Consider the following 144,179-nt stretch of genomic DNA (forward strand, 5'->3'; position numbering starts at 1 on the left):
TCTTCACAGCATAATAAAGTGTCAGATTACATCTGTGTTGAATATAATATAGGAGTTACAGCCTATCTTACATTTACTTTCAGTTTGTTTTTTATAATAATGTGCATGTTTAATTATTGATGTTAAAATATCATACTACATTATTGCTCATGTTTAATTGTTGTAATTTATCACTGTTATTATTATGTATTCATGTTTATTTTACTGTTTATTTTATAGAAAACCACACAAACACAACCATACAAGCCAGTCTGTTGAGTGGTGACAATAAATGGGTTATTCCCAGAAAAGTGCATCTTCGTTTGGTCTCTAATCGGACAGTCTTTGGTGGGTCAGCACCCTGAGCTGGCAACTTGTTGTATAAGTGCTACTAATCAGAAGCATTTTTTCAGACTGTAACGCACAAAAAGCAATGTAAAGTAAAACTGTCAGAGCCCGAGCACATGGCTCTGTCTTTGTTTGTGTTGGCCATGTGCTCCTCTTGTCCCGCCTTCTTGTTTCCCGTTACCACACCCCCTTGTTTGTCTAGGGGTGCCCAATCCTGCTCCTGCCGATCGACTGTCCTGCACAGTTCATCTCCAACCCTAATCAAACACACCTGCCTTTAATTTTCAAGTGATCCTGAAGACGTTAATTAGTTGCTTCAGGTGTGTTTGATTAGGGTTGGAGATGAACTGTGCAGGACAGTCGATCAGCAGGAGCAGGGTTGGCCTCTTCTACTCCTCACTTAAAGCTCACTAAAAACCTATGCAATGTTAAGTGTACAAAAGAGTAACTATACATGTTTGGTATCATTTAAAGGCGTTCCCTCCCCCAGATCCTCCACTACCTCCTGTATGTAAATAGCCTAAGTATAATCTACAGGTATCAAGAATCCATTCAATTACAAATTCTGATCCCACAGAAGTGAACCCCTCAATAGGCGGATCTTTTGTGACGTCATTGTTTATGTTTACCGCGTTGCATCACGGGAATCGTGTGGCAGGAAACACCGCTAGATACCTGTAATTTGATTGTTTTGCACGTTTGGAGGAGGATTTAGAGAAGAGGATGGTTCACTCTTGTAGGCCACTGTCAGTAGCCTAAAAGAGGCCTAGAAATAGGGTTTCGTTCCACCAAGTGGGGCACTAAATTTTCTTTTGCTCAATATGTTCAACGTTAATAAAAGGTATCCAAGCAAAAAGTTCTCCACGCATTTTCCTGCAGTTAATGAGAAAAGTGTATTTATTGGCGCACTATATTGATTGCATGTTGAGACGTCTAAAACGGTTGAGCTCGATTTTCAACCAATCAGCATCGAGAATGTAAGTAGGTCACAGCCGAAATCAAGCCAATATCACTACGCACATGTAAACAGAGGAGGACGTAAGCAGCGCATCTTCATCTGATAGCGGCGATCAAGCTCGATTAACATCCGTAAAGTGTATTCTTCATGTCGGAAAAGATGGTGGGAAAGGTCCGCAGCCCTTTACTGAAGTCCGATGGGAAAAAATCAAGCAATGTGCGTAGGAATGGCTCAAAACGTCTGACACTACGGAGCTAACGTTAGCTATTGCTAATAAACATGTTGCCCTCCTGGACAAACTGGTCTCTGATGTCCCAACAACTACGGGTTTCACCCGGCCTGATATCGGCGTTTTATAGACAAAAAAAAAAAACGCTTGACTTGTGTGTATGTGCGTGATGGGTAGGTTAAGGGGTCGGGTTAGTGTGTGTGTGTGTGTGTGTGTGTGTGTGTGAGAGAGAGAGAGAGAGAGAGAGAGAGAGAGAGAGAGAGAGAGAGAGAGAGAGAGAGAGAGAGAGAGAGAGAGAGAGAGAGAGAGAGAGAGAGAGAGAGAGAGAGAGAGAGAGAGAGAGAGAGAGAGAGAGAGAGAGAGAGATGGGTAGGTTTAGGGGTCAGGTTAGTGTGTGTGTGTGTGTGTGTGAGAGAGAGAGAGAGATGGGTAGGTTTAGGGGTTGGGTTAGTGTGTGTGTGTGAGAGAGATGGGTAGGTAAATAAATAAATCAAAATTAAATCTTGTTTACAATAATCATTCCTGTGAATATGTACATGTAGTGCAGTTACTGCTTGTGTATGCAAATTAACAATTCACCATTAAATGTGTTATTTTTAAAAGTGTTTTTCTTTGTATACTTTTGAGTTTAACTTGGAGTGAGATTTTTTTTTGGGGGGGGGGGTTGCAAAAAAAAACTTGCATCACAATAAGTGTATTGTGATTGTCAAAACATTTTAGTAACTAAACTGAATTTTGACAACATGTTACAATGTTTATATGGTACAATTTCTGGTAAGCTAAGTTTTTCTTAAAGAAATTTCACTTTTTTAATTCAATTCTTGTGATTTGATTTAATGTTGACTCATTTGGATAAATATTAGGTACACAAGATAGGCGTTCATTTTTCTCAAGAAAAATAGGCTACACACAGACAGCCCTATCAGCTGGCAGTATTATTTAAGGTTAAAAATAACTCAAATTAAATATAATGTGTTTTTTATTATAACAACTACTTTATTTAATGATATAAGTACAAATATAATAAATATGTAATATAGTACACATATTTAGCAAAATACTCTATAGCTCTTTTTCTAGCCAACTAACGTGCCTATATTATGGTCAATAAATGGCTTTTCTGAGAATGGATGTGTGGTGTGAGAGCGTGTGAAAAGTGTCAATTGCGATTTTACCTCAAATATTACCTTTGAATTGGAACAACATAATGAGAAGTAATTGGGATGTTAATGTTACAGTAGACGTTTTCTTGATAATCTTATCATGTTTACTGTCCCTAGATAGCAACTTCAGGTATATCACACATTTCAAACTGTTTTAAAATTTCAAAATTTTATTTTGTACTTCAAGTGGTAATTCGGCATTTTTGGGTTTATATGATAACAGGTTTGAAAGTGCAAAATTCCCTATGTTTTCCCTTTTTTTCAAAATGGGCACCTTTAGCATAATTTTTCTCAAAAACTGCAAGATTGTGTGTGGAGAACTTTTTCCTAAGGAATCTCATTTCTGATATTAAATATGTGGAACGAAACCCTATTTCTAGGCCTCTTTTAGGCTACTGACAGCGGCCTATCTCTCTCTCCTCACACACACTCACACACTAACCTGACCCCTAAACCTACCCATCTTTCTCTCTCTCTCACACACTAACCTGACCCCTAAACCTACCCATCTCTCTCTCACACACACACACACACACACACACACACACACACACACTAACCCGACCCCTTAACCTACCCATCTCTCTCTCTCTCTCTCTCTCACACACACACACACACACACACACACACTAACCTGACCCCTAAACCTACCTATCTCTCTCTCTCTCACACACACTAACCTGACCCCTAAACCTACCCATCTCTCTCTCTCTCTCACACACACACACACACACACACACACGCACACACTAACCCGACCCCTTAACCTACCCATCTCTCTCTCTCTCACACACACACTAACCTGACCCCTAAACCTACCCATCTCTCTCTCTCTCACACACACTAACCTGACCCCTAAACCTACCCATCTCTCTCTCTCTCTCTCTCTCTCTCTCTCTCTCACACACACACACACTAACCTACCCATCACGCACATACACACAAGTCAAGCGTTTTTTTTTTTTTTTGTCTATAAAACGCCGATATCAGGCCGGGTGAAACCCGTAGTTGTTGGGACATCAGAGACCAGTTTGTCCAGGAGGGCAACATGTTTATTAGCAACAGCTAATGTTAGCTCCGTAGTGTCCGACGTTTTGAGCCATTCCTACGCACATTGCTTGATTTTTTCCCATCGGACTTCAGTAAAGGGCTGCGGACCTTTCCCACCATCTTTTCCGACATAAAGAATACACTTTACGGGTGTTAATCGAGCTTGATCGCCGCTATCAGATGAAGATGCGCTGCTTACGTCCTCCTCTGTTTACATGTGCGTAGTGATATTGGCTTGATTTCGGCTGTGACCTACTTACATTCTCGATGCTGATTGGTTGAAAATCGAGCTCAACCGTTTTAGACGTCTCAATACGCAATCAATATAGTGCGCCAATAAATACACTTTTCTCATTAACTGCAGGAAAATGCGTGGAGAACTTTTTGCTTGGATACCTTTTATTAACGTTGAACATATTGAGCAAAAGAAAATTTAGTGCCCCACTTGGTGGAACGAAACTGAATGATACAGCTCACGTACAGCGGCCTATTGCTGTGTGGTCGATTGTACGGCTCGTTGGGGGCCTGATAAAAAGTTTTTTCGAATTCCCTCCGAAAAGGATCGCGAAAAACGAAAGAAATGGTTGCGTGCAATTAGGCGATTGAACCTGGACGCTCCGAAGCCTGGATTCCTAACGTTACTGATCGAGTTTGTGAGGCTCATTTTGTTCATGGTAGGCCTAAGTCTTAGTGACTATGTATTTATAGAAGATTGAATAAAATAAAAAATAATAAAACTGAGTCAAATCAACCGAGTCATATGTTTTCGCGTTCTGATTCAGGTGTCCCAAACCGCGATCCACAGCACCCAGACTACCGTATTTTCCGCACTATAAGCAGAGGCGCACCTTCAATGAATGGCCTATTTTATAACTGTTTTCATATATAGGGCGCACCGGATTATAAGGCGCATAGAATAGAAGATACTGCAGTCAAACGTTTGACTGGGTTTGCGTTATGCAATGGTCACCAACCTTTTCAAGCCTATAAGATCACATCCAAGTCCAAATGTAAACCAAGATCTACCACTTGCAAAAAAATATGAAAAAAACAAGTGGCTGAGCTGTAAAACCTTGTTTATACTCGACGCGTCCGCATGAGCGCGAAGGTAATAAAAAAACTAATATCCGTCTGCTCGGGCAGATTCGGCTTAACAGCGCGCGCGCCTCCGCATCCGCAGATGCACGACTTTGAGCCGAATCTGCCCGAGCAGACGGATATTAGTACATCTCATCATCACCCAGTTTGCGCGTCTAAATCAGTTGTATGGTCTGCTGTTCAGTCTAAAACAAAACAGTTGCGTCAAGTATAAATGCCTCGTCTGTTTGGGGAGTTGCACGCACAGTCAGCGGAGATCTCATATGGGCTTTGAATAACTTCGATTTTTCACCAATACAAATTTTGAGCTTCTCTCCAAACCTCCTCCGGTCTTCAGATGTTAAAGTGCTTATATATTGTGGATTTTGCCCGTTAACTTTCTTGAAAGTGCTCGTCGCGTCTTTACAGCCCGCAATACTGTTTGATTTGTTGCCACACAACCACTCGCGCATGCGTACAAAGATGTCAACAAAGATCCTCCTATAGGGGACCAAAATCTAATTATAATGACAGACACCACCGTTTGGTAAGCATATTGAATTATGTGAGCTTATAAGGAAAATTGGCAAAAGGTTCGAGGAGTCTGTAGGTAGACTTCCCACCCAATCGCTGTGTGTAGTTTTCGTTGCCAGGTAAATATTTCTAGAATTCCTCGATTTCCGAATTGTTGTTATTATATTTGATTGACCGATGATTTTATTCTATGAATTGGATTTTGAATTATTGTTCTATTACCTGGTCAATAAATTGTAGCCTAAACATTTGATTTTATTCTGACTGACTCTGAAATTGTTTTCCCAAGTAGATTAAACGGATTCGTATGTTACCGCAAGTTTTGCGTCAGATTAGTGGCGACTAATATTTGACACCAATTCAAGTGTACTTGGTTTGCAAAGACAAGAAGTGAATTTCCGTTTTAGAACAGCAAATGCTGCTTGACCAATCTAAATTTGGGTGTGTCTTACCTCTGTTTTAATTTAAAGGTTCTCTAAGCGATGTTGGGTGACGTCACTTCTTGTTGACATTCAAAGTATTGTCATACAAAACGGAGGCTAGCTCGACCCTCTCTTCTCCTCACTCATCCCGTCCCCCCCTCCTAATTTGGATTATCCTATGGCAAAACACTTCCAAAATGTGAACAATAGCAATCCAGAAGGCCTAATGGTTGACGGTTTAGAAATGATCAAAAAGAATATCGGGGATGGTGACCGATTAAAATTACTTTTACAGAGAGAAACATTCTATACTATTTACAGGCCACAGTGTACCCTGGGTTGAATGAAGAAATAGATTTCAGTCCTTTTTTGTGATCATTCTTGTTATATACAATTGTTTTTGGATTTAATTCGCAATGTGGCCACCTAGTGGACTCTCTTTGTATGTTACTTTGGCATGCTTCATTTGGAAACTAACCATGTCACTCAGGTGTTTGTAATTAGCACACACAAAAGGGGAAATTGTTTGTTTGGAAAGCACACCCTGAAGAAGGCTGTTTGCGCCGCTACGCGTGGATTGCTTCTCCCTTTGTTTTTGTTTTTTTCTTTTTCTATTATGAAAAATTTTGAAGAAGAGTGCCTTGGATTTTCTCTTTACCACATTTATTTGAATTCCCGACCCCAAAGAACACTTTTTTGTCTTCATTTTTGCAGTGTTTCGTCAGCAGAACAATATAAAAACACATTAAATAACAGTACAAGATGTAACGTTAGGCCTTAATCAAAGATTTTCAACGTTTATTAACCGTTTCCCTTCGTAAAATACCTTTTTGAGATGTTGCTGTTTGTCGATGTGGTGAAGGATGTCCTGTTTGAGCACTGCACTGGGACAGCTGCCATTCTGCATGCAGAGATGCTCATATGTTCTCCAGAGCGCGCGGAGCTGCAGCACCACTGCATCATCGACGGCGCTCGGCACTCTAGACTGCGCCTTTCGCATTATGATTAGGAAATGTGTTTATTCAAACCACTTAATGTGTTAATGTCAAAGTTTTTCCAACGAGTTAAACGCATTCAAACATATTTATCGGCAGGTTATCAACTTTGTTTTGGAATGTGTCAGCGTTCTCCATAGCGCTCTGTCTGTTGCCGTAGCAACAGCAAAGCCAAACAACACTAACGTTAGATCCTCCCTCTTACCCTCACAATTCACCAATTTAGAACAATAGGTAGCCTATATTTTATTTAGGAACAAGTCACTCTTTATAAGAGATTGGTGGGAAATAGCCTGTATCTGGTCTGTTGTTCATTTTCTATATGTGGAAAGTCATTTTATGAATCACAGGACTTTCTGTGAAAAGTGTAATTTTCAATGTGATTAATCATAAGGTTTAATCATAAGGTGTTGCATTGGGTTGCAAGCCCAAAAGCTATATTAATAGATTTAAAACTATGTATCTTTCCTATACCTCCAAAAGTTAAGGATTTTTTTTAAAAACGTTTAACGATATCTACCCATCCAACTTCTTAGATAGGCCTAGATCTGATTGCATAATTAGTAGAACCTTTTGGTTTGACGTGTACATGTACATTAATTTCATTTTCTTAATTTTTCAAAAAATAATATTTTAATTTTGGGGAAATTTTATATCCATAAATGTAAGTGCCTTAAAACAAAGCCATTATTTTCTGTTTTTCAGAATGAATTTTGGATTTACTGTAAATCATTATGAATGTTACAATCGAAAAGTGGAAGATTACATGGTTTATTGAAGAAATATAAACTATTAGAAGACCCCTTCTTTCTTTCTTGTAATTCTTGTTTAATTTCTACAGAGTTGTGCTCTGTTCTTTAGGGATTTTATGTGATTTTGCATTGCCTTATTGTAATTGTGTTTTCTTGCATTAATAAAAATAATTTTAAAAAAAAGATCGTCCCTCTCATTTCGTTTCCCTCGCAAAATACCGTTAACAGTCACACTGTACTGAGTGTGTGTGATGATGTGTATCACATTCAAGATGAGTTATCACATGTTAAAGGGATTGGTCACCCAAAAATGAAAACTCAGTCATTATTTACACTCAAGCTGCTCTGGGATGACTTATTCTATGAAATTTGAAAGGAGATATTAAAGAATTAGTTCACCCAAAAATGAAAATAATCCCATCATTTACTCACCCTCAAGCCATATATGACTTTCTTCTTTCAGTAAAACACAATCGGTGTTATATTTAAAAAATATCCTGAGTTGACCCCTTATTAAAAATGTTCAATGACTCATTCGTAAAAGGTCGTCTACCACAGTCCCTGAGAGAGGCAAATATATCTTTAATTTTGAAAAAAGGTAAGCAAGCAAAGGATTGTTCGTCATATCTCGCTAAAGATTCTGTCCAAAATCCTATAGCAACATGGTTAGAAGGCCTTCTCCCATCTCTAATTAAAGTTGACCAAACAGGCTTTATTGCAGGACGTAACTCTGTCAATAACATGCGTCACTTGTTGAATGTGATACAGTTTTCTAAACAGCAATCAATAGATGGTCTTGTGATCTCTTTAGATGCGGAGAAGGCATTAGATCGCATCGAGTGGCCTTGCCTATTTCATACGTTACATAAATTCATTCTTGGTGAACAATTCATTAAGTGGGTCAAGCTATTGTATAATGAAGCTCTTTTTGCTGTGAATGCTCAATAATGGCTGTCGCTCCTCTACATTCAGAGTTGGGAGAGGGACGAGACAAGGCCTTTCACCGCTTTTATTTGCCTTGGTGATCGAACCGTTGGCAGAAGCTATAAGCAAATATAAGCAAATAACCAACATAAGATTTCCCTGTATGCCGACAATATTTTGGTTTTCATGGTGAATCTCATACCTCTATCCCAGCTCTTACAGATACGATTAACAAATTTGGCACCTTTTCAGGATATAGAATTAATTATCATAAGTCAGTGGCAATGCCTATAGGTGGCTTATTAAAACAATAATACCCCAAACTCTACCCTCCTTTCCATAGATGGGCTCCTGAGGGCTTGATGTTACTCCCTCTTTCGAACAGATCGATAAGGCAAACTTTCTTCCACTTTTTGAACGCATTCGGATGGATTTGGAAAGGTGGAATGTCCTTCCTATTTCTTGGCTGGGTCGGATCTCCCTTCTGAAGATGAATATTCTTCAAAGATTACTTCACCCCATCCAAATGATTCCGATAAATTTCACAACCAAAACTATCAGGAAATGTAATGGTTGGTTTAGTTCCTTTAAATGGGCTATAAAAAAAGCACGTATTAAAATTTCAACTCTAATGCATTTGTCTGCGGTGGGAGGTCTTGACCTTCCAGATATTCTGACATATCAATTAAGTGTTCATTTACATCTCATCTCTGATTGGATACATAAAGGGTCAGTGTGGTTTGATAATGAAAGTTCACTCAGTAAACTTCCTTTAGTAAATTTGCTTTTTATAAAGAGGTTTAAATCCTTGAAATTAGCTTGTAGTAACCCTATCACAATTTGTTCTATCAAGGTATGGCAGTTTATTAGACGTCTGGAGGGTAGACCCCAACTCACCTCAACATTTACTCCTGTTTGTAATAATTAACTTCCTGCCGGGGACTGTAGACCCAGCTTTCGAGATTGGGCACCCAAAGGTCTCACCACATAGCATGATTTATTTGATGGGCACATCTTAATGTCATTTGACCAACTAGTCGACAAGTACAGTATCCCACGACAGGATTTATTTTGTTATCTACTGCTGGACAGAATTATTTGCCCCCTTGGTAAATATGATCAAAGATGGCTGTAAAAAATAAATCTGCATTGTTTATCCTTTTGAAATTGTATTTAAAAAAAATGCAAAAATCTAATCTTTTATTGAAGTAAAATAATTGAAAGTGTGTGTGTGTGTGTGGGGGGGGGGGGGTCACATTATGAAATAAATGTTTTTCTCCAAAACACAATGGGAACAATTATTTCCCCCCTTTTATTAAATACTTTTTGCAATCTCCTTTTTCCATGAGTTTGGAGAACACCTGACAAGAGATCAGAGACCATACTCTAATATTGTATACTTACTGTAATGCTTCATATTACAGTAGCATTTTTAGACTTACAGTAGCATATTACACTTGCATTTTAGTACACTTTATGCAGATACATGCTATATCTCACACATACACATACAGTGTTTGTATATATATATATATATATATATATATATATATATATATATATACACATATATATATATATACATATATGGTCTTTTTCTTTTATATCGCAATGCTATTGAACTGTAATTTGTTAAGACCAACAGTAAAAGAGTAACTGTGAATCCTGTCCAGTCTCTTGCAATCAATATCCCATATACACTAAAAAAATGGTTTTGTGGCACTGTTCTTTTTAAGCAAATATGTTTTGTTAAAATAACACACATATATTTTTTTACCACCAAAACACTATTGAATTGCGTTTAGTTAACTTAACCCATAAAATTTCCCACTATACTTAATTATCAATCCTTAAACTAATGTAAAGGGTTTCATTTCGCGATTAAAAAAAAATTGTGAATTTCAAAGAAAAGTCTGAAAGTCTGTGGGATGCTTTTAAAATATTGATGTGTCAAATTGTACTGTATTGATATAGGCCTATGGCAATGCCATACAGAAAGATTGCAGTCTAGTGAATTTTCATCCATTACCATCAAAATCGTAGCCATAGTTTGTATCTGAAAATACTGAAAGAGTACACTGTTATATTGACAAAGTTGCTAAACATTTTGACCATCTTATATGTGCACTGATTTGTTCATTGAAATAAATACTTTTGAGAGATTAACTAAGGATTTTGAGGAAGTTATAGGCTTTTGCTTGTAGTAAATTTTGTGGTGCTGTTTGTACCAATTGTTTCGAGAAATGCACTTACTGGTTTGCAAATGTTAAGAATGATTCAAGAAATGTACCAAAGTGACTGAGAAAAACAGCAACATTTGACGGAGGTAAAAAGGAGTTGTGTGTAATGACATGAAGGATAAATAAAAAATGAATTTACATTTTTTGGGTGAACTAATCCCTTAAATATGCTATTTTGTAACAAAAACCGGTGATGAATTATGGGGTGTCACTGCCATGTTGTATAACAGATCAAAAAATAAAAATTGGCCAGACTGAATGTTGCATAAATTTTAGTTATACACAATTGAATGGTGTCCGTGCAATATAAAACTCAACTGATTGCACGGTTTATTACTTTGTGCAATGCAACTTCTTTTTCGCATTGTAAACAAAGTACACTTTTCCACTATTTTTAGCTCCTCTACAAAAATCCAACGGTAACATATTTTTTAAATTTCTTTGAAACCGGTTTTTGCCAAGTTCAGAATAAAAACATGTCCCTGATGATTGCTGCCATACTGCTCATTTTAATGATGGTCACATTTATTGAAACCACAAACATTGATAGCCTACCATGAAAAGCACGAGAGATGCATATTATGAAAAATGTCTTTTTTGGGCCTCCAAACCACAAACAAGCTTATATTTAAACACCATTTTCTAACGCCTTTTTGTGCAGTAAAAATTGATCATGCAGGCTCTTGTGGTGTCCTGAGACAAGAAGCCTTTATTAGACTGGCTGTTCCCCAGCCTAAAGTCTGGAGTCAGACTTGTTTGCCCCACTTCAATGAGTCTACCACTAATCGTATTGGGAATCCAGATTGATTGATGGAATCTCTAAAATGTTGGCCTTAGCTAATACATCATCACCCGGTTTCACAGACAAGGTTTAGCTTAGTTCCAGACTAAAATGCATTTTTGAGCTGATGTTTTAACTGAAAGCAACTTGCACTGACATATCTTAAAATATGTCAGTGCCGTTGTTTTGTCTCAAGATGCACACCAAGGCATTTCTAAGGCATGTTTATAAAAGCTAATTAAATGTCCTAATTGAACTAAGGACTCAGCCTGGCTTAATTTAAGCCCTGTCTGTGAAAACAGGCCAAAGTATCAGTAAATTGTCCTGAAAATGTCTGTAGAATATACTAAATGTGTCAAACACTCATGACTAAGCTGCTTTGAGACATTTTACACTGCCTCAGAAGACCACAACGGGTGCCACTCCTGTCAGAACAGAAAAATACCTGAGAGATCATTGTGCCGAATTTCTGATATATTTGTCCCTACAAAGCTGTTAACAGCTGGATTTAAAGCAGGAGTTTAATATATTGCTTTCTGTTCACTGAAGTGCCTCCCCTCATGAAAGATATTATGAAGAGGATTATGAAGGGAAGATGTTCACAGGACTGAGGAGGGTCTCATACTTACAACGAGAGAGAGCAATAAAAAGAAAATGAACAAGACAGATCATGTTTGTAGAACACTTTGTTCCTTGTTTGTGAAGTGTCTCAAGTACTTTAGCATTTTCCCCCTTGATCTTTTAAGGCTTGGGAGGATCCATAGGCCATGCAAGTCAGATAAGTGTTCAGGAGTTGAGTGTACCGGTTTGTGTCTGTGTACATTAGGGTGGGTGCTTTTAAAGAAAAAAATCTATTTGACAAATCTGAAGCATATGTGTATGTGTCTCAGAAGACAAATGCAGAATGCTGTGCCAGAATGCATATTGTCTGGACTCCAAATTTCCTATATTTGTTTTTTAGATGTCAAGTTTAACCCTCATAGATCCACTGTAACCAAATTAAACCAAAAAATATAAATCAGCTCACACATAATATTTAACAATGCTTTAAGCAAGAATTGTACCTGTTACATTTTAGTGATAGATGGTGTTATATATAATCCTATATATGTTCAGGGCTGTCAAAGTTAACTGTAAAATTGCTCTGTAAAACAAAATTTATAGTCAAAAGTGCTATACAGGTTACATCCATTACTGTAATATTGGCAGTGTTGGGTAAGTTAAAAAAGTAATTAGTTATAGTTAGTTACTTCTCACAAAATTAACTGAGTTAGTAACTGAGTACATCATTACAAAAGTAACTAATTACCAGGGAAAGTAAATATTGCGTTACTATATAAAAAAAAAAAAAAAATATATATATATATATATATATATATATATATATATATATATATATATATATATATATATATATATATATATATATATATATATATATATATATATATATATACACTCACCTAAAGGATTATTAGGAACACCATACTAATACTGTGTTTGACCCCCTTTCGCCTTCAGAACTGCCTTAATTCTACGTGGCATTGATTCAACAAGGTGCTGAAAGCATTCTTTAGAAATGTTGGCCTATATTGATAGGATAGCATCTTGCAGTTGATGAAGATTTGTCGGATGCACATCCAGGGCACAAAGCTCCCGTTCCACCACATCCCAAAGATGCTCTCTTGGGTTGAGATCTAGTGAGTGTGGGGGCCATTTTAGTACAGTGAACTCATTGTCATGTTCAAGAAACCAATTTGAAATGATTCGAGCTTTGTGACATGGTGCATTATCCTGCTGGAAGTAGCCATCAGAGGATGGGTACATGGTGGTCATAAAGGGATGGACATGGTCAGAAACAATGCTCAGGTAGGCCGTGGCATTTAAACGATGCCCAATTGGCACTAAGGGGCCTAAAGTGTGCCAAGAAAACATCCCCCACACCATTACACCACCACCACCAGCCTGCACAGTGGTAATGATGGATCCATGTTCTCATTCTGTTTACGCCAAATTCTGACTCTACCATCTGAATTTCTCAACAGAAATCGAGACTCATCAGACCAGGCAACATTATTCCAGTCTTCAACTGTCCAATTTTGGTGAGCTCGTGCAAATTGTAGCCTCTTTTTCCTCTTTTTCGAGTGGTACCCAGTGGGGTCTTCTGCTGTTGTTGCCCATCCGCCTTAAGGTTGTGCGTGTTGTGGCTTCACAAATGCTTTGCTGCATACCTCAGTTGTAACGAGTGGTTATTTCAGTCAAAGTTGCTCTTCTATCTTGAATCAGTCGGCCCATTCTCCTCTGAGCTCTAGCATCAACAAGGCATTTTCGCCCACAGGACTGCCGCATACTGGATGTTTTCCCCTTTTCACACCATTCTTTGTAAAACCTAGAAATGGTTGTGCGTGAAAATCCCAGTAACTGAGCAGATTGTGAAATACTCAGACCGGCCCGTCTGGCACCAACAACCATGCCACGCTCAAAATTGCTTAAATCACCTTTCTTTCCCATTCTGACATTCAGTTTGGAGTTCAGGAGATTGTCTTGACCAGGACCACACCCCTAAATGCATTGAAGCAACTGCCATGTGAATGGTTGATTAGATAATTGCATTAATGAGAAATTGAACAGGTGTTCCTAATAATCCTTTAGGTGAGTGTATATACATGTGAAATAACTTGGACACCCCCAATATTAAATATGTTAAATGAATGAAATGGACACTAAATAGAATACATTATTATTATAAAACATTGTACACTAATCTACACTATTTTAATGTTGCTGTGGGACAATGTGAGAGAGACACCTAGTAACTTAAATATTCAAATATTATCATTACTATAGTGCAGTGGTTCTCAACCTCTCCTGCAGGGACCCCCTGACAGGCCATGTTTCTGTTTTAACCCTGAAATGGCACACCTGATTCAATCAATGAGTATAGGAAGAGCAGGAATTAGTCAATTAATCAATTAGTCAACTACTCATTAAGCTTTTGATTATTTGAATCAGGTGTGCCATTTCAGGGTTAAAACAGAAACATGGCCTGTCAGGGGGTCCCTGCAGGAGAGGTTGAGAACCACTGCTATAGTGGAACAACAAAACACAATAGATGGTTTAGAACTTTTAATATTTATTGCACAGACCACAACTGGCCAACAAATAGCCTACACTGTAAAAAGTAATCCTGTTAAAAAACAGTAAACTACTGTTAGCTGTGGTTGCCAGCATCATACTGTAAAATTACGGTATGTTACTGTTTTTGAAATTAACAGTTAAATACCGTTTTGTCAGCTACAGCCTGAAACTGTAATTTAACAGCATATAGCTGTTTAAACATTAACAGTAACACGCCATTATTTTTTACAGTGAAAGTCTAAAAATAAATTATGCTTCTTTAGAAATGTAGCCTACCAAAAATAAATAGTAATAAAAAATATACACACACACACACACACACACACACACACACACACACACTATCTCTCTCTCTCTCTCTCTCTCTCTCTCTCTCTCTCTCTCTCTCTCTCTTTGTAGTGCAAATTATAAAACTCACACACCTTTACCAACTGTTAGACATATACTGTATAGCCTACTTAAAGTATTTTGTTCCTCACAAAAGTAAACAGTTTAACAAAACCTACTATCAATATAATACTGAACAATGTACCAACATAAATAATAATAATAATAAATATAATATTTTTGGGTTTTATTTTTATAACCTACAGAGAGGGTCATAATCAGAGGTTATTTAAGACAAATTCTAGGCATGTTGGCCGCACGTGTTCACAACCGGTCAAACAAAGATGTTTTCTTTGAATGGTCCCTGCAGGTTATTTGGAGTTTTATTTTATAACCATGTAAACTAATTAAAACGTTTCAGATGATACCAATATGCTACAGATATTATTCGAAAATGTTGAAATGTGTAATTTATTTATAAACAAACTATATTATTCTCGGACACATTCGGTCTCTCTCGCGCACTGTCGAACGCGCTCGCGGCGTTCACCTCGCTTTTGTCACACCGGTGCCTCATAAACACACACACACACACCAGAGAAAAACTTTGCAGGTCCTATGGCTGAGAGAGAGCCTACTCGGATGAAAACGCTTCAGTGAGCTTAATTATAGTAACGCTGCATTTTATTGTCAGTAACGGTAACGGCGTTGTAACGGAGGAAACAGTAATTAGTTTGATTACTCGTTACTGAAAAAAATTACGACGTTAGTAACGCCATTTATTTATAACGCCGTTATTCCCATCACTGAACTTGTATAGGCCAGACAAGATTTTAATAATTTCCTTTGCTGTCAGTATAGTAACAATATAAAAGCAAAATATATTAAATTTTGGGACTACACATTTATAGTATCCTGCTTTTTCGAAATGTTATAAATGTATAGCTGCCTTTATATTTTAGGAAGGGGGTCCTTCACAAGGGCATACTCATGTTTGGAGGGTCCATAGCATCAAAATGTTTGCGATTACTGTAAATACTTTTATGAAGTTAGGTTAGAGCAAATGCACTGCTGGTTTCATTTTCAGAAGGTGGCAGTGAGGTTGATGGATATTGCAGGGTCATGAAACTTTAGATTGTCAGAGCATAATTTCAGCCTCAAACCATACACTGAAAAAAAAATGGTGTACAAACAATTTTCACTCAGAAATTGCTAGTAAATTTTTACAAATAATTACAAAGAAACAGCATGTGACACATTGAATTAAATGAAACATTTTGAAGCATAAAGACTGAAATAGTATTTTCTTGCAAAACTAGCTCAATAAGCTTTACAACTTTATCGACTGTTGTGAAATATTGCATTTATTGCAATTTTGCAAAAAAAATTCCAAAACACCACCCAAAATATGCCTTAACATAATTATTTTTATAACAAGTGGCTTGCTGACCTAAACACTTTGAAGTGAATATTTTTTTACAGTCTATGGAATTTGCACATGGTTTGTCTTAAAGGTGGTATCAGTGATTTCAGGCCCAAAAATATTTTATCACAATCATCTAATCTTTCCTAACGATCCGCTAGCTGCCCGCCCCATAAGCATGCCGTCAAAAAAACGCGTCTCTGTAGGCAGCCTAGGCTCTGAGATCTGCACACAAAAACAAATGGTTAAGCCAAACATTAAAAAGGTTTTGTGCTCGTGCACGGCTGCACGCAAAGTCAGAGCTGAAGAAAAAGCTGGCTCAAAACGTCACAACACCCACCCCCTGTCGGTGATTGGTTGGAACACTATTTGTTTTGATTTTTAATGTTTGGCTAAACCATTTGTTTTTGTGTGCAGATCTCAGAGCCTATACTATGGGGCGCCGTTTGTAAAGCGGCTCACGCTGAAAATAACAGCAACATTTTGTCACATTTAGCTTCAAACAATGTTTAAAAAACTGGTATGAATTTTTGACGGTCACTTTTTACCACATTTACAACAATATTTGTCAACTTAGAGATACTTTAAATAGTTAAATCTAAATATTAAATGTTACACCTAAATGTTAAATGTTAAATCTAAATGCTAAATCTAAATCTAAATGCTAAATCTAAATCTAAATCTAAATGTTAAATCTAAATCTAAATGTTAAATATAAATATAAATCTAAATGTTAAATCTAAATATTAAATCTAAATCTAAATGTTAAATCTAAATGTTAAATGTTAAATCTAAATCTAAATGTTAAATCTAAATATTAAATCTAAATCTAAATGTTAAATCTAAATGTTAAATCTAAATCTAAATGTTAAATCTAAATGTTAAATCTAAATCTAAATCTAAATGTTGAATCTAAATCTAAATGTTAAATCTAAATGTTAAATCTAAATGTTGAATCTAAATCTAAATGTTAAATCTAAATCTAAATGTTGAATCTAAATGTTTGGGGTGAAACTAAATATTTAACTAATATGCAAATTCAAAATGCCGGTAACAGGAAGTGCCAAAATAAAAGCTCGAGGTGGTCAGTGTGTGTTTATAGCATGGTTTATAGTGTCAAATAACGAATAAAAACCATCTCATCCGAGGAAATGGACTCTTGGACATAGATTATCGTGATAATAACTACCTAAAATAATAAACACGTTTGGAGAAACTGTATTTGAAGAGTAGGCTAGTGTCACTTTTATGAAAAGTGCGGGACTTATGACCTGTAGCCATAATAGCCAGCCACGAGGGGGCTCACTTTGACTGAATGTCATGTCATCGCTCTGTCATCACGAGACTCTACAGTTTCTCCAAACGTGTTTATTATTTTAGGAAGTTATTATCGTTATATTATAGTTATTATTATGAGATGGTTTTTATTCGTTATTTGACACTATAAACCATGCTATAAACACACACTGACCACCTCGCGCTTTTATTTTGGCACTTCCGGCATTTTGAATTTGCATATTAGTTAAATATTTAGTTTCACCCAAAACATTTAGATTCAACATTTAGATTTAGATTCAACATTTAGATTTAGATTTAGATTTAACATTTAGATTTAACATTTAGATTTAGATTTAACATTTAGATTTAGATTTAACATTTAGATTTAACATTTAGATTTAGATTTAATATTTAGATTTAACATTTAGATTTAGATTTAACATTTAACATTTAGATTTAACATTTAGATTTAGATTTAATATTTAGATTTAACATTTAGATTTAACATTTAGATTTAGATTTAATATTTAGATTTAACATTTAGATTTAGATTTAGATTTAACATTTAACATTTAGATTTAACATTTAGATTTAGATTTAACATTTAGATTTATATTTAGCATTTAGATTTAATATTTAACATTTAGGTGTAACATTTAATCTTTAGATTTAACTATTTAAAATATCTCTAAGTTGACAAATATTGTTGTAAATGTGGTAAAAAGTGACCGTCAAAAACTCATACCAGTTTTTTAAACATTGTTTGAAGCTAAATGTGACAAAATGTTGCTGTTATTTTCAGCGTGAGCCGCTTTACAAACGGCGCCCCATACTAGGCTGCCTACAGAGACGCGTTTTTTTGACGGCATGCTTATGGGGCGGGCAGCTAGCGGATCATTAGGAAAGATTAGATGAATGTGATAAAAATATTTTTGGGCCTGAAATCACTGATACCACCTTTAAAGCATAAAAACACTACATAAACAACATTAGCTTTTTCATTAGCTTTTTCACCACAGGGGGACTTTAACAGTAACTAATTACATTTACTCAAATACTTTACACCACTGCACTAAAACACATGTTTGTCGTGTACTTTGCAGTTTCCATGATAGATCATTGTAATAACATGTAATAACTTTATGTAAATAGTCACATCATGTAGCCTATTACAAGAATGTAACAGTCAGGTGAACCACTTAGAAAATAGCTACAACTTGAAGTGACAATTTGAAGCATTTACTTCACAAAGACCAATCAACAGGCACAAAAATCATTTCAACACATCAACATTCTTTTTTTAATAAAATTATTATTATTATTATTATTATTATTATTTTACATTTTAAAGAACAAGGAACATTACAGATTGAAACAGATTATTTACAAATAATAGACATAAGAATATATATATATATATATATATATATATATATATATATATATATATATATATATATATATATATATATATACTGACATGGGTGCCTGTATAGTATTGTTAGACATCACTGCTACTTTTGACACAATATCTCATGCTGTCCTTCTTGAAAGATTGTGTGTATGGATAGGAATCTCTGGTACTGCGTTTGAATGGTTTACATCTTATCTCACTAATCGATTTCAGTTTGTGTCTCTGGGGAAAAACAAATCTGTACCAACACTAGTTCAGCAGGGTGTCCCACAAGGGTCTGTGCTTGGTCCCATCTTATTTAACATTTATATGTTGCCTTTGGGTGACATCATTCGTAAGTTTGGGTTAGGGTTAGGGTTTCATTGTTATGCTGACAATACCCAGACATATATCAGCATGCACCCTAATCCAAACCTTGCAGTTACAGCTCTTACCACCTGCTTGGATGAGATAAAAGCCTGGATGCACGACAATTTTCTTAAACTCAAAGAGTCAAAAACAGAACTTCTATTCGTCGGTACGCCAATGCCTTTACTTAAACTTAACAGTTCAAATTTGATTACTGGCAATGACTTTGTTACTCCGTCCTCTCAAGTGTGCAACCTTGGTGTTATCTTTGACCCAGAACTGATGTTCGATGCCCATATTAAAATGGTATTGAAAACTGCATTTTTCCATCTAAGAAATATAGACTACAACCTTTTCTATCACTGCCAGATGCAGAAAGGCTTATTCACGCCTTTATTACGTCGAGGCATGATTATTGCAATGCACTCTATGTTGGTCTCCCAAATCGATCCATCAAAAAATGACAATATATTCAAAATTCAGCTGCCCGGTTATTGACATAATACAACTGCTCGTCAACATATTTCCCCATACTCCATGACTTGCATTGGCTGCCTATACAAGCACGTATCGAATTCAAAACACTGGTTTTAATATATAAAGCTATCATGGGACCGCACTTGCCTATCTCTGCAGTTTAGTTACCTCTCATACTCCAGCTCGCTCTCTGCGCTCTTCCAGGTCACGTATCCTTCAGCAGCCTCGATATAAATTAAAGTATTTGGGTGGTCGAGCATTTTTGGTCTCAGCACCACGTCTATGGAATGCTCTACCATCAGGAATTAGAGACTCTCCAACGTTGGACTGTTTTAAGAATTATTTAAAGACACTGAGACACATTTAGAGCTGCTTATTGTAACTTAAGTGTGTTTGTTTTATTGTATTTTATTGTTGTTATTCTCTTTTTGTGTATTGTAGCGCTTTGAGTCTAAGAAAATAAACATTTGAAATAAAATGTATTTTATATATATATATATATATATATATATATATATATATATTTAAGGTAATGGTAATGAGGTATATATAAAAAATACACATAAGAGCTCAGACAAACATATACACCATCCCAATACACAAGAATGACCAATAATGTAATAATATGCAGGATAGGGCTGACAAATTTTTGTAAAAATAGCAAATATATATTGCTCTGTATTGTGGGAACAATCAAATAAAAATCAGTCATCAGATCAGCAAATTTATTCCACATAAGTGCTATAAAACTGTCAGCATGTTATGTTGTCTTCTGGCCTGTTTGAATTAGTTAAGGTGTTAAGTGTAGCAAATGCTGTTCTAGCTGGATTTATTTAAAAGTCGCATTCCTGCCAGGCTGTAAATTTTTCCTGTTCAACACACTCTTCTAGACAGGTGTGTCTTGTTAGCAGAGAAAAACGGCTTTACATTGTGACAAAAGCTTAGATTATACATAATTAGATCTTTAAATTCAGTCTGCTGTACCTCTATGTCCTTTGCCAAATAGCACTCATTTTTGTCCTTATTTGCCACATTTTAGAAATCTCCCCTGTGTTCTGCAGGGTGTTTAAACTGACACAATGATCCATGATTTAATAGGTGTGTGATGTTTTTCCTCTGCCTGCAGCTAATCTCTGGAACTTACAGGGATGGTCAGGATCGGTCAGTGTGGGTTCACTGACATAGGACAAAAACAGCGTCTCAGATCTCACACAGGCCAGTGACCTCTGCTTGAATCATGAACTGAGGACAGAGAGCGAGGATGGTTGTAACACTTTTTCCTTTAACATCTTTTGCTCGTAACTTGTTTCATATTAAATAACCTCACTGGCATTCAGTCATGGCAAGTCACATAAGAACTGGGGCAAATTACTTGTATTGTAATTAAATAAAAAGTATAGTAAAAAACCTTTTCTACTGGCCAACACAATGGTATGAGACTTTTTTTTTTTTGTGAATTGTGTTAGTTTTATAATTATTTTACTGTTAAACATGCCAGAAAAGGCTAATTAATAATGGCAGATTCCATTGTCACACAAAAAAGCAATAGCCTATGTTAAATAAACTATTTTAAATGTTTTTCCTGAGCTGTAGCCTACTATAGATTTTTATAGTCAAAACTTTTAAGATTTGCGTCTATAGCCTAAATCAAAAATCTTCCTTGAGAAATATTCTCTGTAGTCAAAGGTGTGACAGCTATCCCGCAATTAATCTATATATTCAGCATGTCTGTGGAAGTTTCAAAGAAACCATAAAGTCAAATAAGAAGGCCTTGCCCCAAATTCTACTAATAATATCTAATTTTACGACCTTGAATTCCCCGGAGTGCGCGGGCACGTGTATAAAAGCTCGAGCAGTCGCGGTGGCGCGCACAGTCCGGATTTATAGGCTACCAGTGAGTGAGATCGAGTGGATTATAAACATCAACGAAAAAGATGACAAACTCACAGGAAACGACCCTTCGCGACGCCGCTCGTCCACATACTGCTGTGGGTAAGTGTGAGGGGTTTGAATGAGAATTCAAAAATACAATCGATTCTGCGTAAGAAAAAGAAATTAGAGAGTATTTTTTTTATTTAGGCTAAAATATGAAAGAATGGTCTGCGTTAACTTGCACAACTCATTTTTATACGCAAATATTTTATCATTTATTGTAAAGTTTAATAGATATATATCATGCAGTCTTACATTTGATATTCTTTATATTTGATTGGCTTCAGCTCAGGCAAAGTAAGTGAGACTTCAGGTAAAGTGGAGTCCTTTAAAAATCAGTAGACAATCAAATGTTTAGGCTACCTGTCATTAATAATTGTCTCAAGGGTCTTTGTCTTTCTGGAAATGTTTTCATTTGTCTGAAATACTCTTAGTGGATATGATTATACACAAGCATCTAACAAGGGTGTATTTAAGAAATTAGATAAAGTGAGACCTAATTTGAAGAAATATTTTTGTAGTGCTTCAATTATATAAAACATTTGCTATAATTTTGACATACTATAGACTATACTGACATGTTATGACATATTTACATTGACATTTGCTCAATGCTCAAAGGTTGAGATTGAAAAGCTTGTTTCACTGTTTCTTTGTTGCTATTCACATGCGTGTCATAGATCTCATAATTCCCACTGAAATCCTTTGAATCGTTTAATATTTTCAAAACAGTTTTACATAGTGGTAGCTCTGAGAGATCATTTAAATATAGTTGGCAGTTGGCAATACGTAAATATATGAAGACAACAATAAAATATCAGAGAATTTCCCCTGTGTACTGGGCAGAGAATGATTTATTATTTCAACTGAGTTTGTCAAGTCAAGAGAGAAAACTTGTATTTTAGCCGTTTTAAACTGTGTTTATGTTGTTGATTTGCAATCATTGGTAAGATGAGCTAATTTATCAATTATTTTTCATTTAACTCTCTATCTCACTGTCTCTTTGGTAGATGCTGCGAGGATGAGGAGGAGAAAAGCTCAGTGGCTGGTTTCAGGCATGTTAAGTCTGTCTTTGCTCATTGTTGTGATGGGTATCTACATCAGCACACGCACTGAGAGTGTCAGCATCACAGGATACATGTCCGGGATTATCGTAAGTATCAATCACATTTTGAATCATATTGGGTGTAAATGCAATAAAAAGAAAATATATTTAAATGTTTATAAAACAATGCTTGTTTTTTTGGTTTGAATTTGTTCTATTCTGACTAACTATGAGACCCATTGACATCCTTGAATTTTTTTGTACATACCCTGGGGAACTAGAGATTATTCTGGTCTTAATGAAGATTCCATTCCAAATTCCAGCCATATGAAAATGTACTTATATGTCTCATTCAGTCCAACCATAATCTGATAAGAAAGCAGACATTTGAAACGGGTCGTCTGACAAGAAAAACACAACTTTTTTATGTTGGAGCAGTCATTCCCCCAACAACCTAAGCCAAATACACTGCTCTGACTCTATTTAACCAATAGAAGTTGCCAAAATATACAGAGACCAACCAAAAACCTTCCAAGACAAATTTTCATGAGAAAATCGCACACTACTATGAAGCAGGAGTACAATTAATAAATACAATTTATAAATTAAGTTTTGGATAAAATCATTTTGGATATCACCAGTCTTTTCAAAATCCTTAAATGCACATTGATTTATGATTTAGCCTGAAAGATGAAATAATTATGGTAATTTCCAAGACAATTATGTTTTCCAGTAAATGCTATAAATCAAACAAATAGCATTTAATTGTTTTTGTTGTCGTTGTTTTTTTTAGCAAATATGCATGTAATGTAGGTTTGTGTAATTTTCCTGACGTGATTATAGGCCCACACAATAATTCTCCTAATTTGCAGAATTGAGTTTGTTGACAAATAGGAACCTTTTAATTTCCCATTTTATGATTATGACAATTATCATTTTGTCACATACTCAGCAGCTTTGATGTGTGATCATGTTAGTGAAATTTCTGTAACATTTTGTGGTTAAAAAAAGGTCTGTTGTCTTTTGTCAATACTGTAGCAATTTTTGATACACTATCACACAGAAGTCACTTTCAAACCAAGCAGCTTTCTGCTGGTCAGGGTAGTGAATGCATGTGACTAACTTGAACCCATTGCGAAATCTGCATGGGAAAAAATTGCCAAACAACGAACATGGAAAAATTCTTCTTTCTTATCATAGAAAAGATCCACTTCATCTCTACACCAATCAATCCACCGGAGTTCCCTTTCAAAAGCTACAATCGATGCTGCGCTGCTTAGTGCATTGGGAATGTATTTAATCATGACCACCTGTGAATATTGTGTGTAACACGTCTATAGAATTGACCCGGAGGTATTAATAGTCTCGTTCAGTGACTTTATCGGCGTGCACCCGCAACACGAGGCTATAAATAGATGAGCCACAGGTGCATCGACAGGTCTTTTGTCTTCAGACCATTCTGTGCATGTGTGCGTCTAACTCTCTCTCTTACCTCTTTATATCTGACTACAGATCTGTATTAGGAGTCAGTTTTCAACTGGCAGTGTGCAGGAAATTCTCATTTTCTCGTTTTCTCATTTTTCTCTAAAGTCTTTAAAAAAAGAGTCACCTACAGAGTAAGCATTGTGTTCCTCCATGCTCCCGTCCCATGTCTGAGCTGGATACACATGATTACTGTTTTGCTTGTTTGGGGGAGGAGCACGCGGCTCTTGCTCTGGAGCAGGGCGAGTGCGAGCATTGTGAGTTGTTCACCGTTAAAATGCTGCTAGCTCGCCTTAGCTACTTCCAGACCGCACCCACATTGTCATCGTGGGGCTCCCGCATGGATCTGGCTGACGAGCAAGAGACGGGTCCATCCCTATCGCTTGCTTAGTCACCAGATCCACATGTTCCCTCGCAGGATCTCGAAGTGCGCCCCGGCGCTTCTTCGGTTCACGTGGGGGACGATGATATATCTCTTGGTTCAACAGACTATGAGCAGCCTACCTCTGAGCGTTCTTCCTGCTAAAGTAGATCTGTCGAAGAATTGCTTGAGGTAGTGACTTGCGTGGCGGCCAGATTACAGCTTGACTGGCCACGCGAACAAGAGACCCCCAAACAGTCTAAGCTAGAGGATAGGTTTCTGTCTGGTGGCAGGGGGGAGAGACTGATGTTTTGGAGTAAACCATATACTTCCAGTGTCTTTGTGCCCTCGACGTCGACTTTTTCAACTATCGTGGGTGCGAAGTCGCGGGGGTATACGGAAATGCCGCAGGTTGAAGAGACGTTCGCGGGCTATCTCTCACACCTCGCACCTCCTGGGTCGGCATCTCCGTTAAAGATACCTACCCTCCCCACGAAGCCATGTAGAACAACTTCAGCGCTCATGGGAAAAGCTTATCAAGCTGCAGGTCAGGCTGGTGCTGCGCTGCACACTATGGCAGTGTTACAGGCGTACCAGGCTGACCTGTTGAAGGACTTGAGTGCAGGCAGTACAATAGATGAGGAAGCATTCTCTGAACTGCGCAGAGCCACAGATCTGTCTCTCCCTGCTCCGGGCACGTAAAACATCTTACCACCCCTCCTCTTTACCCCTACGAAACCTCTCCATCTCCGCTGCCTCTGGTGCTTCGGGCGGCAGCGAGTTCCAGCGATATGTTAGATGTTCCGTTGATTCCTGCTGTCATCCAGGACACGGAACATCTAACATCCCCTCAAGAGGAAGTATTAATATTGATACCACTCTCAGAGAGTCTGGCAGCGTGGAAATTTCTGCCAGGCATTTTTGCATGGGTATTAAGCACAGTACAAATACGATAAAGAATCCAATTTATTCATCGTCCTCCGCATTTCAACAGCGTGGTCTCCACTTCCGTGAGACCGGAGCTGATGCACGTACTGTCACAGGAGCTACAAACTCTTCTGAGCAAAGAGGCCATAGAACATGTTCCTCTTCCAGAGAGAGAGTCAGGCTATTACAGCAGATACATCCTGGGTCCAAAGAAGGATGGGGGGGGGGTGCGTCCAATCTTAGATCTTCGAGGCTTAAACCATACAGTCAAAGCGCTCAAGTTCACGATGTTAACTTTCAAGATGGTCGTGTTGCAAATTCAACACCACGATTGGTTCGTCACGATTGATCTGAAGGACGCATATTTTCACATAGAAATATTGCCACAACACAGGAAGTTCCTGAGGTTTGCTTTCGGGGCGAAGCGTACAAATTTCGGGTTCTTCCATTCGGTCTAGCCTTGTCAATCCACACATACACAAAATGCATGGATGCAGCACTGGCTCCATTAAGACTCCAGGGCATTCGAATTTTGAATTATATTGACGATTGGTTAATACTAGCACAATCGCAAGAGGTGGCATTTCAACAAAGAGACATCGTGTTAGCTCATCTAGTTTCTCTAGGGTTGAGACTCAACACCAAGAAAAGTGTTCTTTCTTCTGCCCAGAGAACGATTTATCTCAGGATCGTTTGGGATTCGATCACGATGCGGGCACAACTGTCTCCCGCTTGAATCGAGACCATCCGGCAGACAATGAGCAAAGTCAGGCTAGGCCAAGATCGCACTGTTCGTCAGTACCAAGAAATGTTAGGTTTCATGGCTTCAGCATCCACAGTGATTCCTCTGGGGCTGTTGCACATGAGACCATTTCAGTTGTGGCTAAAAGCCAGAGGATTTCATCCAAGGGCTAATCCTCAAAGGCAAATAAAAGGCAAATAATAGTACACTATCCCTGTGGCTCAGACCCCGGTTCCTTGCCTTGGGTCCCACTCTAGGGGCGCCTTGTCGTCGCAAACTGTTAACGACAGACGCCTCTCTGACGGGCTGGGGACCGGTCTTAAGTGGTCGTCCAGCTCAAGGGGAATGGGAGAGTCATCAGCTCGATTGGCACATCAACTGCCTCAAGTTGAAGGCTGTATTTCTGGCCATGAAATATTTTCTCCCTCAGTTGAGAGGTTGTCATGTCCTAGTGCGGGTGGACAACACAGCGGCAGTCTCTTACATAAATCACCAGGGAGGTCTACGCTCACGCAATCTGAACAGAATAGCGAGGCAGATTTTTCTCTGGGCCCAGGACAAGTTCCTGTCACTCAGGGCGGTGTTCATTCCAGGACATCTGAATGTGAGGCCGGATTTACTGTCCAGACAGAAACTACCGATGGGGGAATGGAAACTCCCAGAAGTAGTGTAACAGATTTGGACCAGATTTTATGAAGCGGAGGTGGACCTCTTCGCCTCCCATCAGACAGTGCATTGTCCCCTCTATTTCTCTCTGAGTCACCCAGCCCCCCTGGGTCTGGATGCAATGGCGCACACATGGCCCAAAATGCGCCTGTATGCGTTTCCTCTAGTTTCTCTGCTCCCGGGAGTTCTAGCCAGAGTTCGCCAGCAAGGGTCTTGCCTCTTACTGATTGCGCCACGTTGGCCGAACAGAGTGTGGTTCTCGGAGATAAAGTCTCTCCTCGACGGCTCGCCATGGGCGATTCCGGAGAGGAGGGACCTTCTGTCTCAGGCGGAGGGCACGATATTCCATCCCAGGCCCGACCTGTTTGGCCCCTGATGGGTACCAATTGAGAGACACTGGGCTTTCGCCGGACGTTATTGAGACCATTCTAAGTGCTAGGGCTTCCTCCACTATAAAGAGTTGAGCTAGCAAATGGGGTGTCTTTGAAAAGTGGTGTGTTGTACACAATGCTGATCCGGTCAACTGCCAGATTGCTTCAGTTCTGGATTTCCTGCTGGAGAAATTATTAACAGGCACAAGCTCCACCACCCTTAAGGTTTATGTGGCCGCTCTTTTGGCTTGCCACGTCTTGGTTGACAGGGTGCCACTCGGCAGGCCCGTCGCGACAAGGCAGGCAAACCAAGCAATTGCTTGGGGCCCCGAGCTGGCCTGGGGCCCCAAGACAACGACTGGTTAAGAATAAAATGCAACGACAAACTGTGTGAGCGCCCCTTTGATGGTCAATGCAGTAAAGTGCAATGACACTGTTATCGGGATCCCCCTCAAGGGGGCCCCCCTCAGTAGTCGCTGACAGCAGCCAGCCAACCACGCGATCTCTGCCGCCGCAAAATACAAAACCTCCTCGGCAGTCATCATTAAGCGGAATTATGCTTCAGGAAGCCAGAAAAGAATGAAGAGAAAGGAAGAGGAGGATAAGAAAAAACAAGATAGTGGTAAGTAGGGGTGTAACGATACACGTATTCGTATTGAACCGTTCGGTACGAGGCTTTCGGTTCGGTGTTCGGTACGCATTTTCAAACCGAACGGTTCGTTGGATCATTTTTCCTGCCGACCAAAATTTCGTTATTTCAAATGTAGGCGGGTCGCGCGTGGCAAGCGCGCTCATAATGTAGAGATGCCGGCGCGACTACAACATTGCCCAACATCAAATGGCAAATGTAATGTAAGCGGAACGAAACTGAGCTACTCGTTATTGTGTGGTTGAAGGACCGTTGTTTATCAGTTTGGACCAGTGCAGCGCGAGACGATCGTGATCATGCGACACTGTTACTACACAGCACTAATAAGAGATCCAGTAAAGAAAGCATTTGAATTCGCCACAGAAGTAATAACATCGCTGCGAGATGTAGTGAGAAACATTCACATTGTTTGGCAGGAATAGTAGGCTATAATGCCTTCAAGAAACATTACGTCGGTTTTATTTTGACATTATGAATACAATGCCCTCAAATGTTAATCTTAACTAAAATAAACATTTGTTTATAACTACTACAATATTAAATTTATTTTTTTTCCAAGGAGCTGTTTTGTTTTATATGCTCCTAAGAAGAGTCAATTATAGCTCCAGAATTGCTCAAAGTAAAAAGAAATAATATTTTATGGTGCTAGTTTTAATTAAAAAAAAGAAGAAAAATAAATAAATCAAGGAAATTGGCATTTCTTTCTTTTTGCTGTATCGAAAACATACCAAACCGTAACACGTGTATCGTATTGAACCGAACCGTGAATTTTGTTACATCCCTAGTGGTAAGTGATAAATTACACTGGATAAAATAGCTCCACTTGTCTTGTACAAATGGTGTAATTTTGCAGCAGGTAGGCTAGAAAAAAAATATGTTTATGTTAGCTACCTGCCTGACGGCAAATGCTGCTTGTAACAAACAGTTAGTGCAACTTTTTTTTCGAACGGATATGTTTTTTATTGGGGGGGCCTCCATGTCCATTTTGCTTGGGGCCCCCAAATTCCTTCAAACGGCCCTGCCACTCGGGAGACATCCTCTGCTCGCTCGTTTCATTCGTGGGGCCAGACAACTGAGACCTCCCATAAGAACCAAGATCCCTTCATGGGACTTAGCTATAGACCCCTTTTCAGTTAATAAACATGGTCACGTTTTTTTGTGGGCGGAACTTAGTTGGTGGCAGAACGATTCCTCTGGCCACTTCACTAACGTTAGTTTGCAAGTTTTGTTAGCTTGTTTTTTAATAATGACTGGAGAAAATCCGATTTTATCTTAATGTGCAAGGTCACTTACTGTCCAGGACCGCTATTGTTATTTGCAAAAGTTCATTTTAACGGACATCCCAGACTGGCTGACCTGTACACGCTAATGCCTAGTTCACACTACACAACTTTAAATGTCGGCAGATCGCTGTGCTGTTTAGACTACATGACTTGCTCTGGAGTCTTGAAGTCATTGTGGTGTTCACACTATGTGACACTACGTAAATGATCTGCAACGGGGGTTACACACTACACGAGCTGACAACAACTCTGTCACCCAACGACTCTATCCGGTCCCAAAACCACATTTTGTCACGAAAACATGCGCAAGTGGAATGGGAAATGGCGCATTCTAATGGCGCATTGTCTATTTGAAAATGGACGGCGGGACAAAATTGGCGGTAAAAAAAATGTATATTATATATATATATATATATTGTTTGCGCAATGATCTGTTTTGAAAAAAAAAAAGAATATGGGTGAAAGGATGGATAAGCACACGCAGGCAGCAGGGATTGTCTGTCAGAGAGAGTTGGAGGTGAGTAAAACATTATAATGAAAAAGCAACTGCCTGTTGTGGTTTGGCAACGATGGTTACAAATACAAAATGCTTTTGTAATTTCATAACAAGCTGATCATTGGCTGTTGCTCGTCGCGACACGTGACACCACAGGCTATCGAGTCGGCCGACAGCTCCAGATATTTGGCATGCTAGATATTTGTCTGGCATCAGCGAGCTCGTTAACTTGCAAATCGGGCTTAAATCGGGCTTAAAATCCTGTAGTGTGAACTAGCCATAAGTCAATGGATGGACGATCTGACAGTATTAACGTTAACGCTACCTCCGGTTGAGTGGCCTGACTTCTACACCTACCTGATAGAGAAACTGAGCATAAAGAGAAACTGAGGCCATATAAATCTTTAGATGCCTATAACTGTACTAAATGGTCACGTACAAGACTTGTGTGGTAGCCTACGATCTGCAGTTCTGCATAGCCTGCGCCAAGGCCAGACAGAAGACGACAATGTAAAGAGTGAAATTACGGTGCAATTATAATGATGTAAATTTTTTTCTAGAAATAAAAATTCCAGATACAACATATTAATTTTTTAACTATGTATTTGATTACCCTTTCTTACCAGGTTCTTTAAAAAGTCTAGTCACAATCAATCAAAACAATGTATACAGTCATAGATGATTCACAAATAATCACAATCATTTAGAAAACATTATGCGATAAATTTTCAAATTGGAGCCTGTACGATTCTTGCACCCAACAACACAACAAGATGACATTTAATAACAATAATAATAATTTAACCACCTTATAGTTACTCAACAAAGACCCTCAATACTGGACTCATTTTACCCCATTTCCCTGGAGGACGTCATTAGGTTAGTGGGTACAATCAGCCTTCCCAAAGCTCTGTCGATATTTTGCCTATATCTTTGTTCATGAAATCCATTACATCTATTGGCCAGTGTTTGGTTTCAATTATAAATCTTTCTCTTAGGCTGGGCTAGGTCCCTAGGTGTTTTAAACATTCTGTTGTTCAGCCTCTTTTGAAAAAGAGTAATCTCGATGCAGCATCTTTTAACAACTATAGGCCTATTTCTAGATTGCCTTTTATTTCTAAAATCCTAGAAAAGGTTGTGGCAATGCAGTTAAATTATGTGTTGGAGGCTCATAATATCTGTGATAAATTTCAGTCTGGCTTTCGTAAAAAACCATTCAACTGAAACCCTCTTAGGGTTTCAAATGACATCTTGATGGCTGCTGATGCAGGAGAGTGTTCTGTGCTGGTCTTGTTAGATCTCCGTGCAGCGTTTGATACTGTTGATCACTGCACTCTGATTGATAGACTGAACTCTCTAGTGGGCATTTCTGGATCTGCTCTGGATTGGTTTACCTCCTATCTTTCTGACAGGAGTTTTTCAGTGTCCACAGGATCTTTCATGTCAGATTCTGTTCCTTTGTCCTGTGGTGTGCCGCAAGGTTCTGTGCTTGGCCCCCTGCTGTTCAGTCTGTACATGCGTTCCCTTGGAAAGTTTATACGTAGTTTTAAAACAGTATCTTATCATTGTTATGCAGATGACATCCAGTTATTTATTTCATTTAGTCCAGATAGACTACTAGACAAACTGTCCCTTCTGCTGAACTGTTTAGTCTCCATTAATAATGGCTGAGAACTTTCTGCAACTTAATACGGATAAAACAGAAGTGATGATTTTTGCCCCAGACAACATCACCCCTAAGATTAGGCAGGCCCTTGGGGGTCTATCATCCTCTGACCGCAGTGACATAAGAAATCTGGGTGTCATTTTTGACAGATCGATGTGTTTTAACAGTCATGTTAAGTCTGTGGGTCGAACCTGTTTTTTCCATCTCAGGAACATTGCTAAGATTAGATCTATGGTTTCCAAAAAAGAGATGGAGATGCATGTTCATGCCTTTATTTCTACACGGTTGGACTATTGCAATGTGCTGTACACTTGTTTGAATAAATCTTCTAGATCGGCTGCAAGTTGTACAAAATGCAGCTGCTAGGGTTTTGACTAGGACCAGCAGGAGGTCACACATTACTCCTGGGCTGAAGGCCCTTCATTGGCTTCCTGTTGGTTTTAGAGTACATTTTAAAATTTTGGTCATTTCTTTCAGAGCCTTGCATGCAAGCACCCTCTTACGTCCAGGATCTATTACATACAGTATGCATACTCCATGTCGGTCTCTGAGGTCTTCAGGCCAAGATCTTTTAACTGTTCCCAGAACACGCCTTAAGACAAGAGGTGACCGTGCTTTTTGTGTTGTGGCTCCAAAGCTCTGGAACTCGCTCCCTTTAGCTCTGAGAACTGTGAGTTCTGTGAAATCTTTTAAAAAACACTTAAAGACTCATCTTTTTGGACAAGCTTTTAACTAACAATTTGATTTGTTTTTTATTGAATTTTTATGAAATCTGATGGTAGTACAGTTGTGGAGTTGTACTAGGTTTGTATTTGTACAGTTGTTATTTTATTTTGTTTATTTTTATTACTGTGCAGCACTTTGTGACCCTTCTTTGTCTGTGAAAGGTGCTATACAAATAAACTTTACTTACTTACTTACTTACTAATTATGTAGCCGAATCAGTGCTGGTTTGTATTGGCCTTTGTTTTACCCCTGTTATTGTTCATTTCATCAAGAACCAACATAATTAAGACTTTATCATTTCAATCAGAATCAGGTTGAAAACAGGTTCCTAGCATACAGGGCAGTCAATGGTCAAGCACCATCCAACATTTCTAGTCCTATTATGACACCTAGGACTATAGCTAGGATTGCCAACTGTCACATTTAATACACGATCAACTTGTATATAAATATGAAATGCTATGTCCTTTTTTTTTAGCAAATGTTTTTTGGGCCATTTGTACAGTATTTTTTTCATGTACCCCTCAATTCACTAACAATACCTGTTGGATAGGTTCCTACAGAGATTGTACATGAATTGATATACAAATATATGTTATACTTTTGCATCCTTTTTATCTAACTATAAATTATACAGAATGTCTCCTTTTGTGGCGAATGGATTTAGAAAAACATTCAAATAAGGACGTAATTTCTCCCCATTTTTGTGAAATAATCCTTAAGTGTCGACCCTAATAGTACCCGAATTTGCATTTCCCTCATTAATAAATTGCATTAGTGACTTCATCTGTGAGCTCAAGGCTGTTCAGACATTATAAACAAGGGGCTTCTTGTTAATACAATGTCAAATATTATCAATGGGTTCACAGCAGGAAAAAGAAGATAATAAAGTCAGTCTGACAGTGAGAAATAAACCGCATACTGTGTTGCCAATACATCTCTTTTCCATCTGTGAACTTGGATGCTCTGTGAAACTCCAGCAGATACCCTGCTGGAGACCTGGGTTATGAGTATAGCTAAAGTATGTCAGCTCTCATAAGCTGATAGTCATAAAGTTTTGCATGCAAAGTGATTGGATCTTCCAGTTAGCTATTAGCAAGATGTTGAGGAAAGGTTATATGTTCCAAAACAGGATGTAATCTCATGAACGCTGAAATATTTATGTATTTGAGACTTTCCCTCATATTTTCTTGTCATATAAGCTTGATAAACCCATAGAATGAATGTCATAAATCATTAGCTTGAAATGAATTGAAACCATGATAATGATTCCCAGTGCTCGTATGGTCATGCTTATGTTCTCCAGAGAACTTTGCATCATTTGTTTCTCTTTTTACATTAATGTCTGTCTGCTGATTGCAGTTGGCGTTTGGATCCTTCTTGGGAGTTCTTGGACTATGCCTGGAGGAAAACCGCAAACAGCTGGTAGATATCCCATGTATCCATCATCAGCTTGAGTTTTGTCTTCCTGTTTTATGATCCTGCTCAGCTTGCTACCTCGTCATCCTGCAATGGTCCTTTTAGTTATGCTTCACAAAATATGTACCATCTTTTATTGCCCTTTTTGTTCCCTGTGGTTATGGAAACATTATAATCTCTCGCTTCCAACATGAAAATATGTGAAGCACAAAGTTTTTTTACCACAGTGCTCCTGAATGCTTGATTCTGGTTGAATGTTTCACATGTTGATACATTTTTTGTGACTGAATGACCACATTAAGGCTTTGCCACACTAATATCTTTTTCTCTCCGTTTTGGAGATTTTGTCCTGCGAAAACTGAGCTTTTTGAAAACGCTTTCCCAAGTGGATAAATTTGAAAACGTTTGTTTAGTCATGTGACGCATATTGAATTGATAGATAAGATACAGTATGTATGTTTATACTGCTATTGTGCTACTCACTTTCACACTGTTGCTAAAGATATGTTACTTTGTACACTCTTCATATCACAGTCCTGCAAAGATGACAGAAAATGTACTCGTAATTGCTGTCCTGCGGCAAAACATGAGAGTATGTTTTAGACCAAACATGTAATGGTGAGTGAGTGCGACCTGGACTCATCAGTGAATGGTGAGATATTTTGCTAAAAAAAATTCTGCCAGAAGAATAGCATGAGAACTTTATTATAAATGTTCCGACTACATCACCTCAGTGAGCTTTTGAGGTTTTACGCATGCGCAGTAAGGTGAATTTAACTTTTTCCGACGTTTCAGTGAGAATGAATTTATAAAGTTTTATAAAGTTCCATATCACTTGACCACATTCTTCAATAGATAGGTTCAAATGTTTATAATAAATGAAACTTCAAAACCCATCAACTTTAGTATGCAAAATTGTCATGGGATTGCAGAGAGAGATGAACCCAATCGCAGACGGTATGCAATACACACAGATTTATTAAGACAAAACAGGGAAAACAAAACCCACGAGGGGGCAAAACAAGACAGGAATGACTAACTAGACTAGACTAAGACTGACAGAAAACAGAACAATAAACTAACAGCTAAGACAGGATCAAATACTTCACAAGACTTCTCAACAGGTTACTCACAAATGAATCGACAAAGATTGGCAATGAACCGGCACAGGACAGCAAACACAAGGGGATTAAATAGGGAGCAAACTAATCAGGAACAGGTGACACAGGTAAAGCAATAATCTAATGATAACGAGATGAGATAACAGGGGGGCGGGGTTACATGACGAGACAACGCAAGCACACAGCCAAACAAATGGCCATGTGCTTACACACAAAACATGGGTCTGTCATGATCCTGCCTCAAAACAAGAAAGATCTAGGACATGAAGGCAGAACCATGACAGAACCCTCCCCCCAAGGAGCGGCTTCCAGACGCTCCCTAGAGGGAACATGAAACACGGGACAAGACCGACTGAGACATAGACACAAACCAACAATACATGACAAAAACTAATAAAGGCAGACATGAATACACAATGACAGGATTGGGGTGACATAATAAAAATAAAAAACAAGGAAGAGGAGGCGGAGACAACACAGAGTTCATAGGGGAATGTCCAGGGTGGATGGGAGGACTGGGGGGAAACACAAAGTCCTTAGGGGGCAGTCCAGGGTGGATGGGTGGACTAGGGGTCTTGGGTGGACAGGACGAGGGCTGACGGCGAGGGGTCCGGGCAGACATGGATGGGGACACACGAGGGACAGTCTTGGGGGAAACAGTCCGGGGTGAAGTGGTGACAGAGGGAACAGCTACAGCCGGCAGCGGAGCGAAGACAATGGGTGAGGCAGGTGGTAAGGGAGTGGAGAAAGATGTAGACTGATGCTGGGACAGGGCTGGACACAAAATTAGGGACAGGGCTGAACACATTAGCTGGGACAGGACTGGACAGACATCCTCCTGTCAGCTGGGACTGGACACAGACATCCTCCTGTCAGCTGGGACTGGACACAGACATCCTCCTGTCAGCTGGGACTGGACACAGACATCCTCCTGTCAGCTGGGACTGGACACAGACATCCTCCTGTCAGCTGGGACTGGACACAGACATCCTCCTGTCAGCTGGGACTGGACACAGACATCCTCCTGTCAGCTGGGACTGGACACAGACATCCTCCTGTCAGCTGGGACTGGACACAGACATCCTCCTGTCAGCTGGGACTGGACACAGACATCCTCCTGTCAGCTGGGACTGGACACAGACATCCTCCTGTCAGCTGGGACTGGACACAGACATCCTCCTGTCAGCTGGGACTGGACACAGACATCCTCCTGTCAGCTGGGACTGGACACAGACATCCTCCTGTCAGCTGGGACTGGACACAGACATCCTCCTGTCAGCTGGGACTGGACACAGACATCCTCCTGTCAGCTGGGACTGGACACAGACATCCTCCTGTCAGCTGGGACTGGACACAGACATCCTCCTGTCAGCTGGGACAGGGCTGGACCCGTCAGCTGGGACAGGGCTGGACCCGTCAGCTGGGACAGGGCTGGACCCGTCAGCTGGGACAGGGCTGGACCCGTCAGCTGGGACAGGGCTGGACCCGTCAGCTGGGACAGGGCTGGACCCGTCAGCTGGGACAGGGCTGGACCCGTCAGCTGGGACAGGGCTGGACCCGTCAGCTGGGACAGGGCTGGACCCGTCAGCTGGGACAGGGCTGGACCCGTCAGCTGGGACAGGGCTGGACCCGTCAGCTGGGACAGGGCTGGACCCGTCAGCTGGGACAGGGCTGGACCCGTCAGCTGGGACAGGCATCTCCAGAATCTTGGCTAGACTGGACAGATACTCGGACAAGGTTCTTACAGCGATGACAATCGGCATCTCGTGGCTCGCCGAAACCGACCGCAAAACAGCCTTGGCAGCTGAATCGGCCGCTGCTCGCTCTGCAGCCCTCATGACGGCGGGCTCAGGAACAGCGCTTGCCGTGGCGGCGGGCTCAGGAACAGCGCTTGCCGTGGCGGCGGGCTCAGGAACAGCGCTTGCCGTGGCGGCGGGCTCAGGAACAGCGCTTGCCGTGGCGGCGGGCTCAGGAACAGCGCTTGCCGTGGCGGCGGGCTCAGGAACAGCGCTTGCCGTGGCGGCGGGCTCAGGAACAGCGCTTGCCGTGGCGGCGGGCTCAGGAACAGCGCTTGCCGTGGCGGCGGGCTCAGGAACAGCGCTTGCCGTGGCGGCGGGCTCAGGAACAGCGCTTGCCGTGGCGGCGGGCTCAGGAACAGCGCTTGCCGTGGCGGCGGGCTCAGGAACAGCGCTTGCCGTGGCGGCGGGCTCAGGAACAGCGCTTGCCGTGGCGGCGGGCTCAGGAACAGCGCTTGCCGTGGCGGCGGGCTCAGGAACAGCGCTTGCCGTGGCGGCGGGCTCAGGAACAGCGCTTGCCGTGGCGGCGGGCTCAGGAACAGCGCTTGCCGTGGCGGCGGGCTCAGGAACAGCGCTTGCCGTGGCGGCGGGCTCAGGAACAGCGCTTGCCGTGGCGGCGGGCTCAGGAACAGCGCTTGCCGTGGCGGCGGGCTCAGGAACAGCGCTTGCCGTGGCGGCGGGCTCAGGAACAGCGCTTGCCGTGGCGGCGGGCTCAGGAACAGCGCTTGCCGTGGCGGCGGGCTCAGGAACAGCGCTTGCCGTGGCGGCGGGCTCAGGAACAGCGCTTGCCGTGGCGGCGGGCTCAGGAACAGCGCTTGCCGTGGCGGCGGGCTCAGGAACAGCGCTTGCCGTGGCGGCGGGCTCAGGAACAGCGCTTGCCGTGGCGGCGGGCTCAGGAACAGCGCTTGCCGTGGCGGCGGGCTCAGGAACAGCGCTTGCCGTGGCGGCGGGCTCAGGAACAGCGCTTGCCGTGGCGGCGGGCTCAGGAACAGCGCTTGCCGTGGCGGCGGGCTCAGGAACAGCGCTTGGGACAGCGCTTGAAGTAGCGGGCTCTGGGACAGGCTGAGACGAAGGACAAGAGGCTCCCTTTCTCCTCTTCTTTCTCTTAGGCCGTGGTGTGGAAGTCATAGCCGGACTTGTGACCGGTTGAAGAAGCTCAGCGGGATCTGTGACCTGAGTTGGAAGGGCAGTCTCAGGCAGCGCTGACTCGGTCGAGGATGACTCCGACGGAGAATCCCACGAAGTCCTCCTCCCTCGTTTGCCACGAAGATCAACGGGAGTGGCTGGGACCTCAGGAGAAGTGGAGTGAGCCTGGTCCCCTTGAGAAACAACAGCCAGGACCCGACCCTCCAGGATCACGGGCAGCTTGGCTGGTGGCGACAACACGGTGGGACTCGGCGGCTCCTCCTGAGAGAAACGATCCCAGAGTTGGGCATAATTCTTCAGGATCCACTCACCCTCAGACGAGAATGGGAGGTTGACCCTCTTTCTGTCGGTGGAAGCCGACAACCAGCATTGTTCATTGAACTTCATTTGTTGCTGGAACTGGGAGGACACACTATCTGCTGGGTTCTTCTTTGGCCGGTTCATTCTGTCATGGGATTGCAGAGAGAGATGAACCCAATCGCAGACGGTATGCAATACACACAGATTTATTAAGACAAAACAGGGAAAACAAAACCCACGAGGGGGCAAAACAAGACAGGAATGACTAACTAGACTAGACTAAGACTGACACAAAACAGAACAATAAACTAACAGCTAAGACAGGATCAAATACTTCACAAGACTTCTCAACAGGTTACTCACAAATGAATCGACATAAAGATTGGCAATGAACCGGCACAGGACAGCAAACACAAGGGGATTAAATAGGGAGCAAACTAATCAGGAACAGGTGACACAGGTAAAGCAATAATCTAATGATAACGAGATGAGATAACAGGGGGGCGGGGTTACATGACGAGACAACGCAAGCACACAGCCAAACAAATGGCCATGTGCTTACACACAAAACATGGGTCTGTCATGATCCTGCCTCAAAACAAGAAAGATCTAGGACATGAAGGCAGAACCATGACACAAAATAATGAGAAAGTCAGACATTTTCTAAAATTTGGTCCTCATGTAACCAAAACTGCAAACATACAGATCTGGTTTGTGGTGGGAATTTGAGTTTTATTGTCTTTACACTGAGCTAAAGATATTTTCACATATCACATCATAACCCTACTCATAAACCTAACCCCCACACAAACCTTTCTGAATCTTTACATTTTTAAGCTTAATTAAGCAAATTTCCTTATTGGGATTGTTGATTTCTTCCAGTAATTGTTGGTGATTTCAGGTTAAGTCCAATTACTGGGTGAATTAGTGATTTAACAGTAAGTAGAAAAGTTAATCACTATACAATGACAATTGCACGTGTAGTAAATGTGGTATTGAATTTTTCAATGATTCATTGTTCCTTAAATATTACACTGAAGCATATTCGTTGTCATTGATATCTACCTTGACAGATTAATGGATAGTAGTATAGTGCAGGTAAATCTCTTTAACTAGAGTGTTAGTGTTCATAGGTCAAAAGTTAAACTCTATCAACAGTATCTTTGACATGCTGTACCAGATTAAATTATTTTGGTTATAAATGCACTGAAAATGTTAGTTATAGAAAATACACATCCTTGTACACTTAAGGATACTTTTAAAAACAGTACTTAGGAAAATACTGAATAGTGATACTTTCTACTGAAATTTGTGTCATGCATTTAAACAAAGCCTATTTGTAATTACTACGGTGGCCGAGAGAGCCCAACACACTGCAACTGAAGAAAACGCATGCAAATTGAAAAACACCCGCAAATTAAGAAAACATCTTCATCAGTTTCACAACACATGTGTGCTCCAAATATTCACAAAACAACCAAATACAGAAACATGCTGCAAATAGCACAGACCATAACAGAAATGTTTCCAGGGGACCCCAATAAGTTATGAACCCGGCTGGGCTTCAAATGTGTCTATCATGCGTTAACATGAACCAACAAAGGAGCACTGAATCAAGGGCACTTGAGGCACTGGCTGCGTTTCAGTCCAAAATTGTCATGCCCTTCACTCGCTAACTTCCCTCCGTCTCGTTCACTCGGATGTACGTCATTGCTTACGTTGCACGAGTGCCCACTACTGGCGGAAACTGCAATGGGCTGAATACGCTCTATGCAAGAACGGCTACTAGCGGCAAAACTTTCAGAAGATTCATTTTCTCAGAAACAGAGACAACGATTTTAGAAACCGATTCGCTAGTCGGATTTCGCATGATATGAGAGAATTCTCACCCTCAAAGTTGTCGATGTAGCTCGAAATATATCATTTAAAGCCCTTCTCTTTCTTACTCTTAGGTGTGACAGCTAACTGCCTCACAATATTGTTAACATCATTCACGTTAACCGCTGGAAGTTCTTGTAAACAGCGAGTGTAATTTGCCATTATCTCCACCGAATGCAAAAACGCCTTCCGACGCAGCACCGGATGTAACTGGGCGGACTGAGACAAAACGCGGAAGCGATCGTGCATTGAGCCTATTGGAACGTCCTAAGCCCTTGATCACTTGGAATCAACTATGGAGTTGATTTATTATTTAAAAAATTATTTTCCCTTTAAGAATTTGTCTAATGCAGCATCCAAATGTATATAGGTGTGTTTGGGTTGTTTTAAATTAAAAAATGTAAATTAAATTAACAAAATGTTTGTCGTGGTGGTGATTAGACGAGATCTGTGGTGACATCACAATCGTACTGCATTGTGGGAAATATAGGTGCCTGAAGTGTACATATGAAGTAGACTCGCTCCCTCGGTCAAAATCGAGGGGTCGAGGGTCTGTCCATATAAACTTCCCTCGTCCACTTCACAAAGTGGAACGCACTTCAAAATGGCGGCAGGGATTCCCCCGAGGGGGTGTGTGTATGTCTAAAAGTGGACTGGAACACAGCCATTGACAAACAAGGAGAACTAATTAGACCACAGCTGAACTAGATGAATAATCAAATGATAACTATGGTGACATATTAATGAACTAACTCAGGTGGGGAGGCTGTAAAAATAGAAATTATAGACAAAACAAAGTCAAAACACAATGGAACAGTGACAATAAGTATAAAAAGAAAATACATTTTTTGGAGGGTTTCATTCAGAAATTGGCAGATTTTTTTCAGCTTCATTTTATGTTAAAGTGAAATTCATTCTCTTACTTAAATTATCCAAAAATGTGTATTGTTTGTGCTGTAAAGTTGTTTAAATGTTCCCTTTACCAGCAGAATGAATTTATTTATGCATCATTCATAAAATGGCCCATAGACTTCCATTGTACAGTAAGTGCATTATTGTGAGTGTTTTTGCTTGTTTTTACAAAGTGATGGACGCAAGTATATTTCTGTGGTAATCGGCAGCATTTCAGAGGTGCTGTTGATAGAGCATAACCAGAAGACAATGGGTTCATTTAATGATTCACAGATGTATATTTGATGTTTTGCTATGTAACAGTCCATTTTATACTTGACCAAAATACTTTTGCGTTCATTAACAGAAAACAACTTTCTTTAAATACGTAAATTATGTTCAGGCAAAGTGTTCAAAGCAAGTAGACCACACACATTTTAATGGCAATGGTACAGCCCAGAACATTGTATCTTTGTATTGGTTTTCTTTAGGTTATTTATTCTGCTATTGTAATTCTTAACAGAACTTTTAAATGACGGTGAAATGGGACAGATACATGTCCAAGCCACAGTTTTTGCTCCAGATTGGTGTTCCAGGGGAATTGGGCACCCTTTATTTATGTCTGTGCCTCTTGTACTTTTTTAAATGGCAGAACCACTTCCTCTAATATTTGCTGGGTCACTATAGTGTACACACAGCATGAGCTGATTTCCTGCCCAGTGTTTATGGGACTGGTCTGGTGTCAGTCCGTCTATACTCAGCTTCAGCATAAACTACATTCTACATCAGTGGTTCTCAACTGGTTTGGCCATGGGACCCACATTTTCCCATGGTCATCAAGCCATGACCCACTTTGATATATGATATATATTATTATAAAAGCAAGCAAATTTATTTCACAAAATTTGTTGACACACACACAAGTACCATCCTACTTTACACATATAGGCCTATTGTAAGATTAGTTTTACAAGTGCAACTGTCGTAAGTAATGTAAGAATGTTAAAAGAAATTCTTGGTCTAATTGCTAACTGTTATGAAATAATCTATTTAAGCTTTTTGCAAATAGGCCTATTATTAAATATGCACACATTCACTCTTATTTGTGTCAACTATGTCACAAATGCTAAACTTACCTTGTCTCATCACATTCAGTTGTGCATTACATGAATCATGTAAATGATAGCATATTTCCTATTTAAAAATGGCAAAATTTCATTTTAAAAAGTTGAGTAGTTTGCATTACTGGATATAGAGGTCGGTCGTTGAATATTTCTATCAAAAAACATTTGTCAAATATTAAATGTTTAGCTATTACATCTTACCAACCACGCACTCTTTCACTGCTAAAACTAAAGAGTCATGTTGGAATTCGCACTTGTCTTCTGTGAACAAAGCCCCACCTTCTTTTTGTCAATGATTTTGACATTGACGAGTGCTGTTAGTAATTTCACCCAAAAATTAAATTTCTGTCATTAATTACTCACGCTCATGTCGTTCCAAACCCGTAAGACCTTCATTCATCTTCAGAACACAAATGAAAATATTTTTGATGAAATCCCAGAGCTTTCTGAACCCCACCCCCCCACATAGACTGCAATGTTATTAGCACTTTTAAGACCCAGAAAGGTAGTAAATACATTGTTCAAATAGTCCATGTGACCACAGTGGTTCAACCTTAATGCTAAGAAGAGACTAGAATGTTTTTGTGCACAAAAAACACACAAAAATAACGACTTTATTCTAATTTCTTCTCTTCCTTGTCAGTCTCCGACACTTTTCACTAGGGCTGGGGGAAAAATCGATTCACCTAGCTATCGCAATTTTATTTTTTACGATTCAAAAGTCGATTTTTTTATTCCAGAATCGATATTAATTCAAATTCAATTGCTTCATTTTTGTCCTTGCTTGTAGATGAGGTTGACAGACGTTAGCCATTTTCGTTCCAACGGAGGATGAAATGTGTCGTTATCTATGAGTGTTAAGTGACGTAATATCCCAAGTGGACGCGTGGAAAGAGGCGTGAGACTGAAAGCACTGAAAAGCCCTCGCACTGCTCATATGCTGAGAGAGAGATAAGACAATAGAGCTGCACGATAAATTTTTTAAAGACTGTGATCTCCATTCAAACACCCACGCGATCTTTCAATTCGTCTGTCTATTAAACTTTGACAAAATCATATCGCAGCATTCAAAGCTGTGTTGACGCTGCCGCTGACCCGGAGAGAGTTGTCATGAAACAGCTTCACAAACAGTCTTTTCAACCTCATAGTATCAATATTTCTGTGATGCAATAGTTAAAATTATCATAGAAGTACTTGGATAAAAGTTTAAAGTTCAAATATGAACACTGATGTCTACGATAGAAACAGTCCAGTTGGTGCTTAAAATAACGCATTTATCGATAACATTGTTTCGCGACAAGCGACTGTTAAAAAAAGTATTTGTTACTGAATCATTTATTCCAGAGATTGTAGTATTGTATGATGCTTCTGAAATAAAAGTCAGAAAGATGTGATGATTTGTTTTTGTAAATATGACTGTATAAGTGTATGATTGAACTTTTCCCGATGGTCTAGTGTTAAAAAAAATTGCAATATATTGCAATATTGAATCGCAATACTTACAGAATTGCAATTCTTAAAAAAATCGCAATACATATTGTATCGGCACCCAATTATCGTGATAGTATCGAATCGGGAGATAGGTGTATCATCCCAGCCCTATACTGTTCACGTGACGCAGGAGCCTTAGTTTTATGCAAATTCATGATTGAATAATGTCTTGTGTGAAAAGAGTAAGGATTGGGCTTTTGCTGTCTGATGATCAGATTTAAGATGACATAACTGTCTGTGTCTTTCCTGACAACATTCTCAGAGCACTTCATTTCTGTCTATCTGTAGAGAAGGAACCATATTATATAGAACTATGTAGTAGTTATATAGAATACAATATTATCAGAAACTCATCATAATCTGTGTGTATTCATTTTTACCAACAAATAACTATACTTCCACAGATTTGAAAAGGTAGATTTTAAGGGCTAAATTTTTTGCTCATTGAATTCCAACCAGGGAATATTATTTTCAGGCACAATGTTCAAAAAGGTAATATTAGCTAAATAATAAGATAATAGTAAAGACACTATTTTTGACGACACCATAGATGGTGTGAGGTCTAAAAAAGCTAATGTGCCACAGCTACAACATTTATTGTGTTTCTGAGTTTTGTTTACATGTGCTACTTGCTGAAATAACTTGAGTTACGAATTTGGCTTTATAATTTCATGGCACCAATAAACAATGATTTCACCTTTAATTGAATACAACTCACTGTAAAATATTCTTTTATAGTTGCTGATAAAATGTGATATATTAGAAAATCACTAATTAAACTTTGTTTTCCATATGCTGAACTTTGCTTTGGAGCCGTATAATCACATAATCAAAAACAAATGATTCATTAGTAACTCTAAATGAAAAATATGACTCTACCCTAAGGAAATTTGAACCCAGGCTTTTGAATAAAATAAGCCTAATGTTGTGATAATTGCAAAGCTCTTGGGAAACATTGCATGTATTATTCAGTATTTCAGGCAGTCATAGAACAAAGCCATGACATTTCCACAAGGATATGCAGTTTCTTTAGGCGTTAGTGGTTGTTTATAAGTTTTCTGCGACCATCTGAAGCAGTTTGCTTTGTTGGTGGCCAACCAAAATCTTTAACATATTGTAGTTGATATTATAGCAGAAATTAAATGTCCGCTTTCTCAGCCCAACTCAACAATGGTACAAAAAAAGTGCTGTCCATCTATATTCTTGTAGCTCGATTGCCAGAGCAAAGTGATGGTAACCTTAAAGGGCATTTGATTCAATTTGCTAGGGTTTGATTCAAGAACGAATTGTTGAGATGGGAAAAATTGGAAAATCTGTGACATCATTTCCACTTCTCCCCACGGCAATGATGTAACCCTGTCTGTGAAAAGCTTTGCTTGAGAAATATGATACAGCTGATGTGTGAAGACATCTAAAAGTAAAATATCCCTTGTGAGATGAATATTTTTATTGTGTCTCATTTTAAATCAAGCAGTAAATTTGTCAAGTTGTGCTTTAAAATATGAATTATTTAGTATACATAACGTGCAGCCATAGCAAGACATTTAATGCTAAATTGTAATAAATGTAATTTCCACCACATAATGCTATCAAATAGTATACATTGTAGGGGAATTTACAGTTAAAGACCCAAGGACCAAATATTATTAATGAAGACCTGGAGTCAGAAGTGCAGTCAATTGAAGAAAGTTTTACTGAAGAATAATTTGCAGTTTGAAGCAACAGAAGTCAGCTTCAACACTCAGGAAGGAGTTCGTAGACCTCTCATGAATATACGTCATTACTTCAGGTTGAATGATTCTGATTGGCTAAGAAATAGATAAAATTGTCCACACATGGACTGATAGGCAGAAGCATATCTTAATGGATGATACGGCTGACACCCGGACCCTGAGTTAGGTAAGAAGTGATCCTCCTGGGTCACAGAACTGAGTTTCTGGCGCCAACTTGTCGAGAAAAACAGGTCATTCCGTCTCCCAAGGGTGCCAGTTGTTCACCTCACCAATACTGATCTGTACTGATCTGTAACAAAAAAAATGCTAGCACAGATACACAGGATACTTCTTCAAGGGTATCTGTTGGGCGGGACTTGTTTTTGTCCATCTGGAATTGATTGAACCGTTGGATGGTTGCAGTTTGCTATTGCTGTGATGTCATGTGATTGACAGGTTGTCCCGGCCTCATGCTGGTAAACACATCATCAGAGAAGAGATGAAGTTATTTTGATTAAAGATTAGGAAGGCACATTAATTCAAAATAAAAGAGATAAACACTGTGATATTTCATTATTTTTTTTTATTATTATTGTCAATTGTGAATTCATGGTGACTTCAAATAAGGCTTCAAATGTAGTCTCTAAAGTTTTTAATAATTCAACTGTCATTTAAAGCCGTAATGATTTCGGTGCCACTAGCATCGTCAAATGGAATTACCAAAATAACTATTTTCTAACAGGTTTCCTGAAAATTCCCCCATCTGCCATTGTTCAGACAAACAGATAGTCTCGCTCCAAGGGGGGGCGGAGCTTAGTGAAGAGTTAATTAAAAGCAATACAGTCATACTGAACGATTATTATTTGACAAGAAATGTGTATTTATGTGTGTCTTGTTTAATTTGAATATGTCTTCCTCGTTCCCAACTTTGAATATCTGGTATATTTCACTTAACTGAACAAGAAGCACAGGTCCTGAGCTTAAACCTTGTCCTTTTTTTTTCCTTCCTGTTAATGCTCTCTGATCCTCTATTGACCTTCATTTACAGTATGTCCATTTACTGTCTCGGTTCACGTTCTCTCTTCCTGCCTCTCCTTTTCTCTTGATGTGCATCCGTCTCTCTGTTGGTGGGTTCAGCTTCCCTTGGCAGTCTGTCTCTGATCAGCTGAGAAAAGATATGTCCCTCTGGATATCATATTGCATGTTCAAATAAATACACTGTGACATTTGGTTTAGTCATTGCAGTCAGTTATATGTAATTTATGGCTAGTTTCAAAGCCAGATGAGTTTTTATTGAGCCCCCAGGAATCACATAAAAGTTGATATGCTTTGGACAAGACAGATACTGTGTGTATGTGCACATATATGAATGTGTATTTAATAGGAAAGGTATTTACAACATTAAAGTTCATCTCAAAAAAGAAACAGTGTTTTATATAATATTAGGCCTGTTGTGATTATTTTAGATGACTGATTATTGCATATTTAAAATGTCAAAATTATGCGCTCTTCTGGCTCCGTTTGAATACATGTGGCATTTAATTCAAGCACAAATATTATTAATGATATTAATATTAATAATAATATGAATAAATGGACATTGTGAATGTAGTCCAAGACTAAAGTGTTTAAAAGACAACAGTGATGTATAAATCAATGAAATATTACGGAATAAATGTCTTCTTAAGGTGTATGTGTATTAGGCTTCTTTGTAAATTACATTAACATTGTGATTAGTATAAATTTATAGCAATTATTTGTATGACAATAGGAAACATTTCATGACCTTGACAACATTATAGGCTAATACATTCTTTGCACTTTGAGGGCCACATACAGCCTAGTAATTTAGAGCGTGAACTTATACATTATTATTTTTTTATTTTTCAAGGCAAGGCAAGTTTATTTATACAGCACATTTCATACACAATGGCAATTCAAAGTGCTTTACATAGAAGAAATTAAAATAATAAAAAGAAATAAGAATAATTAAAAGAAAATAAAAAGAAAATACAGTACAGTACAAACAGTCGGACGAACAGCGGCACAGTGCTCATTCAGTAAATGCATAGTTAAACAGATGTGTTTTGAGTCTGGATTTGAATGTGACTACTGTAGGAGCACATCTGATCTCTTCTGGAAGCTGGCTCCAGCATAATAGCTAAAAGCGGACTCGCCATGCTTAGAGTGAACCCTTGGTATTTCTAGCTGATATGATCCTAGTGATCTGAGTGATCTGTTGGGTTTATATTCAGTGAGCATATCTGCAATGTATTGAGGTCCTAGGCCATTGAATGATTTATATACCAGTAATAATACTTTAAAATCAATCCTAAATCTAACTGGGAGCCAGTGTAAAGACCTGAGGACTGGTGTGATGTTTTCATATGTTCTGGTTCTGCTCAGTGTTCTGTATGAGCTGCAACTGTCTTATGGTCTTTTTGGGAGTCCATTACAATAATCCACCCTGCTGGTGATGAAAGCATGCACAAGTTTCTTTAAGTCTTTTCTGGAAACAAAGCATCTAATTCTTGCAATATTTTTCAGATGATAGTATGCTAATTTAGTTATTGCTTTGACATGACTACTGAAACTAAGGTCTGACTCTAGTGTCACACCAAGATTCCTGACTTGATTTTTAGTTGTTTGACCCCTAGAGTGAAGGTATGCTTTCACCTTGAGAACTTCATCTTTGTTTCCAAACGCAATGAAGTCATTAAAAAATTAATATCATATAAAACATTCCAAGAAATTTTATTTTATTTTATATTGTTAAGTATTTAGGGGAAACTGTACCAAAAATAAATAATGACAGCATTTCTTTTGTTTGTTATGAGGGGCCGTACAAGCCCAAATCCATTATTCTACTCTCACACACATTTATTCTCTTTTCACATACGTGCATTTCTAATCTCACACTCATACATTCTCCTTTCACATATTTCTAATCTCACACTCATACATTCTCCTTTCACATATTTCTAATCTCACACTCATACATTCTCCTTTCACATATTTCTAATCTCACACTCATACATTCTCCTTTCACATATTTCTAATCTCACACTCATACATTCTCCTTTCACATACATATTTCTACTCTCACACACATACATTCCTTTCACATACATTTCTGCTCTCACACACACATACAGTACATTCTCCTTTCATATATATATTTTATTATATATATATATATATATATATATATATATATATATATATATATATATATATATATATATATATATATATATATTGGTATCCATTACTTCCTCTTTAAGCAGGAAATCACACTCAGACCCGGAAATACATATGCAAGACTTGCTCAGCTCTTCATCACAACTTTACAATGATGCTATTCAAAGTAATCCTGTTTTCTTTTCAAGTACAGTTTTTACTTTTTGGAGTAAGTAGCAATGAACATGAAATCAGACCATTTTTTAATAATGTGCTGGAATGTATTGACCAAATGCAAAGAGAACAGATTATTTTGTACACGATAGGCTGCATTGAGAACTCTGTGATCACATTCAAACCCTATGTGGATGTCTCTCAGTCTCAAGATTTGTTGAGGATTCAAGAAATAGAGCAGCAGTAAATACATTGGAGTCCTTATATGGATGTCTACATTTAGTGCGGACTGCTTATGAATCCAGACAAAGAATCAGGTCTGAGAACAGTTATGTCCTATTGCCTCCACCTGTCATTACTGGACATCAGGCTAGACCTCGATACAGCATTCAGGATAGCAAATTTCTGGGCAGAGCTAAATCGAATAGTGTCATTTCTTTTCAACTTTATGGAGGAGTATGGTGTGTTAGATTCACTTAATGGGCTTCATTTATTTTGTCTTCACTATATTTGCCACAAATTCAAAGAAGTGAGGCTCAATTTCAGAACCAGTGGAATAACCATGGTCTATTAACTCAAGGGGGGCAAACTCCTCTTCAGCTGTGGCAAAGGGGCATGGTCAACGATGCAGGAATGCATAACCCAAGTATGAATGGTATTTATGACACAGACAGTGGATTTGGTATTGATGACAACGTAACACTCTCAGACTTACAGACAAATAATGTTGTTGTTCCATCAATTAACATTACCATCAGTGACACAACAATGCATACACTTGAGTAGACTTTTGATCCATTTGAAGATGATGGAAAACATGGTATCCTTGATGATGTAAATCATTTTGCAACCTTGTGCAATTTCTAGAAGAAAGGCATTCCTAAAATCATATACATGTATAAAAAAGGGAACCAATCCCTCCCCCATCAACAGATTTGTGATTCGACAAACAGACTAACAGCACATTCAACCGAAAAGGTCAACACAAAATATGTATTTACTGTCGATGTGTAGTACACAGAAAAATGAAGAACACATTGCCATGCTTTGTGATAGCTTTAATACAATTATTGTCATAGCTTTATGTTGATAGTTTTAGTTTTCTTCCATTTCATGGATCTTTGCTGTGTATGGGATAAGACCTTTATCAATGTGGTTCTGTGAGCCGAAAGCTCTATGTTTACATTTTACATCCACGTGTCTTTAAATGTTCTTCTTTAAAAAAACAAATGATAAAAACATGTAAAACTATGAAACCATTTTATTAAAGAGTTTGGATACGGAGAAATCAAATTGACTGAACTATTTTTTATTTTAACATTTGATGCCCTTTGTTGAATAGGATGATTAACAACGTCAACATTAATACATCAGTAGAATCAGCAGGACAACAGGAGATATGTATTGCACATACATTGACCCACATAGAAAAAAAAATTAAGCAGTGTATGACAAGTTTAAATCTTGATTAAAACAAACTCAAGACTTGTTTACTATATCTGGCAATTCAGAGGGGTCTAAACCACTTGTACATTTTATAAGTCTTAAAATCTTTCTGTTATGACAGAGATACATCTTTATTAAAGATTGTTGGTGAATTTTGAGAATTATTAAATTGATCAGAAGAAAGCTTTTCTCCAAAGGCATCCCTTATGTGTTCAGCGACAGTCCTCTGGTCCCAGGATTTCTGGATGTCCTTGTTCATGCAACTGTTGCTTTGTGCGATGCTTGACAACGACACTGCTTGATGGCGTTTGAAGAAGGATGACATCTTTGTTGAAAGTAGCGTGAAAGTGTGTATTATATTTGATATTTATTCATCCACAATTTAAATCTGTACTCATCAAACCATAAAACATGACAACATTTATGATAATGTATTTTTATATTCATACCACAGCTATTTAAAAAAAAGTTGGCAATCATTCATTTTAATTCCCTTAAACACTTCCCTAAAACTGGTGACAGGGAGTACATCAAATCACTCCATACATTTAAATTTAAATTAACAAGCTGATGGAAGACACATAATTAGAAAACGAATGTTGTCCTACAATGAACTACAATAACACCTTTTTTTTAAAAAAAATAATGATTTAAATCAATTGCACTGCTGAACAATAATAACTAATTTCTATTTCTCCCCATATTTTATTTATGACAATTGTATGATTGGTTTATGTACTACAAACACTTGTGCATTATTTCATAATGGATTTTTTACAATGTAAAAAATATACATCAGAATAAGGCAGAAAGAAGGCGTATAATTTCTTTATAAAATGATATATATCCAGTCTTTGATTCTGATTGGTCAATAGCTGTGATTTATTCACTATAAAACATGGCTATGACCGCTTCACCCAACGGTTCAATGTATCACTCAAGCGGCAACCTCCCTGGGTGCTTCTCAATATCCCTCCTCGTCTCCTCTCTCCTCCGTCCTCCATCCTATGACCCGGAAACCGATCGAGCTCAGCCATCTTGAAGGACATCTCAATTCTCTAATTGCACCGCGAGGAGTCGAGGATCGAGGAGTTAGGAGGCTTCCTGAGGAGTCATGAGCGAGGATACACAGGTGTATCCTATGCGGAAGAGTTTGAACGACTTAAACGTGACGCACGTCTAAATTCTCCTCCCCCTTCACATCGGTCACAATCATTTTAATGTATACTTTACCTTTGCAGTTTATAAACCACACATCTCACATATTTCAACAGGGTATCTTGCTTTATTATTATTTATTATGAATTTCTTAAATAAACAAACTCCAACAACATAAGGGCAGATCCTTTGAGCGCTGCTGATGACGCAATGAAGTGACGCTCGAGTGATCAAGGATTCCAATGTATAAAAAAAAGTTACATTCGATTCCTCCGTCCTCACGTCTTTTCCTTGCAGCCTTCCCTCGCATCCTACAGGGGGCGGAGCTGAGACGCGAGGAAAGGAAGCGAGGAAAGGAAACAAGGATGCACAAATAAGAAATGAGAAGCACCCTAGGGCTGCGTTCCAGTCCAAAATTGTCATGCCCTTCACTTGCTAACTTCCCTTCGTCTCGTTCACTCGGATGTACGTCATTGCGAGTGCCCACTACTGGCGGAAACTGCAATGGGCTGAACTGGAACGTCCTAAGCCCTGATCACTTGGAATCAGCTGTGGAGTTGATTTATTATTTACATTTTTTTCCCTTTAAGAATTTGTTTAATGCAGCATCCAAATGTTTATAGGTGTGTTTGGGTTGTTTTAAATTTAAAAAAAAATTATAATTAATATATCATAGAGTTGTTTGTGTGGTGGTGATTAGACGAGATATGCGGTGACGTCACAATCGTGTTGCATTGTGGGACATATAGGTGCCTGAAGTGTACATTTGAAGCAGACTCGCTCCCTCGGTCAAAATCGAGGGAACGAGGGTCTGTCCATATAAACTTCCCTCGTCCACTTCACGAAGTGGAACGCACTTCAAAATGGCGGCAGGGATTCCCCCGAGGGGAAGTGCTTAGGGAAGTTCGCAAGTGCGTGTCTAAAAGTGGACTGGAACGCAGCACAAGTCTCTTTCTTGAAACCAATACGGAAGTGAATTAAACGGCAATTCATCGGCTGGCCGCTTGAGGCTGGGTGCAGAAGTGAGTCAAATCCGGATCTCCCCCATGTTAAAATACCGAACTTTACAGCAGAAAAAAAAACACGTTTACAGCCTGGTGCAAAAAGTGGCTTTGGTCTATACAGCTTATTTTTCCCTTCATGACAACTGTGTGAGGGTGGTGAATTTTTTTTATAACTCATCTGTTTACATTATATTAAGCCTTAAAGTTCTGCAAAATTAAGGGTGTCCACTTTTGAGTGACAGGGGGATTCCCGCTGCTGTGGTCATTAGTCATCATTAGCCGTTTGTCTGCTGTCTGTTAGCCGTCACGTTACCTCAGCTCATTGTCTGACTGTAAAAATAAATAAATTCGGGAGTGACGCGCTACCAAGATGGCGGCGGTCGGCCACGCCCACTTTAGGCTTCAAAAGAAGAAACCTACGGGTGACGTCACAGACAATACGTCCATTTTTTTTTACAGTCTATGGTCTGTATGTCTCTGTGTGTGTGTGTGTGTGTGTGTGTGTGTGTGTGTGTGTGTGTCTGTATGTCTGATATTCGCATATTTCTCGAACCGTTAGTCCGATGGATTTCAAACTCGACAGGTGTCTTGCTACGGGCACGAGTAAGTGCAGTGCCAAGTTTGACGTTGTTTGGATGAGAAATGCAATATCGTTAAATATATCGGTAAAAGAAGCACTTAGAAGGTTGTGGTTTAAAAATAACATTCTGACATAAACACTCTTGTCAGCTACACTGTTTACTTATGAATATTATAGTTTGGTTCCAAAACGTGATAATCCATTTTGATTAATTTGAGTAAAAAATTTGTTTTCTTTACCAAGAAAGTGGCAAGATGAAAACCACTATTTTCTGTATCAAACTTTCACATAGCATCTTTAGGTAATAATAACATAAAAAATTCAAATCTAGATTTTGATTTTCAAAGATTTATTATAAAACCGGATTATTTTTTCCCAAAAATGCAATAAATTCATGACACTTTTTTTTCAAAATGCAGTTAATCCATTGAATCAATATAAAAGTTATTTTTCATATTGAAACTGTTGAAAATACACAACAAAGTAAGTTGATCCACATATGACAGCCTCTGAACTCGGTCAATACTAATCTTATATACAGGCACGTACTGGACTAAACATACATTCAATCAGCCATCGCTAAGAAATACCTCCTGAACTTTTTTGACGGCGATCAGCTGTAAAATGGCTTGGTCCTGCTCGTTTTTTGTTGACTTTGAGTACAAGAATTGAAGGTTTTTTAAAAGATCCCCTGGGGTTAACGTGTCAGCGTGACAGAAGTTTGTTGCTGTCGTGTGAGAACAAGCAAACTTACAGTCGGCATTTTTCCTCCTCCCACGTGCCTCATCTTCTTAATCTCCTCACGTAAATGATTAGATTTCGATGGCTTACGTTTCTTCCCTATGGCAGAAACCACCACAGGTTCATCAATGCCGTCAAATGTATTAATTTGTTTGTTTGTTTGTTGATCAAAAAGTACAAAGTAGCCTAGATAAGGAAAACTAGGATGCCGGGTGTATTCAAAGCGCCGCCGTTACTGTTTCCAATGTGTGGAATGGTCCACTGTGATTGGTTGAGCGGATTTATCGCATTCTGCAGAGAAAGGAGACTGGCGTTTGTAGCGTTTTGGAAATAAAGGGAGAAAACATGACAGATTAACATGGCGGATATCGCATGCTCGGCAGGAGCATGGCGAACTTGACAGTGCTTGAACGTCATCCCTGGTTAAACCTAACAGAGATGAAGGATGCGGATTGGGCAGCTTTTCTCGACTTTTCTTCGTCGAGAGCTTTTCTCCCCCTGCACATAAGCACTGTTCCTAAAGTGTCACAAGCACAAAGCAGCTGGGCTGCCGGGTCCCTTTCACAAAGCGGCCCCTCCCCAGACATCATTCAACCCCTAGCTATGTGGGCCAAGGTCTGGGAGGCCATCCCCGGTATATCAGAATGGGTTTTGAATATAATAAAACGAGGCTACTCTTATATGCTATCCAGAGACAAAGTTCCCCCAGGGGAATGGTCGCTTCACCCGAGAGTGGTTCAGCTAATGTAAAGCATCTTCGGCGAGGCAGAGGTCGACCTCTTCACCTCAGAAGACAACGCTCACTGCCAAACATTTTTTTCCAAGGACAGGGATGCGCTTGCTCACAATTGGCCGAGCCGCCCGCTGTATCCATAGATCGGATCAGGGAGAGCAAGTGCGCTGTGCTCTTGATAGCCCCTCTCTGGAAGAACCAGCTATGGTTCTCCGAGTTGACTCAGCTGCTAGAAACAGTCCCATGGCCGATTTCGCTGTCGAGAGACCTCCTCTCGCAGGCGAACGGAAGGATCTGGCATCCCCGTACTGACTTGTGGGCCCTCTATGTATAGCCCCTCAACGGATACCCAGGGACCTCCCAGAAGGAGTGCTGAAAACTATCACTGAAGCTAGAGCGCCCTCGACCAGGCAGCTTTACGCTTTGAAATGGTCAGTATGGTCAATAGCGCGCATGAGCCACCTCGCCATAGGTTCGTGCAGTTGCCGCAGCACAGCCAATGACCGCTCTAGGCGTTCAGCTAGGTGTCTGCTGTGCAGCTGCACTGCGTGTTAAAAATTTGGCTTCAATATTCTCAAGAAAAGTTTTTACCTTAGCGTAAGCTTACGCAATACCAAAGTCCTTTTAGGCAAGTCGTGCCACTCGGCCGCCATCTTGGCAACGCCTCCGGGCAGCTATTTCGGACTAACAAGACCAGGCTCCTATCTAAATGAATGGGCAGAGAGTCAGAACTGCACTTTCACTGGTCACTGGGACATAAAAACGGCATGTATAGAAACAGCAGTAAAATATGATAAAAATCGCTGAAAAAGTTTGATGACTTTGCCCCAAAATAAGGTTTAAAACGCCTTTTTCCCCACAGGTTATACTTTTACTACGCATGCACAAGGGTTCACGACACCAACTTCATTTACGTCTCTATCCAGAATGCCGGTGTTGTGCATATTCAATGTCAATATTGTTCTCCTTTATTTAAATATAAGCAGGTTTGCACTTTATCATTAATAACAATGTATTGTATAGATCAGTAGTTTTAACTATTCATTAAAATGAATCGGTTCAAATGAATCATTAGTTCGCGAATTGGACGTGTCATACGGTTGTGTGATTATCCCAGCAGTTAGGACATGGACATCCGCAAGGTTAGTGTCAACACAGAAAACATTACATCACTGGATAGACTTTTTCGTTTATTTAGAGTAATTTTATGTCAGCTGAATGTGCGGAACGCATTTCAGAGAAGATAAGGCAATGTATTTTAGCACAATTCACACCCAGCGGTAATTCAGGGGAAAAAAAATCTCCTAATGCTCCAACATGAAACTTTGGTCTTCCGACCTTTCACCATCATGTCGTTTTATTTTGATTAATATGCGTGCGGGAGAGAGAGCAAGACAGCTTAATTTGGAGACGGTGAAGTCATATTTACACTTTCGCCTGGCTTCGGAAAGAGAGAGAGAGGGTGCGCGCGCGCGACCGGGGCTCTCCCATAGACAGTAAAAGAAATGGACACAGCGACCCCATTGGGACTCAATTGAGACAAGTGAAGCCCATTTTTAGCGATTTCTTAGCACTTCCTTTCCTGACGCGCAGACTCAAACCGAGCAAAGCGTTACACGGACCACGTGAGCAACCCGTCTGTCTTCTAGTAGCTGCGCCAAGAGAAATCTGAATCATTCCCTTCCGAATCTTGCAGAGACGGAGAGTGTAAGTAGGAATTGTCCATGAGCATGGAGCAGGATCAACTTTTGCTAGGTATTCTGATTAATTATATTATCATTTTGCCCCTACGTCCCCCCGATTGCCAGCGAGCTTCTCCTCCTGTCCATACGGTAATCTCTCTAATGTGCGACAAAGAGTCGCTTGGTTATGACGCAATCGTTAGCCTACTTTTACAAAAACTGCTTCTACGGGGCCATAACATAAGCTACAAGGTAATGGAGCATTTTATACATTGTCGTGTTTCTTTAGAAATAAAAAATGGACAAATGGAGTCTTCAAACGCCTCAGATGTAAAGTTATTCGCTGTCAAAGTGACGCCAAAATGAATGGAAGTCAATGGGATTGCTAACGCAAGTGAAGTTCCGCTCAAGATGGCGGCACCCGGCCGACTTCAACTTCCGGTCGACTTCCTTCCCGCTTGGGCTCTCCCTCTCTGCTTGTCCTGACTCCTTTCCATATGGTTCTTTCTTTCAGTTAAATATGTGCCCTGTCACTGATCTCGCACACACAACTCGCTGTCCCCAAATCGTCTCCGCTGTCGCAAAACCTCAACTGTGCGCGTGCGTCAATGGAACCAGACGATAGGTTTAAATGTTTCGCGGCTTGACTGTTAAAAGCAGATGATTGGCTTTCCAGCGGGAGGGGCGGGACATGTTCATACAACCGCCATCTTTGCCGTTACGGGTTTTCCCTGTATAGTTCTATTGAGGATTGAGGAAGTGGCATGTCTCTTATATAAATTGTCTCTGGCAATACTCGTTCCCTTCTCTTAGGGAACCGAGGTTACGTTAGTAACCGAGACGATTACGTGCGGATGAGCCTGTCCCTGTCAAGGGACGAGGCCAAAGATGTAACCGTTTCAGGAGATGATAAAATATTTCTTAAAACTCAAATAGCTAGCTGAAGTGCACCTGCGGTTGCCTCATCTACCTCAGCCATGCTGATCAGGACCTGTCCTGGAGTGACCCCGATCGCGCCAGACCTGACTTCCGTTTCCATTATACGCCTTCCGTTTCCACTATACTCTCTCACACACATACATACATTATTCTCTTACATACACATATTTTTTCAGACATACATACATTTTCTTCTTACATACATTTATTCTTTATACTTTGAATACATTTGCATAAGAGGAAAATGTATAAATGTATGCATAAAAATATATACGAGTACAAAATGTTGGCTGTGAATGTGCGTTAAAAATATATGAATATAAGAGTAAAATGTAAGACGGTGTGCGTTATAAAATATGGCAACATGAGAGCAAAAATATAAGTAGAAAGGAGAATGTAAGTGTGTGTGTGTGTGGGGGGGGGGTGTAAAAATGTATGTATGTGAAAGGAGAATGTATGAGTGTGAGAGTAGAACTGTATGTATGTGAAAGGAGAATGTATGAGTGTGAGAGTAGAAGAATGAATTTTGGCTTGTTTGGCTCTTCATAGTATGTCAATCCAAATGTATATTTGTATCTATAATCCATTTTTCTTTATCTGTCCAGCTGATTGCAGCCATCGTGTTCCTGAGTTTTGGTATAATTTCCAGCTTCTTGTGTCTTTTGGTTGATGGCGTTTTCATCCTACTCAACATTGTGAGTACATTAACCATTCATAATTTTGCATAAAAACCACCTTAGCAACTGCCTAGCAGCCATTCAACATTAGCGGTGCTATAGCAACCAAAGGGTATTATACTGGAGATCTGCATTCTTGTGTCTGCACAATCATAAAATGTTCAGTCCAGAAGCCAGTTGCATGAATATAGCCAATATGATAAGACTGTGTCTTAAAAACTAGTCTGACTATCTAGCAGTTAATAAAAGTAATCAGTCTTAAGGCCCGTTCACACCAAGGACGATAACTATAAAGATAACGATAAAGATATAATTCTAAAAATCGTTCTCCATATTAAAGAATAACAGAGTTCACACCACAACTATAACGATAAAGATATGAGGAACGATATCGTTGGGATCACTTTCAGAACAATTTTTTTCCAGCAGTCAAACGATAAAACACTGACAGTCAATCAGAATCCATTCTAATTTAAAGGTCTCGCGCATTTAAAATGGGGCGGGCGCGCGCGTGCTTAGAATAAAAAGACCATTATCGGTCGTTGGTGTGGACGCATATATAGTTATCTTTATCGTTATCTTTATAGTTATCGTGCTTGATGTGAACGGGCCTTTAGGCTACTTTTTGGATTCAATTTAGACTAATCTACCTTTTATGTAACTGACTTTAAATACAGTTTATGCAACCAGTCACAGATTTCAGTGTCAAAATACATTCAAGGGCTTAACTTGGAAGGATGAGGAAGTCACTGAATACTGGCGCTCTTTAGTACTTGTGTAAAAATTCAGAGGACAGATCATCTGTCTTAGCAGCATGGATGCGGCCCATAAAGAGAAGAGAAGATGGGATTCGAAAGGATAAGGTGTGGTGAGAAGAAAATCCCACTGTGAGCTTCTTCAAACAAAAGGCATTCTACTGTTACTTGTCACTCCAAAAAGGGAATTGTATTAAAAAAAGTTAGTTAAAACAGTTTCAAAGGAAAAAGACAAACTGTAGACATTTCTTACACTCTGTCAACAGGATATGCGTCCAATGAGGGCAGGAAGATGTCAGTTCTACACCAGTGGAAATAGTTACATCTATGAGAACTACTACGCTACAGTGAGTCAAATCCTCTAGCTTTACTTTAAGTTCTGTAAAATAAGTGTGGTTCATCATTTTATTGAATGTGCACTTGTAGTATTCTGCCAATCTTAAAAAAAAAATGTTTTAAACTACTAAATAAAAGGTTACTTATATGTATTTAAAGAGAGTACACCATGACTAAGTAATTAAGTAAAGATAACTCTTTCCCCTCCATTGACGGAACTTTCCGGCAATCCATGTTTTCATTGTTATACGGTAGGGGTGCTATTACTCAACTTCTAAAATAGTACAGAATCTCCTGATCAAAACACAGGCAAAGAATAAGCAGAAACAAGTTATAGAACCATATGCACATATAAAATAACACAATTATCAAACATTAAACAGCAAATAAATCACAACTGCCTAATGTTACCGAATGAGATGTCAAAACAGGACAAGCTATATAGTCCATGAGCCAGGGGGGTTGATCGGTATCAATGGGGGGCAAATGCTATCATTGTTTTTTGGCAAGGTATACACCCCTAGTATTAGAAAAATCACGATAGCAGTGCAGCGGTGGTAGCGAAATCACTTTTTTCAGCTTATGTAGTTACTAACCCCCTAAGATAAATTCCGTTTTTGAAATCTGGTGTATATCTGGTTTAGGCTCATGCTAGGGATATTGTCAATATTCTATAATATGGTGATTGGTATCGTTGGAAAGGGGACCTTTTAGGCTTTCATTTAAGCCCAGTACTGAATCTGTCTGCCAAACACAGAGGTCACAAGACTTCTTTAAACCAGAAATAACACACATTTTTTCACAATTTCCGCCTAAACTGTATGCTTTCTTTTATCCCTGTGGCATGAAAGAACACCATGGACACAAAACTCAACAACTTCAATACTCAAGGCACTCTGATGACTCAGAAAATGTATAATATACCCATACTATTTATTTGTGAGAGCCTTAAATTAGACTTGTGCAGCCAGCACAAGTCTTCAAAATAGAATAGAGCCAATAGACTGGACAAATAGACTGGACAAATTTTTTTTTTTTTTTTTTTTTTGTGAAAAGATTGTTGGTTCAGTTGACTGGTTATAACAACACTACCAACTATGCCATCTTCAATCAACTTCCATTGAGTTCCAGGGGTATTAAATGTAAGTACAAAATACTTTTTCTCTTGTGCTTGTGAATTGGTGGGGAATAGTAGCAGTAGCTAATGTAAGCTTGGCGTTTTTAGCAGGCTAGCTATCTAGCAGGCTAGCTAGCTTGCAGGTTAAACTGGCTGTCATAGATTAATCATAGACTGGCATAGATCAATCTATGAAACAGTGTAACAGTAACTGCTACAGTGCAGTCAGGGCTCTCAAGTGTCACATGACAGTCACTCATTTCGGTCTTTTGTCACGCCCTCTCGCCACACATTGTATTTCTCACGTGGAAAAACTATTTATAATATATTTAATATGCCGCAGCACCCAAAATGTCTCTGGCCGCGCCAGTCTCATTATGGAAACGGCAGGAATCAATCGCTGTAAAAATCTATTATTGTCTATCCATTATAAAAGTGCATCTATCCATAATAAAAGTGGATATATCCATTATAAAAGTGCATATATCCATAATAAAAGTGGATATATCCATCATAAAAGTGCATCTATCCATCATAAAAGTCCATCTATCCATCATAAAAGTCCATCTATCCATCATAAAAGTCCATCTATCCATTATAAAAGTCCATCTATCCATCATAAAAGTCCATCTATCCATCATAAAAGTGCATCTATCCATTATAAAAGTGCATCTATCCATCATAAAAGTCCATCTATCCATTATAAAAGTGCATCTATCCATTATAAAAGTGCATCTATCCATCATAAAAGTCCATCTATCCATTATAAAAGTGCATCTATCCATCATAAAAGTCCATCTATCCATTATAAAAGTCCATCTATCCATTATAAAAGTGCATCTATCCATTATTAAAGTGCATCTATCCATTATAAAAGTGCATCTATCCATTATAAAAGTGCATCTATCCATCATAAAAGTCCATCTATCCATTATAAAAGTGCATCTATCCATCATAAAAGTGTCACGGTTCATAAATCCTATGTCTCTTCCTTGTCTCGTGTTTCTGTTGTTGTGTGCTGATTGTGTGGGTGTGTCAGCTGATTATTCACTCATCGGCAATCAAGTTCATCACTCCCGTCACCAGCTGCAGCTCATCTCAGCGCATATATAAATACTCACTCAATTCTCATTTCCTCTGTCAGATCGTTCTATGTGGTTCCCAGTGTGTGGTTCGTCTTGTTCCAGTTCCAGTGTCTCGTCGTTGCCTGTTCTTGTTCCTGTGGATGTTTCACTCTGGACTTGTCACCGTCATCACCACTCTTCACCACAGCACTCATCTGACCATCAAAGTCCCTGCGCCGCTATCCTGTTCCACCCTGGATTACTGTGTTCTCACTGATTGTCAAATAAAGAGTGTTTTGAGCTACTTGCGATTCCTTCCGTCCTTCTATCATGACAGAACGATCTGACCGTTCAATGGAAGCAGCGAGTAGCTCCACCAGATCGCTGGAGGAATTCGTCAACAGCAGCATACTTCGAATGGATTCCCAGGAGAAGAACCTCAGCGATACAGCTCGCGCTGTCCAGGCTCTAGTGGCGCAGGTGTCCGGGCTCACCCAACAGCTTCAACATCTGCGAGGTCCCGCTGCGCCCCCCACACCGCCGGTTCCCCCACCACCACCAGAGAACCCTTCCCAGTCGGAGCCCCGCCTACCAGTTCCTGAGTCATATGCAGGTGAACCAAACTTCTGTCGAGCTTTCTTAACACGATGCTCCATGCACTTTTCTCTTCAGCCCAGGACATTCAACAATGAGCAAACCAAGGTCGCTTTTGTCTTGACGCTGCTGACTGGGAAGGCGGCACTCTGGGGGACAGCGGTGTGGGAGAATCAAGACCCATGCTGTGCCTCGTTCCTGGAGCTCTCCGCCGAAATGAAACGGGTCTTCGACCGGTCCGTCGCGGGACGAGAGGCAGCAAGGATGCTGGCCGATTTGCAACAGGGAGAGAGATCTGTTTCGGACTACTCCATCGAGTTTCGTACTCTAGCGGCGGAGAGCCAATGGAACGAGGAGGCGCAGTGGGATATGTTCCTGCATGGGTTGGCTGACCGCGTCCAGAAGGAGATTTACGCCATGGACCTTCCCACCTCACTCAACGGCCTGATCGCGTTGGCGTTAAGAGTAGACGCACGGTTATCACGAATGACTCGTCGCACTATGCCCAGTCGTCCCACAGGAGGGTTCGAGGGCCAACGTTTTGGAGGCGGGGACGCGGTCAGCCCTGTCTGCGATCACGAGCCCATGCAGGTGGGTCGAGCCCGGCTTTCCCGGGAGGAGAAGGAAAGGCGGAGATCCCAGGGCCTCTGCATGTACTGTGGAGGCGCGGGCCATTTCGCCTATAACTGCCCGTTAAAAGGCCCAGCCCGATAGTAAGTATGAGGCTACTATCGGGTGGGATCTCCGCCAAGAAGTCCTCATCCACATCGACTCTCCTTCCGGTAAGACTGAGATGGTCAAATCACCTTCACGATTGTCAAGCACTGTTGGATTCTGGGGCAGAAGGTAATTTCATGGACCGTTCATTTGCACACAAACTCCAAGTTCCCCTCAGACCCCTCACTCACAAGATTTCTGTACACACTCTCAACGGCCAGGAACTCCCCACCATCTCATTCATCACCGAAGACATCACTCTCATCACATCAGGAAACCACACAGAAACTACCTCATTTTACATTCTGGACACTCCCCTCGCACCCATCGTCCTTGGTCACCCCTGGCTCACCCGTCACAACCCCAAAGTGGACTGGCTATCCAATTCTGTGTCTGCGTGGAGCAGTTTTTGTCATGAGTCTTGTCTTGTGTCTGCTTGTCCGTCTGTTTCTGTCCCTGTGTTTCAGGAGGAGGCAGTGGATTTATCTAACGTGCCCACGGAGTACCTGGACCTGAAGGAAGTGTTCAGTAAGTCTCGGGCTGCTTCTCTTCCCCCGCATCGTCCCTATGACTGTGCTATAGAGTTACTGCCAGGTACGTCTCCGCCTAAGGGCAAGTTGTATTCACTCTCTGTCCCAGAGAGGCAGGCCATGGAGAAATATATTTCTGATTCTTTAGCAACTGGGTTCATCCGTCCTTCCTCTTCTCCAGCGGGGGCGGGGTTCTTTTTTGTGGGGAAGAAGGACGGGTCCCTGCGACCTTGTATTGACTACCGGGGGCTGAACAGCATCACGGTAAAGAATACTTATCCTTTGCCGTTGATGTCTTCAGCCTTCGAGAGGTTGCAGGGAGCGTCCATTTTCACAAAATTGGATTTACGGAATGCTTATCATTTGGTCCGCATCAGGGAGGGGGATGAATGGAAAACTGCTTTTAACACCCCCAGGGGGCACTTTGAATACTTGGTCATGCCCTTCGGGCTGTCCAACTCCCCAGCGGTTTTCCAAGCACTTGTCAACGACGTGTTGCGAGACATGGTCGATCAGTTCATATATGTCTACCTGGATGACATATTGATTTTTTCTTCGTCTCTCCAGGAACATGTGCAACACGTCCGACAAGTGCTCCAGAGATTGCTAGAGAATGGGCTTTTTGTCAAGGCGGAGAAATGCGATTTTCATGCACAGTCTGTTCCTTTTTTAGGTTACATCGTGTCGGTTGAGGGAATGCGCATGGATCCTGAGAAGATCAAGGCTGTGGTAGAATGGCCAAGTCCAGATTCCCGTAAGGCCCTACAGAGGTTTCTGGGATTCGCCAATTTCTACCGGCGTTTCATTCGCAACTTCAGCCAACTAGCCGCACCTCTGACCGCCTTGACCTCCCCCAGAACGACGTTCAGGTGGTCAGACGCAGCCGAGGCTGCGTTTGCCAAACTTAAGGGTTGCTTCGTTTCAGCCCCCATCCTGATAACCCCTGATCCTTCACGTCAGTTCATGGTGGAGGTCGATGCGTCAGAGGTGGGGGTAGGTGCAGTGTTATCCCACTTCTCCTTCAGACGATAAGATGCATCCTTGCGCGTTTTTGTCTCATCGTTTGTCCCCTGCGGAGCGTAATTATGACATTGGCAACAGAGAGTTGTTGGCAGTCAAATTAGCATTGGAGGAATGGCGCCACTGGTTAGAAGGGTCGGGGGTACCTTTTATCGTCTGGACCGATCACAAGAACTTGGAATATATTCGGACGGCTAAAAGATTAAACTCCAGGCAGGCTCGGTGGGCTCTTTTTTTCGGTCGTTTTGATTTTACTCTCTCGTACCGCCCGGGTTCCAAGAACATCAAACCCGATTCTTTATCACGTATTTTTGACCGTTCCGAACGCCCGTCTACTCCCGAGTGCATTTTACCAGAGTCTCTATTCGTCTCTACACTCATATGGGAGGTCGAATCGAAGGTCAAGAAGGCCTTAGAAGGGGTAACGCCTCCGACTCGTTGTCCATCGAATCGTTTGTTTGTGCCTGAGAGTTTACGGTCCAGCGTTATTCAGTGGGGACATTGTTCCAATGTGGCTTGCCATCCAGGAGTAAATCGTACTAAATTTTTGGTCAAGCAACGATTCTGGTGGCCTCTCATGGCTCGTGACGTTCACAATTTTGTTCTGGCTTGCTCAGTTTGTGCCACGGGTAAGACTTCCAATCGTTCCCCAGATGGGTTACTCCAACCGCTGCCGGTGCCTTCGAGACCCTGGTCCCATATCGCTCTAGATTTTGTCACCGCCCTCCCACCCTCCCAGGGTCACACGGTAGTTTTGACCGTGGTGGACCGGTTCTCGAAGGCGGCCCATTTCATACCCTTGCCCAAATTACCCTCAGCCAAGGAGACAGCGTTGATTGTCGTTAATCACGTCTTTCGGTTACATGGCCTCCCGATAGACGTGGTTTCTGACAGGGGACCCCAATTTGTGTCCAAATTTTGGCGAGAGTTTTGTAAGTGCCTGGGTGCGACTGTCAGTCTGTCCTCTGGGTTTCATCCCCAGAGCAATGGTCAAACTGAGCGAGCCAACCAGGATTTGGAGAGAACGTTGCGATGTTTAGTGTCCAAGAATCCTTCCTCTTGGAGCCAACAATTGTCTATGGTGGAGTACGCCCACAACACGTTGCCAGTGTCATCCACGGGCCTATCACCGTTTGAGTGTAGTTTAGGGTACCAGCCACCTATTTTTCCTAGTCTGGAATCCGAAGTCGCGGTTCCCTCCGCCCACGCCTTCGTCCAGAGGTGTCGCCGCACTTGGACTAGAGCCCGTGAGACTCTACTCCAAGTGGGGGCGCGCACTAAGGCCAAAGCCGATCGCCACCGGCGGAAGCCTCCCGTGTACGTCGTCGGTTCTAAAGTGTGGCTTTCTACCAAGGACATTCCTCTCCGCTCTGTTTCTAATAAGCTTGCTCCTAAATTTATTGGCCCATTCTCTGTCACTAAAATCATTAGTCCGGTGACAGTCCGTCTCAATCTTCCTCCAGTGTACAGGAGGATTCATCCCGTCTTTCACGTATCCAAAATCAAGCCCGTGTTTTTTGCTCGCATTAATCCGCCAGTCCCGGTTCCCCCCCCGCCGCGACTCGTAGATGGGGAACCAACTTATTCGGTCAGTCGTGTTCTGGACTCAAGGCGGAGGGGACGCGGATTTCAGTACTTGGTGGACTGGGAAGGTTACGGTCCGGAGGAGAGGAGTTGGGTACCGGCCAGAGACATCCTGGATCACTCTCTTATCGATGATTACAATCGGCAGGTAAGGGAGCCTGGGAACGCCAGGAGGCGTTCCTAGGGGAGGGGGTACTGTCACGGTTCATAAATCCTATGTCTCTTCCTTGTCTCGTGTTTCTGTTGTTGTGTGCTGATTGTGTGGGTGTGTCAGCTGATTATTCACTCATCGGCAATCAAGTTCATCACTCCCGTCACCAGCTGCAGCTCATCTCAGCACATATATAAATACTCACTCAATTCTCATTTCCTCTGTCAGATCGTTCTATGTGGTTCCCAGTGTGTGGTTCGTCTTGTTCCAGTTCCAGTGTCTCGTCGTTGCCTGTTCTTGTTCCTGTGGATGTTTCACTCTGGACTTGTCACCGTCATCACCACTCTTCACCACAGCACTCATCTGACCATCAAAGTCCCTGCGCCGCTATCCTGTTCCACCCTGGATTACTGTGTTCTCACTGATTGTCAAATAAAGAGTGTTTTGAGCTACTTGCGATTGCTTCCGTCCTTCTATCATGACAAAAAGTCCATCTATCCATTATAAAAGTCCATATATCCATTATAAAAGTGCATCTATCCATTATAAAAGTGCATCTATCCATTATAAAAGTGCATCTATCCATCATAAAATTCCATCTATCCATCATTAAAGTCCATCTATCCATTATAAAAGTCCATCTATCCATCATAAAAGTGCATCTATCCATTATAAAAGTGCATCTATCCATCATAAAAGTCCATCTATCCATCATAAAAGTCCATCTATCCATTATAAAAGTCCATCTATCCATTATAAAAGTCCATCTATCCATCATAAAAGTCCATCTATCCATCATAAAAGTCCATCTATCCATTATAAAAGTCCATCTATCCATTATAAAAGTGCATCTATCCATCATAAAAGTCCATCTATCCATTATAAAAGTGCATCTATCCATCATAAAAGTCCATCTATCCATCATAAAAGTCCATCTATCCATTATAAAAGTGCATCTATCCATTATAAAAGTGCATCTATCCATTATAAAAGTCCATCTATCCATCATAAAAGTCCATTTATCCATTATAAAAGTGCATCTATCCATTATAAAAGTGCATCTATCCATCATAAAAGTCCATTTATCCATTATAAAAGTGCATCTATCCATTATAAAAGTGCATCTATCCATCATAAAAGTCCATTTATCCATTATAAAAGTCCATCTATCCATCATAAAAGTCCATTTATCCATTATAAAAGTGCATCTATCCATTATAAAAGTCCATCTATCCATTATAAAAGTCCATCTATCCATCATAAAAGTGCATCTATCCATTATAAAAGTGCATCTATCCATCATAAAAGTCCATCTATCCATCATAAAAGTCCATCTATCCATTATAAAAGTGCATCTATCCATTATAAAAGTGCATCTATCCATTATAAAAGTCCATCTATCCATCATAAAAGTCCATTTATCCATTATAAAAGTGCATCTATCCATTATAAAAGTGCATCTATCCATTATAAAAGTGCATCTATCCATCATAAAAGTCAATCTATCCATCATAAAAGTCCATCTATCCATTATAAAAGTGCATCTATCCATTATAAAAGTGCATCTATCCATCATAAAAGTCAATCTATCCATCATAAAAGTCCATCTATCCATTATAAAAGTCCATCTATCCATCATAAGTCTATCTATCCATTATAAAAGTGCATCTATCCATTATAAAAGTGCATCTATCCATTATAAAAGTACATCTATCCATCATAAAAGTGCATCTCTTCATCATAATAGTGCATGTCTTCATGTTCATTTTATGAAGTATACTTAAGTAATTTGCAAGTATATTTTTTTAAGTATACTTTATGTAGTAAGTATACTAATATCAATGTGTACTTGTAGTAAACTTGTGTACTATTTCAATACTGATTGGGACTAAATTGGCCCACTTTTAGTATTTTTAGTATTTGTAAGAGTAGTAAACTAAGTACACAACTAGGTTTCTCATTTGTAATGCATCTGTACTACAAGTTACTTATAAGTATACTAGTAGTTTACTATTTTAATACAAGTAGTAAAAATTTTTGTTTATGAAAGTATACACTGAAGTGTACTCTCAGTAAACTACTATTTCGTAGTTTATACTGCAAGTATACTTGTAAGTTTTCTAACATTATACTTATAGTTTACTATTATATGTTATTTTTGCACTTGAAAAATACCTTTAACTGTACTTTAATTTTTTAAATATTTTATTAGCTTCATGCATCCTTTTTTAAAATACACTTGAATGTCAGTAAGTTTCATAAAGAATGGCAACATTTTAAACAAAAAAGTAGAATTAGAGTAAATTGCTATATACCACCAGTGGACTAGCTTACACAAAAATTCAGATATGCAGAATAAGAAACATATCTGTTTTATATCAATATTCTAATCAATATTTTCAAACAATGTAAGTTTCATAAGACTGTATATGAAAAACTATGTAAAAAAATATATATTTAATTGACTACTCAATCAAAAGAGTTAACACAACTATAAGCCATGTATACTTTGATTTCTTAATTATTCTTTTAAGTATATCTGGATCAAAAGATTGAGTTCAAGTACAGGCCAAATATACCTGGGCCCGTATTCATAAAGAATCTTAATGCAAAGAGTAGCTCCTAGTGACAAAATTCTAAGAAAATTCTTAGAAATGTGGGCGTTTACTCTTAAAATTAAAGAACAAATCCCAGTAAAGAAAAAAGTACTTCAGAAAGCATCTTAACCCTTAAAAGAGGTCTTAAGGTCAGAATTGTAAGGAGCACGGACGAGGACTTTTCAGAGGCTGAAGAGTTTCTTTAGCAGAGGAGAACATGGCAGAAAGACGAAGAGGGAGAAGAAAAGTGTTGCAGTCAATGACAGTGAGTTAATAAGAGCTATAGATTAGATTGTGCAGGGATCATGTTTGTGACTGATCTTATTAGAGACGATATTTGGCAACTGGGAAAATGCAATAATGCAGCAGTGTGTAATGTACACAGTTGCATGTAATTTCAAAGTGAAGGCTTAGAATAGACCCTATACTTAAAATCACTATTTTTTTCCTTCTTGGACAACCAGCCAATCACAGTCTTCAAAAGATTGTGTCATACATAGCAACGGGGGCAACCCCGCCTCCTCACTAAGATGAAAGTTTTTGTCTTTTCCTTGCTCAGAGTTGCTCTCAGATCGGCCCCGAATCGCTCTTAAGATAAGACTCTATATGTAAAATCCTGAGAGGATTCTTAGAATCTTTATGAATACGGGCCCTGGACTTTTCTCTCAGGATAAATCAAGTACACTGAAGTGTAATTTTAGGTATATTTCTGAGAAGTACATAAAATGTAGACTGAAAGTATACTAAGTGTGAAAAACACCAAGCTTACATTAGCTACTGCTACTATTCCCCACCAATTCACAAACACAAGAGAAAAAGTATTTTGTACTTACATTTAATACCCCTGGAACTCAATGGAAGTTGATTGAAGATGGCATAGTTGGTAGTGTTGTTATAACCAGTCAACTGAACCAACAATCTTTTCACAAAACTGACAAAACCTCGTCAAACTGTCAAAATCCATCAACATTCCCTGCATGAGCTACTTTCTGACATTCAAACTGAAAGTGGGTGAATATCAAAATACATGATAGAAACATTTTGTTAAACCACTTACAAGTGTTATGTTGACAACACTATTGAAACAATTACTTTTTATTACAACTGTACATGAATAAATAGGCCATTTGGCCCTGGACTAATAGGGTATTCTATTTGTCCAGTCTATTGGCTCTATTCTATTTTGAAGACTTGTGCTGGCTGCACAAGTCTAATTTAAGGCTCTCACAAATAAATAGTATGGGTATATTATACATTTTCTGAGTCATCAGAGTGCCTTGAGTATTGAAGTTGTTGAGTTTTGTGTCCATGGTGTTCTTTCATGCCACAGGGATAAAATAAAGCATACAGTTTAGGCGGAAATTGTGAAAAAATGTGTGTTATTTCTGGTTTAAAGAAGTCATGTGACCTCTGAGTTTGGCAGACAGATTCAGTACTGGGCTTAAATGAAAGCCTAAAAGGTCCCCTTTCCAACGATACCAATCACCATATTATAGAATATTGACAATATCCCTAGCATGAGCCTAAACCAGATATACACCAGATTTCAAAAACGGAATTTATCTTAGGGGGTTAGTAACTACATAAGCTGAAAAAAGTGATTTCGCTACCACCGCTGCACTGCTATCGTGATTTTTCTAATACTAGGGGTGTATACCTTGCCAAAAAACAATGAACAATGATTTGCCCCCCCAGATGATACCGATGGACCAAATTTGGGGCCCTGGCTCATGGACTAATAGGACTGTGAAGCTTTGTGAGTGCTGATGGAAGCGATCGACTCCATCTATGAATTTTGATCATTGTTCTGAATGGGATCCAGACATAGTCTTTGAAAAAATGAGATTTTCTCCGCTTTTTGTTCAAATTGTTGCTTTTTTATGAAACTTACACACATTCAAGTGTTGAATGTAACATTTTATTTCTATACTCATTTGTTTTGTAGGTTCCCTGTCAAGGACTAACAGAGTCCTGTGAAATGAATGTTCGCAGTGGAACATGTTACTGTTGTGATTTGTATGATTGTGCCAAGTAAGTAATTCGCATATTTGTGAAGACACACTTTAAAGAAACACTCATCGATAATGCTAAATAAATAATAATAATAATAAAAAAGTTGTTATCTGTCCACCCCATAGTATAAAAGAGAGCTAAGGCAAATATAACTATTGCTATTATTCATATTTTGAGGGTTTAAATTCCTAAAAGTAAGCAAGGAAGCACATAACTCATTTCGCACCATACATAGCATGAACCACATACACTTTCTACAGAACATCTTGTTGCAGTAAATTAGTTATTAATGTGAAATAGCACATAATCATGTAATACCATGACAATGATTTGCCTGCTTGCTTTCTTTTCCAGTGGAGGATATCTGAACAATTACTATGAGTTTGTTGGTGTGCAGAGCTGTCAGGATGTCCTTTCTCTGTATGTTCTCCTCTGGATCCTAACTGCCCTCAACCTTTTGGCCTTCGTGTTTGGAATCCTGACCACTGCTGTACTGGGCAGTTTCAAAGACATGGTGAGAAACAAAGAAAAAGAGCACTCTGCAGTAACATTGTGCACCGTTTAGAATCAGAATTTAAACTTCAATTTAATTTTAAGTCCATTTCATAAAATATGAATTTTGCTCATTCATGATCTGTCCAACTTAAGGGGGTGGTCACATTTACCGTTGTCCTGCAAATTTTCATGGGAATTTCGCATGAAGGGCGAAAGATTCCTTCACACACATTTGTCTACGGATTCAAGTTGGTCACACATTCACCGCACTGACCAACAGAAAGGTGCTTGGTTTGAAAGTGTATTGTGAGCTGTGCTTCACACATCATAGTGTAGTATTTACAATAGACAATGGACCTTTTTGGCCCATGAAATTTAATCTGACTTTTAAACGGATACTTTAGAAATATATACTTTTGGTAACACTTTAGTTTAGGGTCTCTATTTCTCTAATTCAGGGTCTAATTGCTTATAGCATGCATATTACTATATTGGCTGTTTATTAGTAGCCTACTTATAAAGCACATATTAATGCCTTATTCTGCATGACCATATTCTACATCCCTTAATCCTTCCCAATACATAAACTTAACAACTACCTTACTAACTATTAATAAGCAATAGTTAGAGGAGTTTATTAAGGGAAAAGTCATTGGTAATAGTTAGTTAATAGTGAGAAATCAACCCTAAAATAAAATCCTAAAAAAAGATCTGCAATGATTTAGTTAGCTGTTTTACACCTATAAAATCTCTGCTAGGTGTGGGCGATATTGGATTTGGATTTTGGCTTCCAGTGATCAGGAAAATAAGACAATTGTGATAAAGTGATCATTGTGCCACATTCAGTTTCAAAATTGGTCTTGTGTTATAAATCCAATACACCCCTTTTCTGGTACACCTTTATCCCTCCTTAAAAGCCTAAACTTAATGCCCAAATCAGTTCAAGTCATTACTGCAAAATGCAGTGTAGTGTTGCTAAACTGTGGGATCTTCTTGTTAGGCCCGGTCTCAAATGGAACCTAGTGGAGTCCACAAGTAATGGCGCTTTGCTTGGCAAAAGTGTGCATCGAGGGTGCACATCGGCCGCAAAAGGGACGCTGCCTTCTGATACCTAAAATAACAAATGGGACACCCTATGGTCTTGTGCACACGGCAGCAATTGCAAGTCCACAAGACCACAAGTGCACATGAGGTGTGCCATTTGGGGCAGAGCCTAAATAATAGCGTGAATAAGAACCCTGTTCAGTAGACACACACTTTCCATAACACGGGCAAGCGAAGTATGCTTAGTGCTTCGGGTGTCCGCAATCTAAAATAGCTCAAATTGTCATGTTGTCAAGAAGAACAAAAACACACAAAAAAGAACAAGGTAATATCAAGTAATAATGAGTGTTTGCCCATGTGCTCTTTAGACAAAGCGAGAGAGGAGAATGAAAAGGGAATAGTAGTCTGTCATAGGGTGACCATATTTTAGTTTTCAGAAAACAGAACGGGGGTGTGGTTGATGGGCGGGGCGTGGTTTGAGGAGGCGTGGTTAAGGGTGGGGGCGTGGCTGGGGGTGAATGCATCAAAAAATACTTGACAAAATGCATTCACAACCTTGTTGTGACATAGGCCACAACCTATGTTATTGTAGGCTACTTTAATACATAAAGGAATACATCCTTTCCATTCAATGTTTGGCCCGCAAAAATAGAATACTATTAAAAAAAAAGGTTTAGCTTTTAACACCTTTTACATGATGACACTATTTCTTTTCATTGCCATAAGCATAGGTTGAAAATCTACTGCTAAAATAAAAAATCTACTACACTATTTAAGTAAAAAAAAAAAAAATTCAATCCTCCTGTTGTTCTCTTGTAGCCTATACTTTCTTTTATGTGGGCTTCTAGGTCGCTAGCACCTTTATTTGACACTGACACGTGCGTGCCAGCTTTGCTGTTCATGCATTCTGCTTTACACGGATCCCGACCGAAATGAAAACGCAAGAATTTTCTCTGTAAATCATCTGTGAATTTACATTTGGGCTTTTTTTACGCTGTTAGCTACTTACATCTTACCTCGCACTTGACCGCAAACTGAAGCGTCGAGTCACGCTGCTAAAATTCTGTGAACGTAAAGTCCGCCTACTTTGATTTGATTGGTCAATGTCAGAATATTTGAAATGACAAGCAGTGACAGACCAATGAGGCTGAGATGAACACACACACACACACGCACACACCTCTGTTTTCTGACGTGCTCTCTGCTTGCCGCTGCGGAATCGGATTGAGGAACGCGCTGATTATAACAAGACGGGGCGAAGCCGAAGCCGGTTTCATATGTTTTGTGTGCAAAGGCAAGCGTATATTTAAAGTACACGCTTAAAGGCACAATATGTAACTTTTTTGCTTTAAAATTAGCAAAAATCACTATATCTACGTTATATATATTTTTTAGTTGTGTACTTACATTATCCCGACTGTTTCAACTTTCAAACCAGGAGAAATTTTAATTTAATTTTTAGACACGGCACGTTTCTTTATTTCCGGTTTGTCGCAGTCAATGGCGTCATATCCGCCTTGTCCCTGGTTTCCGCTTGTACTGCCATAGCAACCAGAGCTGTGAGCAGAGCCCTCTGATTAACCAAAGCAACAGACGCAAACAACTGTGGAGTTCGCAATGTCTATTTGCACGCTGTTGTTGTTTCGTTCAAACATTATGGACCATGGCAAGCAGACTTTGGATAAAACAGGAGAACTAAAACGAGAATCAATATCAGCGCTGTTTTCGAGATGCCGAGAGCTCCCATAGACAGAGACTTCGACCGCTCCTACATGTACTTATTAAACAGGTGAGCGCATTTACATAAAACTAATCAATGTTATATAGTTCAACAATGATAAAATGTTAGAATATGATCTGTATGTTATTCTAATGTTGATCTAGCTTACTGCTAGTCTCATACAGACAAACTAACACATACATTTAAACACATTCAAATGCAGTTTAGTGTGCTAATGTAATGTTAGACCAATGAAACAGCGCTGCGTTACCTCACAAGTTTAATTGGTCTAATAAACTGACCTGTGAGTAGTAATTCTGCGTGTAGTTCGGTAGAATGAAATGTCCGTATTCCTTTTATATCCGCGGGACTCGCGTCGCGTGTGGAGCTGACAGCTGTCTCTTAGCGATCCCGAACTGCTTCATATCACAGTCATGATAAAAGCATCGATGTATTCAGTCAACCATAAACATTATTAGATCGGCCGGCTTAACGTTGACGACAACATCCATAATTCTTAGCATGTGTTGCATCATCAAACTACGCCTTTGTTATTGTAAAGAGGTTAGCGACCCCTAGTGGCGAAAAATGCCATACTGTACGTTTAATGGCCCAATGAAAAATAATGAAAACCAGGACATTTTCATCACTTTATAAAAAACAGACAGGACGGCCAGGACAGGACGTGAAAACAGGACATGTCCTGGGAAAACAGGACGGTTGGTCACCCTAGTCTGTAAGAAGACAACAAATCTTTTTTTACAGGTTTTTAATTGTTTCACCATTTTCTGCAATCCTTATATAATGCTGCTTTCACATCACTCGCCAACATCCTGGATATTTGGCATGTGTTTAATTGAACGTGACATTCTCAAATTAGAAAGAAAGAGAAAGTTTTTGTGATCTCTTGGGAATCTGTGGTGACATTCTTTTGTTTATTGATAAAGCAGAAAACAGCTGCAGAGATTTCCACTTTGTTTCCAGTAATCCTCCAGTGTTGAAGGATTGGAAATTCATCATATTCATGGATTGTCTCTTCCTAGCAAAGTCAATCTTGGCCTAAACGCAGATGTTTGGCTGACCAAAACGGATTCTCCTCAAGGATGTTTGTGTATTTTTTCTTTGTCCTTGATGCAAACAAGCTTTCTAGTTTCTCCTGCAAATAGAAACGCAGAACATAATGCTGCTGTCACCATGTTTGACTGATGGTGTTACTTGAGAGGAGGGAACAAAAAAGCAACAATTTAAACCATCTGTGTGTGTGTTAATTGCAAACTTTTAAAAAGATCATATGAAATGTCAGAATAAAACGAAGAATAAAGAAACACAAGCGTTAGAACAAAGAGGGTTTTTCCATCACTGATTTGTTTGCATTTACACTACAGGACTTAATACGCAGATCTATTTTGACAAATTCAATTTTCTCCCCTCCTTAGCTATGGTTATCACTGTCAGTCATCCCAAATATTGGTCCAGTTCGTTCATTCGGAACACCCTGCAGTGCCATCAAACACCGACAAAAATTCAGTAGTGCATATTAGAGAAGTTTGAGGTATGATGACATATACTTCTGAAAAGAAATACAAATTACCATACTTTTATTTAATGTGAAAGTAATTCAAGTGAATTTATATAAATATAAAAAATATTATTTAGTTAATATAAATTGTCAAGTGATAAACTGTGTGCTAAATGTCTGCTGCAATGTTTAATATGAAAATGTATGTCATTTGGTTATATTAGATGTGTACTTCATCTTCATCTGAATACTGAAATTAAAGCTGTTTTAATGAATTTAGAACTTTTACAGAAATTCCTGGGTAAAATAACATTTGGTGTAATCTTTCCTTTACACTGACATCCAGACAACAGACGCTTCCACCCTGGTAATAACTACAAAGATCCCAATCCTGTCTGAATCAGTACTTGAAATGACAGTACTGATTTAGGAATCTAATCTCATCAGAATAGTGCTGAAGACACAGATGCTCTTCTGGAAACACTTATGCAAAATAATGAAAATCAGTTACCTACATTGGTCCAATTTTTCACAAAGGTCAAAAGAGTGCAGCTTTAAAGACTTTAAGTGGGAAAATATTGGACCGCAAATCACATAAAACACTGCACATCTGTCGGACCGCTGGAAGGGCTTTTTAAAAATCTGTCAGCAGAGCTCAATGAAGAGAAACTTCTGGGCTTATTTTTATATAAATTATCCTCCTGGTAAACCTCTGAAGTGTTGAAGAGAAATGTTTGTAAATGTTTTAATGCTCAACTCAGTATTTGTTACAGTCAGAAGAGGAGACAGCTGATTTAAAGATACAAGTTCTTTATTGTAACGTGCCAACACAAGTATCAATCAGGTATGTCAACAGTGTCTGAGAAATTCACTTAGCTGTTCATTTCAAATTTCTTTGTCCTTTGCAGGTATGGATGAATGAAGATTGTCGGTGCAAGGAAGATGATGATGATCGCAAGGGGTAAGCATCCACAAGGCAGGTAAGCAGTCAGGTAAGTCCAGACGAGACCAGACAATGTGATGTGGTGCTGCTGATGAGGATGATTGATGGTGATTGAGTGTGTGCAGGTGGGAGCCAGGAAGGATTTAGCTGGGAAATGTAGTTTTGCGGTGACTGGAAATCGTGATAGTATTTAATTGAAGCACCTTTACAGCCTCAAGTCATTTGGGGTATGATTCAACAAGCTTTGTACATCTGTATTTGGGGATTTTCTGCCATTCTTCTCTGCTGATCCTCTGGACTAGGTTTTCATTAAGGAAAGCTCTGTAGTTTTCTGGATTGAGCTTCCCTTTTCTGACGAGTCCGCCAGTCCCTGGTGCTGAAAAACACCCCCACAGCGTGATGCTGCCACCACCACATTTTACTGTTGGGATGGTATTGTGCAGGTGATGAGCGGTGCCTGGTTTCCTTCAGACATGACGCTTGGAACAGAGGTTCATCAGTCCAGAGAATCTTGTTTCTCAAAGTTGGAGAGTCCTTTAGGTGCTTTTTTGCATATTCCAAGAGGGTTTTCTTGTGTCTTTACTGAGGAAAGGCTTGAGTCTGGCCAGTCTGCCATAAAGCCCAGATCAGTGGAGTGTTGCAGTGATGTTTGTCCTTCCGTAAGTTTCTCCCATCTCCATATACGATCATGGAGCTCAACCAGAGTGACCATCAGCTTCTAGGTCACCACTCTAACCAAGGCCCTTCTCCATGGATTGCTCAGTTTGGCCAGAAGGTCAGCTCTAGGAAAAGTCCTGGTTGTTCCAAACTTCTTCCATGAAGGATTATGTAGGCTTCATGCTACTGTGAACTTTCAATGCAGCCGATTTTTTGGCAGTCTTCCCCTGGTCTGTGTCTAGACACAATCCTGTCACTGAGCTCTGCACCCTGTTCCTATGACCTCATGGCTTGGTTTATGCTCTATGTATTTTCAACTGTTAGACCTTTTATTGACAGGTGTGTGCTGTTTCAAATCATGTCCATTCAATTGAATTTGCCACAGGGTGTCTCCAGTCGAAGTGTAGAAACATCCTAAAATTGCTCCTGAGCTAAATTTCAATTTTCCCAGAAAAGGGTATAAATACTTGTTTTTACATTTCTTAATAAATGTATTTATTTATTTATTTATTTGCTTTGTCATTAAAAATGTAATTCAAAGCAGCTGCAACAGCAAAATGTGAAAAAAATAAAGGGGTAAGAATACGTTTGCAAGTTCCCTGTAGATATCTTTTGCTAACCTGATTCATTTTAGTTTGCTAAGATCGTTGTAACTATTATTTTAAACAGGTCTCACAATGTGTAATTGTGTGTTCAGTGTATTTGATGGTTTGTGTTTGAATTTGATTGAACGTTTTTTTAACACAGTGTTTCATTTTGTCTTAAACGTTTGAAGTTTGTGATATTGAATTGGTGGTTTTGGCTTTGTGTTAATAGTTTTGATTAATGTGGTATTGCTTTCAGGAAATGTGTGAGCAATTTGGGGAAACTGTGCTAATTTAGATGGCTGCTGAATGAAAGTTCCCCAAGATGGGCATTCGGGTTATACAGTCATGGTCAGAATTATTAGCACACTTGGTAAATATAATCAAAGATGGCTGTACTATTAAATCTGCATTGTTTACCGTTTAGATTTTTCATTCAAAATGTAAAAAAAACCCGAAACTTTCACTGAAGTAAAAGAATTGAAAGTGGGGGGAAAATCACATTAGGAAATAAATGTTTTTCTCCAAAACACATTGGCCACAATTATTGGGACCCTTTTATTAAATACTTGTCCTAATGCCTGATGAGGTTTGAGAACACCTGACAAGAGATCATAGACCATTACTCCTTATAGAATCTCTCCAGATCCTTCAGATTCCCAGATCCATGTTGGTGCTTCTTCTCTTCAGTTCAGCCCACTCATTTCCTATAGGGTTCAGGTCAGGGGATTGGTATGGCCATGGCAGAAGCTTCATTTTGTGTTCAGTGACTCATTTTTGTGTCTAAACTAGATTTAAAATCTAGTTTAAAGCTAGACTAAAAACTCATCTCTTTGACCTAGCATCCACATAACACATTATCAACTTCTATAATTCAATGTTAGGCTGCATAGTTTAGGCCAGCCGGAACCGGGAACACTTCCCATAAATCCTGATGTACTCGTTACATCATAAGAAGAATGGCGTCTACGCTAATATTAGTCTCTCTGTATATCCCGAGGTTTACCGCAGTCCGCCGGATCCAGGCCGTATCCAGATCTTATGAAGGACCTGCGCCTGGACGTGACGACAACGCAGTCCTGAATTGTCAACTAGTCAACTGCCCTGTGAAGGCCTCCTTCCCTTCCCTTTACCTCTGTACAGATAAAACATTGTCAAAATGATTCCAGTTCACATGGATATGCGGAAGCGGCAAAGCAAAAAAAAATCTGTATTATGAATATTTAAGGCCAGAAAAGTAATTTGTTGAGGTCAATTTGTAAAGAAAGACTAAACGCCTGCGCACATATATATTCAAACGTGCATAACAATAGACTAAACACGTAATGCGCATGTGCACGCCGTCATCGTTTTCACAGATTCGCTTTTCTTAAGTTTACGCAGAGATGATAAAGTTTTTCAAAATGTTTCAATGCTTGTACCTTCGAACCTATTTCAGGGTTTGCGTTCTTGAGCCACCAGGCACTGTTGTTGTGCGAATGAGCGGACCGGAGCGTGTTAGGGGTTTTCTGTTAGAACGGTGTCGTGTTAGCAGCCCCTAAGTTAATAACTAATGATCTTTGCAACGGAAGTGAATCAATCAAAACTAACTTTAGCTGGACAATAACATTATTCTAGAGCAGCTGTAAAGCCAAAACAATCTCTGTTACTATAATTTCCTATTATCACTGTAAAGCTGCTTTGAACGAATCTATATTGTTAAAAGCGCTATATAAATGAAGATGACTTGATTTGAGAACGCCCACCACACACCAGCTTATTGGTGGAGAAGAGACAGAATGATGCAGCCAATCAGTGTTTATATGGGGATGATTAGAATTTTGATGGATAGAGGCCAGTGGGCAAATTTGGCCAGGATGCCGGGGGTTAAACCCCTATATTTTTTTTCAAGGATATCCTGGGATTTTTAATGACGAGAGAGAGACAGGACCTTGGTTTAACGTCTCATCCAAAGGACGGTGCTTTTTGACAGTATAGTGTCCCCATCCCTATACTGGGGCGTTAGGACCCACACAGACCACAGGGCGAGCGCCCCCTGCTGGCCTCACTAACACCTCTTTCAGCAGCAACCTGGTTTTCCAAGGAGGTCTCCCATCCAGGTACTGACCAGGGACCACTTAGCTTCAGTGGGCAACCAGTCTTGAGCTACAGGGTGATATGGCTGCTGGCACGGTAGAATCCATGATGCCATGTATCAGAACAAGAAGTCCAGGATCTCCAGCAGAAAAATAGCCCCACAACATTAAAGATCCAGCAGTATATTTAACCGTGGGCATGGGGTACTTTATTATTTTTTTTTATCCCTGTTTGCACCAAACCCATCTAGTGTGTTTGCTGCCAAGAAGCTATTTTTATTTGTCTGACAACTGAATATGCTGGAGTTTGTTCTTAGATGAGTGAGGAGGATTTTTCTTGAAACCCTCCCAAAAAAAATAGTGCTGATGTTGTCACGGATCGCACCTCTGTGGCTCTCCCCACTCATCAGCGAACACCTTCACCGGAATATTGAACTTCACTTCCCATAAGCCCCGTACCTAGGTCTGATTACCTGCACAGGTGTTTCCTATTTCACCTCTCCATATAAACTGTTGCCTGACTCTCCCTCATTGCGAAGTCTTGTTCTGCCTCGGCTAACATCTCCAAGCGTTATTATTCTACTGTTGTCTCTCCGTGTATTGGACCTTTGACTGTTTATCGACACCTGTTTCCTTGTCTGCCGCCTGCCCTGACCTTCTGCCTGTTTACCGTCTCTGATTCTGGATTGCCGCCTGCCTCGATCTCTGCCTGGTATTGTTTATGTTCTTGGATTCTCTTCGTTGTTGTCTACGCTGTACTCTGACCCTTGCCTGTTTGACCATTCTCAATAAATACTGCAAATGGATCCGAACGTCTCTGACTCTGCATCACAGAAGACTTCGCCAACACAGGATCCAGCAGCCATGTATCGTTTGTCAACCGAAGTAACATCTCAAGCATCGGTGCTGGCTGCCGACCAGCAACAGCTCGTCAAGTTAACTGCACTTACAGAAGACCTCGTACGATCCATGCAGACTCTCACCACCCAGGCAGCTGCTTCACCTCCGGCAGCGATCGCTCCGGTTCAGCCTACCTCGTATGTGAGTGTTCCATTCAATAATCTTCGTCTGTCCCTTCCTGATAAGTTTGATGGTTCATCGGCCCTGTGTAAGGGATTCCTGTTGCAGTGTTCTATATTCATCAATCAACAACCGCAGCTGTACCAAACTGATGACAGCCGGGTTTCATTCATCTGTTCTTTACTGACCGGAAGGGCGCTGGAGTGGGCAACAGCGCTGTGGCACGGCGGTCGACTATCATTCCCTTCATATGACAGCTTTCTTCAGCAATTCAGAGAGGTGTTCGAACATCCCGCTGGAGGAAAGGAGCCGGGCGAACTACTATTGTCTCTACGCCAGGGCGGATCATCTGCGGCAGATTACACTCTTTCGTTCCGCACTCTAGCTGCACAGACGGGCTGGAAAGATGACCCACTCAAGTTGCTATATCGCAAGGGGCTCAGTGCTAACCTGCAGGGGGAGCTGGCGTGTCGAGATGAGGGTAAGACACTGAATCAACTCATGGATCTGGCCATTCGTCTGGACAACCTGATGCGAGCTCGGCGAGTGCCCCAAATGCACCGAGTCAGTGAACCGCTATCCACCGCCCAAGAATCTGAACCCATGCAAGTTGGCTACACTCGTCTCACCCCAGAGGAGAGAGAGAGAAGATTGCGCAATCGTCTCTGTTTGTATTGTGGACAATCCGGCCACATGAGGGCGACCTGCCCTAATCGACCAATCACCCGAGATTCTGCTGCGGTGAGTTCGCATCTCTGCTCTTCTAAATCCTTTGAACTGGCTATTACTCTGCGTTTTGACAATGAAGTAGTTCATACCACAGCTTTAATTGACTCCGGAGCTGCTGGAAATTTCATTGACTTAACCTTCGCTAAAACTCATTGCCTTTCTCTTCTTCCATGTGAATCCCGGTTGGCAGTGGCAGCGTTAGACGGACGCCCATTGGGTTCCGGCAAAGTCCATTACATCACTTCAGAAATCACTTTATGCACTAGCACTCTTCATTCCGAGCTCATTCAACTGTTCACCATCGAATCCCCACGACACCCCATCATTCTCGGTTTACCCTGGCTGGAGAAGCACAACCCCACAATTTCATGGTCTGAGAAACAGATAACCCAGTGGTCCAAGATCTGTCAAGAGAACTGTTTGCAACCTCTAACTAAGTTTACTCCCATCACCATTCACTCTGAGGGGACCGATCTTCAGGGGATTCCGGCTCAGTATCACGATCTCTCCCTAGCGTTCAGTGAGAACCGGGCCAACCAACTTCCTCCTCATCGATCCAGCGACTGTGCCATTGATCTCATCCCGGGGGCCATGCCCACGCGAGGAAGAATTTTTCCTCTTTCCCAACCAGAGTCTGAGGCCATGAAATCATACATAGAGGAACAGCTTTCAAGAGGATTCATAAAGCCATCCACATCTCCCGCTTCAGCTGGGTTCTTCTTCGTAAAGAAAAAGGATGGAGGGCTTCGTCCCTGTATCGATTACCGCAGCCTAAATGAGATCACGGTAAAGTTTCGTTATCCCCTGCCTTTGGTTCCAGCAGCCCTCGAACAGCTCCGTACCGCAAGGTACTTCACAAAGTTGGATTTACGTAACGCTTATAATCTCATTCGGATCAGAGAGGGAGACGAGTGGAAAACCGCTTTCTCAACCACTACGGGGCACTACGAATATCATGTGATGCCGTTCGGGCTCGCCAATAGTCCTTCAGTATTCCAGTCTTTTGTCAACGAGGTCTTCCGAGATATGCTCAACCAGAACGTCATTGTCTATATAGATGATATTCTTATTTATTCAGAGACATTCAAGGATCACGTGAAAGATGTAAGAGCAGTTCTTCAACGTCTCATTGAGAACCAACTGTACGCCAAGATACAGAAATGTGAGTTTCATCAGACACAGGTCTCCTTCCTGGGGTACATCATCAGCGCAGAGGGGGTGACTATGGACAGCGGCAAGGTGCGAGCAGTTGTAGATTGGCCTCAACCCACCAATGTGAAGGGGTTACAACGTTTCCTGGGTTTCGCCAACTTCTATCAGCGATTCATCAGAAACTTCAGCATCACGGCAGCACCCCTCACCTCTCTGCTTCAGGGCGGAGGTCAGCGGTTAAGATGGTCTTCTGAGTGTGCTGCAGCATTCCAACGCCTCAAGGACAGGTTCACTACAGCTCCCATTCTTCATCATCCAGATCCCAGACGTGAGTTTATCGTGGAAGTGGACGCGTCCAATACAGGAGTCGGGGCTATACTGTCACAACGGCAGGGTAATCCAGCGAAATTATTCCCCTGTGCTTACTATTCCCGCAAACTTACCCCAGCAGAGAGAAACTACGATGTGGGTGACAGAGAGCTGTTGGCGATGAAGGCAGCATTCGAGGAGTGGCGGCATTGGTTGGAGGGAGCCCATCTGCCCTTTACAGTACTTACGGACCATCGTAACCTAGAGTACATTAAGGCTGCTAAACGATTGAACCCCAGACAGGCTAGGTGGTCGCTCTTCTTCACGAGATTCGACTTCAAAGTAACATATCGGCCAGGCTCCAAGAACGTCAAGGCAGATGCGCTGTCACGCCAGTTCGACAGCTCCGCTAATCCTTCCACTTCAGATCCCATACTTCCCGCAACGCTGATTCTCGCGCCCATTCAATGGGACATAATGACAGAGATATCTTCGGCTCAGAGTGAGGTACCAGCACCGCCTGAATGTCCCCCAGATCGCACTTACGTGCCAACCTGTCTCCGCACTCGAGTATTACAATGGATTCATAATACCCCCAGTGCTGGTCATCCCGGGATTACAGCCACTACTCATCTGACCATGAATCGTTTCTGGTGGCCTACGATTCAGGCCGATGTCATCACGTTCATACATCAATGCAGCACGTGCAACATCGTCAAATCGTCCCATCAGAGACCGGCCGGACTCCTTCAACCACTACCGGTCCCGCAACGCCCATGGTCTCACATAGCCATCGACTTTGTGACCGATCTACCCTCCTCCCAGAATTACACGACCATCCTGACTGTAGTTGATCGTTTCTCGAAGGCTTGCAGATTCATTCCCCTGACCAAGCTGCCCACAGCATTACAGACAGCGGAGGCTTTGGTGCAACAGGTTTTCAGGCTGTACGGACTACCTGAAGATATCGTCTCCGATCAGGGCCCTCAATTCACCTCTCGTGTGTGGCAAGCTTTGTGTGGTCAACTCAACATTAACGTCAGTTTGACATCTGGCTATCATCCACAGTCCAATGGTCAGGTAGAGAGGCTTAATCAGGAGCTCACTCGTTTCCTTCGCACTTACTGTCATCAGAGTCAGCAGGATTGGAGCCGTTTCCTCATGTGGGCCGAGTACGCCCAGAACTCGTTGCGCAAACCTTCTACTGGCCTTACTCCCTTTCAGTGTGTGTTAGGATATCAACCTCCTCTGTTTCCCTGGTCTGGGGAGCCCACCGATCTTCCAGCTGTAAATACGTGGCTTCAGAGAAGTGAGGAGACCTGGAACAATGCTCACGTACATCTTCAACGAGCAGTTCGCAGAGTCAGAGAACAGGCTGATCGTCATCGGAGAAGGGGACCTGAATACATTCCCGGACAGTGGGTGTGGTTGTCAGCCAGGGATCTCCGTCTTCGACTTCCCTGCAAAAAACTAAGTCCTAGGTACGTGGGTCCTTTTAAGATTCTCAGACAAATAACACCAGTTTCATACCGTCTTGCATTACCACCCACTTATCGCATCTCTCCTACTTTTCATGTTTCATTACTCAAACCGGCCGGTGATCCGAGTGGAGAGAGGGACCAGGACGAGGCTGCGGAGGAGAGCTCCCCTCCAATCATCATCGAGGGCGAGGAGGCTTACCGAGTGAAGGAGATCCTCGATTCCAGACGCCGAGGCAGGGAGTTACAGTACCTTATCGACTGGGAGGGGTATGGTCCCGAGGAAAGATCCTGGGTGAGATCACAGGACATATTGGATCCTTCACTTACCTCCGAGTTTCATCGAAACCACCCAACAAGACCTGCCCCCAGACCCCGTGGAAGACCTCGGCGTCGCACCTGTCCTCGCTTCAGGAGCCGCTCGCAGGAGGGGGGCTCTGTCACGGATCGCACCTCTGTGGCTCTCCCCACTCATCAGCGAACACCTTCACCGGAATATTGAACTTCACTTCCCATAAGCCCCGTACCTAGGTCTGATTACCTGCACAGGTGTTTCCTATTTCACCTCTCCATATAAACTGTTGCCTGACTCTCCCTCATTGCGAAGTCTTGTTCTGCCTCGGCTAACATCTCCAAGCGTTATTATTCTACTGTTGTCTCTCCGTGTATTGGACCTTTGACTGTTTATCGACACCTGTTTCCTTGTCTGCCGCCTGCCCTGACCTTCTGCCTGTTTACCGTCTCTGATTCTGGATTGCCGCCTGCCTCGATCTCTGCCTGGTATTGTTTATGTTCTTGGATTCTCTTCGTTGTTGTCTACGCTGTACTCTGACCCTTGCCTGTTTGACCATTCTCAATAAATACTGCAAATGGATCCGAACGTCTCTGACTCTGCATCACAGATGTAGGGGCTATTTGAATTTTTTTAGGCTTTCTGACCCCAAGACTCAACTAATCTCTGCAGTTCTCCAGCTGTGATCCTGGAGTCTTTGGCCACTCATACTTCCTCACCGTGCATTAGGACGATATAGACACACGTCCTCTTCCTGGCAGATTTGTAACATCTTTAGTTGATTGGAAATTCTTAATTATTGCCCCGATGGTGGAAATGGAATGGAATGGAAATGCACATCAGAATTATATTCTTTGGTTTTACTTATTGTGATGGATGATTAAGGGAATTTGGCCTTTGTGTTTTCTCATATTTATACTCCAGTGAAACAACAAGTCACGGCTAGACAATTTCATGTTCCTGGTTACCCTGGTGTGTTAAAAATGTAAATATGAATGGGAATATACTTGTTCTCATAGAAAATTATAGGGGTGCCAATAATTGTGGCCAACATGTTTTGGAGAAAAACATTTCATAGTGTGATTTTCTCCCCACTTATTTCAATTATTTTACTTCAATGAAAAGTAATTTTTTTGCAATAAATAAATAAATAAATAAATGTAATGAAAGATCAAAAGGATAAACAATGCAGATTTATTTTTACAGCCATCTTTGACCAGGTGTCAATAATTCTGGCCATGACTATATATTGCTTACATGCATAAAAAGTCACAATGAGGATTTATGAAAGCTTAAAAGACTGCATATAATGGGCTATTTTTATGCTGATGTCTGGTCTATTTTCAATTGAATACTTTTAATAACTTTATTACTTTTAAATACCCTTTTAAGAAGTTTCTAAACTTAAGACCTGCATAATCACTCCAATCACGATGACTGCAAAAAAATATTTTCTTCCTCAGTATTTACACAGTAAGTGTTGTTTTGTATCAAACTTGACTTTATGCTTAAAGCAAGAAACAAATATTTGCCAATGAGGTGAGCAAAATAAACTTATTTTCCCTTAAAATTAAGTTTATTTTTATGACCCCACTTTTTTTTGTCTTAAACCTAAACTTGCTTAATTTTGATCAGTTTTTCAGAAAACAAGACTTAATATCTTAAGTAATTTTGCTTCTCAAGAATGTTAAGATAGTTTTAAAGGAAACCAAGACAAAAATACTGAGTAGGAAGAAAAATTTTTGCAGTGCAGGATCAAAACAGATTGTGTTGATGCATTTAAATCAAAACATGAATCCATTGGCTCATACTCATAATCTCCCTGCTCAACAGAAATATACAAATAAACAATGGGCGCTTTCCATAATTCTGGGATTGGAATGCAGAAGTAAACTATACTTTCTGGGGCAATTAAGAAACTGTTTGGATAAATAGTCTATTAAAATTGCATACGGCAAGCAGAGATGATGCTTACACTTTTTTTTTTTTTTTTTTCGCCAGAGGAGTGGGGTGGTCGGTCTTGATGTGTCCCAGTGGAGAGGTTCATCTCTATTCTCCTCTGATGGGGCCAACTGTTCATCCCCCACTGCACCCCTGCTTATGGACCCTAACACACACACAGGACACCAGCTCTACCCGGTCAGTTCATCACGCTCGCACACACACACACACAGATTCCGCTTATGGTCTTTTATGGTATGATTCAGTTGCGGAGTTCAATCTGCAGACTTTTTGTGCACCGTAAAATTAGTGTGAGACTCCCTATCAAATCCCCTGGTGATGCGATGCATACTCTCAGAATGATCCCAGTCCAAAATCCCACAGCATTCCCTTATAAAACTGTGCCTAAGTACACTGATCCTTGGGCTTGTCCTGATCACACCCCTTCCCTGCCGGGAACGCCAGCCAGAAGTCCAACCAATCCCAGATCATGGATCTCCCAGCACCCTCACCCCTGTTGAGTGATCTAGAGTTGCTCTTGGAAGCATCACCGCAAAAAGTTCCTCTGGCCAACTTAAACACACATTGCTAAGCATAAGATATTAGATATGTTCATCATGAACACAACAAATAAGCTAAGAAAATAGTATAATATGACTTACTAAGGTAAAACAGAAAATGGTCACTGAGGAAATCAGCATAGATAAACGTGATAAATATGAATGAGCAGTCCACCTAGACAACATCTCAGTTTGTCCTGAAATCCAAGACAATTCCAGAATCTCCAATCCAGAATCTGGACTAATTCTCAATATCATTTTTTATTCAGTACTGATACTGAAATGTAAATTAGATAATGAACCATATAATCCAATGTTTCTATTCTGGGCTCACTGAAATAGATAGCTGATACAAACTGTTCTCTGCACATTTCGCTTCATCAAATCTTCTGGAGCTGTATACTGAAATTTAGAAGCTGAAAAGATGATTCGTTTCACCTTGAAGTAATGTATTTTCTCCATATTTCTTCCAGAGGACATCACTTTATGTTTCTCCAGCAGCCCCTGCAGCAGCAGGATCTAGTGTATCTCCAGGAGGATCATCAGATACATCCCATGTACAGCCCAACCCTCCTCCCTTCGCTCCCCTCTACAACCTGCTACCCTAAGACCTCCAGCTTCTCAGCTTAGAACATCTGGATCCAGACCAAAGACATTTACACTGCACTCCCCTTAAACACAACATGAAATCAAAATGGACTGTTTGCTTTCTGTCCCTGGTCTTATTGTGCAAGATTCATCATGCATGTTACTCTCAAGAAAAACTGGTTGTTTTCATTAAAATGTCTTTTTACTTTCTTTACCTCTGTAACCACTTTTTTTTTTCTGCTGCAAGACTGGTGCAGATGAGAAAAATAATATTAACTAATTGTATTTATCTACTTTTCACGATCAAACCCTGAAGGACATTCAGATATATGTTTTCCACAATATAGACATTTACTGAAGAAATATATTGCTAATTCAGTTTCATGTTGTCTTTAAGGTGATATTAAGATGCAGAGTCTAGTTCTGACTATGGCTGCAGAATATACAGTAAATATATCACATTATAACAGAGCTAATTTAAAAAACAGATCACACGAAGGACTAATTACAATCAGTTGTAGACTATGACTCAGTTTGAACTAACTTCACCACTGACTAACTTTAATTAGCTCAGTTTTATTGTCCCATACTTCAAAATCAGTCATTTATTTCATCCGCTTGCAAACTTGAGGGATAGAAACAGAGCTTCAAAATTCTAATCTAGATGTTTGTATATGATGTGTAAATGTTTCTTTTGATAAAAGTCAATTGATGTTTCTATGTAATGTTTTATAACTTTTATACGTAAAAGTTGTACTTTAATTTTGTGCTCAAGTCAGGGCATTTCCCCCATGTTTAAGAAGAAGTTCATATTTTATACCAAATGTTATGTAGCCTACTTGGCAATAAAAATATTATTTTTTGCTTATGCTTACATGATTTTTCTACTGTACTTTGTCATGATTTAAAACTACTGTACTATATCCACACGGAAACTCCACAGTAAATATTTTGCCTCAATGCCTGGAGGTCTAATCAAATAGAATTCTAATCAAATAAGTCTGAAATGACTCAAAATAACTGCATTTAAGAATATCTTACATTTTGAGAGAGTTCAGAGACTAAAAAAATATGTCAGCATGCAGGTCAATGTCCTGTTCACTGTACTGAATAAATGATTAGCTCATTAGCTGATGTATTTTAAAGCATTGCCTGAGACTAAAGTTATAAAATCACAATAATAGCAATATTTCAATTCCTGCTGTGATTATGTAAAGCCTGCAAACCTTTTATCTTTTCTAAAATAGGCCCTATGTGCAATGAAAACAGAAACGGACAGGTTGGTTTGCGTCATTTATTCGCTTTCTTTTTCTCTTTTTTTTTTTGGTGACGACTGACGACCCCCTTTAAGAGTTGAAATATATTTACGCTATGGGCGTATGCTTTATTTCTGATGAAAGACAAAAATGTTCTAGATAGGCACACATTATCTTGTTATTTTACAAGAAAATACAGGACCATTTACATTTACTCAATAAAGGAGTTTTAATTAGCCTATATCATTTTAGGCTCATCCTAAATTAATGAATAAAAATGATAGCTTTGCAGGAGCAATATATGACAGGAATAGTTGGCCCAAAATAAAATTCTGTCATTTACGTATGTCTCCAAACCTTAAAGGTCATGTTTGCCTAATTTCAACCAGCTTTGTTACGATGTTGGTAGTATATGTAAATGATGTGTAGGCCTACTCTTACCACATGTTACCTACCCTCAGATCTCCAGGTTTAATTTTCAGCTAAAGTCCACCAAATGACGTCTTTTGACAGCTCCATGGCTTTTGTTCAAACTATAGATTGTACTTCTGCATTTGTCCTCTAGCACTGCCCACGGACAGTTGGATCAAGTTTCTACCTTTTTAGGAAAAAGGGAACACCACAGTCCCTGTCTCTGTTTCCTCTAGTCATGAAAAGCACCCATTATTTCCACTGAACCAAACTATTTTAAATGTTGATCAAGCAATCTCATTAGCAGCAGAATCAGCAGTGGCCAATCAGCTTGTGTCGTGTAGAAAATAATGTGATTGCTGGCAGATTAAATGTAAAGGATCTATCAGCCTACACCATCTACAGTTTAATGACACTGAACAAAATTATAAACGCAACACTTTTGTTTTTGCCCCCATTTTTCATGAGCTGAACTCAAAGATCTAAGACTTCTATATACACAAAAGGCCTATTTCTCTCAAATATTGTTCACAAATCTGTCAAAATCTGTGTTAGTGAGCACTTCTCTTTTGCCGAGATAATCCATCCACCTCACAGGTGTGGCATATCAAGATGCTGATTAGACAGCATGATTATTGCACAGGTGTGCCTTAGGCTGGCCACAATAAAAGGCCACTCTAAAATGTGCAGTTTTATCACACAGCACAATGCCACAGATGTCGCAAGTTTTGAGGGAGCGTGCAATTGGCATGATGTGAGTGGAAAAGAGATCATAAAAGCATGCCAATTGCACGCTCCCTCAAAACTTGCGACATCTGTGGCAATGTGCTGTGTGATATATACGCTTGATCAGGACTTCTTGGTGTCACAGGGTGCAGCTTTAGCATACATTTACGACATGCAGGTCGCATTGTTTTCAATGAGAAACACTTTGAAACCTTTTCAATACACACTACACAGACATGATGGGCATGGGAATTTGAACGTCATGATGAAATTATATATTGGGGTGTAACCCATTTGTATATTCTATAATACAAAACACATGATATAACTGGCAGATACAACTACAGTCACAATTTTTTAGGAATAGAGCCAAAAGCGATCACCGTCTCCTTCCATCGTAAAGATCAAGCCGTTCATGCCATGTCGTAATTACAAAATGTCAACGTTCTACTCGGAGCTGTTCGATTTTTCAAACTCAGAATAATGCAGTTCTATGGCAACACTATGAACAGCAAAATGACGGTGAGGTGGTACAAGTCAGAGCTCTTAGAAAATGCAGAGTTTTACAAGTTGTAATCACAAGTTCTACATGGACATAAATGCTTTTTACAAGTCAGAATCTCGAAATTACGGTAATTCCAACATGGCATGAACGCACCTTCAGATCCTGTGCACACCTCAGATTTGATCATGAAATGGCATTGGCTGTGTGCCATGCTAAAGTTCAGGTATATCTTTTGAATGAGATATGATTGCATTGTGTATTCGTTCACAGAGCAGGATCATTTTCAGCGATTCATAGTGTGTTCCATTGTCTTTGGAAGTAGGAAATTCCTAGTTCCCAGTAGGAATGTCCCCTCAAGTAGGAGTTGTGAATGGGAATCCAATATGGCTGCTCAGCGCATCAACCGTAGTGAAACAGTATATTGTTTATTAGCACTTCTGTTTTGTCTGTGTCTCAATAACCTCAATAAATAGTACTATCCCAACTATATTTGTGGACATCATACTTAGGCATAATCCTTGCAAATTGCCGCTTTGTATTCCAATTGGGAAAGCACAAAAAAGGTTTGCTTGGATGTGTACATCTTAGAATTCTGACCTATGAACTGGAACACAGTCAACTCGGGTGTGACGTCATTCCCAGCTCGGACATCCTTCTTCCAAAGTAAATGGAACACAGCGTGAGTTCCTTAAGTTCCACTCTGTTCTTCACATAAAGATATTGTGTGGCTTCAGAAGACTTGGAATGCAATCCGAGTTGTTTGCAATACATTTATACTGTTTTTTGGTCAGTTTTATACCTGTGACTGTACTCTTATTAGCATGTTACGTGTTTTATATTGTTGAGAAATGGTTAGGTTTAGGGTAGGGGTGGGGTTAGGTGCTCCAAAATATTTATGAATGTATAAATGTTTATAAAAATAATTTCTACTGAAAGCAACGGAGTACCCTGCACGTCAAAAAATAACGCTAAAGGTACCCTGTGCGTTAAAAATTGACACCAAGTGGTCCTGTCCAAGCGTCCATTCTGTTCGAGTTGGGAGTCTGAACGAGTGGGTGAAACAGAATGTTCATTTGAAATGGTACATTTAGAGCATAATAAATAGAAAGTAATGTAACATTAAATACCAAACAACAGCAACAAATCCAAACCACAATACCTTGTTAACTCTGAAACTTTATACACCAAAACTGGGACACAGTCAACAGCAGATTCATTGATCTTGATTCGGGAAATGAGTAATAGAGACACTCCTGGATGGAAACATGAAACATGAGTTTAATGAACTACAGTAACACATCTTGGCAGAACGTGTTCGAAATGTGTGATGACATACCAGCCAAATCCAATAAATATACTGAAATCACCGGGCTCGCTTTGTCTGCAGCATGTGTTTCAGCGCTGTGATTAGGTTAATAGGAAGTGCGTGTGTGTTCTCTGTTATTTGGATGATGTGTATGTGGATATATGAGACGTTTTTTTGCCTTTGATTGGGTAAGCTTCTCACCAAACACTGTTCTTCTGAGCTGCACAACGTCATCTTCATTGTCGACAGTCTTTTACAGCTTTCACTGTGGAATGGGCTCCTGAGCAGCAGAGATATAATGCAACAGCTCACTGGGAATGGAGAGAACAGGCCTTGACACAAAATAGATGTCTAGACTAAAGATCACTGAGGAGAACATGAGGGAGAGAATGAGAGAGAAACTGAGTGAGAGGGTGAGGATCATGACAGGGCAAACATGACCCTCATGGCTGGACGTTGGGACATTTGGCTTGGGAATGAGAATACATTCCTAACACTCTGGATAATGGGTGGACTAAATATTATTTTTACAACCCTAAAAATAGTCATTAATAATCAGAAACTCTCACACCGCAGTGACATATAATAAGATCCCTTTCCTTAATAATACTGGCCTGTATTTTCAAAATAAACCTCAATGCAAGTACATAATTTATTTCTTGACATGATTTCTTGTCTATACATCATCATACATACATCAAAAATTGGAACAGGATGATGATGATGCATCATTAGTATATTATTAACATAAATAAATAGCTCATTTAGGGGTAAACTTATCCCAGTTGCAGAATTTGTAGGCTAATTATATGTATTTTTTTATGGTTTATTTAAATGGTGTAATTTATGTACAATATGAATCTATTTGTCTGTAAATACGTTTACATAGAAAATACAATACAATACATTTATAAATATAATTGAATAATGACAGACAAATGAAAATGGTCAGAATCCCAGTCACAGAGATCCATCTGAACACTTTATATGATCTTTTCTTATTTGAAGGATGTCATGGTTGCAATGATATGATTGATATTTTGAAGATGCTTGAAATGTTTCTCTAATTGATTGGACAATTAAAAAAACGCTCCATAAATAGCTATAATGATTCAATTAAATAATAAAAACACCAGCCTTTTACCTCAATTCTGAGGGGTGCATGTTACGATAAGGTGTTAACTTTTATATTTTTACTCCAGAATATAAAAAAGTAATTATCATTGTACAAATCTAAATTATTTAATATGTGCAAAAATCCCCTATTGATAAATGGACAAAAACATTTAATATCCAACTTAAAATAAATTCATAGATCACTATTATCCAACGCCAAACATTTTAAAATTCTAAATTGTTCAGATTAAATAAATACTGATGTTCAGATGAAAAGTGTTTATCTGAAATGAAATAAAAGCCATATATATATATATATACAGTACCAGTCAAAAGTTTGGAAACATTACTATTTTTAATGTTTTTGAAAGAAGTCTCTTATGCTCATCAAGCCTGCAGTAAAAAAAAAACACACACACACACACACACACAAAAACAGTAATATTATGAAATATTATTACAATTTAAAATAATGGTTCTCTTTTTTAATATATTTTAAAATGTAATTTATTTTTGTGATGCAAAGCTGAATTTTCATCAGCAAGTACTCCAGTCTTTGGTGTCTTATGATCCTTCAGAAATCATTCTAATATGATGATTTGATACTCAGTTATTATCAATGATGGAAACAGTTGTGCTGTTTAATATATTTTTTTGGAATACATTTTTCAGGATTCATTGAGTAAAACGTTAACAGCATTTATTCATAAAAACAGCATTTATTCAAAATAAAAACATTTCTAACAATATAAATCGTTACCATCACCTTTTATCAATTTAACGCATCCTTGTTGAATTAAAGTACTAATTTCTTTAAAAAAAATAGTTATTGTTCCCAAACTTTTGAACGGTAGTGTATATTGTTACAAAAGATTTCTATTCTAAATAAATACAGTTCTTTTTAACTTTTTATTCATCAAATAATCCTGAAAAAAGTATCTCAGGTTATAAAAAAAATATTAAGCAGCACAACTGTTTCCAACATTGATCATAAATCAGCATATTAGAATGATTTCTGAAGGATCATAAGACACCAAAGACTGGAGTACTTGCTGATGAAAATTCAGCTTTGCATCACAAAAATAAATTACATTTTAAAGTATATTAAAAAAGAGAACCATTTTTTTAAATTGTAATAATATTTCATAATATTAGGCTACTGTTTTTTTTTTTTTTTTTACTGCAGGCTTGATGAGCATAAGAGACTTGAGAAGAGAAATAGTAATGTTTCCAAACTTTTGACTGGTACTTGAGCCAGCAGCCATGTCACCCTGTAGCCCAAGACTGGTTGCCCACTGAAGCTAAGCAGGGCTGAGCCTGGTCAGTACCTGGATGGGAGACCTCCTGAGAAAACCATGTGCTGCTGGAAGAGGTGTTAGTGAGGCCAGCAGGGGGTGCTCACCCTGTGGTCTGTGTGGGTCCTAACACCCCAGTGTAGTGACGGGGACACTATACTGTCAAAGAGCACCGTCCTTCGGATGAGACGTTAAACCGAGGTCCTGACTCTCTGTGGTCATTAAAAATCCCAGGATGTCTTTCGAAAAAGAGTAGGGGTGTAACCCCGGCATCCTGGCCAAATTTGCCCCTTGGCCTCTGTCCATCATGGCCTCCTAATCATCCCCATATACTGATTGGCTTCATCACTGTCTCCTCTCCACCAGTAAGCTGGTGTGTGGTGGGCGTTCTGGCGCAATATGGCTGCCGTCGCATCATCCAGGTGGATGCTGCACATTGGTGGTGGTTGAGGAGATTCCCCCATCTATGTAAAGCGCTTTGAGTGTCGAGAAAAGCGCTATATAAATGTAATGAATTATTATTATTTACTGTATATATATATATATATATATATATATATTCCTTTCGCTTCACCTAATCTTTTGGAGCTATATTTAAAAGATAAAAAGATGATTTATTTTACCTTTGAAATGTCACTTTATTGCTTTATTGTAGTTTCATTGTAGTGCATTGTTAGTGGCATTCACCAGTTTGCACATTAAATGGTGTGAGATTGCCATTTAAAGGTCAGAGGATGTAAAAACACGAACTAATCTTAATAAGTTGTGTGACTTGGTGGATAAACATGCTGCGGTTTAAAGAAGAAAAGGCATAGTTTATGACTTTACTGAACCATTAAACTGTACTGTTTTGGAAAAAACATGAAAAGTTGTGTTGGTTTAACTTTGGCAGACAATTGTGAATCTCAACATTGAGACTCCAGCCTTATACTGCTCCCTTAAGGCATTTTATTTTAAACAGACAGGGCCAAAATAGGGCCAAAAAAATTATCGTCCAACTGGAGGTTGAAATAAATTATATGAAATATTTGACAGGTTTATTTTATGCAAAAATATTATAACTTTTAACTTTGACATGTTTGAAACAGAACCCTGATTTGTATTATTTAAAAAACAACAACAACAACAACAAAAAAAAAAACATTAAAGGAGCTATAGAATTCAGAAACCCTTTGAAACGATACTGGTGGCCGTTAAGTGAGCTGCAGCCAGCAACTTACTGTGCATGTTCGGATTCGTGCACACGTAACGTGCAAGAGATTGAACTGAACGTGAGTGATTCAAGACCTGATGTACTTACGGTGAAGTTCTTTTTCGTTTTTCACTTAGAAGTAAAAAAGAAGTTGGAAATACTTTTGCAGCGATTTACTTTTTAACGAACATACCGATGCCGTTCATGCTGCTGAGAGCTACGTTTAAATTAATTGTTGCTTTCCTCTCAATAACAAAAAATAAACACACAACAAAAATGACAGCGGTGGAACAACAGCAGATATGTTTGCAATAGCTCTTCGCAATTCACCAGCATCATGTCAACAGATTAGGTAATTAAAATTGCACTGTTATGATAGTTTGATTATAAGGTAGGCCTATATTTGAGACTACTGTAGGTCTGGCTATGCAGTTTGAATGAATCCCTTTTCTTTGCATGACACATTGACATTTTGGTACAGAATGTTCTTTCGGTATTATCCATTGTATTAAAGGGATAGTTCACCCAAAAATGAAATTTATGACATTAATTTCTCACCCTGTTGTTCCAGACCTATAAGACTTTCATTCATCTTCAGAACACATGTAGATCTCTTTGATGAAATCTGAGAGCCTCTATTGACAGCTGCAACTGACACTTTGATGCTTCAAAAAGTTCATAGAGATCACAAAACTAATCCATATGAATGGAGCGTTCCCTTTCGAGAGCGGTCACTTCTACTTTGCATCAGCTAATGCTGCGGTAACTCCTCCCTTTTCCACTTTTGTTGAAATCTTATAGGATAACACCAGCTTGGAACAGCTGGCCAATTGTCACGAAGTATGCAAATACTGACAGGCTCATGGGCAGTATAAAATGCATGGGCGCGACAATTGCGTCAGAATCTCTTTCTTCACGCTTCCATCGTGGAAGCTGCACCTGAGGACTAGCAACCCCCTTTTTCTCAACACATCCGAGGCTTTATTTTACCAGATTTGTGCGGGCCCCATCGACCCGCCCGACAACCACGAGTTCTGCGCTGCCTGCCTGGGCCTCGCCCACGCCGAGGTGGTCTGCACGGACTCCACGTGTGCTCACTGTAGTGACCTGCCGGTGCGCACTCTTAGAGCCAGGAGAGATTTGGCTCGCGCTATAATGGGGACGAGGTCAATGAGGCCCTCCCCCGCCTGGACGGCCTGGAGCCGTCGTCCTCTACCGTCACCACGCTCATCTGTCCTTTTCACGGAAGCGAGCTTTCCCTCCCTCGCTGTCGCGGACTTCGTTTCCTTCAGAGCTGGTGGGGATGAGGACTCCATGTAACTTTCAGCATCAGAAAAGCACTGTGCAGAGTCAGAACTGGACCACCCCGACAAAGAAGGCCCTCTAGACCCTCTAGCTCCTCAGGGTCCTCGGCAAGGCTGTCAAGGAGCTGGACTTGACATGGAATGCTCCGGACGAGCCTACTAAGAGTAAGCTGGATTCCTGGTATCTCCAGTTGGGTCACAGAAACCAGGCTGCTTCGAGGAGGAGGACTCCATTCTTCCTAGATATCCACGAGCATGTGGTGAAGTTGTGGTCTGCACCCCAATCGGTGCGAGTCCACGCTGCCACATAGGCCATTTTCTCCCATGGCTACATGCGAATGACCCCCATCGAGGAGACCGTCGCCGCGCACCTGTGCCCGTCCTCACCTTCTCTGAGCACGGACCTCAGCCTGCCGTCCAAGCTGTGCAAATTCACGGCCCACCAGACAGACAAGGCCTATGCATCTGCAGGCGAAGCAGCATCTGCTCTTCACTCCATGGCTATAGTGCAGGTGTTTCAGGAAAAACTTCTGCAGTACCTGGATGACTGCTTCGTGGACACTGACGTCATTAAAGACCTGCACGCGGCGATGGACCTCGCTCTTATGGCAACTAAGCGATCTGCCCAGGCCATTGGCCATTCCATGGACTTCATGGTCGTCCTTAACAGGCACCTGTGGTTAACCCTGGCTGACCTGAAGGACGCGGACCACAAGACGCTGCTTAACGCTCTGATCACTCCCTCCGGCCTCTTTGGTGATGCCGTGGAGTCAGTCACGGAGTGCTTCTCTGAGGCACAGAAGTGCCCGAAAGCAATGAGCTACGTGATGCCCCGTTGCTCGTTCCAGCCTTCGTTGATGTCTCGGTCTACCGCTGCGCCTCGCTCCGTTCAGAGACTGACTAGGCAGCCTAGGATGTTCGCCACAGGCAGTGGACGGGACCTGGGAGGAGGCGTCAGGGACAGACGAGAAGCCTGCGCCACATCAGCGCGCCATCCTTGGCAACCAAGCCTTCGTCCTGATGGATCGTTCAAGAGGAGGGGATAGTTCACTGGAGAGCGCTGTGTTCTGCATCATGTCCCCTATGTTCCTGCAGGCGACAGTTGCAATGTGTGTGTAAATGCTGTGTCTGTTTGTGGGAGTTCCACAATCAAAACACATATCCCTTCACAAAAAGAGCTTTTACCTCCTCATACTCTCAATACTGTGTCACTCACCCTGCCCCAGAGCAGCGCAGAGTCCCAGTACATAATTATAATGGCCTCTCGAGAGCACGAGAGTGTCAATATTCCCCCGCAGTGCACGTCACCGCTTGTGCCCGATCAGCAACCAGCCTATCCTCCATGAGTCGTCCCCCCACCAGTGTGTTTAGCCTTGCTGGGGCAAGGCTCCACTCTATACACATCACCAAAAGCAACGTTGTCCGCAGAACTAATGCGACCACTTTGTCATTTCCTAGACGCATGGAGAGATATCCCGGGCGTTTCACCATGGCTACTGGGAATTATTCAACAAGGATATTCTCTTCAGGTCAGACTCAGACGTGTACTTCCATATTCAAATAGCGACGAGTCACAGGCGCTTCCTGAGATTTGCTTTCGAAGGCACAGCATACCAGTATTCAGTGCTTCCGTTCGGGTTGGCCCAAGCCTCTTGCCCCTTTTCCAAGTGCGTGGCCGCAGCGTTTCTCCCCTTAGAACGAGCGGAATGCGCATTTTGAATTATCTGGACGATTGGCTGATTTTAGCTCACTCAAGGGATGTACTAATCAGTCACTTGGTGGTCGGTGCAAATGATTTGGGATAGATTCGGGAGGGGGAACGTAGATCTGTTTGCCATGAGCGAGAACACGCACAGACGTCAGATGTTCTTCTCGCTATCTCACTCCCCGTTGACGGGAGATGCTCTGACATCGCGTTGGCCCAAAGCCAGGCTTTACGCATTCCCTCCGGTGAAGATTATGCCTATGGTGTTATGCAAAAACAGGGAGGAGAGAGCGTCAGTGATCCTTGTGGTCCTGAACTGGCCGAACCAGCCCAGAGATAATGGTGGCTCCCCCATTGCAAATCCCCTTGAGGAAGGACCTGTTGTCTCAGGCGAACGGCACGATATGGCACCCCAGCCCGGAGCTGTGGAACCTTCATGCGTGTTGTGCTGGACACACTCGCAGAGTCACGCATGCCTTCTACATGTTTCACGCATGCCTTCTACATGTATGCCTTCTTCTAGTTTTTGCAAAATGGTGCCAGGACATCGACATCAACCCGATGTTTTGTGTTTCCTACAGCACAGACTGGATAGCGGGAGTTTTCCATCCACGCTGAAGGTGTATATGGCCGCTATTGCTTCGTTTCGTTTTGTTACCCGATTGACGGGCACTCGATCGTTAAGTACACTCTGGTGACCAGATTTCGCAGATTATGTCCTTCACAGCCGTCGTCAGTGCCGCCGTAGGATCTAGCTCTAGTTTTGAGGGCTCTCTCTCTACCGCCGTTCGAGCTGTTAGCTTCGATTGCTGTTAAGGAGCTCTCCCTGAAAACAGCTTTGCTCCTTGCTCTCTCCTCAGCAAAGCACATTGGAGACTTACACGCATTCTTGGTGGACGACGATTGTATTTGTTTCGGACCCGGTGACTGCAGCGTTACTCACCGGCCGAGACGGGGCTATGTGCCTAAGTCATTCTCTACACCGTTCAAAACACAGGTTTATTCCCTGCCCGCTTTATCTGCCGAGCCGTCATCCTCGCATGACGCTAACACTCAGAGCGCTGTTTGCCCTGTCAGAGCTTTGCGGATGAATCTGAATTGCTCAGCCACCTTTTGTCAGTCGGACCAGCTTTTTGTGTGCTTTACTAAGGGACGTGCTGTCTCAAAACGGACTTTCTCACTGGATTGTGCACACTATCGTATTGGCTTACGAATGCCAGGGGGAAGATTGTCCCCTTAACATCAGAGCTCATTCGACGAGGGCTGTTGCCTCTTCGTGGACCTGGTCTAGATGTCTATCCAGGATTTATGTTTTGCTGCTGGCTGGTCTTCTCAGAACAGCTTCGCCAGATTTTACAAGCTGGATGTACTGTCTGTGGCGTCTCAAGTGCTTTCGGTGAGTTAAGTTCCTTACTCATGTACTGTGAACTGTTCTAGTTGTACACAGTGGTTACCACTATACTGTTGACTCTGTGTATATGACTACAAGTGTTCCAAGCTGGCGTTAGCCTATAAGATTTCAACAAAAGTGGAGAAAGAAGAAGTTCCCGCAGCGTTAGCTGAAGCAATGATTTGTTCCCGCCTCTCAGGGAACCAAGGTTACGATAGTAACCCGAAACCTTTTAGGGTACGTTTACACGACAATGCTTAAAACTGAGAAGTTTTGAAACGACACCATTGCCAAAATGATCCCCATTCAGACGGATCCGCAAAAACGACTAAAAACGCTGTATTCTGCAGCCAGGCCATTATATGGCAATGAAACACTATAGACTGAACACGTAATACGCATGTGCATGACATCCTCGTCTTCAGAAATTCATGTTTTTGTTGTTCATGTTATAGTTGATGAATGTTTATATGTGAATAAAAACCTAAATTCAATCTGTTCATCACCACCATTTTGAACTGCGTTCAACTTCATCAAGTGGACGAGGGAAGTTTATTTGGACGGAGTCTACTTAATGAGTGCATCTGAAATCTCATACTCTCGAGTATGTATTTATTTGGAATGAGTACTACTTTGTGACTGCTAAAAAAGTATGTTCTCTATAGTATGAATGTGTGTAGTATGAATGTTATCCAGACATACTACATTTATCATGTTGTCATTATCACGTAACGTACTTACCAGTGTGTTGCGTCGCTTCACTGCCATTCATAAATCCTCTCCCGTGGCCTTATGGGATCCTAAAGTGTCCTTTGTATGCACACTTCAGAATCTTGCCGGAAAAAAGACGTCCGGGTACTTTTTGCAGACTCTTTTATGAGTACTGTGAATTCGGACGTACTACTCTTGTCACATACTGTTTTTCACCAACTATTTAGTAGGGAAGTATACAATTTCTGATGCAGCCAATATGTACACTTCAGGCAGTTCCATAGACCACAATGCACCATGATTGTGACATCACAGCACAATATAAAAATATGAATATTTAATATTTGTTCATATTTATTTTTTTTAACAGCCCAAGCCTACATACAGGACTATAGAATGGTGTGTAAACAAGTGATCTAGGGCTTAGGGTGTTACATTTAAACACATTGTGTTCCACCAGTTGTGGGCACTTGTGCAACGTGAGCAATGACGTACATCTGAGTGAATGAAACAGAGGGAATTTAGCGAGGGAAGGGCATTCAAAATTGGACTCAAATGCAGTGTCCAACTACTCTACAGGCTTTCCTAGACAACGTAGGAAGTCAGGGAAGGCCTCGTTTTTTTAAATTCCGTTACAAGCTTGCACATTGGCAATAAGAAAGCAATTAATACATGAAAATTCTTACATATATCCCCTTTAGAATGAAATACATTTTATCCAAAAAAGAAAAAAAATATGCTCTAAAAAGATTTATTATTATGACAGATTATGCCAAATGATGACATTGTGTGAATTTATTTGTGGGATACGGTCAAGAAGGTCAAGATTCCTGCGGTGGGACAGACCAAAACCAACATTTTAAGTGAGGAACAGAAATCTGATGTGCTTAAAACAAGCTACTTTTCATGCTGGTGATTTTGTGATAGATAAAAGCTTACTGTGATTATAAAATTTGTTCATTTAAAACCACATCATTGATTTACTGAAGTGATACTGTTATAAAGTGGAACCATATGGTTTTAAAAAAAATGAGATTTTCTATTTATCCTCAACAATGTTTGAATACGACTGATATCACTTGTATTAACCTTGACGGCAAATGTTTGAGATGAAAACGTTTGTACGTGCATGTACAAACAAAACTCTTCCATATGTTTTCATTTGCACTGGAGTGCTTCCCAGCCTCTGATACTACACACTTAATCACAGTTCATGTGAGGAAAAACAGGGAAACTCAGCAGTTTCCATAGATTGAATGCCGCGGGAAAATGTTGGACAAGAAATCGGAAGAAATCTGGAGTTTGGAAAGGAGCTTGTGTACGTCTCAAATTCAGTCCAGAGAAATCCACACGCAACCACCATGTGCATTGTAAAGACAATTGCCACAGTTAATATTTTACAGGTTTCTCAGCTGTGAGAAACTGAAGACAGTTTTGTGATACTGATTTTAGTCGTCGTAATTTATTAAAACGTGCCAAGTTACACACGTGCTTCCTTTTAAACACAAATCATATTTTTCGATTAGCCGATTGTGATACTATTTGCAACAAGAAGGTTGAATAGTTTTCTTTTGTCTTCTCTATAATACCATCAAATAGGATCCCCGATCACTATCTGTTTTTGTTTGTTATCTGCATTTTGGTGAATCACAGAAAGGGCAGATTAAAACTTGTATGTTTAAACAGAGCAACTGTGTGTGTGTGTATGTGTGTGTTATTATTAATTATCTTCAACACTTTGAAAAGATACTTTCATTTTGAGCATCTAAATTTCACCATCCAATGCAAAGATACTTGTACATTTTTAATAAGGCTGAGGTGTCAAAATATGTTTTGTATGGGGTAGTAAATTCAAAACAAAAATATTTACAAGTGTGTGTGTTTTTTTTTTTGTTTTTTTTACAAAACCCAATTCTGCCTAGACTTTATTTGTGGATCATTTTTTAGCAGACATTTCATGCTATTAATTGATAATTAAAATAACAAAATACCTCCAACTGGACATTATCACATAATACTATTCACTGTCTACAGTGTTACAGCTGATTCTAATTTAATTTATTAGTTATTGTCTCACAACAGCTCAATGTGGTATGGATCTGAACTGCGAAAATCATTGTTCTTAAATATAAATTGTGGTGCAGAGCCACTGATGTAATACACACACAACAGAAATCACACAAACAATATATTTATTTATTGCAAATTAATTCCACAGAACTAATAACAGAGGAATTATGTGAGCTTGTATTGTGAAAACAATGGTATAAAAACATTTAAATAACAAAATGAAGCAAACATGTCCAGTACAATTAGTAATACATTGGAAGAAGAATCGGGTAAAAAAAAAAAAAAGTGGTCAAATTTGTGCAAATATTTATAGCAGTTTTACTGAGCTACATTGATCTAAAAATAAAATAATTTAGGAAATGCATTATTAAAACTACAAGGTTTTCAAAAGGGCGACTTGCAGCGCATTTACGCCAACAAGTTAAAATTCGAGAACAAACATCAGAACAGGAGCACATGATCGTTTGAAACTTTCTTATGATATAGTGATTGTAGATTCGTACCGATATACATTCGAGACTTCAAGAAAAAGAAAAAAGACATTGTCTGCATTGTTCCATCGACTCAAAGATAAGTGCTAAATTGGGAATGTTAAAGAATAAATCTTTAGTCTTGGGTGTCTTAAGGGCCACTGGATGCTGGTTGTAATGGTTACTGTATGTTCACACAAGATGAAAATATGCCCAGTTCGGAGAATTACAGCAATACACAGAAACCACTAAATTCGATCCGACAAATATAATGACTGGAGGAGGTCTGCGGGCTCTTAGCTCATCACAGTTATGAAGTGAGGATGATCGATACCACATTTCTACTCAAGCTCACTGGAGCCTCAGAGTACCAGATGAACATCCATGTACCATTCAATCAATGCATCAACATTCAGTTCACAGTGTGCAACAAACATCTACACGTCACACATGAGGAAAAAAAAAACCCCACACAAATCTGTCAAATATGATGGACCAAATACAAAGATATATATATATTCTGAGACCATTACCGGAAGGTGAATGTTGCATAATTGTTCGTGCTGAAACGGCAAACTGTGTTCCAGGCTTTTTTTTTTTTTAATCAATGCTCAATACAATCTTTCAGCTTTCAAAATTCACGATTACAAAAATATATATCTGTTTGAGAGGCACGTCACTAAAAATGTCACAAACATAGACTGATGCCCTGTAGTTTTACTTGCGTTTTGACCAACCCAATCTCAAGGGAAATCATAACTATTTTACAAGGTGGTGATTAAATATGAATTTGTATGATGCGAACTGCCCAAAAATGTTTGATTATTTGAAAAAAAATTAAGCTAACCCCACCCCTAAACATAACCATCACTGGGGCGTAAGAAGATCGTACGAAACCGTACAAATTAATTTGCATGACTTCATACCAATCAACCACCAATTCGCCAAAGCGTAAAATGGTTACGAATTGCCATGAGATTGTGTTAAAACTAAGAGTTTAAGAATGGAATGTTCTGACAACTAAAAATCCTAATATGGAGTTTTTTTTTTTTTTTTTTTTTTTGGTTCCTGTGTTCCCCAATGGTGATTTTTTACATATCCTTCTATCATATAGCTAAGGGGTCTTTTTTAAAAGAACATACAATGATCATGCTAAGTACACTTAAATTTGATGCCACACTAAGAGGTTAGATTATTTAGATCAGTGGTTTGCATCGTGACCCAACGCGGTACCAAAATTGTGTATCGTACAAAATTTCGATGGTTTCATGCTCTCAGCAGCCAATAATTCTCTGCACAAAACTTTGTGGTTTCCACAAACCATGTCCTCATTGAACCGGGTATTTGATGTTTTTGGGAGTTTTTTCTCAACCCGTCCATGCTGGCATCTGCCCGATTTGGCTAGCTTCTATCAAGTGACAGATGTCAACATCAAAAGATATGGGAAGCATTTTCTCCTCCCTTTTAAAGAATCATATATCCATATCCAGACCAGACAGAGCCTCAATTCATCTTCTCCACTGCTCCAAACATGAAGCAACAGCAACAGCGATCTGTCACGTGACATTTAAGAGCTTCAAAACGGCATTTATTGTTTGAATTTATAGTTTTGTGTTTTTATGTAGGTTAAAACCAAGAAACGTTAGCATTTTAGCACTTCTGGTTCCATCATCCCGAAATCGATGGGTTTTTGGTTAAATGCCAAGATATTAACATAGAGAGTCACGTTTTACTTTACAACATAAAATACATCTGTAATACCCCGTTTACTTGTCTTGAAAAAGGCGGCTGCTGACAAGTGGCTAAACGGGACCGCAAAGGTTTTCGGGGAAATTAAACGTCATCATCCGAACAGCTAAACTGTCTAGTCTGCTTTTACAGCCTCAATGCGTTTATAATCACACTCTTCCAAACTATTAGAACTCGAACGTTCAGGGAAAATGTTTTTTAAATAAAGACTGAAAAGATGTCGGAAGCTTTAATGATGTTGAATTCATTCAACATGGGTATAGTTCGTTTACGGCCTACGTTTAGCTTTGTACTTCTAACGATTGTATTTAGGCTTTAAAATTCATTAAAGTTGTGTTCATTTGTGAAGTTTATTATGATGAACAAAACGTGCAAGAATCGTAAACTTTTGTTGGTCACAGAGCTTATTTTCTGCATTAATCCAAAAGCCAATTTAAGAATCCTATTTTTGTCAAGGGAAGCTACAGTACGAAATAAACATCCTACAATAAACAAACTCACAAATTGGTCTCCGAAGCTAATATTGTGGGCAAAATCGTACAGTGTGCACTGGGCCAAATTCAATACATTTATGCCAGTTACGCCATCGAGCTGATCATGTACACAGTGACATATAGATAGAATGGAGAGATCTGTAATGCTCATAAAAGTGAGGATATTGTAAATGATAAGATGGTTTGGAAGATCTTAAATGTTCTTTCTCAGGGTTCATTTACACAACAATGTACTAAAAACGGAAACGTTTTTTCTTTGTGTTTTTCGCATATAGACAAAGTTCCACCAAAGATCCATGAAAACGATTGTATTATGAATGCCAGGCCAGTAGTTGGCGATGTCACTTTGTAAAGAAACACTACAAGCCTATAGACTGAACACGTAATAAGCAAACGCACAACATCACCGCTTTCACAAATTCGCAAGACGATAACGGTATGGTTTTCAAAAACTTTGAATCCCATTTTCAAAAGTTTGTGTTTTAAGGCCCTCAAACGCCCCTTTAGTTGAATATGGTGTCGTGTAAACGGCCCCTCTGTCTTAAACGTACAGTCCAATTGTTAAAATGTTCATTCTTTTGTATTTGTTTTATTTCATGGGGTGTTTAAAAGTTAAGCTTATTTATTTTGCTATCTAAGCTCTTCACTATTATATGGTTAGTGCATTTTATTGTTTTCATTTCCCCTGAAGTCCATGACCCTTTTTTGACCTACCAGTTGAGAACCACTGATCTAGGCTACTAAGAATAGATAGATGCGAAACACAAGTATACCAAGCAGAACATGACAGTTTCCAATGTTACAGAAAAGACACACAAAATCCCTTCAGTACAGTTAAAAATGGGTCATTTTAAAACAAAACCACACATGTGTAGACCTGTAATAACCAGTAGGTGGAAGTTATCAGAAAATGACATGACAATTCCACCTCTAAATTAGACACTGTGACACCACAAACATGATACAGGAGATTGTCGATCAGAATTCATACCAAACAATCCGTTTCTAGCTCTGTTCAAAACTCTAGTGAGCTTCCTTGCTGTTTACCCTGCAAAATATTCCAGTTGCAATGCTGTTATCATGTTGCTAAGCTAACAACTCAATACTCAATTGAGCAAAAATATACATAGCACACACCCATATTGGGATGTTTGTAAGTACATGGAACTATTTGAACAATACTTTTTAGTATGGTACATTTACGATCAATATTTCTCTCAAGTGCCACCTTGGATTGTTTTTTTCCCCCCACTAAGTTAGTTGCAGTGCATTATGGCATTGCAGTCTCTGCAAAGGAGGGAGCGATTCTATAATTTCATAATTTAGTTGCTTACATTTTTAGAACAGCTTTTGTATTTTTAAGTATGCCTGTGCTGTCTTTGTAGGCAGCTCACTAGGTTATGGAACAGAGCTTATGACATCATACTATAAAATATTGTCATTGTGTGATTGGGGGGGGGGGGGGTGATTACAAAGAATTTTCTTCATGTTTATCAAAATGCATGAGGCTCCCAAAACGTACATCCATGAAATATAGATAGCCATTTTCCTTTTTTTACAAATTCTGTAATTAAAAAACTACATGTATACCATTTTCAAGTCATGAAAACCTACAAAACAACATCTTTGGCGTAAGAAAAATAGCTAGTAAAAATCTACGGGATATGAACCTTATCTACAGAACATTACACAAGAGCTGATCATGTAACTGATCAATATCAGGAAAAAAAGGTTTGATACCACGTATCTAAAACAATCTCATCTGGAATATTCCAAATATCTAAAGTGCTTCTGCATTAGTCCCTAATTCATACAGGTGTGGGATTGTAAGTACCTCCACTGAATTTATAAGGCAGATTAATTCTATCCACTACAGATAGAAAACCATGCACACACTCAAAGGGATGGACTGAGAGGGATGAAACTACAAGAATAAAGAACAATGAAGATTCCCTTTGACATGGTTATTTTACTTAACGACCAGTAGTCTGAAAAAACTGGCGCTTTACAAAGAAAAATGTGAAGGTTGAGTTCTTTCATTTTAGCAGCTATAATTTCTCAGACAAACTCTTGGCGTCTGGACTTTCACAGCCTGTTTAGGAATGAATAAGAGGTGATCGGAATCCTTTCTTACTGTGCGGACTGGCGATTGAGGTTACTAAAACGATCTTAAAAACTGATATAAGACTGAGACCGGACAGGCACACAGAGAAAAGAGCTAGATTTTTCCAATGATAGCAACTCACGGACACGCCACTCGACTCTTGACTGGCCAAATTCTTCCAAGTACACCGTAACTCCAGGTCAGGCCATTGCTGGAGAGGTTAGACTGAGTCACGTGTGGAACGGCAGCGCTTCTCTGAGCATTATCAGCGCGCTGTCATGCTCCTAAATGTTGTCAAACACAGCGCCCTCTGCTTGTGTGGCTGTGTCAGTACCACCTGTTCACGCAGTCACAATGTTACGCTGTCTTCCCAACAATAGGATTCGCGCTATAAAAGAAAGTAAAAAAAATGCAAAACATTTTTTTTTAATCATTTTACTGCACATACACATATAAGACAAGATTTTGTTTACTTGGCTCTTGAAGAAGATGGGAATTTTTTAGAAAAAGTCTTCAAGGATAATTAAAAAAATGCAAATTACGAATTTGAAACATCTATGTAACAATTAAAATTTCCACTTTTGTATAAAAATGTGATGTATTGATTCATTTTGGGTGTCTTACATAGTGCCTGGTTCATCGGTTAGTGCCCCCTTTAAGTCGTGGTGAGCCTGCAGCTCATCCAGTACTTCTCCGAGCTCTTTAATGGTACGGAAGGTCTCTTTAGGGTCCTGTATAGTGAAGGCTGAGCACTCCTCCTGCTGCCCGAGGTACACTGACATGCCAGCACAGGTATCTGTAGACACACACACATAAACAATTAAATTCACACGTTTAAATGAAAATACATTTTTCTGGTTTAGAGAGACTGATTCCTTTGTTGAATCGTTTCAGACATCGTGCAATGTATATTATTAGAAAATTTAAGTTTTTTGACCTTGGATCAGATGCATGTAAAATTATTTTAGGAGACCTCCAAAACAAAATTAGGAACCTTCAAAATAGTATAATAGACAATATGCAAACTATTTTTTATGAATATCTTTAAAAAAAAAAAAATTAAATAAAAGGTATTACTTTTTAATGGTTGAATGGACCAAATAATAAAAGGAAAAGAGCCATTAAGTGCATTCATGGGACACATTTTTGGTCATTTTGGTGTTTCTAGACCAACATTTGTGTCATTTTACAGTTCAGATGACTTTACCTAGTAGCAATAAAAAATGACTAGCTGTGTTCAAACATTTGACTGGTAATTCTGAATGAAACGGAATATTGAGCAGGATCCTGGATGCAATATCCTGGGTTGATTTATATGACTGCACAATAGCTACTTTTCATAGGTCAATATTTTTTACTTGTATATAGTGGAGAAACAAAAAACACACTTAATAAAGTAAATGATTTCATATTGTTTTTAGGCTATACACACCCTCCATCTTCTGTAGTCTGGAGCGGTTTGTGGAGAAAAAGGAGAAGATTCGTTCTGTTTCTCGGTCAGTGTCGATGTCCAGTTGAATATTAGCCAACGCTGTCCTATAAGACGGAGTCAGACATGAAAAAAGGTAACGTGTACATGCTTGCACATACAGCGATAAAATGCAAATGTATTAATAAGATGTCTTACGCAGTGCATGGTCGGCAGCCCGGGGCGTTCTCGTTGGGTTCCTTACAGCATAACCAGAATCCACTCACATAAGCAGACGGGTGAAACGCACTGAGCCGCCCCGGGTTACAGCGGCTGACCTGACTCAGCACCTCAATCCAGCTGTTGGTCTCCACACAGTTACCCGCCTGCACGTACAGAGGCTTTTCTGAATGGATTACCTGAAACATCTGCAAAACAAAAGTTTGGATGTTTTAATCCATGAGCTATTTTATTTTTATTTTATTTTAACAGTAATATTGTGAAGTATTATTATAATTAAAAAAAACTTTTTTTGCATAAGCGATGCATTAGGATGTAGTGTAACGACGCCCAGTTCCAGGAATGCACTAATATTTTGTTGGTAGAACCAGTTTGCAACAATTATTAGTTAACACTAAGTTGTCAACACTTTGGAAAAAAAAAAATCCGTCGTTACACCACATCCTTATGCATCGCTTTCTGCCAGGACTTTTACGTGCTTTTCCCAAACCACTGAAGTGACGTCGACGACCAGGTTAGTGGTAGCATGAGCCGTCAGGCAAGTGTTATTTAAATAAACTCCTGATGTACTTACAAACTTTCCAATACCTTTCCTGTACCTCGAGTACAGAATCTATTTGTACTACTGTATAAGTTTGGTACCATTCTGGGCATTATTAGTGGGGTAATTTACGAGATACATCCTTGGATCCGTTAGCGCCTGCACTAAGCCATCCGGCTGATATCTCTAAATAAGCTCTAACTTTAATAATGTTCGACCAAGGGAAAAAAGGCTTCTGGGGGAGGGGGTGTTTGGCTCGAGGTCACGGTGCAAAGGACCCTAGGTTGATTTTACTCCGAACCATCCCTTTAATCTAATGGTCATAATGATTTCAGAAGAATAAAGAATAAAATCAAATATAACATTTTATTTGTCAGGTAAAAATGTATCATGTCAATTACACAGTTAAACAATTAGAAGCCAATTTAGAAATAATAAATACATCAATTGCGCAAAGAATGAATCTAAGAGTATGCATACCTGTGCATTTTTCATACATACTCTTATGCATTTCTTACTCTTAGATTCATCTCTGAGAGCAGAACTCACACGGCACTGTGTGGGGGGTTTCTGACTACAGAATTTCCAAAGACTATTCTGCCATATTTCCCTTAAACACCCAGAGAACAATTGTAAACAGTTTTAAATATTTACCACACAGATATTTTTGGAACTGTGTTGGGCCTATTCATGTGCCCCAATGAGTTACACCTGGCTTTGGGGGAGAGAAGCAGGCAAGCAGGACAAGGCTGAGAGCCGTGGGAACGAGTGAGACCGGTGGGGCGATTGCTAATGTCACCTGCGCGCCGCAGCGAGCTCGAGCTGAGCTGCTAGAACACATACACAAGAACGTACAAATATGACTGAGCTACTCACGTTTTTGCGGTTAAAGGCACCTTCTTCCAGTTTCTCAACACCGAGGATGTTTTTCACAAGAATGACGCACAGTGGTTCTTTCCCTGGACACAAACACAAAGATACATTTATTAAAAGAGCGAAAAAATAAATAAATGAATTAATAGAAAATTCACACTTTGCTATTTTTTACACTTGTGCAAGGGAGGAGGGACATGATAATGTGCATCATGAAATAAAGACAAATACAGAGTCCAGACCTCTTACTGCATGGGTCTGTTTTTGCATACACGCATAAAAACCTGGGGACTGCGGTTTAGACACGGACACTAAATCTTACAAGATATTCTTTAACGACCCGTGACTAGGTCCAGTCGGGCCGAGCCCGTGGAGCTGATAGCGCACCAACTTGGCCAGCCAACAAAAACACACAGCAGTTTCTCATGCACATTCAACACATTTGATAAATTCCTATTTTCATCTCCTTCGCTAATGTGCATCATTTTGACCACAGAACAGCCAAAGTACACAGATGCTTGAAAACTAGAGCTGCACATGCCACCCCAGCCCATCTTGCTCTCTTTTTAATGCATCTTCTTTCTGAACGTTTACCAGCTGTGTACTGCCAATAGCTGGTTTGCGGTCTTTTCCCGTTCCTTTTTACTGAAAAAAAAAAACAAACACAAAAAACACATTGGAATTGTGATATTTCACTGGTATCTAAACAGTTGAACCACTGACTCTTAGCATTGAACCCTGCTGAAGCAGCTCTAAATATGCGGTGCTATTAAATGAAAGACAAACTATGATAGAGCAATAGAATGAACAGTAAGGCTTGTATTATACATTTTAACAGGCATAAATAAACATAAAAATAACTGAAGGAAATACTCTATCTGTTTTCTAAACAAATTAAACCAATGCATACGATTCATATACTTATGGTTACTCTACCTAATATCTAAAAAAAAAAATACAAATACAATGAAAATACAGGTATCGGTATCGACGAGTACCAAAAATGAAAGTATCGGTATTGGCCGAGTTCTGGAAAAAGTGGTATCGGTGCATGCATCCCTAATTTAAATACATGCCATACTGTACAAGTTTATATAGAAATAATATTAAAAGAGTATTTTAGTTTATCATAAATGCTTGTAAATACATTCGGCATGTACACTTTAATTACATTACAAAGAAATTGCATATAAATATGTATTTAAGTCCTTTCCAGTGAGATTTCGAATCATTAAAGGGGTTCAGGTGGAGTTTAGCCAGTGAACAACACAGAGTATAACATCCTCAACCGCCCCAGATCTGATATCTGGAGTACAGTTACAAATGAAAGGTGCATGTCTACAGACTCTAGAAGATGACCCTTGATCAAATGAGAGGAAATGAAATCACGAGTTATTAGCTTCTCTCCCTCTTCGGTCTAATGGCACTGTCTACTAAAAATGCAAGTGTCCCAACCTTTCAAGCTCATGTTCCAAGAATAAATTTGAGAATCCCTGCAGTAAAGCGGTGAATAACACAGTTGCACTTACTATATGTTAGCTATAAGTAAATGTCACTTTTCCTCAAGTTTACACACAGGTGTCCTAGCTGAGTAGCCACTTTGTCACAATACTTTTTGTCTTCATTTTGTTTCCAAAATTGTGCTTGAGCCATATGTTTTTGTTATCAAATGCATTTTAAATGTGACTTTGGTGTCCAAATGCTTTCTGGGTCACTATATGGACATACAATCACTAGAACAACTGTTACATCCACAAACTTTTACAAATATTACACAGAAAATACCTTTATTGGTAAAATTAGGAGAATATCTTACTTAAAATGAGCTAAGAAAAGTCATATATCCCAACATCAAACAAAACTAATGAATGAACATTATAATACTTGCCATGTGTGTGAAATCAAACGAGAAACGCTTTCTGCCAAAGTAACTCCCAGCACAAATGCTTAAGTTATAAGATAGATAACGTACAAAATTACTTAATAAAATCAGGGAGGAAAATCTAAATGCATGGGGAAAAAACCTGCAAACGAGATGATAATCACGATTGTTCCGTGTCAATGTGACCCAGTTGTGCCTTCCACATCATCGCCTATTGGTTAGTCAACAATCCTGACTGACTGTAAAAAAAAAGGGGGGTTTGTACATTTGTACAATTGGAATAGCGCATAAAACATATGCGAATAAAGCCCCATTTCCATTCCATGCGTTCAAGAGAACAAAATCGTCACTTCCTGGGAAACTGGCACAAAATATCTGTAATAATTAAAGTTTTCTGCAACAGGGGAAGCCAATGTGGCTCTCCAACGTCATAAATGACTTGTGACTTCTGGTAAATGTGTTTCTATCGCAGTTTATGCGCATGTCTTCTTATCTGATAAAAAAATTATCCACCTCAATTGAGCACATGTGTTTTTTATGCACATTTTCTAGAATTTATGTGCATTTTGGTGTTTCTATCCAGTGTTTTTTGTATGCGATCTCCCAATAGATGTAATTCCAATAAAAATAGGTAGATGGAAACAGCTAATGTAATACTTAGGGTAAGTTTGTTCAGCTCTCCCATAGAAAAGACAACAACAGTAACTCAGCTTTGCTAACAGTCCAGCAGGAAACAAAAGAAGGTCAAGCCACCATGCTGACTCTTTCTGAGATGATCACGCTAAAGAATGTTTATTATTACAACAGTGATAAACGTGTATCATGCAGGGACAACAAGACTTGCAGTTGGTGACCTTGAAATTCACATCACTCCACAGTTCTTTTTCACAGGGTAGATCACTCAAAGGACTATGGTTAGTATGCCATGAAGCTGATCAACAAAAGTATTAGGACTAGATGATGCATAATGTAGTATATTTACCTATATATACACTATATCGGTCCGCTGGCAGTGAAATCGTAAATATTTCCTGTTACATAGGCTAAGTCATGACTCATTTAAGGTATTTGTAATATGGTCCTCATTCAAACATCAACAAAAATGCTGAGAAAGAAGGGAAGTTTGATTCATTTCTGCAAATCATTTATTTTGAACTGGCCATTTCAGTGAATCATTTCAGTGATTCATCATCACAGAACCTTCCGTGTGGAATTTTTCATGCTTTAAAATGTTGTCATATAGATAGAATACAGTACCGTACAAACATTTGGGGTCGGTAAGATTTTTAATCTCTTTAAAATTAATTACTCCAGTCTTCAGTGTCGCATGATCCTTCAGAAATCATTCTAATATGTTGATTTGTTTCTTAAGAAACATTTCGTAGTAATATCAACTTTGAACACAGGTGTTCTGATTAATAGTTTTGATGAATAGAAAGTTCAAAAGAACAGCATTTATTTGAAATCTTTTGTAATATTATAATTTAATGTCATTTTTGACAGATCAATAAAATTATTAATTTCTTAAAAAACAATCTTACTAACCCCAAACCTTTTAAATGGTTGGTTGTGTATGTAGGTAAATATTGTTGTTAACTGCGGTTTAAATTTTTGATTATATTAATAATTTAATTATATTAAGTATCATTCTTTCCTCTGTTCATTTCATGAAAAACTATTAATTTGATTTTTACTGTATTTAACTTTTTAATGTCATAACAGAGCAAATTTATAAATTGAATATCCTCCTTTTTATCATTTAATTTTGAAATCTAGTTCTTTTTTTGTCCAGAATCTACTGACAGCCTTGTTGATCCATAATGCAGATCTTTCCCCAATTATTTTTGAGAAAATTTTACGTAAATAAGTATTTATTAATTTGAGGAATTTCTTAAATCTTACTTGTTTTAACTAATTAATTAAATTTGGTATATATAATATATTATAATATATTATATATATGTAGGCCTATGTCTATGTGTGTGTGTGTATATATATATATAGTATATATACACACACACACATAGACATAGGCCTACATATACATATATATATATATATATATATATATATATATATATATATATATATATATATATATATATATATATATATATATATACATACATACATACATACATACATAGACACACACACACACACACACACACACACACACACACACACACACACACACACACACATATATATATATATATATATATATATATATATATATATATATATATATATATATATACACACACACATACATATATTATGTGACCAAAAACTCAAAAACTTTTATGTTAGATTCAGTTAATCGATCTGACAGCACTAATCAAATTACATCACATCCTTTATATCAGCATTATATATGGTATTTTGGACATTGTCCACTCAATAACCCATATCAAACACTAATTAAAAATATTCACAATGATACAAATTATTACCAATGGACATGCGCATTTTCAGTCCTCTCAACCCAACACATTAAAAAATACATGATATCCACTGACACCATTAAGCACACGTACATACCCATGACATAAAGCTGACAGCATAAATCAAAAAGGGGAAACAGAAAGTTTCACATCCAGAGCTGGCTGGCAACACTACATGAACAGGAGCTAGACAAACGAGAATGTGAAACTGAGGACAAGCTAAAAGAATCCAGGGATACTTCTCATGTTATTTCAACTTCGTTTCCAAATAAAACCTGCCAGCAAAAACAAGTGTCTGGACCGCCACATTTTAGAGCTGAACTCGATGACTGCCCACAAACAGAAAGTTCTTTGGATCATGGACCAAACATGTTTTCAGGGGAACACATTATCGTCAACAGCCAGGAACACTCACCTTTCTGCTTGTGATAGGAGAGCTCTTGATTGGTCACTCGCAACCAGCGTTTCTTAAAGTTCTTCTTTCCTATTCGCTTTCTGCCCTGTGCCCGCTTATGTACCTCTCTGTTAAAAATCATACACACACATAACTGTCAGGTTTCCTGGAAACAATGTGGTAAAAAAACAAAACAAAACAAAAACAATCACCCAGACTCAACCCTTATTTCAGCTACTCAAAGACGTAATAAATGGGACTAATCAATTAGTCTGTTCTGAGAACTGTGGCGTTTTCTACTCACCCCTCCTTCAGCACAAAGGAGTCCTCCACTCCACTAGACTCCTTACTTACATTAGAGGAGATCTCATCTAAGAACTAAAGCAAAAAAGATGACAGAAGAGAATTTACACATGAGAATGAAGCCCAAGCTTAACACAGAATATGCTTTATAATAAATGCACACAATACACAGATATTGAAGGCTGGTCAATGGCAGCTACTTCACATCATAATACACATAGCAATACTGCGTAAAAATGTCCTGTTACATAAGTCATGACTCATAAGTATTTGTGTTAACAGATTTAAGGTATTTGTAACAGGGCCCTCGTTCAAACATCAACAACAAAAATGCTGAGAGAGATGGGAAGTTTGATTCATGATTGCAAATAATTTATTTTCAAGAATATCATAACATTTTTGGGGAGTCACACCATCAGATTACATTTTATAACCTGACCTAACCTTGCCTTCTCATATGAAGGTCAAACTACCTGATATTTTAAAAGGAACTTGACACAGTTTTTAGTTTATGCCCCCTAAAAATTAAATACATGCTCATCAAAATGTGTATTCAAAGCACTGTATTTATGAAGTGCATTTTTTAGCTTTTAAAATATCGATCCAATCTATTCTGAGTAAAAGAATTGCAATATAAGGAAATATGGCACAGCCCTATGTACAACGGAGACCTCAAAAAACAGTTTGTTAGAAATACTTACCTGTTTAACTTTCTCTATACATTCATCTTCTTGGAATAACTTGAAGAAATCGTACATATAGGTTTCTTTAAAGCTAGACTGGAAAAACAACAACAAAACAAGAACAGGAATTTTTTTTTTAAATGTCCCAAAGTCTAGGGGAAAACTTTTGAAAAGTTACTTCCTTCAGCGCACCGTATGACTAATAGCTGACATACCAGTTTGTTCTTGGAAAGGCTGCCCCAGCTGCCCAGAGATTGGATGGTTTTAGAGATAAGAGTAAGTGTGCGGGAAATTTCAGGGTCCTGAGAGAGAGAAAGAGGAAGATAGGTGATTCTCTACATTTACTGTTAATTATGTTATGCTTTTTTCTTTTTTTTTTAGTAAACAGTATTGTTGTCTCATGGCATTCTCAGAAAAGACTGGAGTGTCTCAATGGGTCTTTCCTGGCATGAATAAATTAGTCACATGCTAAAAAAGGAAGTAAATCATGTTTGTTACAACTAAGTAGGTAGTTTGTTATAGCTGTGGTGTGCGTGACTGTTTTTGTTGCACACTCACAGGATGATGGGATCTCAGCTGGAATGTGTGTGGAGAGAGAACAGCCACCGCAAAGAACCTCAGAAATATAAAACTACTGACCGCTGAGTACTGCACATGAGGATCCGCTGTGGTAAAACACACACACACACACACACACACAAGAGATTATTAGTCATGACTGAGTATCTGGCTCCTCCTAGTGGTGAATCAACACAGTCTTACAGGAATGCATGCAGAGACTTTATTCAGTGTGAGGTATACTAAAACACTGAAACATTCCTGAACAAAATAAATGTGTGGACCCCGCACAAGCAAATGAGAGTGAAAGCGTGTCCATGCGCATGTGCTGCTTCACCTGGAAAGCGTTTCGATGCGAGCTGTCTGAGTGACCTGAAGACATCACACATGAGGGGAGGACAACTGGAGCTGGACTGTGTTATAGACGTAAAAACCTTATGCACATAACCCTGAAGATTCTCCTAAGAATACACAAACACATGCAAGTGAGATCAGAAAAAAAAAAATTTTTTAATCAAATTTCTCAGTCATGGGAATTTATTGCATCCAACCTGTAAAATTACAGCTTATATTATATCAATATTAACTTATATATAGCTAGGCTTAGAAATGCATATTAAAAACTATATCAGATGGAATAAACAGAGGAAGTCATTACAGGGACATTTTACCCCCACATTTTGAATTTCAGGGTTTCATTTTTGGTGGCCCAGAATATCTCCTTAATTTAACTGACACACACGGCCAAATTAAGTACAACAATTCAACAAGAAACCAAAAAAAAAAAAAAAAAAAAAAAAAATCACCTTGTTGACCTCCACATTATCGCCTTCTTTCAGTTTGACAGGATCGATCTCACAGGTTTTATTTGATTCAAAGATCTGTAAAGCAGAATGAAAGTAACAACTGTCAAATCTAAGTCACACATTTCAATGCATCTATAAACATGTCCAGTTAACAAAACAAAAAAAACTTAAATCCTTTGTGTCTCACCTCATTGAGAACAGGTTTGAGAGTGACGGTCAAGTAACTTCGGCCCACAATCTTCATCATGTCATCTATGCAGCGGGTGGCCAGAGAATTCCCTCTGAATATGGTGTTGGCCTCTCTGCACAGGGAGACAGAGGACATTTAAGAGGACAAAGAAATAGCGTGAGTTTATAACCTAGACAAACTATGGGGCAAAAAAAATAAAATAATTATATATAAAAAAACAAAAACCTATATGCATACCTGTCAAATAAAAAACTAAATAAAAAAATACATATATGGATATTACCAAAACAAAACTATAGAAGTGTTTTTGTGTGAGTGTGTTACTGAACTGTGTATTCTCCAGCTCCAGGGCAGCAACAGCGGTGAGAAAGGGAAGCAGTCTGTTGTGATGGAGCAGAAGTCTGACCACAGGAAGCAGCGCTTCATAACCCAAACTCTCCCTGCATATATCTCCCAGAACGTGAGCCGCTGATGCGGAGATCGGCTAGAGACGCAAAGAAACAATGAAAAGATGCTATAAACGAAAGAATGTGTGTCTGAAAACTAAAAATAATGTTCAACAATTAAACATGACTGCCAGTCTTCCAGACAGAAGGGGGGTGCTATTGTACCTTGACATCTGGGGATTTGAGCATCAGGTTTCGAAGGGCCGTGTAGCAGGCAGAGGGCAGGACGTTGTCCTCGGTGTACGTTACTTTCAGACGTAGAGAACCCAGGTCATCTGGCTTAGGCTTCGTACCATTTCCTTTCGGCTGTAGCAAGTACCTACAAAACACAAAGCAAAAAGAAATTTCCTCTTTATAGCTATTTTACAGTGTCACACAGCTTCATCATTCAATTTGCTGTATTACGCAATGTATATTAAATATTCAAAATATAGTCACAATGATTTAGCTGGTGCTATAAAAGTTGTGATGATTTTGAAACCCTATTTATGTAGTCATTAAGTTTCCGTCACTCTCTGTGTCACTAAACTAGCTTTGCGTATGCGAGTGTTGAGACATTTTAAAAGCAAAAATACAATAGTTATGCAAAAATACAATAGTGTGTGTGTGTGTGAAAACTAATTTTCTCTAAGATTATCCTTTCTATATGCGTGTCTAGCACATGAATCATTTTATCGTATGTGTCATTTGCAGGAATTAGTGTGGCAAGACCATGTTTAATAGTGTCAGCGTCTGTTTGTGTATGTGCGCTTGTTTTATGCTAGGTTCATGCAAAAGCTCACCCACGCAGTAGACTCACTGCCCTCATTCAAAACATGCAGATCAGTATCAACAAGTTCCCTCTCAGTCTGAACACACACACACACACACACACACACACACACACACACACTAATGCACGCACATACAATGTTTACACAACACTACCGGCAGGACGCTGTGATCCACAGTCTGAGGACACAGGGGAAGCGGGCAACGGAAGCAATCCGCCCAAAACACACACACCTACACACCCACGGTCTCTCAAACGCTTCTCGACAAAAAAACATCAGAGATAAGACGCAATTGCAGCTGAAATCTAAATTATGGATGTTGCAGTAAGCAGTCATCGCAAATGTCTCTAAAGTAATGCTGAAGTATGTTCATTTAAGCTCTGACGTCAGAGGTGGTGCTCTCATGTCTGATTGGGCTGATAAGGCCAGTGGAGAGCTGGGATTGGCTGTTATCTTTCTTCCTCATCTGGTCGTGTTCCTCATCTGTACCTCACTCAGACACTAAGATCAGCATATTACAGCACAGCATGGAAGTGCACGCATGCACCAAACACCTCATAGTAGAATTGGGTCAAATACAGAGGGGTCCAACTTATTAAAGGGGTGGTTGAATATGATGTCACTTTTCTAACTTTAGTTAGTGTGTAATGTTGCTGTTTGAGCATAAACAACATCTGCAAAGTTACGACACTCAAAGTTCAAAGCAAAGGGAGATATTTTCTTTTAAAGAAATCGCTTTTTAAGGACTACAACAAACGGCTGGTAGGGACTACACGACAATGCTCCAGGGTTAGTGACATCACTAACCCTAAAATTTACATAAACCCGTCCCCGGGAACGCGATTTATAGATTATCAAGACAGAATATGCTAATCAATGACTAGAAAATAACTACACATAAGCTACATAAATTCACCAACTAACCATTCAGAAATGTTGTCTACATGTTGTCACTTCTTCCTGAGTCTCTCCATCTTTCTGAGGCTAAAAGTTTAAAATTTCCAGTGCATTTCTGTGTGAGGTAAAAGGACACAAGCTGTTGTAGCTCCGCCCCCTGCGCGGGAGCAGCAGCTCATTTGCATTTAAAGGGACAGACACAAAAACGATGCGTTTTTGCTCACCCTCAAAAAGTGACAATTTTAACATGCTATATAAAAATATCTGTGGGGTATTTTGACTTCACATACACACTCTGGGGGCATTATACCACCCTTTTAAAATGCTTCTATTTTGCATGTCTAATTATGCTTTTTCAAATATTACTTTTCATGCAGTGTATAAATATAGCTGTTTGTCAATGTAAAAGGACTGCAAAGTTTTAAAGATCAAAGTGCATGACAAAATTAAGTCATTGTCTCCTAAAAGAAAGAATAGATTCTGAACTGCTGAAACAAGTCGTCAGCAATTCCAGTCTCACTTCCTGTTACATACCTACGTAACAATGTAACACATTTGCATAATGCCAGCCTATGCTCTTCGTTGGCTGACTGTGTAGCTACAACTACAGTGTTTGAGGGCGGGTCAAAGTAGACGGTGTTCTACTTTGACCCGCCCTCAAACACTGTAGTTGTAGCTGAGGCCTGGAAGACTTTGGTTTGCTGTTTTCTCCGCTGCCAAAGCAAATGCACTTTGCATGCACTTCAAAAGAATAAGGACTTGATAAGGTAAAACCGACGCTGTCGTAACTGTTTATATCACTGTGTGTAAAGTGTTGAGGGACAGCTGAAATTCAGATATGGTGACTGGTCTACCGCTTTGTGTTGGAAACAAAACGCCAATCACAACAGAATGGCCGTCTGACCAATCAGAGCAGAGTAGCCTCATGGAAAGGAGGGATTTAGAGAGACTGCATATTGGTTACAACCTCAGCTCTATATACATTTATATAGATCAGTGTTAACCCAACCCGATTTCAGTGGACAAAAAACTTTATATTAATAACCAGTAAAGCAGTTTTGTTAATATGATCATTTAAATAATAATAAGAGTTGTGAAGTCATTGTAAGTACGAACTACAAATTGTAAGTTTGCTGTATTTTTTTATTAAATTAATAAACCTGAAAAAAAAAAAGATCAAATCACTCATTGTTAATAAGGTGTTATCCACCTTATTTTTCAATGCAGAAGTAACTATTTTCTGTGAATGCACGACTTCCAATTAGAAAAATAAAGTGATAGTAAAAATAGTTACGCTATAAACGTGTTTTATGATTACGATAATAAAGTAATATGATAAGAAATACCAGTTTGCAATATTACATTAATATACTTCCTTTAAAAAATAAGGTGGATATTGCCAGCAAATTGAATATTCCATATATTGTCCAGCTTTACTTCTGAGTGTGTGTGTGTGTGTGTGTGTGTGTGTGTGTGTGTTCCTACCATGCTTTGTGGACATGGTCGTTTCTCAGGATTTTCACAGATACCCGTGTCTCTCCGAGGAACACGTCCTGTGCCAAGTTACCATTATTCCACAGCTCTACCCTGCAAGGGAGAGTACAAGATAGTGTGCATTAGCTAAATGTTCATTTACAAACACAAACAGTGCTCTGTTTCAATGTATTCAACCCCCGAAAAAAACAACAAAAAAAACACACAATTGAACTTGTCCCATTTTCAGTCAAACTGAATCTGAAATCCAGCACGCAGAGTATAGATGCAGTTGCATCAAGGTGGGTTAGTCATTTTTCTCTCCACTACTGGATGAAGCTTTTTCTCACATCAAACATGCACACAAATAATTTGCCTTTGAGTGGAAAACCAACAACACACAAAATCATGCATAAACATACACACACGCACACACACATTAGTGTCATGATCTAATGTGCCGTCTGGTGGTTTCACCTACTCTTACCTGTCAGCTTCTGCAGAGGGCTATATGGGACAATTCAGAGTGGCACATAATGTGTCAAATCAGAGCAAAGCCACATTCATCAAAATATTTTTGACATTACATACAGTCTTCCAATCAAATAAGCACTCATCCCTGATTACCATAATCATCCACAAACAGTCAATATGTGCAGTTATATGCAGTTTAAAAAAAAAGAAAAGAAAAAAAAGTATGCACCCGGCGAAGAGAAGAGAAGCAAAAGTTAAAAGAATGGAAACATGATGAACAAAAACAAACATACATCCAGCCAGAAGAGACAAAGATGAAACAATGACAACACAACAATGAAGTAATGAAAAGAAGAGAACAAAACAAACACAAATCCAGCCATTACAGCCAAAGATTAAACTGACAACGCAACAATGAAGAAGAGAAGAGAACTCACTTGATCAAAAAAAAAAAAAAAAAAAACATATCCAGGAGAGGCTAACATGAAACAATGCCAACACAATAATGAAGAAGAGAACTCACTTGATCTCTAGTTTCTCTATGTCCTCCTCCTCCACCTGGAAGTGTGACCTCCCCTTGTAACTGCTTGACCTTGTGACCTGCAGAAACATTGTGAATTGTAAACATAATATGGCTAATGCTACAAATGCATACTGCATCCACAGGAAATCATAACTCTGACATGATCAAAATTAATGACGATCCCTTTTTAAGCCATTTGGGGGAGATTTAGACTCACAAAATCAACACTCATTAACTATTACTGAATGAATGGATGAGGCTGTACCTCAAAATGAAAGGTCTCCTCAAACTGAGGGTCGCTGGTTTTCTTCTTCACTTTCGTTTTTTTCTGGTCAGACCTGAGAGAGAGAAAAACAGAAAGACAGAGAGCAGGATGTTATTATTGAATCAGAGCGGATGTTATGTACTCATTTCAGCCTAGATCGGTGACAGAGGCTGAAATGATCAGATGACTGACTGATTTAGAAACAATCACAATAATGCATTTTGACTGTTTTCAGTACTTCATAAGAAACCATCAGGTTTCATGAAAACCTCTGTTCCTTTACAGTAAACCTTGTGATTTATAATGTATATAGACCTACCTGGCGGGCCCTACAAGTGCTACTGTTGCGTACGGGTCACAGTTCTGTCCACTTATCAACGGCAAACCCTGACACGCAATTATCCTGCAAAAGACACACACAGGGCCTGTTATTGAAAGTAACATTAAATATCAAACAGCAGAATGCTCTGTCCATATGTGATTAAACACAACATTCAAGTCAACATCAAACAGCATTCTTAACCAATTTTACTTGGTTGACGACACATTTCCAAGTGAAACAGGATATTTAGGCAACTGTTTTAGAAGTCTAAACTAAATAATGCCTAATTAACTATTTGGCCTCTTCCCTTGAAATTAAAAGCACCAATATCACAAAAGCAATCACAACAAGATCATAAACATGTATTAATAAAGTATACAGGGTACATTTTTTATGCCATGTTCTCCATCCTGACCAGTACTACAGATTTTTATTTGACTGTTTATTTATAAGAATAATACTTTTACTCATTATTCTTATTCTAAGGATGCATTAAATTGATCGAACGTGACAGTTAAGATATTTAAAATGTTAAAAATTATATATATATATTTTTTTTATTTAACTGCTGTTCTTTTGAACTTGCTATTCATCAATGAATAGTTCAAAATTTGATCACATTTTCAACAAAATATTAAGCAGCACAACTGTTTTCAACATTGATAATATTAAGAAATGTTTCTTGAGCAGCAAATCAGCGTATTCAGCATAGGATCGTGTGACACTGAAGACTGGAGTAATGATGATGCTGAAAATTCAGCTTTGATCACAGGGATAAATTACATTTTAAAATATATTAAAATAGAAAAAGAGTTATTTTATATTGTAATATTACTTCAAAATATACAAATAAACATTTCATGTGCGTCACAAAAGTAAAGGTGTTTGTTTCACTTTTTACAAAAAAACTAATTTTCTTCAAAAGAACATTTAAAAATAACTTTCATTTACTAGCGTTGCGTTCGAAATCGCATGGTGTACACTGTATAGTAAGTACTACATTTGGTTTGAAACTTTGCAACCATTAAAAAAGTATGTTATATTATAGTATGAATGAAATTTGGACGTACTACATCCCCCATGTTGTCACTGTCATCTGACCTATCGCATAAGTTACTGCCATTCACATCTCCTTTGTCCCGTGGCCTCATGGGATAGTAAAGTGTCCATCGAATGCACACTTCAGAATCTCAGCAGAAGTAGTAGGTCATCCTGGGAACTTTTCGCCTACTGTTTTTCGAATGCTATGGGCCAGATTTACTAACAGCTTACGCCAACACAAACCTTCTTTCGGCGTTAAAAAGCTACTGTCTGTATTTATTAAAGACACGCAGTGAAAAATTAGCCCTGAAAAGGCGTGGACACAGTTATGTTTGTGGCTGACCTTATTGCATATGCATTTGTAGGACTTTCCCTTTCAGACGCAAAATTTGTGGGAGGAGAGTATTTAAAAGAATCATGCAAGGTGATTTACTAAGGTTTGCGCTCGTCAATTTACTGGTATTTGCGCTACTATTTAACGCCTAAAGAAAGCATCATGGTCTTAAACCAGGTGCTAATTTGCGCAGCTCTTGGTAGATTGCGTTTGTCATTCTGGAAATGATCTGGCTGCGTCTTTGTTCTTTGATTTGTGCGTCGTCAGTAGATCATACTGCTCTATTTAGTAGGGAAGTATTTGATTTCAAACGCACTGTATGTTTTTGCAATTTGCAATAACAGCAGGAAGTACAAAAATACAACATGATTAATCCATACACACACTTAGCTGGAAACAAAGGCACATAGGGCAAAACATGACACTTTTTTGGAGACTTTTCAGCGGTGTTGGTTCTGGAAGTATTTTTCCATTTGTCTCTCCCATTAGGATTTCAAAAAAGTCTTTGATAAAGTGTTATAAGCCATGAACGAAGCCAATGAGCTATGCGTTGAGCTATGCGAATGAGCCAATGAGCTATAGCCAATGAGCTATGCGAAGCCAATGAGCTTAGGCGTTGGGGATATTTAATTTTATCAATCAATAAATTCCATTAGAAACAAACATTGTTGTATTATTTTAATTTAATACTGTGAAGCTGCTTTGATACAATCTGTATTGTGAAAAGCGCTATACAAATACACTTGAAGAAGATAAAGAAGATGAAATACACTTGAAGCTATGAGGTGAATCATAACATTATAAACTACATACAGCATAATCGAAAAATTAAAAATGGAGATATATAAAACTACTCATTTAAAAATGTTGATTATATATACACACAAATAAAAATATGCATGTTTATTCAAATATTTAAGTACTTTGAGAGCGTAGGGAGATTGACTGACTCGATTACATTCGCAGTGCTTCGTGGGAGTGGGCGGGGCTAAAAAGATATTTTGGCGTGTTTCAACTGCGATTGGTGGAATTTTCTGCACAGCATCATGGGCAATGTAGTTTTTCACCACAAATTCCAATGTTAAACATGATTATTTTAAAACGAAGTTGTGATAATGTGGGCTGACGGCTTCAACAACCTTGTAGCTCAAAGTAAGGCTGTCTTTAAAGGTTTATAAGTTATCGTTAAAAATCTATTTCCTTAATGGAGAAAATGAATGGAGTTTTTACTACTGGAACCCGACTGTTGCACTCCATTACAAGTCATTCTCAAAATTCTGATACAATATTATCTATATTAGTTAGATAAGATTAGTTATTATAAATTCTTCTGGTTCAAATGTCACCAATATTTAAAGGCACACTATGCAGCTTTCCGTTTTTGTCAAACAGCGACCCCTAGAGTCGCTGTGGAGTACTTGTATTTAATGTTACTGTCGTAAATAGCACTCACGCAGAGCCGTCGCTGCACTCACGGCCTGATCCCTTCCGCCCTCTATACCGGTACCGGTTCAGTCGGATGGAAGCTGTAATGAGTGGAAATAAGGTGTGGCCCCTTTAAGAGCTGCGCGCGCCCTGTTGAACTGTCGGCAGTCTGTGTTGTATGTGCACCTCGAACACCCCGTGTATGCGGGTTATTTCAGTTTGATGCTCGTTCTTATCCTACTTTTGTTTATCAAGTAAAGCTGTGGACGGTAGAACGGGTGACAGACAGTTACACGAGTTCGATTGGGGAATAAAGTGCAAGTTGTGAGATGCCAATCGCCTCCGTGAGTCTGTCTGGCCTCTAATAACTTCATCTGTGAGCTATCCCTATTGTGTATATGTGCAGTGCCGTGAAGCAATTCGTTACATCGTGAGACCTGATATCACACGATACTTCCCACCGGCCCAAAGTTGCAAGTGTGGTTTTTCGGCTCACAGGCGCTTTGGGGCTGCGCGACAACCACCATTGAACCCGAAAAAAGTCATAGAACTATTCCAATGACTCCGAAGCTGTTCGGTTAAGGTAAAAAAGTTACTTAGTTCACCTTTAATACATGCAACCATACAACCAAATGTTTGCATTTGCAAGGCACATGATCAACAAATGTAATATATAATGCCAAAGTAGCAGCTCAGTGAACTGGCCCCAAACCCTCTCAGCCATCCTTATTGTTGAACCCTGATGTTGACTTTGTCAGAGGTTCCTCCACGTCACAAGTTAAAATATGAATGAACGGGAGAATGAGACGATGAAAGAAGAACGTGCATAAATGAAGGTGTCAGATAAGAAAGGTGAAAGCAGAAGCACTGCCATCCAAGACGAGAAGTAATTCACACTCGTAGTCGTCATGGTGACAGCCGTGAAGCGGTGAAGGAAGGTGAGAAAGAACGACAGAGAGGGAGAGAGAATGAAAGAGAGAAAAAAGCAGTGTGACGGCAAAACAAAACCACAGAAACAGCGCAGTGCGGGCTTCCTGCAGTCACGGCATCGCTTCCTCTTTCGTCAACCTGCTCTGTGGGAGAGTGTGAATGAACAGCGATGGCCAACATTAAACAGAGATGCACGTCAGCAACTCTATATTGAGTCAGACCATCTTTCACACCATTAAAGAAAACACACAACCCTGTAGTGGTGTGAACATGAACTTCACAGGTATTCTCGCCCTCCCAGACGAGACACACCACTGAAGTTATAGTTCACAGCGTCCACAGGTCGCAGAATGCGTACTTCGCGAATACTGCACGTGAAGTACAATGATGTCGGTTAATGGTCACATGACATGCAGAAAAACGTCAAATATTTCATCTTATTTACTTAGGGTTGCACAATTAGGTACATTTTTTTATCATTTTGTCATGAGCTGCAATTGGATAAACATTTAATCTTATAAGAAAACTGAAATAATACATTATTATTATTATTAATTTGGAAACACTTAAGTTAACTATGCTTTTAAAGCGATAGGGATGCACCAATATGAACATTTCGGCTTATACAGATAAACGATAAATCTTGAAATCCGATAACCGATATATTGGCAGATAAATCTAAATCCAAATTTTTATATAATTTTTGAGAGCCTGATCGCAAAAACAAAAGTCTCACCATTAAAATCCATGTCCCAAGCACACAATTATACTGTTCTCATTATTATTTTATGCAGCCTATATGACAGCACATTGCACTTAACTGTACTTTCCTTTTTGAAATGATTCCAGTCATATTTTAAGCAATTCAAAAGCGACCAGTGCGCATCTGAAGCGTCTCAGCTGAAGGAAATAATACATTATTTATCGGCTTTAATATAGCGGCCTAATATTCTTATTGGGCCAATGACGATAACATTAAAAATGAACATATCGGCCGATACCGATATGGTGGCCGATATATTGTGCATCCCAATTATTAATAAGTTTAATGCACTGTGAACTAACATGAACAAAAAATGAACAAATGTATTTTATAAACTAACATTAACAAAGGTTAATTAATGCTGTAATAATAAATTGTTCATAGTTAGTTCATTTTAACTAATGTTAACAAATAAGACCATATTGTATAGTGTGTACACCATTATTTAACTCAAATGATAAAGAGAGAGAAATATATTACTATTGTAATAAAACATTTGTACTTTAATATAAAAATTATATTTGATAACTAAAAGTTACAATACTAATATGTCTTAAATTCTTGAGGGTTTAATGTTTGAAAGAATTTACTTAGGCAGAAAACTACAGAAAGTCTCGTTACAAATATGATAGAATGAAGAAAACTTGTCCACAAAAATGTAGGAAATTATGCGAATGTGAAAATAAAGTGCTCCTGGTTCACACTGTTATACGCAGCATGCAGAGATGGAGTTTCAATTTTATTTTGACCGCTGTTCATTGATTTGTAACATTTCATTAATTTTAAGCTTTTAATTTACATTAACATCATTCAGCCATCATTCAGTATAGTACAAACTAGAATAGGAAGGGATTAAGGAATAGTGAAGTAGAATAGAATGTTTCTTCATGAACTCACCAACCCACTGCAGACAATGGACACTACTATAATATGGATACTGGTAAAACATCTACTATAATATAATGAAATATAAGTGATATAGCCTACAGTAGATGCTGTTACAAAAAAAAAAAAAACATTAGAATACATCAACAAAAATCAATTGAAAATACACGGTTGCTTTTGAGTGGCCATCAATGGAGAAAGACTAGTAAAGACTTCTACCAGCAGGGGATAAAGAGGCCCTGCCGACTAGCCAAACCTTGACTTCTTGATATCCTGTTTCACATTGACGTATGTAACGTTACAGAAGCGCAATGGGTTGTGAATGCCGATTCATGTTGTGCTGCTCAAACACATTTAAAAACACACAAACACATGCATTGACTGACAGGCATCACTTACTGAACCACAAGCTGCTGGCAGACGGATCCATTCTCTGTGATCAGTTCATTCAGCTTCATCTCTAAATGAACCTTCCCCTGTCAAAGTAGAAAGACTTCTGTCACAATATCCAACACAGATGCAATTACACTTAGTTAGAGCTATTTATAGCATAACTCATATAACAACATCTATAAACACACACACATTATCTCCGTGGGGACTCTCCATAGACAATGATTTTTATACTGTACAAACCGTATATTTACTTGAAATACAGAATGTGTTTTGAAGGCCATGGCACTGAATATAAACTTCAAAAACATTTAGTCTCTGGACTTTTATCATGACGGACATGTTTATGATATAATATGATATATGTTGAAATCACCTATCCAGCCAGTCAAATTTGTTGAAGCTGATAATGTCAGAATGAGAAAGAGTGCAAACATAGGAGAGGCGGGAAGGAAAGGACAGGGAGGGAGAAAGATAGAGAAGAAAACGACATAAAAACGCCCACATACTCCTACGCAATATTTTGTGCAAGTTCCTTTGAAAAATGACACCGAGAACGCACCAATAACTCAACGTTAACAGATGTCCAAAGCAGACAGATACTATAGAACTACTTTGTAAAAATATTTTTTTATGCAATATGAAGTGCCAATCTGCAAACATCTATTCATAGAATCGTGTCATCTAATCATTTATCCCTGCAAAGTAGAGATCTGTTTGCAACATACAGTACATTTACAATATCTGTTAATCACTAGTTTTATAAGTATGTGGAAAGACTGGAAAGAAACAGCTTGTTTTGTGTACATAAGTTGTTTAAGGTTTTTGGAGTACGTAAGGGCTTTTTGAAAACAGAAATGGAGGAACGTCTTTCTTGTGATTTCAGCCAGTTCAGGGCGGCTCTGAACGTTATCGGATGTAACTGCCACCCACCTTTTTCTCGTCCTCAGGGTTAAAGACACATCAACCACAGTGTTTAACCACTGTCGTAAAATAATGCTGCAACACTTCAACTCTAGGGTTATCAAGAGCCTATTAATATTTTTTAGCATTTTGACAATATTCTATATTTTGATATCTGGTTTCTTTTGAGTGCAAAAATAGCCATGAACATGTTTTTTTGTAAAAAATGTCAATCAAACTGCAATTTCTGCCCAGCAGAAATAATGCAAGAATTGCAATACAGTAGAAATCAAGTTGTGTTTAAATATTTTGTTCCACAGTTTTTTACTAAATGTAGGAGCAAAATACTGATAAAACTGAAGTGAATAACCTTTATTATAAGCACCAATATAACAATACACTGTAATAGAGTAATTTTTATAAAAATATTTTAATATAATAAAAAACAACAGACTTCCCAAAAACAATTATGTGAGAGTGAAAAATGACTGAATCAGAGTCTCGAAACTATTAATTGTAAATATGAATAAAATAATATTAATTGAAACTAAGTTTGAACTGATTTAGAGAAAATAATCTTATCAACTCAGTTTGATAAAAAAACTTACTGCTAAAGGATGGAATACACTACACGACTTATAAATTATAAAATGTATACAACAATGGGCAACACTTGCCGACTTTGTAAATGGTTACAGAGAAAAACCGGGCATCGCACACTAAACGACTGGGGATCATACACTAACAGAACATGTTACTGAAGAACGCGCCTCATTGCTTAGCAGACGCGTGACAGATGAAACAAACATGGATGTGCAGGAGAGGATTGCAGTCATTGTTGTAGCGACTCTTTGTGCTGACTAGAGCGTTTGGATGCATTCATGGGTGGGTAGACGCGGTCTGTATGGACTCTACAAATTACATTGGGAGTTAGAGTTGAGTGGTGCAATCAGTTGTTTTATCTGTGCTCATGAGTCAAATATTGAGGCTTATTTGTTACATGTGTTCTGCTAAAGGGGTAGTTTTAAAGGATAAAATTCTGTCATTAATTACTCACCCTCATGTCGTTCCAAACCCATAAGACTTTCGTTTATCTACAGAACATAAATGAAGATCTTTTTGATGAAATCTCCACTGACAGCTACGCAATTGACACTTTTGAATTGAGCGGATTAGTCCAAATTTTCTGAAGAGACACGATCGCTTTATACGCTGAACAGATTGAATTTAGGCTTTTATTCACATATAAACATATCAATTCACACATCAGTTGTGGTAAACAGAAGCTCAAGCATGTTCGCTTGACGTGCGAGAACCAAGGAAGTTCATTCTCGTGTGTAATGCAGTAATTTGAGCTTCTGCAAGAACCAATGAGGTTTGTTCTTGCCCGTCAAGCAGCTTCAGTTGAGCTTCTGTTCATGTTTGCTGATCAATGTTTACAAATCAAATATCAAGCGATCAAATATCTTCAAAACAATTTGGGCTAAACCGCTCAATTCATATGGATTAGCTTTACGATCTCTTTATGAACTTTTTGAAGCATCAAAGTGGTGGTGGTAGCTGTCAACGGAGGATCAAATCTCTCCGATTTCATCAAAAAGATCTTTATTTGTGTTCTGAAGATGAATGAAAGTCTTATGGGTTTGGAACGACATGAGGGTGAGTAATTAATGACAGAATTTTCATTTTTGGGTGAACTATCCTTTTAATTTACTTTTGTATTGTTATTGTATTTGTATTTGCAACACTGGTAGATAGAGGACAGCTTCGGCTTCAGTAGCAACGTGTCATACATTACGATATGTGCTCTAAAATCGGCTCAAAATATCAAACGCGTTTTAATATGCTTTAACTTGATGGAATGATGGAATCAGTCTGTGCCCATCTTACATTACGCGAAGTCTGTCAACTCCCACTGTCCAAAATCTGCAGACTGGTGCACACTTTCAGCAACTATTGTCGACTCTTCTAGACTGCAAATCGGGGCAAAAATCTGAGCAAAAGTCATGCAGTGTATTCCAGTCTTAAAGCATCGCTACTAAAACATCTTGCAAGTTGCAAGAAACTAGCCAACTGACACCGTTTTAAAAACAAACAGATAAAAAGCCAATTAAAATTGTACAATATTCACAATGCCACTTAATTACATAGAGAAATCATCGCAAATATCCTGCAAGTATGTTAAAACCGATGTTATCAATACACATACAAATGTAAAAAATGCTTATGCAAATCTTGGTTGCTAAGTTTAATTTTCTTGGTTGGCAAACTGCTATTTGAAATTGCCCTCCATTGTACTTTTTTTCTTTTTCAAAACAGACTTTTACAAAACGCAAATTCCTTTACGTAAACACTTTTGTTTCTGATACAGTTAATCCACACCCACTGCCCCCGGTTCTGCTGAATAGTGAACCATACTTGTGTACAAAACAGATCTGTGCATACACCATACACAAAAACAGGATGTGGAGTTAGGCCTTCATCTGCTTTCAAGCCATTGGACCACATATAAGAGCTGACTAATCATACATTGATCTCATTGGGTATAGCGAGGCAATGAGTAATCATAAACGCACCCGATTGGCCCAAAACCACGGTTGGAGACTAACCACAGAAGGGAAGTAAGGCTGTGTATTCATGTGTTGCTCTGTTGGGTGTGTTTGTGTGCTGAATAGCTTCAATGCCATCTAAATGTTCACTCACCTGAACTTCTGAGTTTGGATCCACGGGTTGTAAGTGAAACCAGTTCTCTTTCCCGCAGTACTTATACAGATCTTCCTTCCTGATGGCTACTTTACCTACAAACACATACGCAATCTTTAGTTGACATGTACACTGTGTATTAGTCTTGTACATGAGACAAAACAAGGGCGAAAGATACTGACCTACAGGTAGATCCCTTATTTGGAACATGGTCTTGGCGTACACGTAGAAGGACAGGCATTGGAATGGCCGCGGGATTTCGAAGTAGAAGTCCTCGCCATAGAACGGACTAAAGCAAAGGACAGAGACCGTTAATCACAACCACACCAGTGACTCCAAACACAAAACTGCAACAAACACTGGAGAGAGGAAGCTATTACATTTTGTATAAAAAATGACCTTTTTTTTTTGTTTATCTTATCTAAAGTTATGTGTAATATTCACACGGCCATGATTATTTTAGCCAAAAAAAAAAAAAAAAATCTTTCAGAATTGGAGGACTTTAAAATGGTTTACTTTTCATTTGATTACATTTTAAAAGATTAATTAAATTGTTAATGCTTTAAGTTAAAAGACACAACACCCACACAAATCTAACATTTCATACGGCCCAATTATTGTAAAATAAAAATAAATAAATTATTTAGTTGTTAATGTTTTATGAATTCAGTTGAGAAGACATAATTTTTGATTATTAACATTTAATTAAACTATTAAAAAGAATTTGGAAAAAAAAAATAACCATAGGTACCTAAAAAAAATATTTTTGTGAAACTTTTAATAAATTGTTGTTAAATTGTATGTTTCATAAATTAAATTTTAACAATCTAATTGATCGAAATTAACCATTAAAATGGATTCCAGAAAAAAAAAATGTAGAAACATTAAAATGGAAAAAATAGAGTTTGGAAAGAAAAATAAGATGCATTTCATAGGGCCCTATTATATGTCATTGACACAGTTTGTGACACCACTTAAGACACCATTAGAAAATGTTTCATTGCATCACATAAACTATTTATATTTATATTATAAAACAAACCTATATAAACAGATAAATTATTAAATAAATGAACTATCAATTATAATAGATATAATTAGAATAAAAAGAACTGTGACACTTTGTGGTTGTTCAAGTTCAATGATAGTAGATCATGTTACTACAAAATGTGGTTATTCTGCTCAAGTGTCCAAATACTTTTTGGTGTCAGTGTCAGGTGTAAATATCTCTATGTCATATTAAAGAGTAAAAGAAATGTCCAAAAGGTTTAATATGCAAAAGAATTACTTCTTGCTGTGTGACTGCAACAGTTAAATACCTCTGCTGAGACTTGAGAGGAGAATGCTCATCCACCCACACACACTCCAGCTCTCTTACACACACACACACACACACACACAAATTACACACTCATAGCCCACGCACTCAAGAGCGCATGCGCTCCCACATACATTCACACACGAACAGATTCTGACCTCCCCAACACTGCTACAGGTAAAGCACTCGACTCGAAATACTGAAAACGTGGCGACACGGCACACATGAACACAGCCTCAAATTCAGAGAGTGCTTAATAATAAGCTAGATGAGAGAAAGAAAGATTAGGAGAGGTGAAGAAAGACCTTCATGCTCTGAGAGAGGCTGACTGCAAACGAGTGTGTGAACGAAAGACAAGAAGTGCTAGATAGCAAGTGTGAGAGAGAAAAGTGAGGGAACGCGTAGGTGGACACCCTTCCTTAGACACAGCCAACAGAGCCCTTTGAACAGAGGGGAAAAAAACAGTTGTGAAATACCACGAGAGGAAAAGCCTTCAGAAAGAGTGTGAGAAAGAAAATGTGCCTCTTTCAATGACTAGACGCTTTTGCAAACGAAAATGTACACAGCGTAATATCGCCAAACACAATGTACGTCTGATATCAAGATGAACCATCAGGCAAGGCAAATCCGGTGCAGAGTGGAAGGTCTACTTAGAGTATAATGTAAAAAAAGTTTAGTAATGTCAAAATTTGAATTAAAGTATTGAAGCTCAGCACACATTTCCCACACCATTCATGTCTCAAATCTTGCATAGAAAACTATCACAGAGACTTGGGATTGGACTGTTTTGACCACCCAGAACACCCCAGCAACCTGCTAAAACACTCAGAATACCTTAAAGGGATACTTTGTGTGTGACTTTCTTTCTCCTTTGGAACACAAAAGAAAATATTCTGAAGAACGTTTGACTGTTTATGTCCATACAATGAAAGTCAATGGGGTCCAAAATAACTTCAGACTCCCTTTTTTATTGTATGAGCAAAACAATGTGAGACACTTTCCAATATATCTTCTTTTGTGTTCCACAGAAAACCGAAAGCAACATGAAGGTGGGTAAATGATGACAGAATTTTCATTTTCACATCTGCATAAAAAAAAGATTTAACATAAAAATGATCACGTGCTAGCTAATCTAAATGAATTGAAATCAAAAATATTATTTAACAATCACCAAACACCAGCAAAACTCAACTTAAAGTGATTTTATCTCTTCACATCACTTGGATTAAAGTGCGTGATTCATGTGGATTCATTTTACAATGTCTTTATGACCCTTTTGAATCTTCTAAGTTTTGGTTACCTAGACTTTCAATGGGGGGACAGAAACCTCTCAGGTTTCATTAAAAATATCTTCATTTGTGTTTCAAAGATTAACCAAAATCTTATGAGTTTGGAACAGCATGAGGATGAGTAAACGGTGACAGAATTAAAATGTTTGTGTGAACCGGGTTACCAAGTTTTACAGCATAGCATTCTAGCGGCAAGGTTTGGGCAGTTAAATCCTATTCACATTTTCTTTTTCTTTAACTCTAGTTCATTTTTGTAATATATGGTATATTGAGCCACTACTGTGATGGATGAAATAAAACGACATAAAAGCGCAGACTTTCCGCTTTTGTTCAAATTACGGGTGTACATAACTGAGAGTGACATAAATGAGAAAAAAAAAAAAAAAATGTAGACCTGCATTTTTGAGAAGCAGTATGAAAACCACATATATGAGAAGTGCTGTTCTTTTAAGATAAATATCATCAACATCAGCACGTAGTTTGCATGTGATGTTTGCGTGCTTATGTGTGTTCACCATCTCACCTTACACTCTTCTCGTAGACTTTTGTGCGGTATACTTCCTCCTGGTCCAAACTGATTGTACAGAAGGTGCAGAGGTCACGGAGACGGTTCGGACCTGAGCTCGGACCCAGATTCTTTGCTTCACCTGCCGAGAGGAGAATAATATGTGTGTGAGAAGGTACTTCTACGGACACAGTTTTCCAAGAAATGTAAATGAAAGGACATTCTGCGTTAGATCATTAGAAAATAACCTAAAATTATTTTTGGTTCATCTAAACATTGCGTTTGAATATAGAGGTTTGTCAGTTGTAGGGTCGGCGATGTACGGCCACTAATACACACTATCGCGCGCACACACTGGCAGGAGCGCTGTGGTGGTGCAGAGGCTTGAGGCGGATGTGGCCGCTGTACATGGAGCTCATCTAAGATGTGGTTACAGACGAGAAGCATTAACTTCCTCCCAGCATGCACTGGGGCTTCCAGGAGAGCGCTGATTCAAAAGATCAAATTCAAAAACACACACATACACAACCACACATATTAGTGTCAGAGGGACGACGTGGCCATAACTGATCCAGACCACATCAAACCAGGATGACCAGCTAGAGAACGCAAGAACAATTAATAAACACGAAGAGCACCTTATAACTTTATCTCAAATTTATATTTTCAGATACTCTGGATTCTTTATTGTGGTTCGCAGCTTTCAGTTTTAAGTCTCTTCTAAAATCACCACAAAATGTAGCTCTTTTTTTTTTTATATGAAGCCATTCATAAAATGCGATTCAGCAGTTCTTATTTAGTAGAGACAAACCTTGTGTTCTAAGAAGGTGTGCATGTCATATTTCATCGCAAAAAAACCCCCCAAAAAACTGTTTGTATTTCTGTTGTATTTTTTTATTTAATTGTATTTCGCATAAAGATAATACAGCCTATTTTATGACCTGTATCATTTTGTAAAACTAAGAGTAAAATTATTATCAAATAATCAAAAAACAACAATTTCCTCTCAAATTCTTATTTCTGTAATACAAAAACAAAATATTATTCTCATTACCATAATGCAAAATAAAATGTTCAGTACGTTTTAAAAAAATACACAACAAAAACTAATATATAAAAATTACTATATATATAAAAATTTAGTTTTCACTGTTATTTATGCTGATATACCGTCAAAACAGGATGATTATCATTAATGAAACAGTGATAATGAGTTCCTTTTTTGTTGTGAAAAGAGAATACAGTGGGCAATGTAGAGTGTCAAGAAAGTCTTAAGTCTTAAAAATAACCTTAATTGTCAGCATGCAAAATACAATTTCTTCTTTTGGGCTGAAATATGACTTCATAATGTGTTGATGACCCTTTAAAATTCACCCTACAAGAGATGCATATATTCTCATTAGGGAGCAGAGACTGAATGCACGAAGTCTGCAACATACACCTTTAGCTATTACACAGTCTCGGTTTCCGGTACACGCACGCACACACACACACACACACACACACACACACACACACACACACACACACACACACACACACACACACACACACCTCTTCCCCCGGAACCATTCAGAAAACAACAGCAAATACAACCCAGAGCGGCTCATAATGATGCTCACAGTCGACACAGATAAAGACTCAGAGGAAACTAAACTCCCGACAGCACACTGCCGCAGGGAGCCGTGATAGCAGCCAATGCCCTAGAGTTAACCCTCTCTTCTCACACACATACACACAGGTGTGATGAAGAGAAGCCAACATGTGTAGCACTGTATGCTTAGCAACGGAAGTGAACACAAACCACAACCGTGAGGCCTGAACAAACAAGATACACAGGCGCTTTACACACATGCAGACACTAAACTCTGGAGTTCCCTACATGCTGTGCACTCGCACACATTCATAGACATTCATGCGCACAAAAATGGTGTAAAAAAAATGCAACCATACTCATACTCATCTGTGAAATAATTTGGGCTGATGAAAAAAAAAAAAAAAAAAATCAAGCTAAATAATGCAGAACTGAATTTTTCCACAGAATTGGATGGTCATCATTTACTGTCCACACCCATCATCAATGTTCAACACATCCTTAGGCTCTTGCAGGATTACATATTTTGCCTAATCTTGAGATTTCTTTCAGCTGAAAATAAGAGTCATATTCTATTACTTTTTATGGTATTTCAATTGATCAGAATTGCACTTCAAAATCAATGTAGAAAACATTTACTGATTCCATTTGCATTTTATCTACACAAAAGCATCGCTTTTGCTATTGTTACAACTGTGTGTACAAAGCAAAACAAGACAAGACAAGACAAAACCACAAACACACACACACAAAACAAACAAACACACCAAAACATAACCATCAGTTTTGGAGTACTTTTGGATACAAAAAATAAAAATAAAAACAATAACAACAACAACAACAAACAGAACCATCCATTTTCACTATTGTCACAATTGTAATTTGTATCCGAGTTTTGTTATTATACAAAAACAAAAGACTAGACAAATAAACCCCAAACACAAGAAAAAACTAAACAAAAAATGAAACCACAACACAAATGGCCACAGAACGCAGACCTACAAGAAAAGCTAAACTGCTGATTTAACCAACAACAACAACAACAACAACAACAAAAAACACCACATTATTACTTAATCAGAATTTGATATTACTGAGCCTTTATTCACAACAACTTGATAGTACCCATTAGGGTTCATTTTAGGCAGACATACTCTGATGGCAACTGACAGAAATAGTTTAAATCTATATTCATTAATATTTTTGGTAAACGGTCCCGTGAGTGACATTGCAACAATTCGTTAATATCACATTCACTCTTGAAGAGGATTGCATCACTTCATTAAACTGGGTTTAGTGGTAAAAGCAGAGACCGTTTAGTGTTAGCTGTGTAAGCACTGCACACCGCTAAGGTTGTGTGAGGTGACGGCGTCAATCTGCTTCAGCTCTTTAAAGAACTATTAATGTCTAATCCCAGTGCCACTGACTGTAAAAACTTAAGCGACTCTTGAGCTCTGAGCTAAGCCCTCCTGCCCTGAATCACTCACAGCCAGCCCCAGAGACCCGCTGTGACACCATCCCCAACCGCTTTCAGAGAACTCAACGTAGACCCCCGCTGGATAGGCCGGAAGGGGAAACACAGAGTTGGTTAGTTCTTGACGCCAATTTAGCCAGGCTCATAATAATTTAACTTTGCGACGTCCTTGGAAAAAAGTACCTTGGAAAATACTGAAAATGCAGAAAAGCTAACTTTAGAACTGAGTGCTAGTCTACAGTTTGACAGCATATACTGACTATTGTTTAAGAGCATGCGTTAACTATAAACATTAGGTGCCCAGTATTAGCCATCTCAGAAATAAATTGGTTGTTACACAGCTTGAATACTTGGTCAATTTTGACATTCAGCGGTCAAATATTTAAAAAAATGGCTGATATTCTATATAACTGACCGTTTTCCCAGAGTAACCAATTTCCAATAGGCATAAAGCAAAATACTCTGTCTCTTACTTCTCGCAAAATAAAATAAAATCAACACAAATCAACCAACACTATCGCTTACACTAGGAATGGAAGGTCAAGTTGAGTGCACTGCATTGTGGGATACTTATACATGCATTGAAGCTGGACATTATGAAGGGTTTCTCATGCCTTGAAAAAAGCTGACATTCTCTGCACAGTATACATACCGCATACTACGAGTGTTCTAAACATAACCCTAGTGCCCTTCCCTCAACCCCTGTGACATCTGAAAGTATGAGACACCGGTGTGTGTTCTGCTGCTGTAGCTCTTCTGCTGTATTGCACGTTCATATGTTCTTCTGCAGGCCTCGGTTGGTTGTTTGAGTTACTGTTGGCTTTCTATGAGCTCAAACCAGTCTGGCCTTTCTCCTCTGACCTCTGGCATTAACAAGGCATTTTCACCCACAGAGCTGCAACTCACTGGATATTTCTCTTTTTCACTCTGTGAACCCTAGAGATGGTTGTGCGTGAAAATCCCAATAGATCAGCAGATTCTGAAATACTCAGAGCAGCCCGTCTGGCACCAACAACCATGCCATGTTCAAAGTCACTTAAATCATGTTTCTTCCCCATTCTGATGCTCAGTTTGAACTTCAGCAGATCCTCTTGACCATGCCTAAATGCATTGAGTTGCTGCCATGTGATTGGCTGATTAGATGTAAGCAGTTGAACAGGTGTACCTAATAAAGTTGCCGGTGAAATTGTGTTTATGTTTATGCTATTTACATGTGTGTGTGTGTGGGTGTGTGTGTTTGTGTAAAGTGTGAAAGTAATACTTCTGCTTACTGGTATGATTCTATGGATAGTTTTTTATGTGTTGCTCAAAACTATTTGTAACAAAAAATAGTTATTGTGAAAGAAGTATGAAGGCGCAAGAAAAGGATGAGGTTTGAGAGTGAATGAAGTAAGCGGTCAGAAGGTTATGAGTCAATGAGTGTGAGCCACAAGTTTTAAACACCAACCTCAGCTTGTTTGCTACGTTTAAAGACCCCATGAAACCACTCGACGAGCACAGTTGAAACAAGACTTTTGGGGCGAGACATATCAAAGAGCTTGTTTTCTTTTAAGAAAGCATAGCCCACAAAATCATGACGATTTGCTGTATGCTTTTGCTAGAGAGCATCAGCCTCCTTATTGGAGTAAAATTTGGACACACCCATGAGTACAAGATGAGTCAGCAATTTTTCTAGTCCATTTCCTCTAAAAGAGCAAGACAACTTTTTCAAGAATCATTTAAGAAGGAAAAAACATAACCACAACTAGAAAACAAAAGGCCGAATGGTGGTTTAAATATTATAGCCTATCAGGTTTGTCTACCAAGTACTGAAATGTCTAATAAGAGCGTCGGAATTGGTTGACACAGGAACAATGTGGCCAGTATAAAGTCGCAAGAGTGTGTTGTAAGATGGTCCTCATAGAGCCAGCCCTTAGTTCAGTTCCTCTTTGTTTGCTGTTATTAGTTTACTACTGAATGCTTCACAGTTCTCCAGCACATCACAACATGAAAACATTTCCTCCTGCTGTTTGTATATGTGCACGCACACCTGTCGATAGCCGGTGCTGGTGACCACATGTAAATTGTGTGCAGAAAGAGGGGGAAAGAAAAGAAAAAGATAACATCAGAGTGAGCAAAAAAAGTCTTTTAGTCCATGAGGATACCAATTACACTTTACAATGGAAAGATTCATGGCTCAACATCACCAAAAAAAGTTTACCAATGCTAAGGTATTTTGAGAGAATTTTAAAAATATTGCTAAGGTTTCTGAAGAGTTTTTAGCATGTTTCTCATGCGTTCAGGGAATTTTATTGAGTTGCTAAGGTTTTTTTTTTTTTTTTTGCATGTTTGTAAGGTATGTTGCTAAGGTGTTCTGAGTGGTTTTAGTGTCTTTAGTGTCATGACATATTCTGTTAAAGGCACAGTATGTAAGTTTTGCCGCTAGAGGTCGATTTTTCTAAACAACAAAGGTGTAGCTTCAAGCATGATGACACCGTGAAGGAGTGTGGAATCATGGGAGTTCTCGTATTCACCTCCACAGTCGATGACAATTATGTTCATGGGTGAGGTAATGTTTTAAAGTTTCATTAACGCTACTATGGTATGAAGCGGGGCCGAAAGCCTGGGATAGTCATTGTTTATGCATATTTTGATTCAATTTTAAAATACAGCCTATAGAATGGCAGAGAAAATGCTGTATTATTGTTTCTACAAATAAAGCACTTTCTGATTTTGATATGTTAGCCATATGACAAAATAGTGTTGCCTCTGAGGCATGGTATAAACATGTTACTCACGGTAAATCAAGAAACCAAGAATCAAACAGTAAGACTGTGTTGAACGTGTATGTATGTAACAATGTTACATACATACACTGTATTTAACAGTTTTCTGTCGATAAAAGTATCCAAACAGTTGCTCACCCGTCTAATAAAACACATAATATATTAAAGCGTCTTTGGTGTTTCCATGGTTTCTACGGAAATCTAGGATAACGCGGATATGACGTCATTGACAGACGACACAGTGACACGGGCCGTTACACTGGTTAAAATAGCAGAGTTCTCTAGATTACGCTCTTAAAGGAACACTCCGACTTTTTGGGACTTTAGCTTATTCACAGTATCCCCCAGAGTTAGATTAGTCCATACATACCTTTTTCATTTCTGTTTGTACACGATGTGACTATACAGATCACAACATGTAAATAGGAAAATGTTTACATTATTTTGTCACTTATTGGGATTAGTATGCTACCTTATCCATTTACATCCAGTCTTTGTGCTAAGCTAGGCTAGCGGTGGGTGCGTCAAATAACACTTACAGAACACACAGAAATGAAAAAGGTATGTATGGACTTATCTAACTCTGGGGGATACTGTGAATAAGCTAAAGTCCCAAAAAGTCGGAGTGTACCTTTAATATAAGAACAATTCCTAAAAATAGGGCCCAATGTACTTTTAATATGAAGGAATTATCTGTATTGATTTTTCACATGTTTTACCTGTATTGTAAATGGCGAACTGCATTATGTTGTATTTAAGAGTTGAAGTAAAAAACGTAAACTTAACAGAAGAGGTACTGGTAATTTTCTTCAAGACATTACCTGTTTTTCTAAGGATTTTATTTTTCTTACTGTTTAAATCAAGTATGACTTTTCAGGGAAGCTATTCAAATGTTTATATGCTAATTTCTCCGTGGAACCTGAACTTAACACACTTGGTCTTGGTATCTTTGTTAGTAATGTATTTTGACCATGTCCACAGGCATATTGTGGCTTAAATCTGAATTAATACCTGACTTTCTGTTAAGCTAAGGGACTTCATTTACTTTAGCAGATTAATATTATTGCAGGAATTAAATAAAATAATAATAATAAATGCTACATGCACACAATGGTTTATTTTTGTTTGTCAAGGCCGTAACCCAATTTTTTGGTTATGCTTGGTGTTGACATACCTCCCGATTAGGACACTTACGTGGATAAAGCCATCACTGCAGTGTGACGCACAGCACACCGTGGCCTACGTACAAAAAGCTCATAACAGTCATTCTGAAACACTGGTGTGCTTTTGTGAATGAAAAAGCCATTGAGCTGCATTCATTCACCTCACGGACCAATGGGCAGTAGCCATTATTAGACAAAGACATAACAGTTGTTGTCAACCAACTACAAAACACTAGACGACAAATGAATGCCCTTATCCTTTCATAAAAATAGGAGTGGAGCAAACCACACCGTATATTTAGCCCAGTGTGTTAATATAGGACACACAGACTAACAGCACGACTAAAACAGTTAGCAACTGATCAATTGTTCAGGGTCACGTGTATTCTGGATGATTTGATTTGATAACACATGGGACATGTGTTGGTTTTACAGTGTGTCATTCAGTCGGTATCTCCCTGATTTATCCTGAACCTCATCTTTTCAGTCAGAGCAAATAAAACTCTGAGTGGGAAGTGGTTTGACCGAAGACTTCAGTTGTGTGTAATTTAAAAAACAGTTCTTCGGAAGGCTCTGGCTTTTTTAAGCAACCAGAGGATTATCCTAAATATATATATATATTTAAAGCATGTCAGGTTTTAAATTATAGTTAATTCAGATTAGATAATATACAAATAAACAGTACCTCATTTCTTTCCAAAGTATTTATGAACAAGAGAGAAATTATTTATCAGTATTCTGTAATTTCCCTAAGGACTTTCCCAATTATTTTTTGAAGGTATCTGTAACTTTAACGCACTAAACATGACAACTACAACTAGGCTATTTTTCTAATTTTCTGTCAGATCATATAAAACAAAATTGTGTATGATTGTACATACAGTAGTCAACATTTGAAGTGGATCAAAACCATTCATCAAAGTTATACATGAATTTTGTACAATACCCATTCTTGTCTTAGGACAACTTTGATTAACTTATCAACTTTTAACTACATCCACATCACTAATATTGCTATTCTCATTTTTATCACTTTACTCAACACATTATCGGAATTTTCATGTCTCCCAAATGCCCTAAAAGTCCCAACTACTAAAAACACCCCCATTGTAGACAGCTGTTTCAGTAAAGTGGCAAACGCAGGCTACTGGGTGGTTACTGTAATCAGAAAAGCCTACCCTCATCCAGGTGGAAAGATAAAAGTGATGTCTTTCACACAATCATACGCATCCACACACCGTTTTAAAAATGGCCATTAAGGGCTATACATATGTATAGCCCTTAATGGTCATTTTTAAAACGGTGTGTGGATGCGTATGATTGTGTGAAAGACATCGCTGAAAGACATAATGCTAAAAAAAGATCTATTAAGACTACTAATTAAGGTACTAAACAACTTATATCTGGGGTAGAAATGGAAATAAAACTTTTTAACAGAAGTTTGTTAAAAATAAAATGTTCAACTCGTACCACGGGACATCTTTTTTATTACATTATATTGTACGTTTTTCTTTTTATGCTCTATACTTCACATGAATTATGCAATATCATTTGGATATGAGGCTTCCAGTGAGCGATGATTTACCACGAAGTCACTTGCAACACAGAAGGTTTCAGTTCAATTTTTCTTTTTCTTTTTTGGTGGGTGAGGGGTGGGAGACAGTAAAAACATAAGCACCAATCATTCTGACAGCATAAAGAAAATCTCTCTTTAAGATGAACTTAAATTTAAATCAGCTCAGTCTATTCAAAACACACCTGACATGTCAAAATCTCAGGGACTATATTTCAGACACGGCGATCTTTCATTTGCCGATAGTGACAGCTGTACCATCCCTTACAAAAAAAGTACCATGTGCCAAAATTTTACAACAAATGTATCATAAGGTAAGTAGGTAGCCAACACTTTAAAAATATGCTGTTGGCTTTCCAATTTTCCAATCAGTTAATTTAAATGTTTTTAAATATAATTCAAATGTTATTACGTGCCTAACCATTTTACTTGCCCAAAAATACCATTTTACAATAATGGTATCAACAGGTAATATTACAGTACACTTTAAAAACATTCAGTTGAATTTTCAATCAGTTAATTTAAATATTATAAGATGTAATTCAAAAGTTATTACTTGACAATGACAAAACCATTTTTACACTGTACTCCGACATATACCGTAGTGATCATGATGATGATACTCATGAACATTTGAATTTAAATTGTCCTTTCAAAGAATAATAGCCTATGTTATTACCATGGCAGAACTCCAAAAATAACATTACCATGGTATCATGTCACTATCATTAAATCAACAGGGATAAACTGGATTATACAAAAGAGTGTCATTTCTAAGGATCTTATCCACTTCTTACAGTGTAAATATATCAAATAATAGCCTACCCTAACAAACAGCCT

The 144,179-nt window shown here is 39.2% G+C and overlaps 2 protein-coding genes across 4 annotated transcripts in view; one reads left to right on the plus strand and one right to left on the minus strand.

The window, feature by feature from the left end:
* Positions 1-21,720: 21,720 nt before the first annotated feature.
* LOC308694299 (transmembrane protein 255B) lies at positions 21,721-87,852 on the plus strand. Its single transcript, XM_081371766.1, has 9 exons — positions 21,721-21,849; positions 22,800-22,942; positions 33,566-33,628; positions 57,324-57,413; positions 58,417-58,497; positions 69,806-69,891; positions 70,228-70,387; positions 85,892-86,029; positions 86,865-87,852. Exons 1-9 carry the CDS (start codon positions 21,792-21,794, stop codon positions 86,997-86,999), a joined length of 954 nt encoding a protein of 317 aa, XP_081227892.1. The 5' UTR covers positions 21,721-21,791; the 3' UTR covers positions 87,000-87,852.
* Positions 87,853-103,499: 15,647 nt separating this feature from the next.
* The window catches only part of rasa2 (RAS p21 protein activator 2), a 41,818-nt gene continuing 1,138 nt past the window's right edge, over positions 103,500-144,179 (minus strand). For 2 of the 3 annotated variants that reach the window (XM_081372868.1, XM_081372870.1), the window contains exons 2-25: positions 134,789-134,912; positions 131,841-131,947; positions 131,659-131,753; positions 128,059-128,135; positions 122,279-122,362; positions 121,960-122,032; positions 121,695-121,771; positions 120,710-120,811; positions 117,720-117,873; positions 117,438-117,592; positions 117,106-117,220; positions 116,919-116,993; positions 116,450-116,573; positions 116,113-116,219; positions 115,770-115,856; positions 115,573-115,650; positions 114,873-114,946; positions 114,590-114,696; positions 110,440-110,490; positions 109,849-109,931; positions 108,411-108,619; positions 108,216-108,319; positions 107,408-107,579; positions 103,500-107,171 (exon numbers count right to left, since the gene is read on the minus strand). In XM_081372868.1, coding sequence (XP_081228994.1) covers positions 107,141-107,171; positions 107,408-107,579; positions 108,216-108,319; positions 108,411-108,619; positions 109,849-109,931; positions 110,440-110,490; positions 114,590-114,696; positions 114,873-114,946; positions 115,573-115,650; positions 115,770-115,856; positions 116,113-116,219; positions 116,450-116,573; positions 116,919-116,993; positions 117,106-117,220; positions 117,438-117,592; positions 117,720-117,873; positions 120,710-120,811; positions 121,695-121,771; positions 121,960-122,032; positions 122,279-122,362; positions 128,059-128,135; positions 131,659-131,753; positions 131,841-131,947; positions 134,789-134,912 — 2,465 coding nt within the window. In that variant the 3' untranslated portion in view covers positions 103,500-107,140. The remainder of the gene's footprint in view (positions 107,172-107,407; positions 107,580-108,215; positions 108,320-108,410; positions 108,620-109,848; positions 109,932-110,439; positions 110,491-114,589; positions 114,697-114,872; positions 114,947-115,572; positions 115,651-115,769; positions 115,857-116,112; positions 116,220-116,449; positions 116,574-116,918; positions 116,994-117,105; positions 117,221-117,437; positions 117,593-117,719; positions 117,874-120,709; positions 120,812-121,694; positions 121,772-121,959; positions 122,033-122,278; positions 122,363-128,058; positions 128,136-131,658; positions 131,754-131,840; positions 131,948-134,788; positions 134,913-144,179) is intronic. The other variant, XM_081372869.1, reaches the window with a different exon arrangement.

The sequence above is a fragment of the Scardinius erythrophthalmus genome (assembly GCF_964197995.2).
Source record: "Scardinius erythrophthalmus genome assembly, chromosome: 8".
Lineage (NCBI taxonomy): Eukaryota > Metazoa > Chordata > Actinopteri > Cypriniformes > Leuciscidae > Scardinius > Scardinius erythrophthalmus.

What these genes read in the sequence shown, in the direction of transcription:
- LOC308694299 (XM_081371766.1), top strand. Translation starts at nt 21,792, where the DNA reads ATGACAAACTCACAGGAAACGACCCTTCGCGACGCCGCTCGTCCACAT. An exon ending in GATACATGTCCGGGATTATC is followed by an intron (nt 22,943 to 33,565) that starts GTAAGTATCAAT and finishes TGCTGATTGCAG; the next exon opens with TTGGCGTTTGGATCCTTCTT. An exon ending in CAGGACACCAGCTCTACCCG is followed by an intron (nt 86,030 to 86,864) that starts GTCAGTTCATCA and finishes TATTTCTTCCAG; the next exon opens with AGGACATCACTTTATGTTTC.